General features: G+C 48.8%; 2 protein-coding genes and 3 long non-coding RNA genes across 7 annotated transcripts; 3 read left to right on the top strand and 2 right to left on the bottom strand.

Moving 5' to 3' along the window:
• Nucleotides 1-345: 345 nt before the first annotated feature.
• On the bottom strand, nucleotides 346-19,006 carry LGALS8 (galectin 8). The gene is given in 12 exon segments (XM_032491919.1): nucleotides 346-2,333; nucleotides 4,659-4,824; nucleotides 5,392-5,480; nucleotides 5,924-6,049; nucleotides 6,171-6,197; nucleotides 6,862-6,883; nucleotides 6,885-6,913; nucleotides 7,499-7,618; nucleotides 8,790-9,000; nucleotides 9,842-9,930; nucleotides 16,913-17,059; nucleotides 18,855-19,006. Coding segments are annotated over 11 exon segments (1,071 nt in total). The 5' UTR covers nucleotides 16,955-17,059; nucleotides 18,855-19,006; the 3' UTR covers nucleotides 346-2,183.
• A 16,058-nt stretch (nucleotides 19,007-35,064) lies between these two features.
• Nucleotides 35,065-95,631, bottom strand: EDARADD (EDAR associated death domain). 3 transcript variants are annotated; one of them, XM_032491914.1, is made up of 7 exons: nucleotides 95,215-95,631; nucleotides 85,428-85,486; nucleotides 81,073-81,112; nucleotides 76,004-76,062; nucleotides 55,936-55,981; nucleotides 43,728-44,052; nucleotides 35,065-39,753 (listed from the first exon to the last, which is right to left on the bottom strand). In XM_032491914.1, exons 1-7 carry the CDS (start codon nucleotides 95,243-95,245, stop codon nucleotides 39,726-39,728), a joined length of 588 nt encoding a protein of 195 aa, XP_032347805.1. In that variant the 5' UTR covers nucleotides 95,246-95,631; the 3' UTR covers nucleotides 35,065-39,725. The 3 variants fall into 3 exon arrangements, with proteins under 3 accessions (XP_032347805.1, XP_032347803.1, XP_032347804.1); XM_032491912.1 differs by lacking the exon at nucleotides 35,065-39,753 and adding an exon at nucleotides 41,294-41,973; XM_032491913.1 differs by lacking the exon at nucleotides 35,065-39,753 and having other exon boundaries at nucleotides 42,002-44,052.
• Nucleotides 43,982-61,673, top strand: LOC116667296. The gene is made up of 3 exons (XR_004324160.1): nucleotides 43,982-50,904; nucleotides 59,855-59,916; nucleotides 61,115-61,673. It is a non-coding gene; the product is annotated as an uncharacterized LOC116667296 (long non-coding RNA).
• LOC116667299 lies at nucleotides 63,451-69,887 on the top strand. The gene is made up of 3 exons (XR_004324163.1): nucleotides 63,451-63,760; nucleotides 67,116-67,262; nucleotides 68,188-69,887. It is a non-coding gene; the product is annotated as an uncharacterized LOC116667299 (long non-coding RNA).
• A 2,375-nt stretch (nucleotides 95,632-98,006) lies between the features above and the next one.
• Nucleotides 98,007-100,058, top strand: LOC116667298. The gene is made up of 3 exons (XR_004324162.1): nucleotides 98,007-98,271; nucleotides 98,966-99,029; nucleotides 99,543-100,058. It is a non-coding gene; the product is annotated as an uncharacterized LOC116667298 (long non-coding RNA).
• The last annotated feature ends 3,540 nt before the right edge of the window (nucleotides 100,059-103,598 follow it).

The raw sequence follows: 103,598 nt of genomic DNA, 5'->3' as shown, positions 1-103,598 counted from the left end.
TTTTACTTGCGTTTTGGGTGGGTGACACCTTCCTGTGTGTGCGTTGCCCCAGATGGCGGAGGCCTCCTTTCCCTTTCAGTCTCTGGGGGGCGGGGGAGGTGGGGCTTGTTCACAAACGCCCCCCCTCACCCCCGCCGCCTGACCCGCAACCAGGGAGGGCCCAGAAACGCTGGGGGACGTGAAGCGGTCCTCCCGGGACCGGACATGACCGCACTTCCACTGCAGCTTAACCGGGAGTGCCTTGTATGAGAAGGAAGGTTTTTTCAGAGCTCTGAAGTTCTCTGATCTCTGTGCTGTGTCACGGTGAGGCTGGAAAGTGAAGGCTCAAAATGAAACCAGTCTGCCTTTATTTTGTTTAAGGCATTTTATTTTTTAATTCATGCCTTTTTAAAATTTACGGCATCTTAGAACTCTCCCATAGGTGTTCAAACTGAGTTTGAAAGCCCCTGATCTAATCTGGGGGTTTAGTGCAGAATTAGGACCGAGCAGCAGAGGCTGGTTTGCGGTTTGGAGTTAGAGCTTGCTGTGGGTGAGTGCATTTTTCTCTTTAAGAAATGTTTCTTTTCAAAAAACATCTTAAGATTTTGTATTTACTGTATCAGAGAATCAGTCTGAGGTCTTAGTGATGCAGCCATGTAAAATGAAGATGCACTGTTCAGACTTGGAGAAAACAATGCAAGCGGGCTTCCCTTTTCTCCTAACTGGCCTTCAGTTTCTGCCATGCCCTCTGGTGGGTTTTTTTTTGCAAAGAGCTCAGCTTTTATCAGATGTGTTGCTAAGGAATTTTAAAGAGGCTTAGTCCGAAAGACCAAAGACCAAAACCTGTGTCGTCAGATGTTCTTTTGTGAAGGGAAAAATAGCCCTGGGGGATTTTACCCCCTTCTTGCCTTTCACAACTTTCCCAACGTTCCCCCTCCATTTTTTTTTTTAAGCTTGCACAACTCAGCACAATAAAATAACAGGAAAAGGTGGGAAAGCATTAGTGCTGGAAGATTGGTAATAGACGTTATTATTACAAATCACGCCTAACCAAAAACTGTTACAACAGTGTTCCCAAATCCTGGCCAGTTCAGCCCAGCAATTTACCATAAGATGATCTGACTGAGCTGTTTACCTCCCCGTCCCAAGCCTTTGAAGTTTCCTGCAACGAGACCTGACCTGTAAGAATTCTACAAAGACCTGCCAGCTCTCTTCAAAGAGCAACAAAACATCCCAGCAGCGCAGCACCGACTTGCTGGCACAGGTCTGATTTAATCAAAGCGGGGCGCTGTTTTGATCTCAGGTGCTAACGGTGACGGGGCCGCGCTCGGAAGCGCAGGGCTGAGCTGGTTTGCACGGGGTGGGCTTGTGCTGCCTCTCGCCAGGCAAGGTCACCTGGTGGGGCCTGCCTCGTCGATCAGTCTAATCCTGACACTGCCCTGTTTCCCGTAAAACTGTACACGTTGAATTCGTCTTGCTCCCACCTTGAACTTTGTGTAGAGTGCGTGCAGGCGTCTGGCTTGCCCTCAGTGCCAGCATCTAAAATGAGCAGTTACTGGTGCGGAAAGCAGAGGCCTTGAGATTGACAGCAAGTAAATCTCAACGCCATTTGGTTTGTTTGCCAAACAGCTTTTTTTTGCCTTCTCGTGCTGTGTTGAGTTCGTCGTGTTAATGACTCAGTAATGCTTGCGGCTAGTAGAGCTAAGAACGGTGCTAAAGAAAACCGCCAGGTGCAAGTCTTTCGGTTACGGGACGTGGCTGAGCCTGGGTGTGAGCGGTCGCCCTGTAACTAGTGTCTTTAGGTGATTTAAGAGTGATTCTCTCAAGTCCCTGGTGAGTTTATGTAGTGCCTGAAAAGGAAACAATGGTGCGATGGCAAAGGAGGGTCTGAGCTCAGCAGAGCAGGGAGCCCGGGGGCTCCCAGCACACAGCTGGCAGGGGAGCGCTCAGTGAAGTGGGTCTAAGCAGGGGAGGCCAGGGGAGGGGAGAGGCCTCGGTAACGGCGAGAAGGTGCTACTCAGACTCTGCTACACGACGCCGCCCTGCCCGGCACGGCCGGGTGCGGGGACCGAACTCTGCAAGCTCGCTAGTTAACAGTGTACATGAACCGTGCCGTGCCGGGGAGACGCACGCCAGCCAGGCCAGTGTTACGGAAGCCACTCTGTATTTCAGCTTCTGCAGCGGGCGGGCGGGCAGGCGGGCGGCTACCAGCTCCTCACTTCCAGCAAGCAGATGTCACCGTCAACCTCCAGCGTGTCGACGTCACCGAGCTCCTTGAACCTGTGCTTGTACTCCAGGCTGTGCGCGCCGTTCACTGCCACCTTGAAGTCTCTCACGTCACAATAAATTATCATCTGGAAGGGAAGCACACAGCGTTAGTGGTTCCTCTGGGAACAGAGTGTCAGCAAGTAAACCGCTTGGAGACATTCTCCCAGCCTGCTTCTGGGACATTCCCCGCCGTCATCCCCAAGACCCAGATCGGGCTGAAGCGTGTCTGCCGGGGGCACCTCCTGCCTCGTCCCGCTCAGGGATACGCTCTGGGAAGCCCAGGGCCTGCTGGCCTCCATCCTCAGCACACGCCCCTCCACCCCTTGTCCCTGGAGGTGGCTGTCACCCTCTTCACCGATGGCTGGCCACGCTAAAAACCGCCAAGAGGAACCGTTCAGGGACAGGAACCACAGCACGTGGGTCCTGACTTTTCGCTTCAAGTCCTAGGGTCTTGGACCGCTCAGTGTGAGCTTCTGCAAGTTTCGGGCACTGGCTAGGGACTGGCTGCACAGCTGCCTGGCGGCCCTGCGTCCCCTCCCAGCTCAGAACATCTCGTCTGTCTCTCCAAAGCTCCTGGGAGCTCAGCAGCCCGTGACGCTAGAGGGTGATGAGCATGCTGGCAGATTCGGTTCTGATGCATCACTGGCGTCGGCCTCTCAGAGGTCTTTGCCTAAACTCATAGTAGTGATAAAAACAAAAGAAACCGCTACCCATTTAATCACTTTTACATCTAAGCCTTGTGCTTCTGATACCACGGATCCTCTGCCTGTTTCCAGCCCACATGGAGGCCGGCGGGGCGGGTGTCCCCACCGCAGGCTCCCCAGCTCCAGCCCTGGCACCAGACTGAGGCAGAGTCTGAATCTGCAAAGCAGCAAGCTGAGTCTTTTCTCTTTTGCTGGGGAACTCACGGAAACAGCTGCGGGGAGCTTAGGAGGGAGGGGTGTCCCAGGGACAGTGGAGGAACTGACAGGTCAGGCCACATGGAGAACCAGGGGACACCCAGGCCCGGATTACCTGCCTGCAGCAATGGCGGGCAGCCGGCGACCACCAGGTGGAAGGGGCCGCAGGGGCCGCACCCTTCACCGCATCTCACAGGACACAACACAGCCGCCCCCCAGAAGGGAAGATGAGCAGCAGGTGGACGCAGCGGAACAGGAGTCAGTCCCCTTCACGGCCTCGGACCAGGTGGGGCCAGCGCGTTACCAGCGGAAAAGGAAGAGGACCCCAGACCCAAGGGAAACCACAGAATCCCTCACACCACCTGAAGAGCCGAACCATCTGAACAGAAGAACGCGAATCTGATAAAAAGGTCACAGATGAGATCACAGCTGAGAGAGGATTAAATGAGGAGCTGGACATCAGGGAGCAGAGACACCACGTAGAATCGAAGCAATGCCGGAGGGGAGGCCCCGAGAATCCCCTCCTGAGGCAGGAGGTCAAGGCTACTGGAAAAGGTCTGTCACGACAAAACACTGACACGTGACCCAACAGGAGAGCAACCACTGTTCCTGGAGTGGGAAGCTAACAGGGAAAGATGATTATCCATTACTGTCCTTTTAAATTTTAATACAGCAGTTCCAAACTCGGGCTCAGGTCAGAAGACAAGCTGCTAGTTTCCTGTCACCAACCACAAGATCCACTTCCTTCTGGAGCAGCCCCTCCTCTCCTCCAGGGACCCCGAGTCACCCTTCACGCCCAACCCCTGCCGGGTCAGCAGACCCTCACCTGGGCCCTGCTCAAGTCACCACCACATCCAGGGTGCTGTGTTCAAATGTGAATAAATATTGGCGTCAAACCGCCATCTTCTATTCAGCCTTGGTATTCCTGCTCTTGACAATTTAAAACGCTGTCGAAGCAGGACCTGAGTAAATGACCCACGGTGACCCTGTGAGGCAAAGAGTCACCAAAGCCAGTGAGCGAGCCCCGCTGAGCACCCAGCACCCACATGCTAGGCTGATCGCGCTCGGCAGCCCAGGCACCTACTGGGGTTATAACAGTCACCCACTGGGGACACAGGACCAGGTGCCTTCAAGTCCCAACGGTCTAAACGCATCCCTCGCTGACAACACACAAATAGGACTACTTGGAACAGAGTCCTGCCCCCGGGGCCATGCCGGCCCATGCAGCCAGGCTCCTGTGTCCTCGTGTTCACTTGGGCTAGACACGTTCCTCCAGCCCCAAGACCAGGTCCCTGTCAAAATTCCTACTAGAACAAATGCCACTGATGCCTGTGCAGACGCCACCTGCCGCGGCCACTGAAGCTGATGGTCCCCAGGGCGAGAGAGCTTCCAGAATACGTCTCTGAGTAAACAGACCGCAGTCTCCACCCGCAAAGCTGGACCTGACTTAACGGACCACTGCCACCCCCAGGCTTCTCTTTCCTGCCTCATTTCCAACAAAGATGCTCTCACCTCAAAGTACATCCCAGGACTAAATGGAAAGCAGGTAATATTTCTCTCTTCCTCTCCCCAGGACTCCTGAAGAAACGAATTCCTCACGAACGCTTTACTGTTGAGGCGTGGGTTCAGGTGGAGAGCAATCGCCCTGGATTTTGCTGAGCGTAGATTAACATTAAAGCTTTTGAGAGAATTTTAAAAAAACCCTAATTAACCAAGCAGAAGACAGCAGTGCGATTTCCTAGTTTTAACAGTGAGGAACTCGGATTCTGACTACATGGAAGTACGCATGAGGACCCTGGAATGCTGCTCAAAGAGAAATTTAAAATTCTGAGTTGGCGTTTCATTGATACGTTTTTTACAAAATAAAAGGATGGAAAACTTTAAAATCAACATTAAGGCTACAGAACTGGTTGGGAGAAACCGAAGGATTCCGTCGGCCGCAGGAAGAGGGCCTTCCAAGCACACCCGGCCTGCTCTTCACAGTTTGAAGCTTTCGGGAGTCTGAACGGCTCTAAACAGGTTCTTAAAGCAGAAACTTCGCAGGTCCCACGACAAGAGGACTAACAGAAGGGACCTGCTCCCGCAGGGCCGCCCTGAGGTTCTGGCCACAAGCCTGGGCTGCAGCTCCCTCTGGCTTTAATGTTCTCACCTTGCCACCCCCCTCCCCCCACCCCGAGACTTAAGGGAGTGCAGCCCCGAGTGCCATCCGGGGAGAGCCTTCCCGCTGCGGCGGTCACGCTCATACCCTTTGGCGCATGTGTTCACTTCTCCTTTAATGACGACCGTCCGTCCAGGGCCCATGGAGGAGTTCAACTTCGCCACATAGGGCAGGGTCTGCGAAGAAACCACCGTCAGCACCAGGAAGCCTGCGGAACGGGGTCTCGCGGGGAGTCTGTCCAGACACACCAGGCAACGCTTAAAGGCCAAGACCCCCTAAACCCCAGGGCAGGTCCCCCGCAGCCAGCCCGTGTCTGGCTCTCAGCAGACGCCAGGGTGTGTTCAGACAAGCGTGGATGGACGTGGGGGGACCGGACATCCTTTGGAGCAGGGAAGCTCCCTCGGAGGAGGCCCTCAGCGTCAGGGCTCAGCCGGGCTCAGGTGGCCAAGGGGACACGCACTGACGGCTCAGGACGTGATGCCAGGCTGGCTGACATCATCCTGGATGCCCAGACAAACGCAGGGAGGCTGCCGTGGGCGTCTGCGAGGGCAGGTTACACATACAGCTAACTAAAACTTAACTCATCACACAGAATTAAGAAACGTGTGGCTCTTCAAACCTTTGACAGACAGTTGGTAGGCAGAATTTTGGCGCAAGTCAAAGTGTGACTGGCTGTCGAACCTTTGCTCTTGGTGTAGACAGTTCTGGGCACGACTTTAGAAATGCCTCCTCCTCTATTACTAGGCTGCAGGGAGACAGGCCTGCAGTAAGGGATGGGACCAACGAAGCTGTCTTCTAAGGTTTAAACTATTCCTTTCCTGGGCAATTCGATAACACATTCCATGGGTTAGCGCGAAAATACTTACAAACTGCGGCATGTCAGACTTTGGTACCTATTGGAAAACAAAGACAAAATGACATTTGACAGGGGAGAGAGAACATTTTATAACAAAAGCAGTCAGACCACACGCTCGCACTGACCCGGGGGTGCCGGGCGGGCGGCCGGAGCTTTCCGACACGGCCACGCAGCGGTGAAGCGCCACGCGGGCTGGGGCAGTCTGCAGTCCCGGCTGTCTGAGGCCCGCATCCTCCACCGTAAGCTAACCGCTTCCCCGGATTTCCCCGCACGTGGGCTTGCTGCCCTGCGCAGGGCGCTCCCAACACGCGAGGCTCTACTCTGCGCCAAGGTCTGTGAGACCCCTTTGTCCCCACCGACAGCAGCAAAGAGCTGTTTAAACTGCACTCGTTTCGACGGGGGGAGAAGACAAAACACCCGCCGACAGTGCTGCCCAGCGGTTAAGAGTCAGCGAGGTCTCCGTACACAAGCCTGGGTTGTGGTCGGACCCCTGACCATCTGAGCATTGGCAGAACCTATGGCACCTGGCGCCCGCAAGACTGAGCCTCAGGTTTCAAGTGACTGCTTCCAGCCTAGTAGTTATTAAAGACATAATTTTTCACATAAAGAACGTAATTTCAGAAACCTCAGCCCGCCACCTGACTTACATGGCAACTAAAACATTTTTAAACCAGTAGTTCGTGGAGAGACTTAATGTCTACGTGGTCTTGACTCACCTCCGTCCAGAGCGGCTGCCTGGGCACTTCTCACGCCCTGAAGGAAACTTAATTATTTTTTAGGATTTAACATCCATCAGAATTCTAAATGTAATCTACTTAATACATCAAAGACAATAACACAAATGGCACTAAACAAGAAAATGCTAGGAAATTAGGACCCCCTAAATGCAGGTAACGCTAGGGTCCTCCCGCTCCCGGAACAAGCAGGAATGAGCGTCAAGAACGGGAGGAAACGGCGCAGGCGGCGAGGCTGTCGCCCACTTCTCTCTCCCTGGAGGGCAGGTTCGCGGTCTCAGCCATGACGGAACGCGGCCCGTCCGCTCCCGGGAGCCTCCCTGGAGCTCCTGCGTCGAGGACACGCCCCTGTCCAGCCAGAGCGCCGTCTGCCCGCCTGTCTGCCCGCCCCACTGTTACTGGTTTGGGTTTCTGTTAGAACCGGGCCAGATCTGCCATCCACGGCCAGGAAGGCCCTGGTCGATCTGGGTTCTCTTACTAGTCTGGAAGACTGACTTCTGAAACTTTATACAGAAATGAGGGAGCTGTTCACGTTTTCTCATCTCAACAGAAGACATCAAAGACGCTTCCTGCCGCTTTGTCAGACGACGGGCGTGGCACTCACCGGGCTGAAACAAAAGCCGACGGAGCGAATGGTCACCTGGCCGCGGATGCCCAGCGTGTCTACCTTGTCCAGGGGGATGCGGTGCGCGTACAGCAGGATGTGTCTGCCATTGACGGCCACCTGCACAGACAGAAGGCAGCCCCCCAGGGGACCGCGCATGAGTTCATTTTATTAACTTCCCCAAATTAAACCTGCTGACACGGATTTAACCTCACAGCTCTCCCCACAGGCCTCCACATGCCTGTCTGACAGGCTGTGATGAGGGTGTCTCCAGCCTGAGTCCACCTGGTGAGACGAACGCTGCACTCACGACACGTGTCCGCATGCACGAGGCACACAGGTCAGACCGCGGGATGCAGTGAGCCCCCTGCTGTCCCAGGGGCCCGTGCTCTTAGGGGACCAGCCCTCACGTGGCAGGTGCTCTCTGAACCCTTGCTGCACCTGCTGAACAAGCACCCAGGGCGGACCACTCGGCTTCCCCAGGCTCCTGTCTGAGCAGGAGATGGCTCTCCTGCCAAGGGCCCCTGGTCACTCGAGGAGGCCCCAGCCAGGGCCTGAGGCACAGCAGACACCCGCGCCCTCCGCAGACGCCTCGCACCATGTTCAGGGAGACATGCGGAACACAGCCCCAGCTCCGACCTCGAGGAGCTGAGAACCCCACCAGCAGGCAGGAGAGTAAACGCCGGGAAACACCAAAGCACAACAGCACAGGAACGAGAGTTACACTGTGTGATGCAGACGCTCCCCAGGCCAGAGGAGGGGGAGGCGTGCTGGGGGGAGCGGAAGGGGGAGGGCCTTCACCAGGGGTGTGGGGGCTTCCTCTGAGCCTCAGATCTCTGTGCCGGGAGGCTGGACAGGCTTTGGGGGCTGGGGGGGGTCAGGCCTCTAGGACCAGATTCCACTTTCACAAGCTATGCCGGATGGCGCCAGGGGACAGTACTTGCTACACAGAGGACTTAACTCTACAAAATCTTCCGACTTCCACTCCAGGATCCTGTGTCTGTAACCTGGACCCCCCACCCTGGGGCATGGGGTGACAGCTTACTGTCCCTTCCCGAGCACAGCGCTGTGCCACACGGGGAGGACACAGCCTGGTAGAAGCCTGGCCGCCCTGGGCCTGCTCCCACCGCCCGGCAGCGCCCATAGGGGACGCTGGGGGCCCGACCCCAACCCCCCGAGACGGGAGGAAGAGCAAGCTCTCTGGGCGTCAGCAGCGCAGGGGGAGCCCCCCCCACAGGGGACCCCCTGCACGCTCCTCGTCACCCAGGGCCCTCCACCCTCCACGACCCACCTGGAATTTCTCTTTCAGGACCATGATCACGATTTCAAAAGACTCTTCCTTTTTGAAAGGCATGTCGTAGGTGATCTCTTCCCACCCCCACTTTTCATTTCTCAGAGTGTTGCAAACAATGCAGTTGGCCCTTTTGAACCGTGGGTTGAAGTGAAAGGCCACGTCCGCCCGGGGCTTCACGCTGCTGCCACACTGCAGGTCCACCTGGAATCTGCGTGAGGAGAGGAACACAGGCCACACAGGCTCAGAGAGGAGGCTGGGACACGTGACGGGTCCCCTGGTCCCTCACCCGCGTGGCCTGACTACCTGGCTGCCTCACCCCCTCCCCTCTTCCTTCTTAACAGACCCTGAGCTGTAGCTGGGCTGACCCATCTGGGTAAGTGCCCATGTTTCCAGCCTTCGCTTCAAGTTTGGGGGTGTGGGGGAGTGTTCAGGGAAAACCACTAGAATCAGCCTCAAAAACCAGCTGGCAGCTGCCTCTGTCCACCCCGGCCCCTTCCCCGCCGGCTGCCCAAAACACGGTGTGAGGACTAGTCTTGGCTTCCAAGAATCCAGAGAAGGAGGACCCGGCCCCAGGGCTGCAGGGCGAGGGCCCGAGCAGCCTGGAGACGCCCGGGCGGCTCCTCCAACTAGTGCTCACATCTCACCTAATCGTCACCACCTGGGCATCGGCCACGGAAAGGCAAGTCCAATTCAGACTGATCCAGCCTAGTCCAGGGTTTGCCCCCAGAGCAAGCATACCTGAGGTAAAACCGCCCAGCACAGAACTTAGCAAACGCTGTGGGGTGGCTGTCCTGCAGCTGGACTCTGTCCCTGTCATCTGGCTGCGGTTCCCTTCATCACGTATCTGATTCTTTGTACTAAAAATCACAGTATAAATAAAAACCCCAGGTGACCCAGATTTCAGTCATTCACCCCTGTCTCCCCAGCACCTTGGCCGGGGCCGCCGCTGAAAGCACAGTCAGGCCTCGGCCGCACTGCTCGTTGCTGCCGTCCCACAGTCACAAGGAGACAGTCTACCCCATCCCTTCCCTTCTCACACGAGGACTTACCTGTCTGAGTCACCAGGGACGTGCCCACGTAGTACAATCGAAGTTCCAGGCTCCAGCGGCTCAGAAATGGTCCCGACGTAGGGGATTCCCTAGGAAAAACGTAACAAATGTTCACTTACATGAAGAAAATCAAAAGACAGCATTTTTAAAGGTTGTGTATAAAGGTGCTCAGACCCTAGCATTTTCCAAGTCATCTCCACTATTTAAACGGCTACACAAAACAGCAGGGCTAGGAAACTCACCGCATCTGCAGACCGCTCCGTGTTCTTTATGAAAAGGTACATAAGTGTCATTCACAGTACTGTTTATTTGGCTGGAGGGTTTGTGAAGTAAAACTTCGACAGGGTAATTCAGATAACAGACGAAACTTGTGCTGCCAGGCCCCCCGCCCCTCCCTCCTTCCTGAAGTTCCACTGAGGGTCCCGCCAGCAGGATTCTGGCCCGCGGCCAAAGGCCAGTGTGGACAGAGACAATGACAAACACTCGCGGCCTGCAGAGGGCGCTCCAGGTGAAGGCACTTGGCCACACCTGGGACTTGGGGGAATCGCCTGCACCCCACAGGGCACCAGAGGACTGCACCACCTGAAGGATGAGCTCTGGGCGCCCGTGGACCTCTCACGACACGGCATCCACCTACCCGCCCAGTGCAGGGCACAGGCTTGTTCGGGTCTCCACTGACCCCCTCCTCACATGGAACCCAGCCTTTCTGTCTGGGGCCAACACACTATCAGATCTTGTCACTCCCTTCCCCCAGAAGAGGCTCCGCCATCACCCCTCCCCCGGTCAGCCCGCCGGCTAGACCTGCCTCCCCTGTGTCGCCACCACCTCCTCGGCCACCGAGCACTGGAGCGGGTGACCAGGCCGCACACCATAAGCCACCTGCAGGCTCAGCCAGCTTACGACAGCGACGCTGTCCATCCCAGGTAGCTCAGACTGTCGGCAACTGAGACGTTAACGACAGAGGACGTAAAACAGTGGTAATCATTGGAAGCTCATGAGCTGAAACCCTCAGCTCAGGCACATTCTCCACTGGAGCCTCTTTCAGACTCGGGGCCAACTGAGCCAGCCTCCTCCGAGGGACTGCCCGGCTCTCCAGACTCCGCTCACTCGCACACACACACCTGGACTGTCAGCTGTGCAGGGCAGGACATGGCCGTCACCTTTACATCCAGGACACAGGTCGAGAGATGGCCAGTAATCACTAGGGATGAAGGCGCTCTCACCAGCCCACAAACTGGGCTGTGGGAGGCCAGGCACCTGCAGGTGAGTAACGAGACGAGCGGCTGCCGAGGGCAGGCTGGGTGGGCGAGCAGAGCAAGGCTCCAGCTGTACACCAGAGCGGACGGTTCTGTGTGCAGGGAACGTGGGAGGCACTACTCCTCCACCCCGATCTTCGGGGCCTCGGCCCGAGGACAAGAAGAGCAGGACCTTCCACGCTCTAAATCTCTCAATAAAATGAGAACAGTTTTTGTAACTTTGAATGTTTGTATACGTTCAACTCATACTTATGCAGACTATTTAGTGACACAAAAACACTGGTGATACAAACATTCGTGAGAAAGTGGCCTGCAAAACTAGACGGCTGGTCTCCAGTAACAGTAAGCGCTGAGCAGGAAAGAGCGAACACTGTAAGGAAGTCAGCCACAAGTGCTGCAGTGGTTTTCCTGAAGGATGAGATTCTAATTTTCTTCACATATTTTCCAGATGTCTTTTCTTTAAGTATCTTACTATTTTATTCAGGAATCCATTTCTGTGAGTGTCACGAAGCCCAGGCCGAAGTAACAGCGATGAGCGCTGGAGGTAACCACACCCCTCTCTGGACTGGCTTTTCCCGATTTCTGTAATAAGCACTTACGATGTTTATAACCACAGACATTTTATTATATATTTAGTTTCAAGGTTGGGAAGAGCTTTTTGAGGCCATCATCGACTCCGTCACTGCTGACAGACTGCTGCAACTGTTAATATGTTGTTCCTGAGCAGCAGCCGTGTTGCAGAGTTCGGCCATTTGCCATTTCAGTTGTCCGGGTGACCGCTCTCTGCCTCGGGAAGTACCTCGAGTCCCGGCAGCAGTACTCGGCACTTCTGGACCACGGAAGCAGGCAGACGCCCCGCGGCCCGCTCGCCCGCTCACAACCACTGCTCCTATGGCAAGGGAGGGGGCGGGCGGCCAGCGGGCGGCCTGCCGGGCCCAGCGGCCCCCACGCGTGGGCTCCCCGATGCCCGCCTGCCAGCCCTCAGCTGATGAAGGACACTCTTCACTGGCGCGTCTGCCCTAACAACCCAACAGCCGGGTCACGCCCAACCTCACGACAGCTCAGGCGGGCTGTGTTCAGCCCCCCCGTGTCAGTCACAGACCCCACCGCCCTTCCCGGGCCCTAAGCCTCTCACCTCACCTGCAGCCACCCAGAGCCCCGTGCCCGAGCCGGTCAGGCCCCTGTGACGCGACCAGTGGCGGCAGCCGGTGTGACAGGAGCGCGGGCGGGGCTGCCGTCTGTGGCTGTCTGGCTGCCGAGCCTGGCTCTTCAGTCCTGCCTACTGAAGACCCGAGACTCCTCAGTGCCACCCGGCACATCCCTTTTCTACTTCAGCTGGAGACTGGTCTCTGTGCTTGCAACTACAAACCCTGACTGTTTCACCACAAAAAAGCGGGGCAGTAGGTGTCAAATAAACGCTTCAGAAAACTGTATAAAGAATTCTGAGGCAGCCGAAGACAGTTTAGGAAGGAGGCACGGCGTGAGCGGGGAAGAAGTTAGGCAGAGAGGAAGCCAGTTCAGGCAGAGATGTCACCTTGCAAAAGCAGAGGCAGGAGAAGACAAAACGCACCTGGGAGACAGCAACTAGGAAGGAAGCAGTTAAACACGGAGCCAGGGCCAGGTTTTAGAGTGAAATTCTGACAGTGGGTTTGGGAACAGCAATCCAGTGGGGGTAAAATTAGCTGGAGGGCAGGGGGTTTTTGGGGACAACTTCCAGCAAGCCTGGGGATGAGGACATAATCTGGGCTGATAGCAGGAGACACTGAGGGGGTGGGAGGACGCAGATACAAGAAACACTTCAAAGGAAACTGTCCACATGGGGCCACTACCTACAGCAGTACAACTGGGGAGGAAAGCGATCTCAGAAGGAAGATGGCGAGTTCACGCTGAACGCTGTCGGCATGAAGGGCTGGCAGGACAGCCTACCACCCTGAGGGGGAGACTCGGGGCTAACACTGAGTGAGTGACCAGAACTCATACTTCACAGTCAGAGGAGAGACAGTCACTCACGACATCACGGGAGATACACTGAGAGCACGGTCAGGAGCAAAGCCTCAGCGGCCTGTCAAATTAGGGGGTGCACAGGGGTTCACCAAGCAGACCTGGCCGTGGTCTCTGAGAGGCCTCCTTCCAAGGTCAGCCCTCGGCTGGTGTCTGGAACTGGATTTGGAGATGGCGCCCACCCGCTACCTGAGAAGGGTGGGTTACTTACCAAAACGGCTTGTGCGAACAGTATGGTTTACGCTAAACCCCTGCCCTCCTGCCAGGAGTCTGGAATTTTGGTCCGTGCCGGGCAGGGGCTGTCCATGTGCGGCCAGCCCTCAATAAAAACCCTGGGCAGTGAGTCTGAGGTGCTTCCCTGGGGGGTAACGCTTCATACGTGCTGTCCAGCTAGCTGCTGGGAGACTGAGGTGCACCTGTGGGACTCCGCTGGGCACTGGTTCCCCTGGGCTTCGCCCTCTGTGCCTTTCCCTTTGTGATTTCACTCTGCAAAGACGCAGCTGGCGGGGTGCCCGCCTGCTGAGTCATGAGAAGTGAGGCCGTGCTGGAGGCCTCGCCAGGGAAGGGGGAGGAGGGCCGGCAGCGGTGCAGGGTCGCTGTGTCAAGGAAGTCAGTTCCAACACAGGGAGGACTGTCAATGTCTTTAACGTGCAAAATAAGAAAGGTCCAAAAAAAAGAAAAAGACAATGAATGGATATCACACCCTCTGGGCCAGTGACACCGCTTTCATGGGTTTATCTTACAAAACCTGGGTCAGGTGCTGAAAGGCTGTGTGTCCATGCACAAGTGACTCCAAAAGAAGTCAAATAAAACAGCCACTAGCACATGTGCACAGATACGCATACACAGGCACTGGACATGACCATCAGAGCGAACAGCCCTTTACAGGGGGCTGGTTAAGTAAGCCACAGTACGTCCATGTAACAGTAATTATGCAGCCATGAGAACAGTGAGGAAGCTCTAAAGACACCAGTATCTCTAAACCGTGTTTAGTGGAAAAAAGCAGGGTGCAGGATAGTTCACGTGGCCTGACACATGCACGTAAGGAAACAGGACATGTAAGAGGCAGTGCAATGGCCCAAGCACTCTCAACACAGCCGCACGACACGCGTGCAGAGTACCTGAGCCTGCTCACACATGTTCTCAGGAAGGGTACACACAAAGCTGGTAGGAAGTGACGGCCTTTCCGGGGGAAACCAGGCACTAAGGGAGCAGGGAAATTTATGTTTTATGAAACCCTGAAATACTGCTTGAATTTTAAAAAATGATTTACACATATTTTCTTTATATTTTAAAAATAATTTTTCAAAAAAGGAAAAGCCACTGGGTTTGACATAAATGAATTTTAAATTCTGAACACAGATTGTCTTCAAACTACTGGGGCTTGGTAGTATGGACGGACAGAGAGAAACGGAAAACTGTAAAAGAGAAGCTGGTTCGGGAAGGAAGATGGGAGTTTAGTTTTGAACTCACAGCCCTCTGAGGGGATGGCCGGTCGTCTGAGAAAGCGAGAGATTCACCGCGGGTTACACATGGTCAAGAGGTGATGGGCAGAGATGCTGACAGAAGCAGAGACGCTGAAGACAAGACTGGTAAAGAAAAGAAAGAAGTTAAGGGAGGAAGAAAATCAGAGGGCAAAGCCATGGGGAGGAAATGCAGGCAGCATAAATGGACTCTCTCAGGAAGGCCGTCAGCAAAGGAAGAACAAGAGCACAAAGGCTGGAAGGGCCCTCGGAGCTTAAAAAGATTTTACTGTTCTGCGTTTTCAGATTAACTCGCAAGGTAGAAAGGGAAGTAACTCAGAAAGCTAAGGAGAAAGGACAGATGTGGAGGTAAGGCTTCTAACGAGAGTGGAAGCAAGAGCTTTAAGGGAGCAGTCGGATTAATGTTCACACGTGGTTCGTTAACTTGGAGCGACCACCAGTCTGTTTAGTCTCTAAATAACTTCTCAGCCAGCCAGCACTCCATCCCTCCTTAAGAACGCTACCTATAAACAGCCACGGTAAGTTATTCAAGTTGATACTGAGTTGCCAAACAGCAGATTTCACGGAGGCCACTTCTGGTATTATTCATTCAACGTGAGTGGGAAGAAAAGCGAGCCTGACTTTTTAAGTCCTGGGATCTATCAGTTGAACTAGTCATGGAAACAGACTAAATATGGGAAATTGACAGAGGCCAGTCACACAAGTTACTCTGTCTTTTTCAAGAGTTAATTAATATGAACAAAACTTGTCTACCACCAATGTGGACCAGAACGTCAGAAACACTAAGAAATAAAAACTAAATGGTGACAGTGCTGTGTCTGCACAGGGCTTGATAAAGAACACCGCAGAAGCTGAATAAACACGTCCCCACTGTTTGAACTAATCACTAACAAGATAAGCGCCAGGCAAAGCCAGTGTTTACTTAGGGCACCCGTCATCGTGAACTGCCTCGGACGAGGCCGCTGGGAGCCCTGAAGGCAGCTGCTGCTCCGAAGCAGGGTCCCTTCCTCAGAGGCTGAAAGGTCGGTGTCTCGCTGTTTCAGCTCCACAGGTGAGGGTGCAAAGTCCAGAATTACAGGAGCCATCATTATGCTGGTGTCAAGGTACGCAGGGATTTTAATCCATAAGTTTATTTTCCAAATAACATTCAAATATGGCATTTCTGTGATGACAGGCAGGACTGAACAGCACAAGCCGACCAGCCGTTCCTCCTGCTTCAAGGACCCTGGCCTACCCTTCAGCCACCCATCTTTACAGGACGTCAGTCTGCAACTTTGAGATGTTTTTAACTCTAAGATGCACAAATCATTTTAAATGTCCTGCCGACCTGAAAGCCACCACGTCTTCCTTTACACACCTACTGCCATCGAAGGCTGTTTCTTCTAAAACTGAATTCGCTTTATCAGGTGGTTGTACCTCACTCTCGCACAAAGACATTAAAACTGAGGGGGAAAAAGAGCTCTGGACACAAAGTCAGTAACAGAACACCTGAACCCACTTACACCAGAAAGACTGGTTTAGGGCCTTACTTCAAGGACTGCCCCACTGTCCCAGAGTCTCCTCCGGGGTTTCCAAAAAATGCAGCAGCTCTCTCTCAGACCAAAATTCAGGATTCAGCTTCAGATACATGGAAACTAGACACTTCCAAGATTCTCACACCACGTGAAACTAAAACAAGTTGGCACTTCCCAGGACGTACACTGGCATTTCCAGCAACTGCACACAGGGGTTCCGGGACCAGCCTGAGGCCAGGCCACAGCGGTTACCTTTCCTCCTCCTCCCCCTCAGCACTAGCTGTTGACGTCTCCCTGCTCAAGTACCAAGCAGTATTTGAAGGGCAGAGGGAAAAGCTGAGACATGAACTTATCAACCGGTCTAATTAAAACAGAAAAGTAAAACCTGTAGAGTCAGAAATCCGTTCCTTTGAAAACGGTGTCTTATGATCTGAGCCTTCCCACCAGCAGTGGAGGTGGCGTTTCCTCTGTTCATGACACCCCACATGACCTTACACAGCTGACCCTTGAACAACACAGCTGAACTGGGCGGTCCACTTACACCTGGATTTTTTTCAGTAAGGGCGTGCTACCCGACAGTGGCTGGAACGGCGAGCACGGAGAGGGCCAGCTCGCGCCGAGCATCTGCGCGGCTCCGGGGCTGTGTCTGCGCGAGCTGGCCCCACCACAGTCCCGATCACACTGCCTGCTTCCCTGGTGTGCGGTGAATTCCACTCTTGCTCCCACGACCCTGCCTCAGCGGTGGACAATTACTACCCAGTTGGATTTGCTCTCAAACCTGCCACAAGCAAAAGTGATTTTACAGAAATCAGTTACCGGCTCATAGATGACATTCTGCAGGCTGTTTAAGGACGTCATTCTTTTCCACCTTATTGTCGACTGGAGTCTTTCTTCTGTGTCTGATCAAAGATTTTAAACCAGTTTCATTTAAAGAATTCCCAGACTGAAACTGAGGCACCTGCCCTGTGTAAAATCCAAATGGAGGGAAAGAAAAATAAGCATGCACCATTTTTCTTCACAACTATTTTTAAATACGTAAGTTATTTTACTGATATTTAACAAATACAGCATGGTGTTATGATCAAAGATCTGACCCCAATTCTTATGTAACATAAACGTACTTAACTAAATAATTTTGGATTATGCCTGCAGGAAATACTGATTTAAAAAAAATAGATTAGTAGGAAATTTCTAACTTGGAAATACTATTTCAATACTTATTACCAAAAATACTAAAGCAAAATAGCAAATACTTCTTTCTATACAACTATCAGAGACAGTCATTTAACTTTTCTCATCTGTACAGTGAGGGTAAGTTTTCACCTCACAGGTTCTGAGGACTAAATGAATTAACAAAGCAATGGAAGAGTACGTTCTTCATAAGGTTCACCTACTGTTATCAGTAGAGGGACTGTGCTTCCACCTCTGAATTAAACAAGTTTAAAAAAAAAACAACACCAATGCCTCAAGTATTAAAAAGATAGTTTTCCCTGTGGCTAAAAAAAAAAGTGGGGTGGGGAGCATGAGCCGGTTTTAAAGACAAAAGTGCCCATCAGTACTACATTTAGCAGCTCCAGGGAAGACACGAAGACTAAGCAGAAATAAAAGAAAAACGAAACTGATGCTTCCTACACTTGACTTCCGCAAATTCCGTCATCACACCACAGGGCAGTGCGCAAACAGCAGTCTCCAACTCTGGATGGTTACGTTACATCCACGTTCCACTGCAGAGGAATTCTGCAGGTGTGATTAATGTGAGCCAGCTGACGTCAAGACAGGGAGACTGTCCTGGATCCCCTGCGGGGCCCGATGTAATTCCCAGAGCCGGAGAGGCGGTAGCAGGGGAAAGCAGGGGTTTGGAGCCCGAGCAGGATTTAACGCATCACTGCTGGCATCTGACATGGCGTGCAGGTGGGCACACAAGGAAACTCTAAGGAGGAAAGGAACCCTGCAGGCAAAAGCTAAAATACCCTGGAAGGCATTCTTCCCCGGGGTCTCTAGAAGAGCCCAAACCGGGTAACTCCTGACTTTCAGCGACGCCTAATGAGAGTACTCTGCCTGGTCCCCAGATTTCTGATCTAAGCGCTGTAAGAAAATAAGTCGGTGTAACCGAAACAGCAAGTTTCGGTTTGCCCTAACTATACACAGTTTCGATGTGTCACATACGCCTCAGTACAGCGGGGGAGGGGCACCTGCATCTCTAGGGACACAACTGCGGCCCTAATCTCTTCCCTTGCTCGTAGGTCAAAACCTCTAACTGTTGGTTCTGCTCCGTCAGACTCAGGCAGCATCAGCAAGAACAAAAACACACACATGCCGCAGCCACAATCATAATTTACACCGCGACCAGAGAGCCACCCGATTTAAGCCCGAGGCTTGCGTGACGCCAATCGTCCCGAAAGCACACGGGGACGGGACGGGCGCCGGCTCGCTCCACCAGGAGCCTCCGGGGCGCGGACCAGAGCGGTTCGGGTGCAACACTGCGGCGTCTCCCAGGAGCGCGGTCAGCGTCGGGGCAGCGCTGAACCCCCAGAGCCTCCCCTGAACACGCCGGGCGGGGAGGCGGCGCGGAGGCGGCCGGGGTCTGCAGCCGGGAGGACCGCGACGGCGACGGCGGCTCGGCCCCGGGCGCCACTCGCAGGGCGGCCGCGCCCACCCCGCGCCCCGGGCTCCCCGCGCTCCCCGGAGACGGGGCGGCACCGCCCGCGCCCCTCCGCGGCCCGCGTTCCCCCCGCAGCCGCCGCCTCCCCCGACTCACCCCGGCTGGCGTCGCGGCGCTCTGCGCGTCGTCGGGGTGCGCGTGCGCGTGCGCGGCGGCTACGGGCCGTGGGAGGCGTCAATCCGCCGCCATTTTCCGGCTCGCGCGCCCCCGCGTCCCCGCCGCCAGCCCAGCGTCTGTGTCGGGGGCGCGCTCGGGGCTCTGCTGGGCTGGGGGCTCGCGGACCTCTGGGCACTCGGACCGCGACCGGCTTGCTGCGGGACGAGCAGACGGGGCGGCGGGCAGGGGGCGTCTGCCAGATTCCGGGGCGGGTCCGGCTGCCTCCGCCCCGCCGTCGGGGGTGAGGGCGGGGCGGGGAGGGGCGGGGAAGCGGGGAGGAGAAGCCGTCCTCCCTGGGCCCGCGCGCGCCCGCCGCCGGGTCTCGGGGGCGGGGCTCAGGGCCGGGCTGGACCCGGCGACGGCCGAGGGGCCCCACGCGCCGTCTCCGCCTTCCCCGGGTCGCCGGCGGGGGGACGGGGCGGGGCCGGCGGCAGGTGTTCCCCAAGTCTGCTTCCTTGCCTGCCTGGGTCAGAGTCCAAACAGGACCATCCAAGAGGACCTGACTTGGAGGGTGGGGAAGTGGGTCCGACCCAGAGCCCCGTCCTCTCTCTCGGGCCCACCGGGGCTCATGGGCCAGTTTGGTGCGCGGCTGGTTTCAGAGTTACCTACTTCCCTGGGGAAACGTGTAAGCAGTTTAGAGCGCAGGTCCGACCACTTCAGATGTTCAGAGATACCGGATGCGTCTCAGTCCGGGGCCCACGCGCTCCCCCCACCCCCAGCTCCTGCCTCTCCTCTGTAGGACAGCCGGTCTTCCAGGCCTCCCTGAGACGTAAAAGGGCAGGCCTCAGCAAGTAATGATTGTGCCACTGGAGTCCAGACTGATCGTCTGATGCACATTCCTGAGCGGTTTTACAGATAACCAGATCTGACCATCAGATGTCTTCCCTAGCCTCCCCTTTGAACAAGGAGAAAGCTTCCAGTAGAGGGCTGTTCTGGCCCCTGCTTCTGGCTAATCACCCTTCCTAACTAACAAGCCCCCGGGCTGCACATTCTTTTCTCCTTAAACATTCTTTTCTTAGAATAGTTTCTCTTTAACCCAGAAGACTTGTTCAAGGAAGGAGATCACAGACGGGGACTGAGAACTTCAGAAAATTGAACAGACCCTCCGGAGTTTCTCCATGATACCAAGTGGATTCATCGCGATTGAGAAATACAGCGCCCTGCACACACCCTGAGGATCATTCTCCTGTTCCTATCAAGTTTTTGTAAAAAACCTCGGGACCCTTTCCCCAAGATGGGCTCACGGTCTCTGAGGCAGTCGTCTGCTGTGACTCCCTTTGCCTGGCAAAGCAGTAAAGCTGTTGTTTTCTATCCTCCCCAAACTCTGTCTCCGTTTCTGTCTTGGCTGTGGGCACAGAGGCCGGTTTTTCCGCAACAACTCTGACTGCCCGTTTGACCTACTGGCTGTGAAAACACCGGTGAGAAATGTAAATAAAGCTGTGTTCAGTGTTCAGTGTTTTCTGTTAGGGACCACAAAGTTCTCGCCTTTCCTACGTGTCTCTACTTGATTTTTACTCGTGTTTCCTTTAAAAGCCATGTTTTGGTGTTCCTCCTCCTCTGTAGCTTTGGTTTTTATTGTTTTTTATTTAAATTGAGGACTTCATTACCCATCCCAGACCCTCAAACTCACATTCTAATTCACTCTTCTCTCTCCTCCTATTCACTTGCCAAGTCTGCTTCACCCTCCAGGCTCCAATAGCTGCATTTAATCTTAACATTCATTACCTGGGGTTGTCCTGATCTTTCTGTGCCTTGTGTTTTATCTACCCAACTCAGTTTTAAACTGAGAAGAGGAACTTACATATTCCCCAATGCCTAGTGTAATGCTTTTCATAAAGTAGACTGTCTAACTATTAGGTAGAAATGATAGGTTATTGATAAAGTGAGGAGCAACTGAATGTCTTCCCAACCTTGCCTGGGTCTGTTACCTCTCCCTTACAAAGCGAGCTGAAATAACTACACAATAGTGCTCCGTTTCTTTGGAAAGAGGAATTTAGGCTTAAATGGGACTGCATAAAAGGGCCAGAAGTCCTGCGTTGGTGCAGTAAATCTGGATTAAAAGATCCACAAATCCAGAGGATGTATTCTTAGAAAAACCCCTTCATTAGTCCCTGTTTTGTTTCATGAGCTCGGTGTGTTTTTTATATCATTTAAAATCAACAAATATGTGCTCACTGCCCACCACAACAAGGCACAGGGACACGAGACACAAACATACAAAGGGCTTTGTAGTATTTGCCTCACGGGACCCTTCTAGCTGCAGACAAGAGACTTCAACATACAGGAGTCTGACATCTCGTCCTTGGATTACTGCAACAACCTCTTGAGGCATCTCCCTGCTTTGGCCCTTCCCCCCCTGCAATCTATTCTCAACACGACAGCCAGAGAGATTCTGACAAAATGTCATCCAAACAGTGCTCCTCCTCTGCTCCTTCCAATAGCTTTGCTCATTCTCTGAGGAAAGAGCCAAGTCCTCACACTTCACGATCTGCCCCCCCCGCTCCCCACGCCCCGCGCTCCCTGACTTCATTTCCCACCACAGTCCTCCTCCCTCATTCTGCACCAGCTGGGTATCAGTTCTCAGCGAGGCCCTTCCTGATCGCTGTGTTTAAAATCGCTGACACTCTCCCAAAACACACACACAAAATCCCTGTTGCTCCTTCTGGCTTCATTTTCCTCTCACACCTACCAGGTTCTAATACACGATGTAACCTACCTTTTTATTTTATTTTACTTGCCCACCAGACTACAAGCTCCCTGAGGACAGGGAGTTTTGACGGTTCTTTCTTCAATGGCCCTTACATTCCAGGGAGGGACACACTGATGCATTTAGGTAGGATTAAGGTAGGATGAGGTCATTGGGATCACTTGGGTGGCTACTCAAGTTGCTGCCCAGGAAAGGCTCTCCAGAAGGGTGATGTTTAAGCTGCGGGTGAATGAAAGAAAGGAGGCAGCCACATGATGCTCTTGGGGGAGAGCATTCTCAGCTGAAGGAACAGCTAACGCAAAGCCCCTAAGGCTCCTGAGAACATATTTAGTGTGTTCAGAAGCTTACGGCTACAGGTTACAGAGGCCGGGGGTGGGGGCAGGGTGGGGGGAGATGGGGGGTGGGAAGGGATAAAGTGGGAGTTTGGGATTTGCAGATGCACACTACTGTATATAAAATAGATAAATAACAAGGACCTACTGTACAGCGCAGGGAACTATATTCATAGTAGCCTATAACGAAAAAGAATATGAAAAGGAATATATACATACATATATATGTATATATGTAACCTGAAACTAACACAACATTGTTAACTATCTGCAATTTAAAAAATAAGTTAAAATAAACCAAAACAACAATTCAGGAACAGAGAGGCCCCCGGCACGACTAAGCACAGTAAATGAGGGGGAAGGACGTGAGACTGAGTCACAGGGGTCAATGAGGTCACCTGAGAAGGCAGGCAGACGCAGACGCTGACCTAGGACACAGCCCCAGGGAGGCACGAAGAGAGAAAGCCATAAAGGAGGCCGGGAAGGGGCAGCCGCGGACACCTGCCGAAAATGGTGTCGGAGCAACCACAGAAGGGAAGGGTCTTAAGAGGGAAGAACCACCAGTTGTGCCAAACGCTGTGGAGAGGTCAAGGACCCAGAAGTACCCAGCGGATTTAGCAACACCGGGTTAACCGGTAACTAACTCTGCAGAGGGCGGAGAAATGGGAGGTCAAGAAGTGGTAGAAACGATGACTGTAACAGTTTCACGAAGTCCTGCCGTGAAGAGGGACAGAGAAGCAGCGCTGAGGCTGAGGAAGCAGTGGGGCAAAGGGGAGATTTTGATTTTCTTGTTTTTAATTTTTGTTTGTTTCTTCAAAGGAAAGATACGCCAGTGGTGCCTTTTAGACTTTTACCAAGTAAGCCACAACAAATACATTTAGATTGTGACTTGTAGCATACATACTTAAAATCATGGAGACAAAAATTTGACAAAACGGTACGCATTTTGTCTCATTGTCTTGTTATGTGTTGTCATTTTTTCATTTTGAAGAACGCTGCTTATAACTCACTAAAATGTTCACAAGACTAGACGTTTCAAATTGTTTGCAGACAATTAATTGCCTTAGACTTCCAAAGATGAAGGGATCATTTCTGGTTGGGTCAATTTCTTTTTCATCTGTCTTTATGGTCCCCTTTCCATACCCAAGAAGCCAAATTTATAAAGTACAAATTTAGAAATCATGTATGTAGAAGTATTAAAATATGCTATATATATATATATATATATATATATACACACATATACATGTATTGCCTCAATTTTTTAAAAACTAGTAAAAAAAAAAAAACACATGATTTCAGACTTATGACTTGAAACTATATATGTTCTTGCTACCTCTCAGGACGAACTGACCGAACAGAAATACCTAACATTCTTTGTCACTAAAGTGAACTATGCTGTTTAAAGCTAGGAAACACTTCTCATAGTGATTTTGCTTATTATTGTGTGGCTGTGTCACTTTTGTTATAATAATAATTTTTAACTTACGTATTTATTTTTAATAGAGGCACTGGGGATTGAACCTGGGACCTCGTACATGCTAAGCACGTGCTCTGCCTGCCACCCCAGCACTGAGCTATACCCATCCCCCCCAAATTAATTTTTTTTAATGTTGATCCCCCAAGCATTCATTCAATGGTGGTGCTAGTGCTGGGGAAACATGCCCCGAAATCAATAATTTTGGAATACAAGTTAGATGTGATAACACACTGTTAAGAACTTTAAATATTTACTTTGATCTTTTTTTTTTTTAACTATGAATTTAGGAGCCAGAACTCTAGAAACTCTGGCACTAGTGATGACAAATAAAAGCAACATTAAAGTTAAAACTTGCCACAACAGTTACAGATTCATGAACTCTGAGAACACATACCCTGCCTTCCATCTATTCCCAGGCGAAAATGTCTTGAATTACGCAGTTTTCACATTACACAGTATTTAGGAGTGCATTCTTTGCGCCTCCCCCTCACAGGGGAGGTAATTGGGTTTATTTACTTACTTATTTTAATTTTTTTTTAAAGGAGGTGCTGGGGATTGAGCCCAGGGCCTCGTACATGCTAAGCACACGCTCTACCACTGAGCTGTGCCCGCCTCCCTGGTTCGAATTCTTTACAAAATGACAGCAATCGTATTTCTTATAGGCACGTCCACTTCCCAGGGAAATGCTCATGGTTGGTGCCAACTACCCCTCGCTCTACATGGACTCATTTCTTCTTGAATCCTCTTGCTTTGAACTAATCTCCCCCACACCCCAGTCCCGGTACCACCCATGAGGACTCAACCTCTTTTTTCACCCTCCAGACCCCCAGGTTCAGACTGATGGGGCTTACCTCTTATGTCCTACAGGATCATGTCCCAGAGCTAGTCTTCTCAGGTGTGAGAAACAAGCTTCTAGAACCAAGGCTTTGTCATAAAATAAAAGAATCTTGGAGATGGGCGAGATCTTCAGAGGACTGTAAATTAAATTAATTTATCCCAGAGGCTCAAAGTATGAGATGCTGTCCCATTTTTAAAATACTTTTCTTGAAATGGCTTGGCAGACTATCATATGTTAACTAGAGAATGCTGTAGTGTTATTTAACATGAGAATATATATCTGAAATGATTTGAAAGTAGAAACAAAAAAGAATACTTTAAATACATATATATATAATCGGACAACATGTTAGGCATTAGAGATATGGTGGGTAAAAAATACAGCTTTCCTGGAGCTTGAACCTAGTGAGAGTCAGACAGTAAGGAATTACATATATGGATTTTTTTTTTAAGTACAAGAGTAATACTAGTAACTGTTAATGTTCATTGTCATCTTTGTTCCTGCAAAGCTGCTGAAATTCACAAAACCGTTAAAGGCCTCCTTCTCTTAATACTTTACCAACCTTTCCTGCCCATCACTAATCTTCTCCCAACTTGTACTTAACACAGCTCATTATAAAATAAAGGGACAAAAGCAAAACTTCAAGGGAAGAATTTCTATGACAGGTTGGAACAAGTAGGAAATTCAGGTGTTTTTTCCAAATAGAAAATGTTATCAAGTCCAAATGCTTTAAAAGAAAAAACTTATTTAGAAAATGTCAAAACATACCCAGAAGTAAGGAGACAGTGTGATGAATTCCCATTCACTTGTTGTCCAGGTCCAACAGGGACACATCAACACAGTCCACTCCTCACCCGTTCTCTCCCCACCACTGGCTCATCTTGAAGCAAATCTCAGGCTTCGTTTGTTAGACTTGAAGGTTCGTAAGATGCAGGTTCACTTCTTTGGCCAGAAGACTTCACTGGTGGTATGTGTTTCCAATTGCAGTTCAACGGGAGGAACTTCGCTCGGGCCGGGTAGCTTTTCTTTTCTTTCTTTTCCTTTTTTTGCGTTCTTTTTTTAACTGAAGTCTAGTCAGCTTATAATGTGCCAAGGTCTGGTGCACAGCATCATGTTTCAGTCACCCATGTACATACATATATTCCTTTTCATATTCTTTTTCAGCATAGGTTGCTTTTCTCCACACCCTCTCCAGTACTTGCCATTTGTGGACTTTTGAATGATGGCCATTCTGACTGGCGTGAGGTGATTCTTCGTTGTAGTTTTGATTGGCATTTCTTTAATGATTAGCAATGCTGAGCATCTTTCCATGTGCCTGTTGGCCATCTGGGTGTCTTCTTTAGAGAGATGTCTATTTAGGTCTTCTGCCCATTTTTTGATTGGGTTGCTTGGTTTTGGGGTTTTTGGGTTTTTTTTTCAATATTAAGTTGTATGAGCTGTTTGTATATTTTGGAAATCAGTCCCTTGTTAGCTGCATCATTTGCAAATATTTTCTCCCATCCTGTAGGCTGTCTTTTCATTCTGTTGATGGTACCCTTAGCTGTACAAAAGCTTTTAAGTTTAATTAGGTTCTATTTGTTTATTTTTGCTTTTATCTCCATTAGTCTAGGAGCTGGCTCAAAACATACACTGCTGCAATGTACAGAGTGTTCTGCCTATGTTTTCCTCTAGGTCGGTTGTTTTTCTGTTAGCAATAATGACACCACCAATAAACCTCGCTGTCTAGGTTACTGCAGCTGGGTAACACTGTGTTTTCCTTTGTTTGATATAAAGATTGGTCAGTGGTTACAAATGTGGTTAGCCCGATCCGCCCATCCACTACAAAGTTCCCCTCAGTTTTTGAGCGAGTGGCTTTCGCAGCAAGCTGCTGATGTTCACTGCCTGGATCCACTGTTTCATTAGAAGTTGGAGAGTGTTGCTGTATTGGTTCCATCACTCCTCCTGCCTTTATGAGCTGGAATTCTTCTATCAGGAAACACTGTTTCCTGTGTGGCGACCCCAAGGTGAAGTTTATGCCAGAAAGGCAGGGTAACTGCTTGATTCTTCCCCTTCACTCAGGAGTTTTCTTAATAATAAGTTGGTTTCCTGGCCTCCACAGAAGGTACCCAGTGAGTTGGTTTTTAGAAGTGTGTATATTTGATGTGTTTCTTTTTTTCCCTGATACTTAAGTTATCCCATCTTTAACCAAAGGGCACCCCCTTTGAATTGGCTTCTGTCTTCTTTTGACACAACATAGTAATCTTAGCTAGCTTCCTTGCTTTCTGGTATGACACCAAACTATCATTTTCATTTCCTGCCAACCTTAGACTGAGCAGTTTCTCCATAGAAACTTTTAGTGGGAAATGGTATAGAAAGACTACAATTTAAAAAAAAAAAGTGTTTGGAGGAAGGAGGTAATTAGGTTTATTGATTAATTTATTTATCTAATGGAGGTACTGGGGATTGAACCCATGATCTCATGCATGCTAAGCACACACTCTACCTCTGAGCTATACCCTTCCTTTCTAAAGGCTACAGTTTTGACAAGGGGTGCTCATGGCAACTGGGTTGGTTTCCAGACTTCCTCAGTGGGGAGAGCCAGGGAAAAAGAATTCGTTTACTGTCTGAGTTTATACTGATTTCATTCAATTTAGGGTTACTTTAGCTTTTAAATTTTAAATTTAGCTTTTAATTTTTATATTTATACCTCACTTTTCTCACGAAAATCTTAGTTTCTAACAAAATTAACATAATCACCTATTTGCTTTATCCTATTATATATAATAGTTTCAGGATAAAGAAATAAATATTATCATAACAATATGATTACAAAACCAAACCAAGGTTTACTTGCAATCTTTTTCTGTCCTTAGGCTTTATGTCATAAGATTCATATAATCAAATTTCTGTGTTTTAAAGTATTTTCACAGTACTACCCAAAGTGATCTACAGATTCAGTGCAATCACTAGCAAAATCCCACAGCACTTTTAGCAGAAAGAGAAAACAAATCCAAAAATTCACATGGAATCTCAAGGGATCCTGATTAATCAAACAATCTTGAAGAAGAACAAAAGAGTTGGAGGTCTCATGATTCCTGATTTCAAAAACATATTACAAAGTTAGTAAGCAAAATAGTGTACAACTGGAAGACTATACTACAAAGCTACAGTAATCAAAACAGCATGGTACTGGCACAAAACAGACACAAAGATCAATGGAACAGGGTAGAAAGTCCAGAAATAAACCCACACGTTTATGGTCAATTAATCTATGCCAAAGGAGGCAAGAATATACAATGGAGAAAAGACAGCCTCTTCAATAAGTGGTTCTGGGAAACAGGACAGCTACATGTAAAAGACTGAGATTAGAACATTCTCCAACACCATATACAAAAATAAACTCAAAATGGATTAAAGAGCTAAATGTAAGACCAGATGCTATAAAACTCCTAGAGGAAAATACAGGCAGAACACCCTAGGATATAAATCACAGCAGTATATTTTTTGAACAAGCTCCTGGAGTAATGGAAATAAAAGCAAAACTAAACAAATGGGATCTAATTAAACTTAGAAGCTTTGTCAGGGAAGGTACAGCTCAAGTGGTAGAGCGCACGCTTAGCATGCATGAGGTGCTGGGTTCAATCCTCAGTACCTCCTTGAAGAATAAGTAAAAAAGTAAACCTAATTACCTCCCCCAACCCCCCCCACCCCAAAAAAGCTTTTGCACATCTAAGGATACCATCAACAAAATGAAAAGACAACCTAAAGAATGAGAGAAAATATTTGCAAATAATGTGACCAACAAGGGACTAATTTCCAAAATATACAAATACCTCATACAGCTTAATACAAAAAAAAAAAAGCAACCCAATCAAAAAATGGGTAGAAGACCTAAACAGACATTTCTCCAAAGAAGACATCCAGATGGCCAAAAGGTACATGAAAAGATGCTCAACATCACTAATGGTTAGAGAAATGCAAATCAAAACCACAATGATATATAATCTCACACCAATCAGAATAGCCATCATTAAAAAGTCCACAAATGATAAATGCTGGAGACGGTGTGGAGAAAAAAGAACCCTCCTACACTGTGGGAATGTAAACTGGTGCAGCCACTATAGAGGACACAATGGAGGTTCCTTAAAAAACTAAAAGTAGACTTACCATGTGATCCAGCAATCCCATTCCTGGGCATATATCTGGAGAAAATTATAATTCAAAAAGACACGTACACTCCAATGTTTACAGTAGCACTATTTACAATAGCCGAGACATGGAAACAACCTAAATGTCCATCAACAGATGACTGGATAGAGAAGTTGTGATATATATATGGAATACTATATATATATATACTATATATATGTGTGTGTGTGTGTGTGTGTGTGTATATTCTATATATATATAGAATACTACTCAGCCATAAAAAAAGAATAAAATAATGCCATTTGCAGCAACATGGATGGACCTGGAGATTGTCGTTCTAAGTAAGTCAGAAAGAGAAATAAAAATATCATATATCACTTAAATGTGTAATCTGAAAAAAAAAGAGACACAAATGAACTCACCTACAAAACAGAAACAGACTCACAGACATAGAGAACAAACTTATGGTTGCCAGAGGGTAAAGCGGGTGGGAATGGATAAATCGGGAATTCAAAATTCGCACCTCTTGGGGAGTGATGGAAATATTAGCTATCTTGATTGTGGTGGTGGTTTCATGGGTGTATATACATCTATCAAAACTCCTCAAATTGTTCATCTCAAATATGTGTAGTTTTCTGCACAGGAATCATACCACAATAAAGGTGTTGAAGAAAAATAATGTACTACTGGCATAAAGGCAGACATACAGACCAAGTAACAGAATAGAGAACCTTGAAATTAACCCTCCTATAGGAAAACTGGAGATCCAAATGCAAAAGAATGAAGTTGGGCCCTCACCTCCCACCATATTCAAAAACTAACTCAATATAGATTGTAGAACTTAACATAAAACCTAAAACTGTAAAGCTCCTAGAAGAAAATGTATGTGGAAAACTTCATGACATTGGGTTTTGGCAATGATTTCTTAAATATGACACCAGAAGTACAGGTAATAAACTTAAAAATAGACAAAGAGGACAACATTGAACTTAAAAATTCCGGGCATAAAGGACACAACCACTGAATTGAAGGTAAAACTGTTACAGTTTCTGCGTCTGTAAAATCTCACTCCTGATGAACTCGAGTCCCTTCTAGCTCTAAATTTCTATTTTTGCATAATTTTATGCATACCGTATGCACACCATGGTGGCCAGTTTTTACTAGACTGCCAGATTTTCACCAGCTCTTTATCACTCAAAGATTATTTTCATGATGATGTCATGTATAGAAATACATCAAAAACAGATAAATGTTTTCAATTGATTGAAACTTTTACTTTATCACAAGTTTGTTTCTCTTAGGCTCAGCCTAATTTCTGTAGATTGCCTGTTCTGTGTGTGTCTAGTTTTTTTTCCTAGTTGTAAACACAAAATTTACACAAGAGAAGAAGTTTCTCTAGCCTCCAGTTCACTGGAACTTTACCAAATTAGACAGATTATGAAGAATGTGTGTGTGACAGTGAAAATCTCAAAAAGACACTGACTTCTGAGTTGTACAAGGGCTTCCCAGGAGCAGAAAGGAGACTTGCAAATCTGCATGATCAGGCAGGAAGTCATCCTGGTTTGACAACCACACACACTCAGGAACCCTGTGCCCCTCACGGTATCTGCATAATATCCTTCCTTTAACTGGTAGGACAAATTCATCGAAAAACTATTAATATGGTCACAGAAAGCTGCTGGTGGCCCAGGTGAGACTGTGGCCTAGCTATTGGGAAAATTTCTGAGGGACCTTTGAGAGTGAGAGTTTTAGGAGAATTAGTCATGAAAAAAATTACCCAGGTATTTCAATACAGAGACTGGAATTTGAGACCTCCAGCTCTCCTTGCTTCTTATTCCTTCTTATCTATGATTTGCCAGCCGGCCAACATTGTTAACACAGCCATTTTGTAGGCACCGGGGACACAGACATAAAGGAGAGCTCTAATCGTCACTCAGAATCGGAGCCATGCGAGTTGTGCATACTGTCAAAACTCTGCCTGCCACGGGTTTGGTCCTGAGAGTTGCTCCTTAAGGTCGAGAGACTAGACCCTAACACCCTAACAGCACCTCCAGGGAGCAGAGGCCCTGGCCACAGGCGACCGAGAGCGGGCCTGTTTCTAAGAACAGAGCCTGTTTGCGTAGGACGCCATGTGGATTTGTAAGAGCAAAGTGACTAGCACTTCGGGGGTCGGCGTGTCAGTTCAACCACCGCAGTTACTCTTAGCAGTCAGGACATTCCAGACTATGGAGAAGAGACCCACAGACATAGAGAACAAACTTACGGTCACCAGGAGGGCGGGGAGGGGTAAACTGGGAGTTCAGGATTTGCAGGTACTATTACATACAAAACAGAGAAACAACAAGGTCCTACTGCACAGCACAGGGAGCTATATTCAATATCTTGAAATAACCTACAATGAGAAAGAGTACGTATAAGAATACACGTGTGCACACGTAGGACTGAAACAGGATGCTGTGCACCAGACGCTGACACAACAGTGTCAACCGACTGTACTTCAGTAAAAAAATAAAAAAGATTTTCTTAACCCAGAAGAAAAAGATTATGTATATGAATGAGAAACTGTTAAGAGAGTCAGCCCAGCTCTCCTTGGGAATTCTTCAAGGATGAACCCCGAAGAGCTGGGAAATGAACAACCAAGCACTAGATCAGGCATGTAAAGCTGGATTCATTTAGTAACTATTTTGGAAAAGCTGAAGTCAACGAACTTTAGGATCTAACACACTCCCAAACACCCAGATGCCTTCTTGCTGTACATTTCCACCCTCCCTCATGACACCGTCCCTCGTGACACCACCCCTCGTGACAAGCTGCAGGAAGAAGGGAAGTGCAGTGATTTTTATCAGGCAACCCTCTGGCGGTGGGGCAGACGGCCTGCTTGCCAAGATTTGACCCCTGCCAGCAGGGCGGGGCAGGTGAAATTGAGAAACTGGGCAAATCAGGGCACCTAGCTGGTACGTTTAAAGAAGGCACTTACGCGGCGTTCTGGGCCTGGGTCCAGGAAGCAGTGTCCTTCGGTGTGCTTTCAGCGCAGTGAGGTGTTCAGGGCTTTTCCTCAGTCAACGGCGCGCCACGTAGAACCTGAGCTCCCCAGCCACCTTCCCAGGCCCCACCCATCCACTCACACTCTTCCTTCTAGAATGTCACCCTGTGATGAAGCAATACGGTGCTTTAAAAGACAGACGATTAATCCCAGGTGATACTTCAAACCTGTGAGCATCCCAGCTGCCTTTGGGAATGCGTGCCTTTAAAGTTAAAACACATTTGTTTGAGATCGTAGCCCTTGGGGGATGATTTATATTTGAAGGTGTTTAGGTAAAAATTGTAAAATTGGATTTTTTTTAAAAAGATTCCTATATACATGACATCTTAAATATATATATATATATATATATATACAAATTTTATGTACAAACCAGAAATAGACTCACAGACATAGAAAACAAACTGTGGAAACCAGAGACAAAAAGGGAGAAGGGATAAATTAAGAGTTCGGTATTACCAGACATACACTCCTGTATATAAAATAGATAAACAACAAGGACCTACTCTATAGCACAAGGAACTATATTCAATTTCTTCTAATAACATATAATGGAAAAGACTCTGAAAAGAAAAAAAATGTGTGTATGTATATGTATAACTGAATCGCTGTGCTGTACATCTGAAACTACACTTCAATAAAAATAAGAATTAAAGAGAAAGAAAAGAAAAAAGTTTCCTAGTCGTCCATCTCTGCTGGGATACAAAGCTGCACAGCTCATAAAATAATCAGGAAATGCTTTCTTGGCAGGTCAACTAATTTTCCTCCCAAGCCAGTGCAGTGCGGGGACCTAATCCCTACACCGCCGTCGCTTCTTGTTGGGCATTCTGAACAAGCTGGCAACATTGTGCAGTAACCGTGAATGTAGAGTCAAACGATCGTCTCCCCAGTCCTGAAACAGAGCACTGCAGCACTGGGTGGTATTAATTTAATTCTCTACCATAGCAGACGTGTATTCTAACCAATCAGTTGGGGGTTGTCATGTCCAAATATTTAAGATCATTCCTGGCGGTTTAGTTTGGAATTGTTGGCTTTGCCCGCCGAGCACCCTGCCAAGAAATACAGCAAGCCTAGCGGAAACAACCAGCCCCATCCACACCCTGCATGTGACCGTGGGGCTCAGGGCGAGCCTCGAAAAGGCAGGAGATTCCTCTTCCACCTCCATGCATCTCTGCCAACCCTGAAATGTAATGTTTTCATTTCATAAAGGAAAATTCAGTGCCTGGCCTGAGGGTCCTGATTTTTTTTTTTTTTTTGCATCAATTTGCATCTTGATTTTTGTATGGTAGCTGCCTGCTCCTTCCTTAATTGAACAAGGGAAGCCTGTGGCCTCTCTGCCCATCAACGTGCACACCTGCTTAGGGGATGTGGCTGGGCACCACGCATGCAAGGACACTCAATGGAAATTGTACATTTAATTGGATGTACACTTCCTATTCTGCCCATGAGGCCTGAGTGAGCCTTTAGATGTTGTTAACCTTGGCTAAGTTTCTTGTTTTATTCAAGCTGAAAGTCTAAAGGCTACTTTTCATTGTAAGGGAGTTTTTGTGGTCCTTGGTTTGTTTTGAATGAAATTATTTTTACCATGCATTTTTAGTACAAAGTCTGTGCATTCTCATTACAGACACAATGTCTAAATAAAAGAACACTGTAAAGGTACCTACGGTCCCACCCACCCGGGCCACCACACCTTCATATGCCAAGAAAGAAACCGCTTTTCCTGCAACGTAACTTTTCACGTGCAGAATTCTGCGAATCCAATTTTGCAGGTTTTTTTAAGCCATTATCTCTCCTAAAAATCTAGGTCTTATAAATATGTAATCTGAACTTTTAAATACACGTAATGTAGGACTAGTCTGGTTTTAGAAAACTCACGCAATCACCCAGCTGCAAAACTACTATCCCTAGTTGGTGGAGGCGTGTGTGAAAAACATGTGGCTTGTTCTTCGAAATTTCAGTTTCAGCTGCTATTTTGTAATGCATCAATAATGCAGTTTATATAATTTTTTTTCCTTTTTAGAAGCAACTCCTCTCTTCAAAACAACTGTATGAGCTCAAGCAGCTGTTTTAAAACTTCCAGTGTTACCGGCCATGGGCGACTCTAACTGTTGAAGGCCCCCTTCCCTCCAAAAGTCTTCCTTCCCTACACGCTGCCCCAGTCAGAGAGAACCACCCCTTTAATGTGAAGATTATGCCGGAGAGCAGCGCGGTGAAGAGAGGTCGGGAGGTGAGGAATGAACGTGCGCTGACGGTGCATGTCTGGGAACCCCGGTGCCTCCTCTCTGGTAAACCAGGGTCCACTGTTCACCTCCTTCTTCTTCCTCCAAGTCCCAAAGGCTGGTCCTATTTCCTATGCCTTCCTGAACCTGCTGCCCCTACATGGCTGCACACAAGCCCCCGGGGGAGTGGAACAGCCAGGCGCTCCCCTCCTTGTCTCCGGCCCACCCACACTCCCACCACCTCCTGTCTCTTCCTCCCTCTCTCCTTCCCTTCCCTCCCCTCCCCTCCCCTTCCCTTCCTTACCCTTCCCTCCTCCCCTGCTGGATTTTCCCTAACTCACTCCAGGGAAACCCACATGGCTTTTGGAAGATAACAAGAGTGAAACGACAGACATTCCAAGAATCACAGGACTTCCTCATGGTGGTCATTTCCAAGCATGTGCTTCTCCCCTTCCTAACCTTAGTTGTTGTGAAACCACAGCTGAGGGCTCAGCACGGAGCCCCTGGGACCAGAGTCATGGGTTGGAAGCCTGAGTCCACCACCTACGCACTGCATGACCTTATTAGCAAGTGACTGCATCATTCTGTGCCTCAGTTTTCTCATCTATAAAATGGGGATAAGAAGAGTACTTACTTCATTGGGCTGTCAGGACTAAATGATTTGTCACGTGTAACAAAAATAAACATGTAGCAAATGCCATGTAAGTTCATTAGCTATTATTGCTTTTAAAATTCTAGAAATCCCACGTCCTTCCTGGTTTGGATATGCCTTTTGCTCCTGCGGAATCAGGTGGAACAAGAGATAGGAATTATTTAAGTGCCACAGTACCACTGCCTCAGAGATACTCCAGAATATCTCCAACTGCAACAGAAAATAAGAATAGGTTACACCTTGACGTAACATTTATCGTATTTTATCCAGGTCTTTCCTTGCAAAATCACCTAAGAGAACAAGAATTGGGGTAGCCAGAAGTGGACACTTTTTTTCTTTAATTGAAACATAGTCAGTTTACAATGTGTCAATTTCTGGCGTACAGCATAATGTTTGAGTCATCCATATGTATACATATATTCCTTTTCATATTCTTTTCCATTATAGGCTACTATAAGATACTGAATGTAGTTCCCAGTGCTCTACAGAAGAAACTTGCTGTTTATCTATTTTATATATAGTAGCTAATATTTGCAAATCTCAAACTCCCAATTTATCCCTCCCCACCCTCTCTTCCCGCAGTAACCATAAGGTTGTTTACTATGTCTGTGAGTCTGTTTCTGTTTTGTAAATAAATTCATTTGTGTCTTCTTTTTTCTTTTTTTAGATTCCACATATGAGTGATATCATATGGTATTTTTCTTTCTCTTTCTGGCTTACTTGACTTGGAATGACGATCTCCAGGTCCATCCATGTTGCTACAAATGGCATTACTTTATTCTTTTTTAATGGCTGAGTAATATTCCATTGTCTATATGTACCACACCTTCTTTATCCACTCATCTGTCGATGGACATTTAAGTTGCTTCTGACAAGTTTTCTGACTCAGATCATACAATGTTGGGAGCTGTGAACCGGCCAGGTACGGGGATTTAGCGGGGTGGTTAGGACAGCTCTGGGAATGCACATTAGATCCCCCAGGAAAAAGGGGGTCTTGAACACTTTGAATACTCTGGGCATTTAACCTCTCTTGATATTCTGAATAGGTATTTCTTCATCCTTGTGCCAGTCATTCTAGTTTATGCTATGGAGAATGAGGAAAAATTTCCATGAGTTGGCCTTAGAATTAGTTTATAAATCTAACTGACAATTTGATCAGTAGCGCACTCTCAAAAGCATTATTGAAACAGCTTCAGGGATGTTCCTGGACTTGGGCCGAGCCAACAATATTCCTGCTTTCATTCCACACTGCAAAGTCCTCTTTTTTCTCCACCTGCGGGTGGAGCTTTGCTGATTCCCCGAGTGATTCTCTGCCCTGAGGCCTGGACAATTTTTTTTTTAAATGTACTAAAGGGTTGATATTTCCTAAAAGTATTCTGGGTTCAGTCAAACATGCTTTGCTGATTTATGTGTCAACTTGCTAGGGCCATGGGGGGCTCAGACATTTGGTCAAACACGATTCTGGGTGCGTCTGTAAAATTGTTTTGGGACGAGATTAATGTAGACCAAGTAAGCCGAGCACGCTCCCTGATGTGGGTGGGTGTCATCTAATCAGATGAAGGCCTGAGAGAACAGAACTCATGCTGCCTGGTGGCCTTGAGCTGGGACCTTGATCTTTCCCTGCCTTCAGACTTACACGGGAACACTGGACTGTAGCTGAACACCATGGGCTCTCCTGGGTCTACAGCTTGAAGGTCTTGGGACAGGTCAGCCTCCATAATTGCATGAATCGGTTCCTTCTACTAAATCTCCTTTTGCATGTGTGTATTACCTCCGAATGATTCTGTTTCTCTGAAGAAATACCTAATACACATGCATTTTGGAAACTGCCTCTTTGTTAGGTGAATACCTCCCCCCATGTGAAAGCTTTCTAATTAAACATTTAAGTGTTACCTTGGAGCAAAACATCACTTGCATGGTTACCCTGCTTGCTGACAGCTAAGCTGACTTTGCCAAAAACAGGAAAGACAATGTTCATTAGGTACTATTCTGAGTGGTGTGTAAAAGGACGTTGTGTTTTCATGAATGGAAGTAAAAACAGATCCACCAGTGACCTGAACACTGCTTCTAGCTACCAAGAGTGTGTCTGACTTGGACTGAGTTTTTATTTTTATTTATTTTTCTTTTTTGGGAGGGGGAGGCGAGGTAATTAGGTTTATTTATTTACTTATTTATTTCTAATACAGGTGCTGGGAACTGAATCCAGGACCTCGTGCCTGATAAGCACGCGCTCTACCATGGAGCTGTCCCACCCTCCCTTGGACTGAGTTTTTAAACTGAGTTTTAATATGAGTTTTTAAATTGTATACTTAGGCTACAGTTGGCAATGAGGCTTCATCACGACTGCTGGGATAGTCATGATCTATGTGTTCAGGACAAGCATATATCACATCCCTAGAAAGAGTGGTAACAGTCTCGTTCGTGTATACGGGTCAGTGAATTTATTTGGCGGGGGGTGGGGTGGGTGGGAAGGTGGGGGAGGCACAGGGGAAGCCAACCGAGGAGTTCAAGCAGGGCAGTAATTTGACTTGATTGTAACTTCGGGTCACCCTAGCAGAGGTATGATGATCTGAGAAGCAGGTGGTGGGGTGCACAGGGAAATCGGGGGGGCTGGGAGACGGGTTATGGTTCTGGCAATAGGCCAGGCAAGAGGAGCTGAGCCACGGCTGGTCCGGGTGGTGGAGCCTGAGTGGGGCCGACGGGCCTGGTGATGGACAGCACGCGGTCACGAAGGAGGGCAACGCCCAGCTCAAGTCCCCGGGTTCTCGCTGGACTAAATGAGCACTCTGCACGGAGACAGGTAACTTACAGGGAGGAGCAGATGGGGAGGCAGGGGAAGATGTCTGCATTTTAGATGTGTCTGAAGCACCTGGGACTTCCACTGGACAGGGCAGGCAGGTATAGGGGGTGTAGGAGGCGAACTGGGCTAAGAAATAAAATAATGGGTTCCCAGCACAGAGGTGGCGATTGAAGCCGGGAAGGCTGAGTGTAACGTGAGAAGGTTAGGGAAGGAGAGTGCAACGCTGAGGGCCCCAGAGGAAGAGGCGGCTTCGGAGGGGATGGGAGGGGGAGGGGACAGCTCAGTGGTGGAGCAGGGGCTCAGCATACAGGAGGTCCCGGGCTCAATCCCCAGTGCCTCCGTTAAAATAATTAAAAAGCAAAAGGCGGAAGGCACGCTGCTTCGTGGGACTCACAGAGCCATCTACACTGGCGGTCAAAACCAGCTTCTTCCTCTCTCACCCCTCCTGGCCCCCCCGCCCCAGCCGCAGGCCACCCCCACTTCAGGGGCTGCTCTTTTGTCCCACTTTCCCCTGTGGGGACAGCTGGGATTTTTTTTTCCCCCCGACTGGGTTACAATTCACGTAACATAAAATTCACTACGGCAAGCATTTAAAGTGTACAATTCAGCGGCCGTCAGTCTATTCACAGCGTCGTACAAGATTCAATACCATCTAATTCCAGAACATTTTTGCTTTGACCTTTTAAGCCCAGAAAATGAATAGAAGGGGATGAACTTCATTACCATCAAAGCTCCCCATGCACCATAGGTATTCGTGGTTTGGTATATAAAACCCCTCATTTTGTGTTTTCTATTTATAACATTTTGCCTCCTCAAGGGCCATGATATTGTTTTAAAAAAGGGGGGGTTCTGTTTTATCTGAGTCTTTACTAATTCCTGAGCTCCAATTCATTCTTTCATCGTATTTTGAATCGCTTCTAGGCTGCTTAGTGCTGACGATACAGGGTGAACAGCGAGCAAGCCCTGTCCTCTGGGGTCTGCAGCCTCGCAGGGATGACACCAGCAACTGGGTTATTACTACCGTGATGAGCGCCGTGGGGCAGGTACTAGGAAGACAACCGAGTCTGGGAGGCAGGTGCGATTCCTCCGAGAAAGTGGTGTTAAAGGTGAGACCTGGAAGGACGGTGGTTCAGGAAAGGGTGTTGCTGGGGTGTGGACGGGGCGGAGGAGGCAGTGCGCAGTGAAGCCGTGACAGGGCGAGAATGATGGCCATGGGGACCCTGAAGCCGGGGACCTGCAGGAGAGTGGAGCAGGGTGACAAGGCACACAAGGCCGTGCTGACGATCTGGGACGTTATCTTCAGTGACCCCCGTGGAAGGCGTTCATGTGGGGATGACAGGGTCCATCCGCTGTGCGGAAGCCACGTGGGAGGAAGGGCGGCTGCCTGGGTTAGGCTGGGTGAGAGGTCGGGGAGGGAAGAGACAGGCGATGTTTGGGAGGCGGAAGAGAGAGAGAAGGAGGCAGGTCTTGAGGATGACTTAACAACAAGGCTGACGGTCAGATCGGGCGCTCTGGGGAGGAACACGTTTGGAAGGAAGTCACAGTTCCGATTAGGATGGGCCGGGCTGGAGGCTCCCGGGAAGCATCCACATGGAGATCTTGAGCTGGTAGTTGGGAGTCTGGCGGCTCAGCGGACACGCCCGGCCCCTCACACACAGACGTGACAGCACCGACGTACTTCACCACATGCTTGTTGACCTGTCTTTCCTCCTCCCTCAGTGATGCTGGCTCAGCTCTGCCCATTCCTGGATGGGGGCGGCTCTCTCCCCAGGAACGTGTCCTGCTATGGACGGCGACCCTCTCGTCTAAGGCTCCTTGAGGGTAGGAAGGTGTTGCTTATCTCTGCACCCCTGGGACACAGGTTAGAAAGTCACTAGGTTTCTGACTGATGACTGACCAAGAGAACACACGAATCCATGACTGCGCTGGAAGCTACGTAAAGGCACTGACTAGAGAGAGCGGTGGACATCCATTTAATTTTGTAGCACCCATTATCACAGTGAAAAATAACCTCTGTTCATAAAGAAACATATAAAATCATACAGGAGATCAACACGAAGGCAGCTTGAGAAGCGCAGCACGAGGACATGGAAACACGGAGCATCACCACACGTCGTCAGTTCCCAAAGCACCGCTCCCAGTGGCTGGCGTGTCCCCCGCGAAGCTGCTGCGGGCAGGCCTCTGGGAAACGGTCACCGGCTGTCACGTGAAACACAAGAGCATGGAGCGGCTCAGGAAGTCAGGAGAAGCCGCCCTCTTCGCATTTCCAAAAAAGGCCGATGAACTCAATCATTTCATTTCCAGTGGCACCGTTCACTGCTTTGATCTTTTCAATTCCCAGTGGAGGAGCTGGTTTCCAGGAGGCCTCCTCAGTTAAACGCAGCCGCCTCCTCCTGGGTGGCAGGTCTTCCTCTAAGGGATGCAGATGGCCAGGGGAGGCCCCCACTCACCCGGAGGCCCCAGCAGACCCAGCATCACAGGCCTGACCCTCCAAACACAAAGGAAGCGAGACTTGCCCTCGTCCATTCATCACCAAGTGCACAGGGTCCAGAAGGTGGAGTCTGAATTCCCAAGCAGGAAGTTGCAGAACAAAGAGGGAGATTGTCTTTCAGTCACAGCCTTGGGGACACGCAGCTAAGTCTGTCTCAGTTACAAGGGCAGAAAACAGTTTCACCATGATCAGGCCAAGAGGGTCACAAACTGTGAGACAACCCAACAACTGGCCTCCGCAGGGGGAAGTGGAAAAAGGAAGTGGAGCAGCCTGCGGCCGGGAGAGAGGGGGCCGCGGGCACAGAGAAGAGATGCGACCAAGGACTGAGCCCACAGCCTGAAACAAGCAGCACGCAGAGCAGAAGCTGGGCCAAAGGAGAGGAGAGCACAGGGCAGGAACGGCGGGGGTGGACAAGTGTCACAGGGAGGGGAGTCCTGGCTCAAAACGACATGAGACACGTCTCCTCACCTGAAAAGGGGAAAGAAAAGCTGCTGGATCTTAGTTATTAATACCTTATATAAAACAGCGTGTTTTCCTCTCATGCATCTCAGGGGAGGAGGAAAGGCCGGCGCTCCGGGCCGGCGTCCGCAGTGACTAGGGGAGACCCGGCCCTCTGCCGCTTTATTACATGGAAGCCCCTGTTCTCATGGTGCTAACGGCAGAGCATCAGCACACTGAAAGTGGAAGAGACCGAACAGCCACAGACGGCGAACGCGGGACCTCCACGGAGGAGAAGCCCTGCTGCTGCTGAGGCAGGATTCCCAGGCAAGGAACCACGACCGGAGCTGACCCGCACACGTTTCACCTGGGTGACGCGCACCTTCGGGGGCTGGAACCCTCCCCTCAGCTGTGCCGGCCTCGGTCCACGTACATGCCTCGACGTGTGAAATAACTGCCTCTCCCACCTTTCGGGGGGCCGCTTCCGAGGGGTCTGTCATACAGCCAGTGACTAACAAGAAGATGGTGGCTTCTGGGCTGGTCTTGGCCGAGTCGGAAAGGACGTGTGGGGATGCTGGCCTCCAGCAGAGGGCAGTGCCACCTCAAGGCGTCTCTTTTCTAGGACAGTCTCCTATCACTGAGTAAGTGTTTAATGGCGCTGAAGTGGAGGGCTCGTCCTTACAAGTCACCCTGAGTATCGACGGGAGGTCCTGCCAAACTAGGTGAGCCCTAGAACAGTCCCTGCCACCCTGCGCCCCGCCACGCGATCGCAATGGGACTCCAAGCCTTCATAGCCAGAAGTGGAGACTATTAGCCACCAGGACTTGGGAACTAACACTGCCACGCGGAGACACCAGCGGGTGGTGCTCTGCGGCCTCACGGTTTTCCTGAGTTTCCTGAATGTAAGGAGCATCTTCAGCTCTGCCCCCGTCTGACCCACCTGGATTCTGTGCGACTTAACAGTTCCGGTCCAACTCAAAGGTAGGTTCCGCTGACCCGTGTGAGCAATAGCCATGCTCAAGGTATCTGTGATAAGTTCTGTTTAACATCAGTTTTGAGATTCAAATCTTAAGTTCGGAATTTTGAAAACATATCCCTTAGAGGCAGTGCCAAGAGGGACCGGTCTTCCCAAGTCAGCCCACTGAGAAAAAGCTGAGAATTCACGAATTTTGTAAGCACAGAACCTCATCACCACGTATAACAGTGTTTCCACGAGAAAATCTGCATCACGTTTTCCGGACGTTAACTCTGGGATGTTAGGAACTGGGTTTTATTTTTGCCCCTGCAGCTGGGGCCCCACTGGAGGGAGTCAGCAGCCCACCTCCCTCCGTGGCTCCTCCCACCACCAAGAGGGGCCCTGGGGCCCGCCGAGGCTCCCGCAGAGCAGGGCCGCCCTGCATGGGGGACTTGGGAGGCAGGGGAGTGCCGGGGCGCAGGGGAGGGAGGGCAGGGTGGTGGGGGCGGCGGTGGCTTCCACCCCCTCCTCCCAGCCTGCCCTCTGGCAGAGGCAGAAGTCTTCGGATACCGGGGACACCTTCCCGCCCTCCCTCCACGGGATGACGGTGGGGGATGGGGGTGGCGGGAAGGGGCTTTCTGGTGGCACCCGGCCGGGCAGCATTAGCAAAATATCGGTCAGGCTGGAACCTGCTCCTTCTACCCCAAGGTGGTGTCAGGATACCAGGAGCCATGAGCCTCGGACACGAGACACTGCATAACCACACCCTTTCAGTCCCACGTCCCTAAGCTGTCGATAATAAACGCCAAGAGCTCACCTATACTTCCCCACAGCACTCTCTGGGCCAACGGAGAACTGGTCACGTGCAGCTTGACAAGAACACGGGGCACAGAATCAAATTCTCGCAAGATGAGGGCCCCCTTCCAAGTTCTGCAGGGCGCCCGGAACACGGCTGACAATGAACACTGAACAGCCACTTCCGCAGGCATCAAATAGAAAAAGAATCTGTTTTTAACAATCTCTACATTTTATTAGTGGCTGTTACTTTTAGCCCATCTTTTGATAAGCCTGACACTTATCTGATAACTCTGACAAGAGGGGACAAGCTTGGTGTGACTGTCGCTGACTGAACCAGAAGTGACGGGTCAGTGGTAATTCTGCGAGTTTAGAGTCCACATTCGATGGTGAGGCTGCTTCCTGGCAACCTCCTAAAACCCTCTGTAGCCGTCAGTGGAAAAGGAAGTCAGTGGTTTAGAATACAACTTTCTTTGGCATTAATCCTACTCTTTCTTGTACTCTGATCGATGTTTTTCATCATTTTTGCTTATTTTCATCACAGAATCCTCCTAATTTGGACGAAGTGCCTTAATTTTCTAAAGCCCCGGCAAAACCAAATGGCACTTCCAGGAAAGTGTTGGGGAGACCACAGCTTCTCTCTTTTCTTCCCCCAAACCTAGAAAATCTGATCTGCCCAGTAACAAACTCTCCCGTCCCCCACACCTTCTACAGGAAACCCTCGGAGAAGAACACTGGAGATTCTCGGGACCCAATTTTCCATTTGGTTTAAGATCCTTTAAAATCTGGATTTTAACGCACAGTTTCCCACCAAGCATCACCGTGAAGGAGCCCTCCTCCTAGGCTAGCGTGCCGTGTGGTGTCGCTGGGCCCTGTTTTCAGCTGGGGTAAGTGGGTGCTGAGGGAATTCCATTCCACCCACGGGCCAGGTGATTTTTATTTACTTCTTAACTGAGCTTCCTCTCAGGGGTGAAACAGCCTGATAGAAAAGATGTGAAAGTGAATATTGAACTAGTTTTTAAAAGGCCATGGGTGCCAAGAGGGCCTTCGTGGACTCTCGGTCACGCCCCTTTCCCGGGGCCCTGCTCACCCCGCCAATTCCTGACTCCGCCCTCCCAGCAACCACTGGGCTTTGTGCTTCTTTTAGAAACACTCGAGTGAAGGCATCTTTGATCCTGCAGAGACTACACGAGTATCTGAGTAAGAAAGACGGCACGTGGGGTCTGAGGGGCATCGCCACACAATGTAACAGGCTGTCAGTTCGCCTAAGTCCTTTACAGCAAGGAAAGTGACAGGCTGTTGGGTGACCCCTCTCTGCCGCTTCCTTCTGAGCCGTGGGAGTGCCCCCCGTCACAACGGCCCTTGTGCAGGATGACTGTTGGGGGCCACCAGGAATTTTGGTTCTGATTTCAATGGTCGGCAGTATTTAAGGGAGAGGGCACCTTTATTTCCATCGCATCACACATGAGTCCACTCTGATTGCAGGCTTTGGCCCTGGTCCCTGTAGGAGCCTATGACATATTTTTCCCAGTTTTTCCAGATTCAAATGTTAAATTAAAACAGATGTGCAAAACTAAAGGAAAATCCGCCACCAGAAACATACCCCACCCCTGCACAAAACCACCAGCTTTGGGGAAAACCAGTGTCTGCCGTTCGTCCTTATCCTCAACTTAAACAAGGATGGATTCTCATCGCTCCTTTTTTCCGGCGGGGGGTGGGGCAGGTAATCAGGTTTACCTATTTACAGGAGGCCCTGGGGTTGAACCCGGGACCTAATCACGCTGAGCGTGTGCTCTGCAGCTGAGCCGTGCCCTCCCCCCACTGCTCCCTAACCCGGGCTGCCTCGGCCCTGAGGGGCTGGGGAGGAGGCTCAGGTGTCAGAGGTTCCTGCGGGGGTCCGCGCGCCCCCGTCTGGGCCACTCCTCGTCCACCCACCTGCGCAGCACCTTCTCCACGTCGGCCCTGCGGTAGAGCCTGCACAGCTCCACCAGCTGGCCCACCGTCCGCTGGCTGTTCCGCAGCAAGAACTCCAGGGTGGGGCTCTGCGGCCTCTGCTCCAGGAAGCAGAGCTCATCGTAGGGCATGCCCCACTTGCTCGCAAAGTTCCTCCAGTTTTTGACCGTTGGGTGACATGGGTCCAGCTTTATCCTGATCACGTCCAGTAAGTCCTGGTCGTTGAGCAAGTCGCTGATGGTGGGGGCCCGGAGGGAGCAGGAGGAACAGGTGCCATTCTCCGCGCAGGACGCGGCCTGGCTTCTCTCTGCAGAACAAAGAACATGGCCCACAGGTCAGCGAGGGGCCCGAGACAGCGTCCGTCTCCTCCGTCCTCTGTTCTCCCGCTGCCTGGTGGACAGCGTCAGCACGACTGTAACAGAGGAATCCTGCAGGCCACCCATTTCTAGATACGCACCAACGACCTGGTGTTCTTAACAGCTACCTGGCTGGAAGCAGTGGGAAGATTTCACAAAGCCAGTTCTCCCCTCTCCCTGAGCGCCTCTGTGGCCTGTGACGTGCGTCTGTGAGATTGCTGGCCAGAACCAGGGCTCCACGGGGCAGAGATCCCTCCACGGGCAGGGCGCCCGTCCCGCGGGGGCCAGACTCCGCCATCCCAGCCCGTCCTCGCCCGCACCTCAACCCTGGCCCCTTCTAACTTACAAGTTGGCCCTGACAGGTTTTGAATGCCAAACACAGCATGTTAGGGTGTCAAGGATTGCACGAGTCTCTCAAATGTCTTTTCAAAAAACATGGAAATTGAACTATCCACTTCCTGTGCATATTTGAAAATAAGTGATAAGGGATAATGCCAGAAAACTTACTTTTTAAATTTATGGTCACCTTATCATCCCTTTGCCTTTATCTGTGTTTTCTTCACCCATGGGGATGCCTCTGAAGTGGAGCCAGCGCCTTGAGGTGCGTGCAGGGGGCTGGGCAAGCAAGTGGCTTCGAGCTCAGCCTCCCGGGGAAAGCAGCCCCGCCAGAAGGAAGGGCCACCCTCTCCCGTCAGTCACTTCTGGCCCCGCCAGGAGGTACGCGGTAAGCAGGTTAGACGTGAGAGGCCAGGAGGTAAGAGGCAAGTCAGTTATAATAAAGTTGTAAACAGGGTCTGCGCAGCATGGCCACCCAAGTGACTTAAATTCTGCAAATTTAAGAATCTAGGCACTGTATCTCCTAACCTCTGGCGAGGGACATTAGCAGCCAAAGGCGACGCCTGGAGATCACCAGCTTGGAAAATTCTAGGAGGTTATGTGACCTTTACTACACTGAGCCACAGGCTTCCCAATTTAGGAAAGTAAAGAATTGGGGAAAAGGCAGGAGAGGGTACAGCTCCATGGTAGAGCGCATGCTTAGCATGCATGAGGTCCTGGGTTCAATCCCCAGTCCCTCTGCTAAATAAATAAATAAATAGCACCTAGTTATCTCCCTCCCCAAGGAAAATTTTTTTAAAGTCTAAAAAAAAGAAAAAAAAATCGTGTGTCTAAGAACTGGAAAAAAGGAGTCACTTTGGTGATTGTAAGGTTGAGAACCAGCAATCTGGAGGCAAGTACAAATTAAAAGATAACAAAACCCGTGAAAATTATATTTATATTCTTTGATCTATTACTGTAGCTTCTGAGCATCCAGCCTAAGAAGCTCATTTAAAATATGTATATAAACTACGCATATATGAGCATTTTAATCACAGTCTCATCCATACCCATTTTTAAAAACAACTTAAAAATCAAAGTGAGGGGAATAGGGAAATAAACTGTTGTACTACTTGACGGAATATCATTTCAGTAATTATGACGCCTCTGTAGCCACCTGGGCAACGTCTGTGCTGTCATGTTAAGTGGAAAATGCAAGATGTGAGGCATTTAGGAACTGAGTAAAACCCGGGGGAAATTCTATGCTTCTTTAGCTGTGGAGAGAGGTGTACAAGACAGCCACGGCCATGGTGCTGATGTGGTGGGGTTGCGTTTGTTTCCCCAACTTTCTCTCGCGGTGTTACATTTCTATGATAACTAATACGGAATTATATTTACAAACATACCATTTAGTACAGAGAAGACTTATCAACCGGCCTCCCTCCTCTCTGCCGGGCTTCACACACGCCTTTGAGCCGCCTCCTTCCTACCTCCTCCATGATGTGTTTCATCAAGTATCTCCTCTCTTGCCCTCACCTCCAGCCACCCGTCCCTACTGAGTCTCTTTCCTTTATCTACAAATACATACGGGGCTCCTCTGTCATAAAAAGATAAGAACTTCAAACTGCCCTCCTCTGGCTTCATAACTGGCTGAGGCCACTATCTCTTACTCTCCCTTATTCGCAGTTAGCGAGGAGGCGAACTCAAGACCTGCACCTCCGGTGCCTCCTCATGGTCTTCGTCTTCTTTGACTTTGAGTGGCGTCTGGCCCAGCCTCATTCCCGCCAAACCTCGGCACGGCGGGACCTAGCTCCCTGCACCCCAGCTGTGGGCTAAGGTCTAGTTCTGATGGAGTGGGGAAATCCGGAGAGGCAGACCACCTACCCGACTCTGAGGGTCACCTGGACCTCCTGCTGCTGCGAACACCCCATCACAGCAGCTCCCCTAGGACCTGGCTGCCTCTGGAACTGGGCCTGGGACTCTTGCCCCTTTGGACACGGTCTACTGCACTGCAGGCTGAGTTTTCCCTGCAGGTTCCTTCTGGCAGCCAAGCCCCACATCCCCAGGCACATCCTACCATGTCCGGCCACGTCCCTTCCCTGGTCTGCCTGACACGCTGAGATCCCCTCCTGTCTCATTGCCGAGTCCTTGGGAGGGACCAGGGGGACTCCAGTCCTGTTCTTAGTCCGAGGCTCTCCCCTTCCACATCCTGTCCGTCTGGTCATCTCCTCCACACCCAGCAACCTCCACAAAGCGCTCCCACTAGAACGGAAGACCCTTTCTTTTCACATCTGCAGGACCCAGCACAGCCCTGGGCATGCAGTGGATGCTGCCCGCTAACCTGGCTCCAGAACTGACAGCTGGACAGCTCCTCTTGCTGTCCAGAGGACACCGCCAACTCCAAGAACCCGAACCAGTACTTATGTCTCCCCCTCTGCACCCAAAGCACCTCAGTTCCCCTATTTACACTCGCAATCCCCCAGCGTCCTTACGGACTTCTATCCAAGCAGCCACCACGTCGGAGCCTCCCCTGGAGCTGGCCCTGCCACTCCTCCTGTCCGGCTGCCCATCACTTCCTTGAACGTCATCTGTGCTCCAGACAAGCTGGATGACTCAGGTCCCTAAGCAGACAACCTGCATTTCTTTTAAAGCCTAATTAAATACATTTTTTAAAATCTAATATATGCTCAGCAGAGAAAATTTAAAAATTATATATGATTATAAACTTTGTATAAACATGAACATTGAGGGTCTTCCCACCTTTCTATGACCAGGATTAACAATTCAATGCAGACCCTTACATGTACATTTTTGGCCACATCTTTAATCACTTCACCAATCATAGGATTATTAGGCCAAAAGGTATGAGCATTTTAAGGCTGTCAGTGCCAAAGCCCCAGACTGCTCCCGGGAATAAACGCTGGACCGATATACACTCCAGCTGAGCTCGTGATGGCCCTCATCAGCACCAAGTATTGGTTTCAGAAAACTTTGTCAGCTTCACAGGTGGAAATTGATGCAGATCTCGTCCATGCCTTTTCCCGTGTTTTCCCCGGTCAGTCTTCTCTCTCCCTTTCGCTGAACTTCCCTTCAGCTACTGAACTTCATCCACCCCGTAACGCCCACCTCAGAGACAACACTCCCAGCTCCTGCCTGGGACGCTGTCTCGCTCAAGTCCCACGGCTTCATTTGCCCCTCCTGACCCTGCCCTGCAGTGAGACGTCCTGTACAGTCTTCTTACAGGGGCTGTTCCTCACTACACCTTAAACACCCTGAGAACAGGCCCACAGCCTTCTGTAATGTGCTCTGTGTCTTAGAGTTTTAAAATGTCGAATTACACTCCTATGTAATACAGTGAAGGTCATCCTTCAGCTCCATTAGTAATGGTGTATAAAGAACTAAGACTTTGGCCACATGGTGGGACATTTTACTTAAAAAAAGGACTTTCTAATGGTGTAGGTAGTTTTGCAGTAAACGGGGGAATAAGGGAAAGAAACTGTGCAATTTTCTCTGCCCTTATTTATTATGAAAATAATATTCTGTCAAGTGGGGAAGAAAGTTCAGCAAAGGGTATGTATAATTCAGTTTTTGTAAAAACAAATAATACAGTCATTCACATCCATGTTATACACACACTCAGGGGAACAGGAAAAAATCTGGAAGTAGGTACAACAGAAATGTTAACAAGGGAGTATTTCCTAATTTTCTATAGTTATTGTGTTTGTTTGGATACTTTAAAAGTATTTTTTAAGTTACAGAAAAATAAAGTGGGGTCTCCACCTCCAAGTCCAGAATTAAGTGCATTGGTGTCTGAAGGTCCACCTGTAATGAACCTCTGTGAGACTCAGAGTCGGCAGTGTCTTCTCCTTCAGCACCAAGAAGAGGAATGAGCATCGGGCAGGCAGCCAAGAAGCCCCTCTGAGCCTCCCAGTGCATGAGAAGCTTGTTTCTCTGAACGACTACGGTGACCATCTATCAGCTAGTTCTAAAACACACGAGGTGCCACAAATCTATTGGTGCTTTCCTTTTGTTCTTGCCACGACACAAATGATAAGCCTCTTACCGAGCTGGAATCTATGCAAACTGCCAACAGTCGTGAGTTTAAAGCTGCCTTTTAGAATCATAAACTATAATTAGCTCTCTGAGGACTTAAGCAGAGAAACATGCTTCTTTTCCTATCAAATGCATTTTGTCCCGCCCTGCTTTAAACACCTGTCATGTAACAGTGCACATGAAAGGACAGACTGGGTGATGCCTGGGGGAAGAAACAATACTGGGGAGGGAGAGAGACTTAGGACCAGAGACGTTTTCATCAGAAATGGGGAAAAAGGGCTTATCATTTGATGCCTGTCAAGGGGCAAGCAGAGTTGCTGAACAGTAGAAACTTGAAAGCTGTCTGCTCAATGAATGAATGAATGAGAACTGCGCTTTCTCCTCAGGAGACAAGGTAGGTCTGTTATTACCATTTGATGAATTTTAGGATCTGAAGAGAATTAATAGTAAAGGACAGAGAATGATGCTGCTGTCTGCAGGCAGTTAACAGACAGTGGTGGGCAGTAGAACAGAAGTGGTCTTAAAACACAAAAAGGTGGATTCTAGATTTGGGAGAGGAAGAGAGTGTTCTTGAGAAGTTAATTATGTACAAATATTCACTGAGAGTCTCTAACAAGTAGGTCCCTTACTTGCCATGTCTGACACCTGACTTGTGTACTTTCCACTGACGTAAAGCAAGAATGGATCACGCCGCTGATGTAGGATGACTGCTTATTTTGGAGGAAATCCCGGAAGGATCTGCCCTCCGTAAGTTTAGTTTGAGTGCTGGCTCAACCTGAGGAAGAACTCATCGGAGGAGAGAGGGTCTGATTTCTCAGTGGTTTTAGTCATCCCGGGGACTGTCATTTGCCAAGCACCTAATGCACAACCAGCCCTGCACTGAGTCCTTCACATGCGTCATCCTGAATCATCCCAGTTCTGGATCTGTATCACACTGGGCTCATCAAATCCTGGGCTCCAGCTTCCCGGAGCTTGACTTCTCATGGCATCTAACATCTTTGAACTTCCCATTCCTCAGCTATAATATGAAGAAGATAATAATGCCTGTATCTCATGAATTAAATGAGACAAATGATGTGAAAGCATTTTTGTCAAGTCATGTAAGTGTTATTTAACGACGTCAGATTTCACATTTATTACTTTTTTAAGTAGACTGGGAAGAAAAGAGTGGCCTCTGCTGACACCTCCCAACTGCTGTCTTCACTACTCCCTGCCCTTCTGCCTTCACTACCCATACTTGTCCCTAGAACACTAAGCTCAGCCCGGCCTCAGGACCTTTGCACCAGCCACTGCTTCTCCCTGGAGTCCTCCTTCCTCAGATCTCCACGTGGCTGGCTCCTTTGCATTATTTACAGCCTGGTGCACCTTCTCAGCTAAAGTAGCACCCTCTCCCTGCAGGCAAAATTCACTGTACCATTCATTTTCCTCAAGGCTCCTGCCACCATATGTAATCACTTATTTGTTTGTGTTTATTGTCTGTTGCTCCCACAAGTATGTAAGCTCCAAGAGGACAGGGACTTTGATGTCTGGGGTCACCACTGCATTCCAGGCACACAGCAGGCACTCAGTGACGTCTGCTGAGTAAATCAGAGGAACGAAGAATGTGACACAGAGAAAGAGTCAAATTAGAACCCTCTGTGGAGCCTATGAAGAGCAATCTAGAAATTTTCAGACGAACTGAAACATTTTTCAGGGCTGTGTACATACGAGGCAGAAGAAAGGTTACTGGCTGCTATGGAGAAAGAGATTAGCCACCAGCTGCCAATCAAGCCAACACCGAGCAAGTGTGCGACCTGGACAGGTCGCCCAGCCTGCTACGGCCGCGGCCTCGCGCTCTGAACGGGGACAGTAACACCTGTCTCATGAGCTTGCTGAGAGGATTCAGTGAGACCACCCGTGAGAGCCTCCTCCTAGCACGTGGTAAGCGTGCAACAAAGAACCAGTGCTGCGGGTAAGGAAGCATGACCAGCAGCCTTTTCTTTTAAAGCAGCAGTTCTCAACCTTGGCCAAGAACTAGAACTTGCCCACTGCGCCCCCTCACCCTGCCGAGATTTACAAAATCCCGATGTCTGGTCCCAACCCCAGAGCCTCACTGAATTGGTCCGGAATGCAGGCAGGACAAGGGGATTTTAAAAAGCACCCCTGAAGATTCTAACGTGCAGCCAGGGTTGAAAACCGTTGCCTTAAAGACATCTACAGAGTAAGTTCTTAGTCAGAAGGACCTGCCAAAAATAGATTCTGGAATGACAGCCACTTCTCTTTGAAAGAACCCACGCCTGTCTGGTGATTAAGAGCCTGTGGAGAGATACTATTTCCCCACATTCACAAGCAGCAGGATGGATTCTCCCCTGGGGCTGGCTCTGCCCCCTCCCCACCCGCTCTATCTTCTCACACACAATTAGACCTTAAAGAAGAGTTCAGAAATCTTCGACAAGGTAAGTCTATGTCATTTAAAACAATGTAATAAACAGTTCATGTCCGGCAATGCGGCGTCTAACTCTCAAGTTTGCGGCTGGCAGGTTATAAAATGCTGCTCAATTAACAGTTAATTGTGAATTGGAAGGAGATTCAGAATTCATGAAACTCATGATTGGTTGAGCCCAGAAAACGGCTGCAGTCAGGATGCTGGCAGTGGATCACACATTGACTTAATGTGTCTCCCTGCAGGGGAGGTGCCCTTTTATCTTGTACACCTCGGCTTCTCGAGAGCTATTACCGCCCGGGGGGGGGGGGGTCCTCCCTCCAACACAGTACCACCGCTGGCTCTCAGATGGTTTATAATAATGTTCCCCACGGTAACTCGGCCTTGAGTGAGCTCAAACAATGAAATAGGAAACATTTTATACTGGCAGCTTCGCAAACAGCAAAATATTGTGGTTCTGAAATAGAATAACTTTCTCCCAGGTGTCCATAAATTATCAGATTTGGAGCCTGCAAAGTACCAACAAGTGTCAAAGCAGAGGCACATACTTCTGCAGTTACGTTTATTAAGGGTGCAAATTCATGCTTTTTTTCTGTGTGTGGTTTCCAATGTGGTTGGAAATAAATATACTTAAAACGCCAGTTTACGGCTTTAATAAATCACTGGGGCACACACACCACGTTACTCATTAGAGGCGGTTATTTGCTGCGAGCTGGGAAGTGATGAAGAACTATTTTTATCTAGTAAGAAACTAACCCAAGGGCTTTTGGTGGGTGTTTGATCTCTTAACCAAAGGGAAAAACAATACGGTTTCATTTTCTCTGACACACCCTTTTAAGAAGACATCAAGTGGGCAGCACGGGGGAGTGTAACTGACAAACCGGATGGATCTCGGCTAGTAAATCATGCTGGGCCTCAATTCTGTCTTCCAATGAAACTGGAGTACAGAATGCACATTAAAAAGAAAGAAAGAAAGAAACACATGTAAGAAAGGACCCAGGTAGAGATTCAGCATATAATTTAACATGAATTTTACTTCTGAAATTGTGACACAAACATATTTACTAAGTGTCACTTCATGGACCTAATTTGAAAAAAAAAAATGAAAATCCTGTTTTACATTGACTTCTACGGGGAAATTAGTAGAACAGGCAAGAGCTGAATTATGCCATCAGAAAGTCGTTCTTGAAAAACAGGCCACAGTGGAGAACAGGTGGGGAGGTGTCATGGTCCAAGTGATAACACCGCTTGCCACCGGGAGGGAGTGCCAGAGAGGAGGGAGTGCAGGAGGGGGAGGGAGTGCAGGGGGGGAGGGAGTGCAGGAGCGGAGGGAGTGCGGGGGGTAGGGAGTGCCGGAGGGGGAGGGAGTGCAGGGGGGGAGGGAGTGCAGGAGGGGGGGGAGTGCAGGGGGGGAGGGAGTGCCGGAGGGGGAGGGAGTGCCGGAGGGGGAGGGAGTGCCAGAGCGGAGGGAGTGAAGGGGGGGAGGGAGTGCAGGAGGGGGAGGGAGTGCAGGGGGGGAGGGAGTGCCGGAGGGGGAGGGAGTGCCGGAGGGGGAGGGAGTGCCAGAGCGGAGGGAGTGCAGGGGGGGAGGGAGTGCCGGAGCGGAGGGAGTGCAGGGGGGGAGGGAGTGCAGGGGGGGAGGGAGTGCAGGAGCGGAGGGAGTGCAGGGGGTAGGGAGTGCCGGAGGGGGAGAGAGTGCAGGGGGGGAGGGAGTGCAGGGGGGGAGGGAGTGCAGGAGGGGAGGGAGTGCCGGAGGGGTAGGGAGTGCAGGGGGGAGGGAGTGCAGGAGGGGGAGGGAGTGCAGGAGGGCGAGGGAGTCCCGGAGCGGAGGGAGTGCAGGGGGGGAGGGAGTGCAGGAGGGGGAGGGAGTGCCGGGGAGGGAGTGCCGGAGCGGGAGGGAGTTCCAGAGGAGCTTTCTAATTTTCCAATTTGGGAGACTTTTTTCCTTTTCTTAACTGAGCCTTCCTTATTCCTTTAATGATCAAATGTTCTCATTTTGAGAAATTGCATGAAAACCTTGTAGAACGTCAATGTCCCTTTTAACCAGGAAAATCAAACAGCGTTGCTATTGTTTGCATTCGGGGCCGGGTTATGAACATCTTCTTTCTGGAGCTCCTTTCCCCGTCCCCCAGGGGGTTTGCTTCTGTGGTCAGTGGTTCCACGAAGGGGGCTTTTTTTTTTTTTAATTTGTTTTTATTGTTTGTTTTTGGGGGTGTAATTAGGTTTATTTACGTATTTAATGGAGGTCCTGGGGATTGGTCGTGCATGCTGAGCACGCACCCCACCACTGAGCTGGTCCCCCCGCCCCCCCCCTTTCTAGTAGCTGATTCTGAGTTGTATCCTTACTCTGTCCTTGATTGTAGACTGTCAGCTGTCATTTCTCTCGGGTCTAATCCCTCCTTCTACCCCTGAGCCCTCCATCTTACACATATTGCTTAGTTTTTAACCAGCTATAAACTGGGTCGCAGATAACTAAGGTTTTCAAATTGCAAGAATTAAATAAAAGCCAGGCTCTGAGCTCAGGCTCACTGGGGGGCCTGATGCAGGGAAAGTAGCAAGCTTCTGGGAAAAGAGTTTCAGCGGCTCAGAGACCGACTCCGGGGGAGTGGGAGTGGGATGTGGCCTTGTTCTGGCTTAGGGCTCTGAGGGCTGGAACCCGGACCTTCACCCCCACGTAGGACACTCAAGCATTCAACGTGGGCGCTGCACAGGCGAAGTGTCTGACCCAGAGAGAGGCAGCCTGGTGAGGCAGCTGGGGTAGGGGGGCTGGGGCTTGAGTCCCACTTAGGACACCTGCATGTGATGGAGAGCCCGCCACGTGACCCAGCACTGCCCTCACTGCAGCCACCTGGTGGGGACGGTAACTGAACCTGCAGGCTTGTCATGGACACTTTTTCTCTAGGTGCGTTTGTAAAGCACTTAGAAGAGGGCCTGGTAAGTGGTAAATGCTAACTTTGTGTTTATACGTAAAACAGTTAAAAGCAATCTTACTTGGGTTGCTCCTCTCATTCAAAGAGGAAATACGGGTTTCTGCTTTTGCTCGTTCTTCCAAGAGCAAAGCCATGAAGTCAACGTCTCTCATTTGCTTGTTTATGGGGAAACCACCCCCAACCCCAAACCCAACCAAACATCCCCCTGGGCAAAGCATCAGGTTGGACAGTAAAGATGTTAATTTCCACAGCACGACTTCTGCTGTCAGTAATACTACCTGCCATCACTGTGAAAAGCTGTTTCTCCTTGAAAGTCTTCCATTTCGTTTTGACATAGGTAAAGGTTTTTAGAAACAACCCAAAATTTGATTAGAGTTTATCTGTTAATAAACAACGACCTTTAGGGCTGACAGATTCCTGAACAACTGGCAATTCATTCTCATTTCAGCTAGTTCAGGTTGGAATGCAAGTGTGAGTCTTTAACAAGTTTAAATACAGATTTTTTTTTAATTAGAAAAGAAATAGGTGCTTGTCACAGAAAATCTAAAAACTCAGATGCGCATATGGAAAAACGTGTCATGTTCCCACCATCCAGGCCAGTTACAGCTTTTTAGGGACTGATCTCCTTGGCTGCTTCACCATGCATTGTATGTATTTGCCTGTATCTGCTCATTTGTTATATACACACTTGTGTACGCAGATTAAAGTTTTGAGGGGTAGATTTTTCTGATACCTGCTCATGTTACAGAATTTTTAAAACACAAGATAGAGACAAGGTAATCAAAATTGCTGCTGCTGTGTGTAAACATGCTTCCCGGCCTCCACCTCACCCAGCTGTTTGCATCTCATCTGAGCTGGTGTCCCCTGCAGCATCTGTGGAGAGGGATGACTGTTAGGCAGTGGCCCCAGCCTAGTAGGGGTGGACTGTGGTCCAGATAAAGTGGGTGCCAACAGGTGTCTGGATGGGACCCGGGCAGCATGCCGTCCCAGGAAACCCGGTGGGAAGGCTCCACCAGAAGTTCTCCTGGCCCAGTCTCTCCCTTGATTTCTCTAAGTACAGCAGGGTAGTGGCTGAAACAGAACCAGAATCCCAATTTCTGTCTTCCACAGCCATACTTTTGCCCCATGGCTTCCTTAGAAAGCCTGGCACAGACTAGGCCTTTAACAAATAAAAATCTGCTGAATGAAAAAAAAAAATCACCTAAAAATCTCACCACCCAGAGAGAAAACTGCTGCTAACATGTTCCTAAGGTTAAAAAAAAAAAAAAAAAAAAGCTGATTATTCACTGCATGTTCTGATTTTCAGCGTGGTTCCCTGGGCACACAGTCTGGGACTGATGACAGATGATCCTAAGGGTTTTATGAGTCCCCCATCCTTCCTTAAAAAAGAAAGAAACAGTGGGGAGGGGACAGCTCAGTGGCAGAGCACATGCTTAGCATGCATGAGGGCCTGGGTTCAATCCCCAGTCCCCTCCATGGATAAATAAATAAATACCTGATTACCCACCTCCCCCCCAAAATTTCAAAATAAAGTTAAAAAAAAAAAAAAAAGAAACCAACCTGTGATGATTCGGGTCATTCAATATGTGTTTTAAAAGATATAAAAAAAAGTTGGTGACATTTTTCTTTTTCCCTAATTATTATTTTGGTAGCTTATCTTAATGCTAACTCCATATTTCCCCCATGAGTAATTAATGAGAAATTTAATTTCTAAAGTATCTGTCTTACAATGAAGAAAAAAAAAAAGATGGAGAAAATAAGGTGGTGGAGGACGGGGTGGGAGAGAGAAACTTGAAACGTTTCCTTGGTTAAACACATTAAAAGCAGAAAACAGCGGGAAAGAGCACACAGCCTACTGTGAGCAGCGGCCCCTCTGGCTACCTGAGGGCCGTGCCCGCACAAGCAAAGTAGGGTCCACACAGAGAAGACACTCTTTGAAGGCTTTTGTGAAATCCTGTAAGATTTCTTTGCAGCTCCCCATGGCAGGTGGTTGGAAAGTTTCTTGAGTCTGTCAGACATTTTAAAAGTTAATGATAAACATCCCCTCAAATGATCTTTAATTCAGCCACGCTCGCCATCACTGAGCCCAGATGTCTTTAGAGTCAATCATTTACCTGAAAGGGGATCTCCGGTACTGTCTGCAAAGCCATTTTCTTCTCCCTAAAAAACAAAAAGCAATCTTCTTTAAAAATCATTCAGGTATGATCAATTTTCCAATTCAGTTAAATTTCCACCAAAACCTGGGAGGGAGGGGGTGATGGATCTTAACAGCGGTATTTTAACGGGTGGTGAATGATGTGTGTGTCCCTAGAACAGAAGTTCCCGGAGGGCAGGGCCCTTGTCTACTTGCTCCTCGTGCGGGGTCCTTGGTGGCCAGAATGGTGCCCGGGACACAGGAGACACTCAAATGTTCGTTAAACGAATGACTGTGCCTGTAGTTTTGTAAAAAGTGTCCACGTGCACCCAACAGTATGCGACGCTCCTGCCTTTTAAATTTCATATTCTGGACCATTTTCCTTATTTTATTCTCTTTCTGCTTTTTGTTGGGCTTGTTTGTTAGTTCAGGTTACAATTCTTTCTTGTATCTGTTATGCTTTTCAAGTACATGTTACAGAGCAGCGAAGAGAAATTGTTAAAAAAACAGCACGACCGATTCTCTTGCAAGGTAATTGTTTTTCTGAAGCCCGTCTGATCGAGGCTCCTTGAGGCTCCAGGCACCTCACTTGGCAGCGCTGGTCTCTGAGTACCTCTGAGTACTCACTTGTACACTGAGGTGACTGATGGATTATTTCTATGAAGCTCCACACTCTCAGGCTTCTGGGATTTTCACCCTTAGAGGTGTGCTAACTCCCTGGTATCGAACATTTTAAACAGACTTTTCCCCTTAATCTCCTAAGAAGCCGTTCTCACACCAAGCTCATCGGTTCCCACGTCTGGGCAGTGTGTAGACATCTAAGTAAGAGCCTAATTTTCTTTTCCACGCAAGAATCCTTCCTATGTCTTAGCAGCTAGATTTCCCCAACTAAATATTGCTTTTGTTTGAGTCCCACCCCTCCCCCCACTGTCCTTATTTGAACAAAAAGCAACCTGGTCACCAGTTTGTAAGAGTTCTAGGACATCTCTGAAAGAACAAAAAGTCCTCTCTTTGCAACTTTTTAATTTGCAAGGCGAAACCCAGGAGCTCTGCACCCTTAGGGCCGCTGCTCCCCGTTCAGCAGACCTGCGGGGGCCTGCCTTTTCACATCCGCGGGACCCGGCAGGGCCGGCAGGCTTGCTCTGCTGTCAGCACGCCGCCGGTTCTGCCCGCCGAACTGGAAACTCGCGCCGAGGAAGCAGAAACAGGCCTTTCAGGCGGTGTGGACAGACACAAACGCTGAAAGCTGATTTCGTGGTACTAATGAGGTCCCGCTAAGATGTGAACTTTCCTTGAAGTGAGGACGGTGTGATGCGGCACATCTGACTTGACTTCTCATAATCTGGAGAAAGTTTTACCAAAACCAGTGTCTGCCCAGAACTATTCCCAGGCTGCAGCTGAGACGACTCAGTTACCTGTGAAGGTCGATGAGGACAGAGTCTAGCCCCAGTCTAGCCCCACGGCCTCTGTTCTTGCTCTAATTATCATGTTATCCTACTTTTAAGGTCAGTTTTCTAAGAGTGAAGTCAGAAAAGACTTACTCTGTGGTTTTTAGGGGCTTGTGGAAACCTCATTCAGGTCTTCATTCAGCACCTCTTTACTGAGTAGCTAATGTGCACAAGCTCCCGCGGGGGGACCCCACCGACAGAAATAGGAGGCCCTGAACCCCGACCTCAGGGCCTGCCCTCAGCTGCGCTGGGGAAACGGACGGTAACTAAAATACAAGGCAGAAGGTGGTGAGTTCTGACGGGGAGGTGTACACAGTCAGAGGGGAGGGCCTTTCTCCAACAGAAAGACCCAGAGGGGCTTCCTTCGAATCAGAGATGTCTGAGGTGAGCCTTGGTGGGGGCTGGGGGAGTGGGGACTGGGGAGGAAAGGGCATTTAGCTAGAGGTCCACGCGAGCCCAAAAGGAAGTGGAGACGCCCGGCGCCCCTGCAGGGCCTTCTGTCTGAGCAAAGGCCACGAGGGGGTAATAGAGGGAGGAGAGGGGAAAACGGACTGAGGCCTGAAGGCCTGCCCCAGGCGACGGGAGTAGCGGAGGGGCTGTGGCCAGCAGCAGGGCATCCTCGGAGCCAACTGTGGGGTGCGGGCACACGTGGGTGAAGGGAGAGCCTGGCGGCCAGGTGACCAGGGAGTGGGGCAGGGGCGGGGGGGTAGCATGACTGACTCAACAGCAACGATGAGAGACCCCCAAAACCCGGGGAGAGGAAGGGGTCGAGCTGGAGCCACAGCAGGATGCAGCCAGCAGGGCACGAGGGAGAGGAGGTGTGACCAAGAGCACGTTCTGAAGACGTGATGGATGAGGCGACGAGACCTGGGGTTGGGGGGAGCTGAAGACATGCCCTGGTCCTCGGGGAACGTGGATGGTGACGTGACCACGGGAGAAGAGACGGGCGGTGAGGTCACCACCCCGAGGAGCGCCAACATCTCATCGTGGTGCAAGGGAGAGGACGAGAAAGGAAAGCAGGGAAGGGAGGTCCGAGAGGATGGGAGACAAGGTCAGGGCTCCGGGGGCCACGTGAAGACGAGGTCTGGTGGGGACAGGAGTGACTTCCGAAAGCAGAGCTGTAGGCTGACGCCAGCTGGTGCCCGGTGGGCAGTGGGGACATACGAAGGCTCCCTTCCCCCAGCCCTTCCATCTGCTTCACCGTCTCCTGTCTTTGCGGCCTCGCCTTAGACATCACCTGCCCTGGGACGCTTCTCCAAGCTCCCAGTCTGGGTTCTGTGCCCTGGCTGTCCCCACGGCATTCTGCCCCTGCCACCCCCAGGTTGCTTGTTACCCGGGGTGCAGAGGTTTGAAGGATCTCCCTTCTGTGCTGGACTCTAGTCTGCGAGGCAGAAGGCCTCGACTGCAGAGCCCCAGAGTGGTTAACCCACGTCTGAACTAGGTAACCCCGAATCTCTGTGGGATGGGGTCGGGGGAGAGCGGGGAGGGAGAAGACCTGAAGAGAGCACGGGCTCTGAGTCCCCTGGCCCCGGGATGGGCCGCCATTCTGTGCCCTACCCTTCTCCTTCGCTGCCGTCTCCAGAGAGATGGTGTCCTTCCACCTTCAAGGCCTGTCCTTTATACTGGAACTAGGTCCTACGCGGATGTTTTTAACGGCACTTCCTGTGAAGGGTGGGGCCGAGTCTTAGTTGCCTGTGTATCACTAGCACTGCGCTCAGGTGCTGTGTTCACAAAACCTTGATTCAGTTTAACTGAACTCAGAATCACTGCAAGGTGGCCTCTCAGTGCAACAGGGGACTTGCCTCCAGGACCAGATCAGCCCAGAGGAGTGGCCTGAGATGGGCAGGGGGGCAGTGGTCCAGCTCACAGACAAGACACAGGACACGGGGGATGCGGCAAAAGCTACGACGGTTCTGGAAACAGCTGGTGGGAATTTCCAAGAGGAGGCTGGGGGCTCTGCCTGGATATCAGGGGTGGAACACATCCTTAGGGAGTGTGGGCAGATGATGCTTGGTGACACCCAGGGCCGGTACCCATAATCCTCAGGAGGGAGCCTGGTGGTGGGAACCCAATATAAATGCAGCTCTGGGGACAAGAATTCAGGGGGCTGGGGAGCTGGGACCAGGGGACAGAGGCCCAGCCCTGTGGTGTCCCTAGGACATTGGATCCGGGCCCAAGGGAACGCATGGGCTTGGGCACTTGCTGCTCCATTAAAGCTGATCCAGGAACACAGAGGACAGAGTCGTGGGTCAGAGCAGCAGTGGCCTGAACTGTGAGCAACCCAGGGTGGCAGGGGAAATGAAACAGGGACTTAAGCTGACCCCCCTCCATCCTTCCCTTCACACATCTGTGTCTTCCCCTCCAGGGGATTCTACCCCAGGGCCTTGAAGCACATTCGAGTCTCCCCTTTCCTAAGACAACTTCCAAAACCAGCTCCCTCCTTCCTTCCAGACTGCAGGTGGCTGACTCCCACTGAGTGCATGCTGTGTTCCAGGCAGATGATGCTTTACCGGGTGAGCTCATTTCCTCCCCCAGGTGCCTGAGAACCACCACGTGCAAACGATGAAACACCGCAGATTTCTGGTCAGGGCACCTGTTTTAATTCTGAGTGAAGTTCAAGTGTCATGTGTTGGTCTTGTGGAAGAGAGGAGTTTCTGGGTACTGCTGGGTCTGGATGCCGAGAGGGAAAGGTCTAGATAAGAAAAAAGATGAGACCAACCTACATATCCATCAGCAGATGGGTGGATTAACAGTGTGGAACACTATCCAGCCTTCACAAGAAAGGAAACCGTGACACAGGTCACAACAGGGAGGAACCTTTAGGACCTTATGCCAAGTGGAAGAAGCCAGACCCAGGAGGACAAACACTGTATGATTCCATTCACGTGAGTCACTTAGAGGAGTCAAATTCAAAGAGCCAGAAAGTAAAACAATGCTTCCAGGGGTGGGGTGAGGGAGAATGGGGAGTTAGTGTTTCACGGGTATAGGTTTCAGTTTGGGAAGATGAAAAGTTCTGGAGGTGGATGGTGGGGATGGTTTGCATAACAATATGAATGTCCTTAATGCCTCCGAACCAGATACTTAAAAATCATCATGATGGGAAATATTATATGTGTATTTTACCACACAAAATTTTTTTAAATTTCCTTAGGAAATCTGAAGGTACCGCAAAGTTGAACACCACAGTTTTATATGTTCAAGTAGGCTAGAGAAAACCCCCATTTTGTAAAACTTTCCTGTTGTGAATATGGGGAAATTACCTTCTGTTTGGGCAAATGTGTTAACTGGTGCCAAGAATTCTTCGAAGAGAAAGAAAGTTGGCTAGGTGACACTGATGTTGCACTCTGGTTAGTTTATACACTGGGAGTCAGGTCCCATTTCTGCTCAGGCAGCTGACAGAACCAGGTGCTGAACAAAGGTCACCTCTGGAGAGTTACTCGTGCTGATTTCACCTCAGGCTCCCAGCAGCAGCAACCCTGGGGCCAAGAGGACACCCGGGGCAAGCTCTCAGCTCCGAGATGGGCATGTGCCCCACGTGCGGTCCACGCAGAGGGAGGGGCTGATGGACCAGAGATGCCGACAGATTGATGGGGAGGGTACCGGCCAGCACCTAGGGGCTAGGTGCCAGTGTTCTGAAACACGCCCTTCTGGACTGTCCAGTCCATGTGTACATGTCTATGCTTGGCTAACTTTATAATTTTGCAAACTCAGCAGGGATAACTGAGTGGGAAAGCACTCAGCAGGCTGATCAGCCCGGATTACAGCCTAAGCCTGGCTGGAAACCAGCACGAGACCAAGGTCACCACGGCCAACATGGCGGCAGCGACCCACACCACAGGCAAGGAGCCCAGGAAGAAATGCCACCCCTGCAAAGGACGCACACACTTGAGGTGCCAGTTCAGTCGGATGACTTAACCAGCTTCTTTGGGAGAACGGCCAGTGCTGATGTCACTGCTTTACGAAAAATATTTCCGTAAATGGCTTTAAAAATGTGCTTTTAAATGCCTGAGTATGCAGAGGTAGCAGGGCTTCTACAGCACAGATTTAGCCTGTTCCGAATTTCCTCCCATCAAATGGCCAAGGAAACTCTGGCCCCTTTCAGTGCTATGAATTCCCAGGACAGACGCGGCACCTGTGTAAGTCTTCTGAATACGTTTACTGATTACCCACTTTTTAAAAAAAATTTCTGATTATCTACTTCTGAACATCAGGATTAGACCATGAGTCTCCTGTTGGGTTTTTCTAGAGCAGTTTATACTCAGTTCTTTTCCTGCAAATTAATTGCTATTACTGTAGCAACTATTTACATTTATTTTTACTTTTTATTGAAGGATAACATATATATATAAATGGACATATCTATTTGAAAATACACAGGCATAGCTTGGAGACGTTATGGATTCATTTCCACAATAAATCGAACATCACTGTAAAGCAAGTCGCATGAATTTTGTGGTTTCCCAGTGCATATAAAAGTTACGTTTACACTATCCTGTAGTCTATTAAGTGTGCAATTGCATCCTCTCTAAAAAGCAATCTACATATCTTAACTTCTACTTTATTGCTAAAAAAAGCTAACCATCGTCTGAGCCTTCAGTGAGTCATATCTTTTTGCAGTAGTAACACCAACGATCACTGCCCAAGATCACCATAACACATATAATAATAATGAAAAGATCTGAAATATCGTGAGAATTACAAAATGTGACCCAAAGACACAAAGTGAGCAGCGCTACTGGAAAAACAGTGTCGACAGACTTACGGACACAGGGTGGCCCCAACCTTCAGTTTGTAAAAGATGCGATATCTGCAAAGCACAGTAAAGCAAAGAGCACTCAAATAAGGTCTGCCTGTTACTCCAGAAACTGGCATTTAGAAGTGTGTTTGCCTCAGGATGCCTTCACCCAGCACCTACGCAGTGTCGGAGATGACAGGGACAGACAAGGTCACGATCCAGTAACGAAACAGAGACACGCACAGAAGTATCGATGCCACAAGGGATAACGTGTTGAAAGGCGGAGACGGAGTGCCACGGGGCTCAGAGTGGGCAAGGGCTCCCGTGAGACCTCGGGGACGCGGGCAGGTTCAGAGGATGAAAGAACTAAGTACGGCAGCGCGGAAATCTGAAACGAGTGCTGTGGTGCTTTGTGAGGGTAACAGCAAACCCGTGGGTTTGTGTACATTTAATTCTTCTCCTCAACGCGTTTTCTATCCGATTACAAGGAAGATCTGCTACTTCTGGAGTTGAAGTGAAGGTCAAAGACGGCATGGCTGTTCCTGCGACTTGGAGGCAGGGAGCGCTGGTGGGGGTGAAGTGACCTCGGCTAGGGTTTCAGAGATGAAACAGGGAGGGGATTTTCCTTTGCGGATGAAGCATAGCTGACTATCATCCAGAAATACCACAAAGCATCTTACGGGAGATTACGGTCTGCGTGAGCAGACACAAGCAGACCACGAGCATACGGACGTTTCTGAGAGCCAGCAAGGTTTTCCAGACCTTTCACTCACAGACCCTGGGCTGTCGGGTACCAGTAAGGCTGGGGCACAGACTGATCAAAGGCTTCGCAATGAGGCAGTGCATTCATGAGCCCCCCACGTCAGCCTTTGATTTTCCTGCGAGAGCTGAAGGAAGACCACGTGGCTTCAAGGGCCGAAAGTCTACTGAGCCTGAGCACCACCTAAATGTCTGGATGATTTATTCCATCACTTTTCTTTTAATTAAAAAAATACACACAAAAAAGACAAGTTTTCAAAATCACACTTTTTTTTTTTTAAAGCAACAAGGAATGTGAAAATCTTTTTCTGCCATTCTCTCATGCCAGCTCCCTCCCCAGAGGTCACTGGTGATGACCTCAGCACATCCCTCCTCATTTCTTAGCCAGAGCCACACTCACAACCTACACAGACATGCTGTTTAGCCAAAAACCATTTCACCTGACTTATTGGTTTAATGCTATGTTATGGATATCTGCTAAGGTCAATGGTCTCTCCTCTTTCTAGTGGCCGAATACTATCACACTGAGTCAAGGTGCCAAGGTTCACTCACCCGCTCCGTACCCATGCGCGTGTGAGTCACTGGTGACTCCCGATTCCAAACGCACTCTGCTACGCCATCTGTGGTGCCAAGTCCTTCAAGCGGGATGGCTGGATCAACGAGTCATAGATGGTGCCAAATAATTCTCTGAAAAGGTGCATCGATTTGCACTCCTGACCATGCATGAGGGTGGCTGCTCCCTGAAACCCGCAACAGCCGGACGTTTAGTGGAATTCGAACCCACTGGTGAAAGTCAGAGGCGTCACAGTGCACAGAACACTGGACGAGAATGTGACTAGAGGCCGCCAAGTCGATCAGAGCAGGTAAAGTAAAGGACTGTACAATTTAATGATTGGTAAACAAGCTTCTCTGCATGCTGTTCTCAGGGAAATGACTGCCAAGTGCCAGGAAGCAGGTGTTTTTTGCCCTGTGGCTTGTGCATGCCCTACCACTAATATTTCATTCTGACTTGGTCCCAAAGGAGAAATAAGTCAAAGACAGACATTAATGGACTATATCAAATTATACTACTATGATTTCCATTTTAAAATTTCATTTCCGGGAAGTTCATCATAGAAAAAAGTGTTCGAGGCCCTGAGAGGATGACTGTGGTTGGGTGGCATGAATTGGTAGTGGGAACACAGTTCACCTTGAATTTATTTTCTCCAGCAACCCCAAAGCACAGCAAGCCGGTGGCCCTGGTTCACCCAGACCTGGGGCTGCGCCATGCAGGCTCCACCCACAAGCAGCAAGAGCATCACTGATGTGCCTGACGAGTGGAGGCTGTCAGCAGCTGAGCCTACGGGCAGAGGGAGTGAATGGGGGGAAGAGAGGGGAGACCAGGTGGGGTCAGGGACGTGGGGGGTTCATCCCAGGGATAAAGCACCACGAGATGTGATGCTTCCCACGGACGGCAGAGCTCGGCGAGGAGGCGGGCAGGTCACTGGAAGATCACGGTCCAGGATAAATACGTGCCCCCTAGACACGGCGAGGCGACACAGCTTGAGGAAGTTAAGTACCAAACGGGACACAGTATCAGATCATTCTCTATTTTAGGCAAAACTGTCCAGGGTATCAAGACAGAAAGAAAAGATCCACGGCTTTTTTAAGGGTTTTTATGGTGCGTGTGGTGTTTTTTATTTGGGGGGGGGGAGGTAATTAGGTAGATTTAGTTATTTATTTATTTATCTATTTTTAAATTGAGGTGCTGGGGTTTGAGCCCAGGACCTTCTGCATGCTAAGCACGTGCTCTACCACTGAGATACACCCTACCCCCTAATTTTTTGCTAACTTTTTTGGGGGGGTAATTAGGTTTATTTATTTGATGGAGGCACTGGAGATTGAACCCGGGGCCGCGTGCATGCTAGGCGCAGGCTCCACCCCTGAGCTGTGCCCACCCCCCACCCTTGTGGCTTTAAAGACCCTCATCAAGCTCACCTGGTATCACTCACGTGTTTTCCCCTTTCCGACGGTCAGTGCGTCTGTTCTAGCGCTGCACCCTCCATCCCACGTTAGAGGAGAGGGAGTCAACCCCGCAGATGGGTGGGAAGGCAGATAAATGAAGAGCAGAGGGAACAGGGAGAGCGAGGGGTGCCAGGCAAGGGAGACTGGATGCTTAAATTCACAGAATCGAACAGGTGATTTCCATTCTAGCAGAACCAACCCCTCAAAGTTCCTTCTGCCTCCTCTAAATGCCCAGACAGCTCTGTCTCGAGAACCAACCCTCTGGTGGCCGGTTTCAAGAAAGTGCAGTCTGTTTGGCCTGGGAGATGGAGATTTCAAGGCGAAAGGGAGTCCCTCTCACCAGAATTAAAAATGCCAAGTGTAAGTTCTGGGGAAAGTTCTCTAGTATTATCTGGTTCCTCATCTCTAAATTTCACATCAGGGGTGAAGTGAGGAACCAAGTATTTCCGAAAAGTAGAATGATCTGATTTTCCCTTAGGGAACAAACTAAAGGGCTCACCAATCTATCAGACTGATCTTGTTGGAGCTTGAAAGGACTGCAGCGTATCCAGAAGAGCAGGCAGGGGCCTGCTGGGCTGAGTCACAGCAGATACCGTCTCCAGCAAGTGCCGGTTGGTCCATCCCCTGTTATTAGAATGAACGTAATTGCTTCAGCTTTGCAGGCAGTCGGTGGGCCGGTAGCTCCGCCAAGGCGACGAGGCTGATGGATTGGGTGCTGCCAACTACCTCTTAGCCTAATTTAAAGAAAAGAGCACATCCTTCTTTTCCAATTTTGTTCCAGTAGCTTTTACCCTCGTGCTAGTCTGCCAGAGTGGCAGCACTCAGAACTGTGGAAAAGCCTAAAGTCTCCCTAGATTTCGGCAAGGCAAGAGGCCCACCGGCAACTGGTAACACCGACAGCTACCAACTCAGAAATACTAGGCATGGGGGGTGTGTATGGGGGAAGTGACACAGGCCCAAGGCCCCAGGTCCCAACTCAGCCACTCAGTAGCTGTCTCTGGTCCCCGCTGTGAAACAAGGGGGCCGAACGTGACTCCCATCACCCCCTTCAGCTCTGAAGATGCCAGGTTGTCAATATGGGTGTCCGGGCCCAAAACCCACTTCTGAATTGTCAGGATTAGCCATACCAAGCCTCCCCCCCTGGATTAGTAGCAGTGGGTGGCACCAGGCTTAGGAGATAAGGCATAAGACAGACAGGACCAGAGAGGGACCGAGGACACAGGGGAGAGTCCACCTAAGGTACAAAATATGTGTCCTTGGAAATAAAAGACTGTTTCTTTGGTGAATAAACAAAATACAAAACTAATCACCACCTCTTGGGCGGCTGCTTTAGCATCAGTTACTCACAAGGACAGGTTTCTGGCTCACGGTGTCTTGGCCTCACATGACACTTTGTGTGACGCTACCACCGGACCAGCATGCCTGCAGTTCTGTGGTTTACATATGCCTCTGTCCCACCTCTCCTCTGGGTAACATAAGGTGGAACTTTATTTTTGAAAGACTTATTTCATTTCAAAGAAATCAATTAGCTGTTGGTAGGCTTTCAATGGATAAAACATCACACTCTTTTTTAAAAAATTTGGTGGCATTTGTCACCAGGAATTGCATTTGAGCCCTTATATCTTACTTAGGGGAAAAACAGACCGGCCATGTGTCCTGTGAGGACCAGCCTGTACACAGAGATGCAAGTGTAGTCTAAGGAAACATACAGCTTTACGTGGTGGGGACTGACACCCGGCCGTTCACACAGCAGTGCTTACAAGCAGTGCTTACAACAGTTGACACGACCTCAAATCCCACGTCAGGAAACTCGAGTACCTCTGTGGCATGGAATATAACCTAGCAGGGTAGGAAATGGGATGTCTTCCCACTGTCCTGAGAGTCTTGGTTGGGCTCCCAAGCTGAGGACAGGGGTACGCACATATTCCACGCAGAGGTGCCAAGTAAACCCCCAGGACCAGCTGAGAGGGCCAAGGACGGCGGTACGAGCCCCACCCTCAGCTTACAGAAGAGGAAGAGGTTTCTTTGAAGGCCTTAGTGGAAGAGGTGAGGGCTGTGGCTGCTCTCCTTCCTCTGCCCACAAGGAGGAAGGGGCAGGTCTCCACCTCACCCCCACAGCCAAGTGAGGGGGGCTTCAAGATCACTGGTCGGGGGTGTTAGCCAGGAGGGGGAGACAGCCTCTCACTCCTCAGCTGGATGCCCACTGATCTGCAGATCCTCACCATCCCAACCCTCCTGCCACTGGGAGACCCCACTTGTGTGCATGAGGAAGCTAGAAGCCAGCTGGAGCTGTCCCTGATGGTGGGACAGTGGGTCTGAGTGGACCAGAGCCCTCGCCATCTTGAAAGGACCCTGTCCAAGGTAAGAGGTGCACAATGGACCATTGGAGGAGAAGGGGCTGGGATCAGCTGTTGGGGCCAGATGGGGATACTCAGCTGGGAGCGCTCTGCCCACAGCAGGAAACTGTAGTGTTGAATTCCCACTTGCTGGAGGGGACAGGGAGGAGAACCAAGTCCACCTGCCCCTCTTTGGGGCTCAACATTTCAGATCACATCTGAGTTGGAGGTGAAGAAAAAGGTTGTGAGCTGGCTGAGAGATATGAGCACTGTATGGAGTTCACTTCATTTAAATATAATACTAACCAGACACTTACTGAGCACCTACTGTGTGATAGGAGACTTGTATTACTATACCCATTTTACGGAGGCAGAAAGTGACAGAGAGGTTAGGTAACTCGTTCAAAGTGATACAGCTAAGTGCCGGAGTTTGGGACCTGCCAAAGACCACGAGAGGGAGGAAGCAGATACAGCACGGATTCTGGAGTCAGACTGTCTTTGTGGTTCAAATCTTGGCTCTACTATTCAAACAGCTGTGGGATCTTAAACAAATGACTTAACCTCTCTGTGCCTCAGTGTGCATCTATAAAATGGGCATAATAATAGCATATCCCACATAAGGTCATTTTGAAAATTAAAGGAGTTCATACAGGTAAGTACTTGGAACAACACTTGGCCTTAAAATGTTAACTGTAATTACTTTTCTTTTGATTACATCAAACTAACTCCTTATACAAAGTGCTTATGATACTGTCTATACCGTGTACTTATAGAAAAAAAGTTACACTGTTGCAAAGGGAAAAAGAGGAAATAATACTTCCCCCATCTTCTTTTAATAAGCACAAGACTTTTATTATGGAAAAGTAATCATTTAACAGAATTTTTTATTCCTAGCTCACAGTTACACTGAACATTTTTTAAATAAATGATCTGTGCTTATCACAACTAAGGCGGTGTGATCTGGCCAAGGATGAGCAAACTCAGCTGTACCCCAGATGGGGAGTAGAGCCCAGGAGAGGGCATGGGAGAAGCTATGTGTGACCCACACAGACAGAGGGAAAGACCATCAAAGCACAGCCCGTCACAAGACTCGAGGCTAGTCGGGAAAGCTCTGGCGTTCTGCTCGGAGGAGAATGTGAACAATCAGGGTGCATGTCTTGTGCCTCCGATTAACTGCCAGCACACACGCAATACTCCGGATGCTGGGGGTCAGGGATCCACCCATCCACCCCACTTATTAAATGCCTGCTGAGCACTAGACTCCAAGACGAAGGCTGCCGTGTGAGCAGCACAGAATCGTCACATGCTGCTACGGGCTGAATTGTGTCCCCTCCAGAACGCCTATGTTGGAGTCCAAACCTCGGTACGACTGGGAAATCCAATCCCAATCCTCATTGGGAAACGTGGATACAGACACCCACCCAGGGCCCAGGGAGGATGACGTGTGAGGGTGAAAGGGTTCCTCCCTCTGGAAGCCACAGAGGGGCCGAGGGGGATGTGAGAAAGCGGGGTGATGCACCTACGAGCCGAGCAAGGCCGAAGGCGGCTGGCCAGCCGCCAGAAGCTCAGGAGAGGCCTCGGACGGGTTCTGCCTCACAGCCTCAGGTTGTTTTGGGTTTTTGGGTTTTTTTTTTTGGTGGTTGGGAGGTAATTAGGTTTATTTACTTATTTTTAATAGAGGTGCTGGGGATTGAACCCAGGACCCTGTGCGTGCTAAGCATGCAGTCTACCGCTGAGCTGTACCCTCCTCCCACTGGGCTCTCGGAAGGAGCCACCGCTGAGAACACCTTCACCATGGACTTCCGCCCCCCAGTCTGTGAGACCATAAATCCCGTTGAGGCCACTCGGTCTGTGGTTCTCTGTTGTGGCAGCCCGAGAAGAGCAACCCGCACGTGATACGTTCATCGCCTCTGAAAAGGAAGAACTGTCTTTTTGGACTTCTGTTTTCTCATCTGTAAAGTGAGAAACGGACCAAGTGACACTGCCTCTTCCCCGTCTAAGGTCGTGAGCGTCAGCATAATCTCTGCATCAGAAACACGCGAGCGGGTGAAGAACAGATCTAAAACAGCCTAAACTCTGACTCAAATCCATCACATCCTCATTTCCAATGTGTGCTCCTTGGGTTACTGGGCCTAAGGGTTGGAGGACAGGCTTCGGGGGTCAAAGGCCCCCCCACCTCACGCTCTTCACCAGCAGCGGGCTGCCCTCTTCTGCCTGCTGGGACCATGGACCACAGTGCAGGGACCACTGGAGGGTAGGGCCCACCCAGGCTGCCCCCACGCCACCTCAGCTGGCCGGCCACACGTGGCGGCAGGCGGGAGCAGACCGCGTCTGTGCCACACGAAGAGCTCGTGCTGATGCTGACACACCTGGACTCCTCCACCCTGGGGACGCATGGTCGGCCCCAGCCCTCTTCACCCTGGCTGCACAGCAAAGTCCTGGGACACTTAAGGAACATCCGTGCTTGGAGCCTACCCCAGACCACTTCAGCTAGACTCTCCAGGGAATGGGACCCAGGCATGCATTTTATAAAAATCCTGCAAGTAATTCTAACATGCAGCTGGGGTCCAGAACCATTGGTCTGAGCAGATCATAGGTGGGCACTAATAACTCTGTAAGAAAACATAAATCTGTTTTCTGTGGGACACTAAGCAGTATGTCCTTCTACGTTTTAAAAGTCTGCCTTTCAGGGTTCTCATTACTGCACAGTGTGCCAGATCCCAGAGCAGCCACTCGGCAGTGCAAGACCCCGGTCCCTTTCCAGGGCCCATGTTTGAAGCCCTTTCTATGTACAAAGTGATGTCCCAGGCTCGTCGATCAGCCAGAAGTGGCCAAGAAGGGTAGGGTGGCGAGAGGATACAGCGCATGCAGGACAAGAGGGTCACTTGTGGCCAACCTCACAGTAACTCGAACTGTAGATTCACGTTAACATAAACTAAAATTATTCCTACTTCGACCTTGCTGTGCGGTAGGTGAACTTAACCCACGGCCAGACACTTTCAGCCCCCTACTCAATGCTGTCATTTGCAAGGAGGAAGTAGGGTGGGTCGGAGTCACCGAGGAGGCCTTTGGAAACTACTCCTGTGTTTGGGGTTTGGGAAGGCTGGGCTCTCCCTCCTGCAGTTCTGGAAGCTCAGAGCTCCCTCCTCCCGTTCTGCTTCCTTCCCCACCCGCCTGCCTCTCTTCTCAGCGAGGGCTGACGCCTCTCCATCCTCCTTCCCGCGAATAACAGGGCCAACCCCTGCCCTGCAGGAAAGAGTCCTGGGAACTGAGGGCCCAGCTGCCCATGTGCACGTCCGGCCGCTCAGCCCCTCTGTGGCTTCCGGAGGGAGGAACCCGCCAGTGAGTCCTCTGCAAACCAGGCTGCCGCATCGGGGCCCCTGAGGTGGTGGAGCCAGCGAGGCCGTGAACCTGGCCTTGCACAAGCGCCGATTCCTGGGCACTCGCGTCTGCAGCCCTTCCTGCTGCTTTCTTTAACACCTTCCACAAAGCCATCCTTTGCTCTGGTCACCTGAACACAGATTCCTTATTACAAATGGGAACCCCCAGCCCCTCTGGGGTCGGCCTCCCCTGCATCATCTTTCTCTGCCGCCCCATCACGAGCAGAAATGTTGTACAGATTTGTTCGTGGTTAGTGTCATTTATTCATTACACACTCATACCACTTTTATGATGTGCCTGGTGACATCTTAAGAGTGTAAAAAAGATGAACTCACTTTTCCCCCCTCCACTGGCCAGCTAAGCTGTTTTCTTGCTGTGTGACAGTGGCCCTGCCATGCACCTGGTCACCAGCGGGGACTCTCTGAAGCAGATCTCCAACCCTTCCCTCTTCTTCAGTCCCAAGTCCTGTCAGACCCTGAATTCTTTACATCTCTCCCCCAGATATGTCCTTACTAGTTGGTTCTTGTTTTTCCTCCTTCTGTTTTCAAGCACTGTTAGGGGTTGAATGGTGTCAGTCAAAAGACAGACCCTGGAGTCCTAACCGCCACCGCCCCAACCTCAGAGAGTGACTGTATTTGGAGACAGGCTCTTTGCACATTACATGCGGGCCCTTGGGTGGGCCCTAAACCAGCGTGACGGGTGTCCTTAAAGAAAGGGAACTGTGGACCCAGAGACGGGCACGCACGGAGGGAAGACGATGTGTTGACAATGGGCGGGGCGGTGGGGGGAGACGGTGGTCTATGAGCCAAGGAGGGAGGCCTGGAACAGACCCCACCCTCCTGGCCTCAGGGGGAGCCCACCCTGATCTCAGTCTTGTGGACTGTGTGGAGGTCCTCACAGCAGCCCTGGGGTGGGGGGGCACACAGTTCTCTGTACTGCACTACCCTTCTCCAACTCCTCTTCCACGAGCGGCACCCAGGCCCTGCGATGACCCTGCAGGGTGACTGCGGGAGCAGCTGGGGGACTCTGGGCCTCAGTCTTTCTTCCCACCCATCCGCTGGACAGGCCACCACCAGGATAACCCACCTATCTAAAACTCTGTTTTTATCTTGTCATTTCACAGGAAATGGGAACTTTGGGGAAATTCCCCGGGCCCGAGGGGACCAAGCCCGGACTTCCATCCTGCCCTGGAGACCCCCCTCCAGGGAAGCCCCTCCCACGGCAGAGAAGGCTTGGGGGAGAGAGGGGCTAACAGGTCTCTGGGTGGGAGAAACAAGTCTTTGTCCCGAGAAGCTTCCTTACCTGCTGAATGAACTCCACCAGTGACTCCTCCCTCTCCTTTCCCTCTCATGTTTATGAGGATCTAAGGCAGAGGTTCTTAGCTTAAACACCCAACTCAGCGTTCCCTGCTACAGACTGTGAAACGCCCAGTCTGACTGTAAGCTCTAAGTGTTCCTCAGTTTCCCCAGCACCTACGGGAGAAGTGGTAATACACCCCTGGCTCAGGCACTTGATAGACGGATGGATGACGGGGTGGCTGCTTATCTGTCCTCCCGTAATGTGTTTCCAGTTTACGAAACACTGTCACACCACCGCCTGGTCGTACCTTCCCTGCTACCCTGACGAATGTGGCAGAACCACAGAGACCTTCTTATCACCCACTACCTCCTTAAGCCTTCGGCAATTACGTTTTTGTCCCTAGGATGGATTTCCCTCCTGAAAGGCCCCGATAACATCTGCCAGGACAAATCTAATGGTGTCTCTGCAGACCGCACCCCGGGCCAGGTGACGACGCTGGCAGCCCCATCCTTGGCATCTGAAGCAATGCCCAACGCTTGCCTTTTTCTCTCTTTATTCCACACGTATTTGCTGAGACTTACTGTGCACTAAGCATTGAGGACACACTTACGAGCAAGGAGACACGGCGGCCCCTGCCCTCGCGGGCCAAGGTCCAGTCGCTGGGAGAGACAGCGATCGGTCGTCAGCACACATTCAGCGACAAACTGGGTCAATGCCTGACAGGAATGCCTCGACCACACACAGCCTTTTCTCCGGCGTCTCCGCGTCTGCCTTGAGCGCCTCCTCTGGCCTCCAGACGGAAGTGCTCCTCAAGGCTCCATCCCCAGTCCTCCTCTTTGCTCTCTGACAAGGACTCTCTCATCCTCCCCTCCAGCTGTAACCTGAGGCATGAATCCTAAACCAAACCCCAGTAGGCAATTCCTGTCACACATCTCACAGACCCCGAATCCTACAACCCACGAACAAAGCTCAATCCTCACGACACGCAAACCTTACCTTCTTCCTGAATTCTCTCCTGATACTGTTAGTAGCAACCACCTCCCAGGCACAGGCTCAAATCCTAGTCTCCTCTCTCTCCAGTCCCCCAGGGTCCCAGATGCAGTCACAGGAGCATCACTTAAAACCGCCAATACCTCCTGTCGACGTGTCTGGTGTTCAAGGTTCGGGGGCCCTGGCTCCAACGTGTCTTCCAGCCTCACCACATACATCTCCCAGTGCTCCAGCTCCAGGCACAGTATCTGTCACTCGCTCTCCTCGGAGCCTTGGCTTACAGCATTCCTTCTGCTGGGGGTGACCTCACCCCACACACACCCTAGTGTCTGTTTCTATCATCAATAAATACCAGGGACAACAGTATCATGTAGCCATTCAGACTGATGGTGAGACCGTGCAGAGAACTGGACGAAATGTTTATGAGATAATATTACATAACAAAAGCAAGATATAAAGTTATCTGCAAACAAGTTTTATAATCATTCATATAAAAATGCACAAGTGAATACATCGAAGTGACAAAAATAGTTGTATTAGAGTGGTGAAATTTTCAATGAGTCTTTTCATTTTTCTAGATTCTAAATACGTGTTTTTAAACATACACGTATTTCACAATACTTTTAGATTTACAGAAAACTTGCGACAATAGCATAGAGCACTCCTGTATACCCTGCACCAGCTTCCCTCATCACTAACATCATACATCAGAGTCATACTAACCATACCACATCATACCAACATTTTAATGTCGCTTTTAAAACTTAAAAAAAAAACAAAACTATAGTTTGGTAAAACCAAGTAAACAGATAAACAGCGGAAAATGTCATTTCCCTCATAATCTCTAACTCCAACTTGGCATCCTAATATTTACTATTTTTCCTATTACTTCAGTCTCCACTTGGTATGGATTCTTGGCTGCAAACTGGAAGAAATTTTGCTTTACTCTGATTTGCCATATATGTGTGCGTGAAGTTAAAATGGTTAAAATTTTATTGTTTGACTTGAACATTCTGTGCAACGTCTGCTTTAACATAAAGAACCATGAACAATTCTTAACAGCTGAATTCTATCCACATCTAGAATCTAATGCTGGGCACACTGCTTCTCCACCAAGTCTGGAAGCTCTGCTTGGGGTCTGGTCTCCACCCGCCGCCCCCGCTGCGTGTCTCGTGCCCGACAGTACCCAGTCTCCGGGCATTCGCTCGCTAAGGACCGGGTGTAACAAACTCTAGGAGGACGACAGCTCAGATAGACGGGGGTATTGATCTTAAATTGCCAAAAGTAAAGGGTTCTTTATGAAATTTTCTGAGACGTCAGACTTCAGTTGTTGACACCAGGATACCACAATGTTTTTCCTTGGCATCATTCAAAAAAGGCAGCTAAAGTCTTAAGTAGAAGTGGATTTTAGTTTTTAAATAATAAAAATCACTGAAACGGTAAATATTACATAGTCAGAACAATGTGTTTTCAGCTTGCTTTTAACGTCTGAGCTACAGAAAATGAAGTGTGGGGTTTGTTTTTTTTAAACATTTCTTCCCTAGTGAGTTTTCTTTGTTCTAACTGCCAAGTTGGTTTCAAAGAATCTTTCTGGATATCTCACAGTTAGAACAAATCCTATAGATGATGCAAAGAAATAGCCAACTGAAGTAGCTAGGTGCAGTGTTACTTTTTATAGGAATATAAGACATCCTGTTTTAAAACAGAAGATAATAAAAGTCTCAAATAGGATCCCCCACTTTTTCAGTTGTTAACTCTTTTCATCTTTGAGAATAATCTTACTTGGTAAAGCCAGAACTGTAACACTAAAATAAGAAAAAACACCAAAGTGTCCTAACGCATATTCCGTTCCTAATCTTAAACGATTTTGGAAAATCCCTAAAACTAAACAAACAATATAACAGTCTTGTATCTTCAGAGGAGTCTGTATCATGTCACCAAAAATGTGAGGAGCAAATCTTTACTGAACAAATTAAGCACTGCAAGAAAGGAAAGACTTACACTTTAGGTTTGTTAAAAGAGTTCAAATTCAGTCAGGGTCGAAGTCAATCATTAGATCATAATTCGAAGGAAAATGCTGAGTATCAGGACTAATGAATAAGAATATGATAGTCACAGGGGGTGACTGAAGACCCCCAGGTCAAAGTTAAAAGTAGCACCAGGGACAATTTTCAAGAGAACTGTGTTTACAGTTCAAATGGCTTAAAATGGCTTGTTTTTATCAACTATAGTTAGTATAACTTTGCTTTACTTCAAAAGTGATTTGATTACCCAAGAATATCACTATTAATGATTTATTACTGACTGATGTTTTAAGCCAGACTAAACAAAGCTTCAAATTTGTCCTGTTACAAATGAGCTTGTTGTTAGGGAGAGAGCAGGGCTGAACCAGCCCGTCTTGAGGCGAAACATCCTTTTTGAGCCATTTAATGCTGTAAATATAACTTAGCAGGTTGAGGTCTTGTGCACTTTTGCTAGTGAGCTCTGAGTGAGTGAAAAGAGATGAGCTGACAGTACAAAAAGTAACTGAAGCACTTGGTGACCCAAGGAAGCTTCTGGAAGGATGAACCCCAAAAGGTGAATAGTGGGTGACAAGCAGTTCTCAGTCTTTTGGTACATTTTTGTTCTATCTGAAGTTTAAAATAACAAACCACTCTTTTATAATCGGAAAGCAATAAGTGCATTTTGGAGAAGGACAAGTAAAACAATACGTTAAGGTTTGATATCAGAACAAAGTAAAAGTTTTATAAAACATTACAAAAATGTTATTAAAAACTATCCAGTTCTGTTGTGGCTTAAAAAAAAAATGTTCCCACCCACAGCAAACCAACTACATGTAAAAGAAAGCCGCTCTTCTTTGTAACTCAATTACACGGATGTTCTGTTTGGGGCATATGGATAAATATTTATTTCAAAGAATGGATTAAAGCTACCACACTCACTAAAAGTAACAGAATTTGTATAGACATGCCATATTACTGGGATGCTTAAAGATCACTTCCACACTTATTACCTGACAATTCTGTTCTTCACTCTTTATTTGTAAAGCTCTAGAAGACAAAATAAGGGTAAAAATATAACTGAAATTATTCCTACCTGGTGTTGCACGTCAGAATTTGTCGGGCAGTTCAAAGTAATTGGATCACAGTCCTTGGCTAGGGGAAAAAAAAAAAGACACAAAGCTTGATGAAGACAGCCCATACTCCGGGGCGTAAGGCCAAAGTTAAGACTCAATATTGTGACTCAGTATATGTGCCTTGACATCCGGAAAACCCAGGAGGGCCTGGACAGCCCAGCTGCACCTCTCCCTGCTCTGCCCCAAGGACACAACCCCAGCTGAACAACGTGTCTTATCAAGGGACTCGGCACAGTCCCCGCTGATCCGGGAGCGGTGGATTTCAGTTCCTTGCCAGACCCCTGAATTACTCAGACAAGCCAATCACATTCTTCCTTGGGAACCTGGGGCCATCAGACCCCTCGTGATAGGACAACGCTTGTCACCTACAGCCCCTGGTTGTCCATTCTGTTTGCAAGTGCAACCCCAGGTGACCCTGCATAGAGTGCAGTGTCCTCCTCCCTCAGGCTGTGGGTACACAGACTTGTAAGCCACTGTCAACCTCCTCTGTCCAGTGTCAGGAGCCCTGTGTGTGGCCATCCCCACGACCCCAGGGCAGCACCCCTCCCTCGCCAATGGGGTGAGCAGGGGGAGGTCAAAACGCATTCCCTCTGATTAACGTGACATCAGACTCCATGTGCTCACTGCTGTTCTGACTGCTCACTGAGCCTTTCAGAGAGCAGAGTGGGACTGCACTCGTCTTCACAGCTCGCCCTCCTAAAAGTCACACCAAAACCCTTTGGGTATTATTGTTAGAGTGCGGACTGCCAGCAACAGTCAAAGGAACATGACAGGTCAGTGAAGTGTTTAACACCTTTCGGAATTAACTGCTAGGAAGGAAATTCCATCCCTAGGTTATCTCACTTATGTGTTAACGTCACAGCTCCCCAGCTTGTGGTGAAGATGGCACAAATGTTTTAAAAATGGATTTTGTTCCATCAGATTTTAATCTTCAACCACAGAATTCAATGTCGCACTCTAAAATTTGAGAGCTGACAGAAATACGGTATGTTCTGAAAGAAACGTTTAGTGTCGTGTAAATGTTTGGAGTTACGAAGCCTTGAATGGAGAACCATTTAACTTACAGTTCAGAAGTTAAGACTGAATGACTGATTGATTCACCTATTTATTTTTTACGTTCATTACCATTTGTTGACCTACTACATGCTGGTTTGATAGGTTTGCTCACATAAGGAGCTGTGTTCATTGCCTCCTACACAATACTGACTGGAGGAAAGGACATTTTCCCTCAGTTGTGTTGTCTGAGAAAGTTAAACTAAAAGCGTGGTCTCTGACTGAGACTGTTCTCTCTGCGAGCTGGACCAGCAGAGACCCTGCTGAGGCGTGTGTGTCTCAAGCTGCGGTCCCGGCTCTCTTCCATCAGAATCCCTGGGGCTGCCTGCTAACAGTGCAGATTCCTGCGCTCCCCTCCAGACATCCTGAATTGGAATCTCGGGGACCCCAGCAACCTGACGCCTACCAAGCACCCCATGGAATTCAGATGCCCTCTAAAGCGTGGCTCTTCACAGCAAAAGGAATGGACATGTGGGTGCAGCCATACCAGTTCCCACAATGCCTCCCGTCGTAATGACCAACCCAGCATTTCTGTAGAGGTGGGGCTTTTTATTTCCCAATATGTTAACTTAAATTATAAAAGCAGCAACTTTTCTCATACGGTCCCCCAAACACTCCTATGGTCGTGTCCCTCTCCTTCCCCTCCACTCCCCACCAAAGGGAAAAAACCCTGCAGAATGGTCGCTTTGTTCCTGTCATAATTTGGGGGAGGGGGTTGATCTGGGGTTTGCTGTAACAGGGGATTGCCAAGAGTCTCGGGCAAGGTTGGGTGGGAGGCACTGAGTTTGTAGAATGAGGGGGCCCAGGACACATCAAGTCATGCAGGTGGGGAAGGGGTGTAGCTTCATGTTAGAACAAGGAAACCTATTAGCAAAATACCATCAGTCAGGCGAGGTGAGAAATCATGTAAAATACAACATAGTGACTGGCTTGCTTGTTTGGGGCAGGCGTTTGTACTTCCGAATTACGTTACTTATTTCCTGAGTCCTTGATTCTCTTCTAACTTTTTCAAACTGAACTACTACTTCAACATTTAGTTAACAAATTGTTCCAAGTATCACCCACGCTTCAGTTCAAATTCCTCAACATTAACAGTAAAATCAGTCTACTACTTTATTTCTCTCTAACTTCATATTTGCTATATAATTTTTTGAACAATAAAAAAGCAATAATACCAGAGAAAATGAAGATAAAATCTTGATTGATTTATGATGTATTTATGTGCAATTTCCCTTCACTAGGAATAGTGGCTCAAAAATCAGATTTCTTTTTTCCAAAGACATTTTTCCCTCAAAATGCGAAGTGTCACATTCCCTTCAGAACACTCAAGCTAGCAGTTTCTAGGAGATATCGAGATTCTGTGACATAAAATAAACCCTGATCTTAAATTAGTCCTGAGCTTAGTGCCTGCAGAATCTCAGTGGCCACCTATCGGAACAGAAGCCTGACGGAGTGAAGCCCCTGACATCTCTAAAATCAGGGGAGATGGAGGCTCCTATGACAAAACAGGTGGAATAACATGTTTCACCTCAAAAACATGCCGGTCACTGAAATTACACCAGATTCCCACAGCTGATTTATAGTAAAACCACATTATTCAGAACCACTCTGGTTTGGACTGTGTTAAGGAATAGCTTTAGACTGTCCATGAGTGAAGTAGGAATATACTAGAATTATAATAAAGATTTTGTGAAATGTGCTGGTCTGCCTAAGGAAATATTTTGAAGACTTCTGAATCACATGGAAATTGTTCAAGCTAATTACAAAGTACTCCTCCTCTAAGCAGGCCCCCTTAGAAGTCACTTAAATGTCAGAGTCTGAGATTCTACTTCATGTAACTAGATTACATTTACTTTTAATCTATAAATTAGTCTCTTCACTAATGCATACAGATTTTCTTTCCCTAAAAAAAAAAAAAACACTTCAATGAGAAAATTATCATAAACATTTAATGATGATACTGGCTCCATTATGGTATGTTTTTAAAGAAATACTACAGATAGAAAATGATTATAGTATCGAATGCAAACAGTGGAATAAGTCTCCAAACTTCTGGACATGGTTCATTACATATACGATGATGTATTTCCTGGAGGTAAGAAATTAGGCGCTTCATAACCCTCTTCCCCGTGAATAAAGACAGAAGACAGACGTGGAGTACCGTTTTGGCAGTCACATTACTCATCAACGCGTCACCGTTTTAATTAAGGTTTCCAACACTCTAATTCTAGGAGAAACCCAATAGTACAGCTGCGGGATTACCAGGCTGCTAAGCAACCATCTTCTTCTTTTAAAACCAGAAATCACGTGCAAGGTGACAGAGAAGATCTTGAGGCAGATCAAAGCGTGACGATGCACTCCCAGGCTCGCTGCCTGAAAAGGTCCCACGTTTGCCCCTCTGCTACGAAAGCTTCCAGCAGCCCCGACCCTGACTTTTCACAGCTCTTCTGCCAGATTTCCCCCCACCCCTGTCTGATGCTCATGTGCACCAGTCTCCACTCCAGACTCGTTTCACTGAATTCTCACAGTCACCCTGGGAGGCGGGCGCTAATAGTGTCCTCCATGCACTGCAGACAGGACACTGAGGCCCTGGGGTGGGAAGTCACCTGCTGAGGGCTCTCAGGGTCAGCGGTCCGGTGGGAGCTCGGTTCACTTCTACACGTCTGTTGGCAGGTGTGCCAAATTCTCAAAGCTTCGTAGGCAGGCTCTCAAGTGGAGGCCTGCATCCCAACCACGCAAGTATGCATTAAAACACGGGTTTCTGGGCCTGACCCCAGACCCACTGCATCAAGATTTCAGAGTAGGGGAGCCCAGAATCTGCATTTTAAACTAGCCCCCCAGATGATTCTGCACCCTGAAGTCCAAGGAACACTGCCCGAGACGGCCTCCCATCTGACCTGGTGGCCTGGCTTGCACCTTCCACCTTCTTGTTGACCTAGACCAGCCCAGCTTAGGGAACTCAGGACACTGAGAAGTCCTCCAGGAAATGACAGGGGAAAGGGGGAAGGGCGCTTGTGGGGAAGCCTGCCCTACAGCCAGAACTGGGGCTCACAGCTGGCCTTCTGCCTCTTTTCCTACACCATTCTGGGGACATGGACCGAGGCAAGAGGAATGAAATCCTCATGAGGTCATTTTAGGGAGCCTGGAGACGGTCTGGTGAGCAGGCACTGACAGAGGGGGGACTCAACCACAGGTGGGCCCTGGCTGGGAGCTCCCTTCTGACCCAGCAGGCGGGAGGCCTGGTGAGGGCATCACCAGAAGGACTGCTGGGGAAACCCACAGCCGTGGGTGCCAGGAAGCCCACCCCATCCAGGAAACCGGGGGCCACCAGCTATCTCTAAAGTGGATCAGACCTGATTGCTCCGCTCTCCCCCTACCCCTGCCTCTTCCCTGGGTTGTCAGCAGAGCCCAAGGCAAGTGCTCCAGTGTGACAACCAGCAGCTTGGTCTCATACTAGATCCGGCCTTGCAGACTTCCCACGGAAAGCAGGAAAGGCTGAGGCCTCTGTGGCCTGCCCCCAGCCTGAGACATTCATCTGTGGATCATAAAAGGTGGCTCTTTTCTGCTCTGGGGACTGACAAGTATCCCTTGCCCCTGGACTGGTAACAGAACCCTCCTTCCTGGGTTTGAGCACAGCTGAGCCCTAGCCTTCCACCTCCCCGCTCACCCAGCCTCCGGGCTCAGACCTGCTCAGCCATCCACCCACCTGACAGCAGCAGCTGGCTCAGGGATGGCCACCCAGCCAACTGCCCCGCAAAGTGCGCCATGTGTGCTGGGGGAAAGGTTCCCTGTCTCCACCGTCTCGAGCAGCACCAAGTGAAGCTGGGGGTGTCAGAGACCATCTTTCCCGCCACGTGGGGAAAGTCTGCCCAAGAATGGAGCCAACACAGAAGACAGAACCACGAGAGAGAGAGAGATTGGGCTGGAGACATCACTTAAACTCACAAGTTCAAGTTGTTAGATTAAATGTACGTACCTTTAGGGAGTCCCGTATCTTGAATGGGATATTTGTCTGACTGCAGAAACCAACAAAAGAGGAGAGTTATTTTTAAACACCGCAGTCAATTATAAGATCAACATGAAAAGAAAGCTTTGAGCTGGGAAAGCCATGATTTTACCTTAAAACCTTGTAAGTTTTCAGCCCTAGATTTATCAACAGGCCTGCCTCATTGCTTGTTTTTATTGTCAATTTATAGAAGTGAAACCAAGGTTGATGAGGAGTTAATGCTGGAATATGAAACAGAACAAGCCTTCAGATCTGACCACTAAACCACACTTCCTCTCTTTTCTGCAGTGCTATTCTTTCTCTTTTTTTTTAAATTGAAGTGTAGTCAGTTTACAGTGTTGCATCAACTTCTGGCACACAGCACAATGTTTCAGTCATACCTATACAGACATATATTCCTTTTCATTTTTTTTTCATTATAGGTTACTATAAGATATTGAATATAGTTCCCTGTGCTATACAGAAGAAATTGGGGGTTTTTAACCTATTTTTATATAAAGTGGTTAACATCTGCAAATCTCAAACTCCCAATTTATCCCTTCCTACCTCTTTACCCACAAGGTAACAATAAGTTTGTTTTCTATGTCTATGAGTTTGTTTCTGTTTTGTACATAAATTCATTTCTGTCATTTTTTTTTTAGATTCCACATATAATTGATAACATATGATATCTATCTTTGTCTGTCTGGCTGACTTCACTTAGTATGATCATCTCCAGGTCCATTCATGTTGCTGCAAATGGCATTATTTTATCCTTTTTTATGGCTGAGTAGTATTCCATAGTATAGATATACCACAGAGTCTTTATCCAGCCACTTGTCGATGGACATTTAGGTTGTTATCGTGTCTTGGCTGTTGTACATAGTGCTGCTGTGAACACAGGGGTGCAGGTGTCTTTCTGAGTTAGAGCTCCCTCCAGACACATGCCCAGCAGTGGGGCTGCTGGGTCACAGGGTATGCAGTGCTATTCCCTCTATCTACCAACTTCAGCTTAAAATCGAGGAACATTTGTGTTCGTGAATTCTGGGGACAGACCCACTTCTTTCACCATTTCTGTGTCATTCATTTGGGTCAACGAGCACATGTTCTCACTATTGGAGAGCTCTGTCCTGGGTTGACTAGGACAGGATTCAAAATGTGACTCTCCCATTAATTGCATGAAGATCTACATATTAGTCACCCATCGTGCACAGTTATGCAGAATTCCCCAGTGCTTTAGTTGAGGGCAGCACTATTACAGGGACTTCAAAATAGCAAATGCTCTTATAGTCACACATCTCTGTGTTGGTACTAAAAAACACACAGGTTTCTAAAGTTCTGGAAAGTTCTACCTCAGATTATACAGTGAGGGGAGTGGAGATGCACCCAGTCTCCCCAGTCTGTCCTCTAACCCAGCTCAGTGCCACCATTCACAGCATCTGGGCCTCTGGGTCCAGGGTCCTCCAGCCCAAACAAAGCTACACCTTCCAACTCTCCTGCAGGTCTCATCAATGTCTTCCTTTGACAGAGGAGAAACAGAAACAAATGTAGAACCAAGGACTCTGTTTTAAGTGCCTTTCCTTGAAGTTTTTTTGGAGCTGGTCAGGAAAGTTTCGGAACCTCTGGAAGCCTCCAACCCCTTTCCATGAAAGAAATCAATCGTCAATCACAGAGAACTTAAGTCAAACAAATTTCTCCCAGACTAAATCCTTCTCCACACTGTGCTCCCCAGAGCCGGAAGAACACGCCTGTACTGTCACACTTATCAGTCTCTTTTCAAAGCACTCATCTATTTCCTCAGCTTCACTGAGTGTTTCAAGAGCAGGGACTATGACCATGGCCTCCCAGATTTTGACTCAGTTTGGTCTGTGTGAATGAACAAGAGCAGGTTTCCTGGAAAGCCTGACATCTGAGCTCAGCCTAGAGGATGCCCAGGACTCGGCTGACTGAAGGGGCTTGGCAGCTGCAGACAGCAGACATACCGGGGCCAGGCCAGGTGGCTGGAAGAGTGGCATGGCAGGTGTGGGAGCGAAGGTGGAAGGCAGGTCATGCAGAGATGCCTGTTGGAGGCGGGAAAGGAAGACAAGGTTGGACACGAAATAATGGAGCCAGTTTTCTTGGAAGAGCCTGGAAGGGAAGTGAGGGGGCTGAGAAGGAGTGCCGTTTCAGGATCTCGGGAAGTCTGCCTGCTTTGTGCCCTCTGCACGGGGGAAGATGGTCAGCACAGCCCTGCAGGAAGTCAGGGAAGCAAACAATCCCCACACGGTGTGACAAAAGTCAGGACTGGGCTACAGAGCGAGGAGCACTCGAAGGTCCCAGGGTAGGGCAGGGAAGGCTTCCTAGATACAGAATGCTTGGACTAAGACGGCAGGAGGCCCCGGAGTTCACAGGGAGGGGCCGGTGCGATCGGTATCCTGCGACGGTATCCTGCGACGGTAAGAGGACGCGGGGCGTCTGGGGAGCAGCAGGCTGTTACACACGACTGGCTCACCAAAGGCATGTTGAGACAAGGTCATGGAGGCCCTCATCTGCCACATCAAGGACTGCACACTTAACCCTGAAGGCAGCAGGAAGGCCATGGGGTGAAATATGTCCCCCCAAAAGAGATGTTGGAGTCCTAACCCCCAGGACCTCAGAATGGGCGCTCACCGGAACAGGGTCACTATAGGTAAAAGAGGTAAGATGAGGTCACACTGGGGCAGGCTGGGCCCTTAATTCACAGGACAGACATCCTTGTAAGAGAGGAGACACCGAGACAGACACATAGGGAGAAGGCGGCCATGTGCCAACAATGGCAGACAACGGAGTGGGGCAGCTACAGGCCAGGGGTGCCAAGACCTGCCAGCACGCACTGGAGGCTGGAGGACGTGACAGGATTCTCCCCCGCAGGTCTCAGAGGAGCACAGGCCTGCGGACACCTTGACTTCGGGCTTCTGGCCTCCAGAGCAGTGAGACAATACATTTCGTTGCTGAAGCCACTCTGTTTGTGGGGACTTTGTCAGGGCAACTCCCCAAAATCAATGCAGAGAAGCTGCAGGAAAACCTCCTTGTCCCAGCAGCGTGGAGGAGTGGCCAGGACCCAAGGTGAGCAATGAGGTGGGAGCCCGGGGGGTCAAGGCCATGAGCCAGCCTCGAGACCATCACAGGTCAGGTCATGGGAGGGGCGAGCTGAGTACCGCTTGCTGGAACCCACAGCTCTGGTAATGGACCACACTGGAGGGGATCAGAAACCACAGGGTCACTTTGCACTCTGCTTTTAAGCGAGTTAGGAGATGGAATTTTTTCATGTTCACTTCCCCAGTGTCTCAAAGCTTGCAACTGACACTGTCCACACTTATCAGACTGTGCCGGGGCCAAACAAAAGCTGTGAAAACAAACATCTCAGGTCTTCAAGACACTGAGGTGCCTTGGGAACTTCCAAAGACTTAGAGACACTGAACTGAATGATATCAAGTGTCTTTTCTGCCATGCTACCTAAATGAGTCCAAACTGTTCATGACTCAGGAGATCACACCCTCCAAGCACTTTGAAGAAAGGGGTATATCTCACACTGCACGCCTAGTAAACGTGTGATGTTGTCAAAGGCACGCATTTGGTCATAAGTGAGGAGCGGTAACATGTTAAGAGAGCAGGGCTTCTGTCTGGGTGACCGTATACGAATCAGGTAACTGCCATTTCTTCACCTGCAGAATGGGGATGAAGACACCTGGCCTACTAGCTCACAGGTTATTTGCAGGATGAAAACGATGTGTGTGAAATCTTTTAAAGCAGCAGACTTGCCACAGAGTGGTTACGGGAGGCCGGGGCAGGGGTCTGGAGCCAGCTGCTGGGCTCGAATCCCACCTGGGCTGCTTTCAGGTTGGGCAAATTAGCCCACTCAGTTTTTCATCGGTAAAGTGGGCAGTGACTACCTCACAGGATGGCTGCAGGGATTAAACGTGGTGAGAGGTACATCCATTGTGTGCCCATCTGACATACAGGCAACCCTCCACTACTGGAAGGTGGTCCTACATTTTTTCCTTCCACCTCAAGGTAGATATTTTGATTCCTGAAGAAGGGGTAATTAAACATAGTAAGTAGACAAGGAGATAAAGACCTCACGCACTCTCAGAAGGTCACCTCTGATGTATGCGAAACGAGAACACAGCCTAATACCATTTTTAGCCTGGAGAAACCCAAAGTTTATTATGTCACAGGGAAGTATCGTGAAAAATGTATCTTGGGAGACCTTAATTTACGGTTTCTGATCTTCATGTAAATACCAAGTAATGAAAATGTAAAGAAATAACAAAGGGAAAAAAGGAAAAACAAGAGTCATCACTATTAATGTAAAACTTGTAACCTACCATGTTAAGGGATATGGTGCTAGGGTCTGTGTCTTCCACTGGCTCCTTTGCCAAGTGATCTGTCAAGAAAACAAACGGAGAGCATTTTCTTTAATTTAAAAGCACGGGGGGAGGGCAGAGCTCAGCAGTAGAGCGTGTACTTCGCATGCACGAGGTCCTGGGTTCAATTCCCAGGACCGCCATTAAAAATAAGTAAGCCTAATCACCAACCACCTTCCCCCTCAAAAACACAAAAACTGAGATAAAATAGTTGCTTAAGTAAAAAAATTAAAAAAAATTTTTAAACTAAAAAAACAAAAGCACAAATGTGTCCTTTGATCACAGCGTTCATATGGATACAAGCTTACCCCAGTGAGTTTAGAGAAATACCTTCAATCATTAGTGGAGACAAAATTAAGACAGAATAGGTTCTGACTGCATCAAGAAAGTGATTAAGACAAATACACTACACTTAAAAAAAATCAGCAGCCGTCCTCCATCTCAGGGCTACAAAGGGACCTGCGATTTTTACAGTTACCAGAAGATAGCACCTCTACCACACCCACAAAGTACCAGGTCTGCCTGTTAGCTATTGCCTAAAATTCTTCATCAAGACCAAAATCTTCATTCCTCAGCTAGTATCAAATGCTTTTTAAAAGCAAATAGAAATTGAGTTTACTTCAAGGTATTTTGTTGTTTTTGATGTAACGGAAATGTCTCTGCCAGTTATAAAATATTGGTTTTTGAAGTGAAAAAAAAAAAAGTGAATGAAGGGCCACAAATGACAAAATATCCTTTTTTATGGGTGAGTTGTATTCCATCACATACGTGTGTGTGTGTGTGTGTGTGTGTGTGTGTGTGTGTGTGTACACACTGCATCTTCGTTATCTATTCAACTACTGATGTGCACTTAGGATGCTTCCATGTCTTGACAATTATAAATAATGTTGCTGTTAATAGCAGGGTGTATGTATCTTTTTGAATTAATTCTTATTTTGTGGTTGGATTTATTACTTTGATAACTATGTGAGTTTAAAAAGCTAAAGCTCTAAACGTTCTTAGAAACAATGAACAGTACATATACATAAATTTTCAAAATATAAGTGCAGTAAAAAAAAAAAAAAGATCTATCAAGCCATGAAAGACATGGAAGAAACTTAAAAGACCTATTACTAAATGAAAGAAGCCAGTCCGAAAAGGCTACAAACTGTATGATTCCAACCAAAGGACCTTCTGGAAAAGGCACAGCTACAGAAACAATAAAAAGATCGTGGTTTCCAGGGGTTTGGGGAGAGGGAGGGAGGGAGGGGTGAACAGATGGAGCACAAGGGATTTTTAGGGCAAGGAAATTATTCTGCATAATACTATAGTGTGTCTATATGTCATTATGCATTTGTCAAAACCCATGGAATATACAACATCAAGAGTGAGCCCTAATGTAAACTATGGACTCTGGTTGATAATAATGTGTCCATGTGGGTTCATCAATTGTACTAATAGGCCACACTGATGAGGGATGTTGAGGGTAGGGGAGTATGTATGTGTGGGTGGGGAGGGCTGTGTGTGAACTCTGTATTTTCTGCTCAATTCTGCTGTGGACATGAAACTGCTCTAAAAGAATAAAGTCAACTAAAAATTCAAAAAGAAAAAAAGCAAGTAGAAATAACAGAAGTATAACAGTTTACTTAGAAATATCTACAAATACTTGGAGTTACAAATAACTACAAATTATGCACACGTGATATCAATGACCCTTTGCATACTGGATTGGATTATAACTTTGAGCAGCAAGGATTTAACTCTGACATCTGCTTCTTTCCTCATTTCCTACTCTTCAGCAACTCACTTGTATCATTTTAAAATATCAAGCTTCTGGATATATTTCTCGTGAATTAATAGTCAAAAATACTGCACAGTATCTTTATCAAACAAGAAGTGATTCTGATTTCTCAGTATTTTGCTTCTTCTGTTTTGCCACTTGTTACATTTAAGGAATTTAATGACAAAATGCAGAAAAAGGTACACGCCACCACTAGATTTTATGAATTTTTACAAAGTAGGAAAAAAGTTTCCCCTTTCCAAGACACTTTATCGAACACCTGCCAGAAAACTGTCTTACTCAATAACCACACCTGTCTGAGTGGGCGCCTCTGAATTTGCGCAGTGCACAACCTGCAAAACCCTAAGTGGCAACTGTGGGCCAGTCAAGGTTCAACTTCCATTTCTTTCCAGCAAATCCTCATTAAGTACATGCTGCGGACCAGGCACGAGGTCCTGGGAACGCCTTGCAGGATCCAAACAAGCATGACAGGCAATTTATGGAGATACTTTGTTTGTTCCCCCTAGATGTTTCCCATCTGAGCGTCTGGGCTGTTCACGCTTCTCTCCCCACAGGCATGGACCAAAGGAGAGGTTGTGTGAAGGGAGCACCTCTTTATTTATTTATGACAGCCTACAGTCACTGGAGAGATTAAAGGAGGCGGCCTGGGTGGAGGGAGATGGAGAGAGATTTTTCCAGGGACAGACACCAGCAGCTCCATCAGTGGGGACTGCGCCCTGGCCCTCGGCAGAGCCCAAAGGTGGCAAGCGCACATCAGGGAACGCACCGAGGGTGCTGGCGCCCTGGGGCCCAGGGTTCCCGGCCCCAGCACAGAAACCGTGACTGCTGCTGGCACAGAAACAGAGGGCTGCTGGATCTCAAAGTCTTCTCAGGCTTGGACGAGAAGGACATCAATGCCGACCCCGATGCACAGAAAATTCAGGGCCCCTCCTTGGTTTTCCCAGCACCACGTCATCCTCTCAGATTCCCGTGTGACCCTAAGGAGGGGGCCAGGGCCCCATTCGGATTGAAACAGCATTTCCTGCCAGCCCAGTGGCTGACAGACTTAGACTCAGATTTAAACAGAAATAAAGAAAATAAGAACAACTTGTGTTGACGACTCCGCCCTGAGCTTACAGAACTCCTGCTGCCCGAGGAACAGGCAGTTAGTCAGAACGCAGAGCACTTGATGTGAAGATGTGGAAATGCAGAGTTACACGGAAACACCTGGGAGGGACACATGCCCTTCCTGGGGTGCATGGTGGGCAGGCAGGAGCGGGTAGAGAAGAGTCTGGAATGTTGAGTTGAAGTTAGCCAGGAGAAGGAGTCAGGGAGGGAAAAGCATTCTAGGCAGAGGGAACAGCATAGCTGAAGGCCTTGAGATGAGAAAGAATGTGACACATGAGAGGACTTCAAACAGGTCCAGCCAGAAACCTGCATTCGGTTTTCTGCTTTTTCCTTTCCATTCTCACATTCTGGTTTCTGCCTGGGGAGAGGGTAGCAGAAGCCACCTCTAAGTAGCCTCAAGTTCCTTCTTCCCTCCTGTCACAGCCTAGTCTCAACAATTTCATTTCCACTGAAGTGAATCTGGATGACTGTGCTTTAAAAGATGACCTCCACCCGGGGTGCGGGGTTTTAGCAGGAATCAGCACCCTGTGCAGACACCACCCACTCGGGCAATGACAAGCCAGGCCGCGTTCCTACAGAAACGCTAGTGAGCGAGGAAGGAGGAAGAACAAGACAGAGAGGAGGAAAGTGGAGGAGACAGCTGGGAAAGGCAGAATTTCACCAAAAGCAGCAGTGAGGACGCAAACACGGCATCTGGAGGGAGGAGAACTGGGCTTGGGAAGAGGCCACCAGACCACTGAGAGCCAGCGGTCTGACCCTGAATGAGCCTAGCGGTGTGACCTTGGATGACTGGCGTGAGTGTTCCCAGCTTCAGGCCCTTCCTCTGGCACAGGAGAGGGTCCAGGTGGCTGGTTCCCACATCCAGCTGATAGTCCCTCTGGTCTGGCCAGGCTGGGGAAAGACTCCCCCAGAGAATCTGTGATATAACTGAGCACACCTAGGCGGGTTATGGGGTGAACGGGAAGATACAGGCAGCCGACAACAAGCACTTGGAGGCCCGAAGTCTCACTCTTTGGTCGGAAATCTCTGGGAATAAATGGACCTTAAGATGGGGAGGGCGCGGAGAGTCTAGGCTGTGTGCTTTCTGAAGCTGCACAGCGAGGTGGGAGGGCCTTCGGGCAAGGCGACAGGTCTGGAACTCGTTCAGGAGCACTTCCAGCTCTCTTATCATCTTCATTCAAATTCTGTCAGCCTCTGACGAAGTTCTTCCCTCCGTGCTTCTGCCAAATCGGCTCTCGGGCCCGGGCGCGTGGCAGCGCCCGGTGAGCTTGTCCCTGGTCGTGGGGACAGTGCGCGCAGATCTCCCTTCGTTCTCACGGTGTGGAGGTGAAGATTACTTAGAGAGGGGCTGATCCTGGTTCTTTGAGACTGGTCTGGATGTCAGCAGTTGTCCTAAAGTGTTTCTGAGAGCTCTTGGGGCCGCATGTTTATTATATTATTAAGTATAAAGTCAAATGGTTTACTTAGAAGGTTTAAAATGTTGACTTTTGCAGCTCCAGGTAACAGCAGGCTGGGCCTCCCAGCCAGGCTCTGACACCAGATGGGAGATGAGGCACATAGGAGCCAAAACAGGAAGGGGGCCAGGAGAGCTCCAAGGTGACAAGACCAGCCACTAGGCTGGGGGCCGGTGGGGACCCTCCTCCTGCTCCTGGCTGTCACTCTACTGTCCCAAAGCTGCCTCACTGTCCTGGCTCAGAGACTTGAAACCAGGCCTCGATCCTCGAAATTAGCTGGTAACTGACCAAAGCAGGTCTCACTGATGGCACTGAGAATGATGCTTAAGTCACATGAGCATCTTCTGGAGAGTTCCTCCAAAGGCATGAGAGAGCCCATGGTGAACTGAAGCTGCGCAGCCGCTGGAGGGGCACCTGGTGGCTCCCGGAGGACCCAGGTGAGAGCAGTCGAGGCGGGCTGCTGTCACTCGCTTCTCTAGGCCGCAGGCCCCGACCTGTGCTCTTCCAGGGTGAACGGAGGGCCTCCACGTGCCCTTCCAGCTGTGAGAGTCCATGAGTGGTGGGAAGCAGGGGCCTAAGGTCCCGCCGACCCCAGGGGCCCAGGTCACAGCACCTCCACCTCAGCCACACGAGAGTCCCGCTGCCCTGGTGCCCGCTGCGCGGCCAGGTTCACACACAGCCCGCTCATCCGTACAGTGCCTCTGAGAAGGAGCCAGTGTCTCCCCCGTACATCCTGAGTGCCCAGGGTCACAGGGTGAGGGAAGAGCCAGAATTCGGATCTGGGACTTCCTGACTTCAAAATCTGCCTGTTGCCACTACCTTCCGAGTGCACTGACCACCTGAGGGACTCTCCTGGGGGTAATCTCTGTGCCCAAATTTCCCTTCTTATACAGGCACTGGGCACACTGCAGCAGAGCCCACTCCAATGACCTCATTAAAACCTGACTGCTTCTGTAAAGACTCCAGCCCCAAGTAAGGTCACGTTCTGAGGTACCTGGGGTTAGGATGCCAACAAAACCTGAGGAGGGACACAGTTCAATCCATGACAGTCCACTCTCTGGCCCCCCAAATTCCTGTCCTCTCTCATGTGCAAAACCCACTCACCCGATGTCCAAAGCTTTCATCATTCCAGCGTCCACTCTGAATGCAAAATCTCACCCACCCATCACACACTCCAAGACCCAGCTTTCTTTGGCTCGCGAAGCCGAATCCCCAGGAGCCCCAGAGGCTGAGCGTTGCATCCGGCAGCCTCTCCGCGAAGAATGATCCGTGACGACCCAGCACAGACCAGGGGGAGTCGCCCAAGGGCAGCACCTCACGCTCTGACATCTCCCTTCGTGAGTCACACTACATAACGACCAACAGTTCCCCAACACAGTTTCTCAAAGGAAGTTCAAAGATCGCCTCTAAAGATGTCATTTCGGAGAAACAAAGAGGGACGTGTGCTGGGGCTTCCAGGCTTTCCTGAGCATCAGGGGCCAGAAGACTGGGGCCTTTGTGCTTTTCAGTGAAGAACTGAAGGCAGTTCTTTGAACTTGCAATCTCAGAGCTCATTTACTTTTTTCATTTGTTGTGATTTTTGTACTGGAGCGTCCCTTCGGGCCTCCAGCTGTGCTCACCACCGCTGATGTTCTAACCATGCCGAGGACCACACAAGCCCCAGGGCGGCTTTCCCTCCTCTGTCCATGGCCGCAGCCCTCTCCATCGCCCTCACAACGGAGCAGGGCCGAAGCAGCTGAGAAAGGACCGGGGATCCAGAAGGGCCATTCCTAGAGCGGCTTCTCTGGAGGGAGGCCAAGCTGAGGGGGTCAAACTGAAGAGGGCGCGGGAAGGTGCGGGGGGAGGGAAGAGGCGAACCGAGGGTGCGAAAGAGGAGGAGAACTCTTGGTGAGAGAGAAGGAAACTCAGGAAACAGGCGATGTGAGAGAGAGGAAGAAACGCAGGGGCGTTGGAAAACCCCAGGGAGGGGAAGGAGGGAGGGAGGGAGGAAGGAAAGCCACAGTAGGTCACCAGCTCTGGTGGGTGTGGAGGAAGAACTGGCTGGTCCGGCTTTTCGAACAAGGGTGCTCCTCCAAGTGGTGCCCCCTTCGGTCCTGGTTTCTGCTCCCAGCGCTCCTGGAGTTGGTGAGAAGGACAGGGTGCCACCTGGGCTCCATCTAAGCACAGGAGGGCTCGGAGGGGCGGCCGGGAGGTGAGAGGCCACCTAAGGGGGCTGTCCTGGGCCAGCCTCCAAGGAGCAGCCCCGGGGTTCCCTGCAGACAAGACTCCGGGAACGAACAAAGGCAGCACGTACGCTGATGTGCCCTGTGGCCACGGACACTTGGCTCATTGTGGCAAAGCAGTGAACTGTACCACCTCCCCGACTCTCCGGGTGTTCAAAGCCTCTTTCTTTGTCTCTGTCCTGAATGTCTGTATGAACTTGAAGCAGATTTTATTCACATTCAACAGGCAATTCTGACTCATTCCATGTCAGAAGGTTTATTAGTGGTAGAGATGGAGTGAAATGTCTACACTGTTTTCCTTCCAATGTAAATTTTCTTCCTGTAAAGAGTTGTTTTTTAAGCTCATACAGTATAATAATATATATCCACCTTTTTATATGCATGTGGATATATAAATATCTTTTTTTTAACCTTTACAAGGTAAACTAAGTTAACACATCTAATTTGATGGATAAGTTCCTAAGATGCCAACATGGGGAGAGCTTTTTCTGTCCACGTTTGAAGCACAGGTGGTTAAATCTACCTTTCATTCATTTATTGAGATGATAGGTATTTAGCCAGGGCTTAGTATGTGCCAGGTACGATGCCAGGTGTTGGAGGTGTGCTGTCACTGAAACAGACGTGCACTCTGTCCAAAAACTTACAGTCTAATGGGAGAAAGAGCTTTTGATGAAATGGTCACAGCTAGAAATGATAGCACAGTGCACCAAGAGTGTGTAACACAGAGCTTGAGCTACACCAGCTCTGATCTGAAATCTGAAGGATAACGTGCAGGAGGTAACTGGAGTGGGGGGGAGGAGGGAGCCTTCCAGGCAGCAGAAACAACCCGTGCAAAGGCCAGGGGGCAGGAGGTCCAGGGCTCTCAAGGAAGCACAGGAGCCAGTGTGGCTGCAGTGCCAACCAAGAGACAGAACAGGCTCAGCGATGGAAGGGATGGCTGGAGAGCCACAAGCCGAGCATGGGAACCATTTGCGGATTTAGGATTTGTTGGAAAGTCAATGCAGGTTTCTGAGTAGAGGGATGACTGGATCTGATTTGTCTTTAAAAGGTCCCTCTGGACACCTTTTAGTGAACAGGTCGGTGGAAGGCAAGAGTGGGTGTGAAAATACCAGTCGGGAGACGAGTGCAGGAAATCAGGCGAGAGAGTACGGTAACCAGGCCTGGGGTGGAGAGATGAGCATTCCGTTTAAAGAGTTCCACATATTAACAGCACTTGTGGCTTCATTACAGAAACGGAAGGGGTAGGTGGTGTGTCCTGGAGGTTATAAAACCAAAGTGAGATGTTAAAAAGGGGAAGTTGTTTTTAAGTCTTTTTTTTTAATGGAGGAGCCCTCATCTTACTGACAGAATTCCAGAGCAGCAGTGGCCGTGGGGACACTGTGCAGATGCCCGAAGATGCTCTTCGACATCTCTGCAAGTGAGAGGGAGGTTTCTGCGTAGGAGGCCTCTCTCTGCTTTGAGGAAGCCAAAGAGAGTCTGCCTACAAGCGTGGGTTTTACCTCTTCCAGTCAAGGAGACAGGTTCCTTCCGAATGACACCCTCACACCTAGTAACCTCAGGCTCTCATCACACCACAAGGACCGGGAGTTCCCCATGCCTTTGTTCCGGGCCACGCGGACTGAGTCCCAGCTCCGGAGTTCTAGATCTGGTGTGCGACTACCGCCATCTAAGAGCGTATGAGCCACCCTGGTGGCCTCATCACTGTTGACCCACTGAGGCTTTTTATAAATGAAGCTGTGTTTCCCAGCCCTCACTTCCTCTGGTGCCGCTGACTTTGTGGGCCCCAAGCAGATTTTATATCTACCCTCATTTGGTGGCCCCTGTCAGGATCTTTGTGAACCACCCCCACCACCACCAACAACCACATTTAACGGGGTCTGAAAGCACTGTTGGTAAAATCTAGTTTAACATCTCCTGGCACATTGTCAATCAGGTTCTCAGGAGAGGAGGTGGGGGTGAGGCGGGAGGGGAGGGGGATTTCTCCCTTAATTTCCCCTTCTGTTTCTCCAAACAGTGGGTATGGGGGAGGGGAAAGCTAGCCACACTCTGTATTTTCCATCTCCTGTGGATAAAATGTTTACCGTTCCCCACTTGAAGAATTTAGATCTTTCTTTAAAATTCCCAGGAAACTGTGGACGACACCACACGTCACAATGTCAAGTTAGCTATCTTCTGACACACCCCCAGATGCTTTCTGTATCCTTGTCCTCATTGCTCAAGCCCCAAATGAACAGTGAAACATTCAAGCTCTGCCCCCTGCCCAAGCCCAAGAAGTAAAACAGGGAACACGTTTCTCTAGAAGGTGTTCACGGTGCTGCCTGTCTGGTTCTCTTTCCAGTCTCAACAAAACTAGAAAAAGCCCGAGTGTGTTCCTGGGCAACACCATTCAGTCATTCGTGTGTTCACCACACGTTCACTAAGGATCAGTCTAGATTATGGGCGAGCAAGGACAGAACTCCAGGGAGATGGAGTCTGAGGAAGAGTTTAAAATCAAGTGAGACTCAAGAAGAACCCAGAGTCTGGTCTCAGGTACACACACAGTTATTTTATGACTTTAAAATTCAAGTGAGATTAAAATCTGGATTCTGGCCTCAAGTACAAAAGCAGTATTGAACTGCGGTAAGGACAAAACCTGAGGCCCTTCTGATCAAAGGCCTCTGCGGAGGTGGGGGGGTCCCACAGGTGGGATCTACCACTTGGTTTTGTGGACACTAGTTTATAAAACAGCTTTGCGGACCAATAGTTAGAAAGTGAAATGAGGAGAGGGGAGAAATGAGAAGGCACGTGAGAGGGGAGAAAGGGACAGGGAACCAGGAGGAAACAACCCACCCCTGCGTTCTTTTCTGCAGAGAGGTTTAAGGGGCTTGTTTCAACCTGGCGTCCCGGGTCCAGAACAAAGCGCGGCCACGGGGTGGGAAGACGGAAGGGGCGTCTTAGGCTCGCGTGGAGGTGGCGGGGACGGCGGGGGGTGCAGGAGGCGGGCGCCACTAGCAGCCGCTCGCCGGGGTAGCCTCACGCCGCCGCTGTCCCCCTTTCGGCCCCGGGTCGGGCGCCGGAGTTGGGGGTGGTCCCGGGGCGGCCCTCGGGGCTCGGCCTCGACTGCCCCGCAGCAGCCGCGGGCCCCTCGCAAGCCCCCGGCCCGCGGTCCCCGCTCCAGGTGAGGGCGCGGCGTGGTGTCACCTTACCTGCGCGCAGAGGGTCGTCCGCAGACGCCATGGGGGCGGGGTGGGGCCAACGGGCACCCGAGCGGGGCCGGGCGGCCTCCGGGACCCGGGAGGAGAGCGGGACGGCGGCGATGCGAAGTCGTGCGGTTCCGACGAGTCCCGAGCAGCCCTCGGCGGCTCCGCGCGCCCCTCCTCCCTCCGCGCCTCCTCCGCGCCTCCTCCGCCTCCCCCTCCCCGGCTCCCCGCCGCTCTTCCCCGCGCGCACTTCCTGCTTGGCAATTAGCAAAGCCCCTGCCCCGCGCGTCCCCGTCACCCCTCCGGAGGCGCGGGCGGGAACCCGGGTGCGGCGGGCCGGGACCGGGGCGCGGGGTGCCTGGGGGGGGGCCCAGCACCCCCGCTGGCGCCCTGCCAACCCCGCTCCCGCCGGCAGGTCCCGCCACGAAGCTCGCACGACCTGCTGCCCAGGACGGGCTGGGAGCAGTTATTAGCCTTCAAGCCCGGCTGCAGCGGCGGGTCGCTTTCCCGGCCCCCCCCATCCCGCCCTCACTCAGGACACCACTCTCCCCTGCGCACGGGCCTGGGCTGAGATGCCTGGCGGCGATCTGACATTGAAACAACTTCCTGATGTTAGGCAGAGGACGCCGCTGCATGATGGCACACGCTAATAATTTCTGTTTTGATTTTTCTTTGGCATTGGTTGTTACGTGACCTCCAGGTAAGTGCAGCACAAAGGGAGTGAATAGAGGACGCCTGACACACACTCTCACAGGCTCGCTAGAAAAACAGCTTTGGGCTCCCTCGGTGGGTAGCCAAGTTGGTCCTTTAAAAAAAACTAAGGTTTAATTTTTAAAATTAAAATTTAATTTAATCTTATACCAATTCCTGTGCACAGATTGGAATGGTTTACTAAGAATATATTTAAGATCGTTGTATTTTAACTTAAGCTTGTCATCAATCAAATCTATTATTATACAAAGGTTACAGGCAATTTAAATGTAATAGGACTTAAAGGTTTTTAAATAATCTATGTCTGCCTTCGCACAGAAGAACAGAAAGATAGGAATTTGAAATAGATAATGTAATAGCTCTTAGTCAATTTATCATATAGGAGAAGCCTCTGGCTGAAAAGCCAGCTCTGAAAAATGCAGGAAAGCAGCCAAAGTCTACATACCCTCTGGGCGATCAGGGGCCTGCTCTGTGCCTCCCCCCATCTGCTTAGTCGTCCTGAGGCCCACCGCACCCTCTGCACTGGCACCTTATTCTCTGGAGTATAACATGGAAGAAACAAGAGGCTCAGAGAAGAGGGTCAAACTGGGTGTCAACCTTCTGGTGGAAAGCTCTCTGGGGAATTTGCGGGCGGGCAGATAAACTTCCTTTGGGTCTGCCTTCTCTAGGAAAGGAAATTTTTTAGAGGGTATTTTCTCTTAGCGTCCATTTTGAGGTTTGTTTTGTGGTTCTTTCTGTACATCTCACGAAGGTGAAACTATTTCTGACATTGGTTGCCAGGAATGACATATCAAGATGCGCTATCTTGTTAACAACACAAACTCAAACGTGGCTCTAATGCCGGTTCGCTTTTCAAAACTCTGAATTCGCCGTTTTGTCATGCCCATTCTTTGTTACATCACATAGAAGACAGGTGGCCAAAACGCGCTTGAAGGTTAACTTTTTAAAGGAAAATTGGCTCTGTGCATAGGTTATTATTTTCTTTCATTCCATTTCCTTGTATCTCCTTTCCTGTGAATTGCAACCATAACCCATCATCACCTCATTTTTCCCATGTGCTTTGTGAACTGTAAAGTGTAATGCAAATGGAACTTTTTTTTTTGCAATTTACAAAAAACCAGTTTAAAAACAAGTCTCATCCACCGGAGTTCCCAGAAGGCAGTGTATTTGCTGTCACACTATGTGCCTTCTGCTTTTGCTTCTACTGCTGCCCAAAGAGTGTTAAAACACTCTTTAAAATGGACATTTTGGACTTTTCTTAATAGCACCTAAATATTGTGAATCTCCGAATCACAATAAATGAGGATTAGGAACCACAAAGCGAGATGTGCTACACTTGACTCACGGGCCTGTCGCCCTGAGTTTGTGTTACTTTAGCCAGGTAATGAAAACTCCAAGTCTGTAAAAATTTGCAGGTTTGTGAAAGCTAAATGAAATAATGTGTGTGTGTTGTGTGTTTATAAAATACCTAAATCAGCACCTGTCTTAGAGTAGGTACAAATAAACCAGCTACCTTTCTGCCTTCATTCTTTCCTTGGCATTTAGTCTATTGCAAGAAGCTTCTACTGCCTTTGTTACAAGAAATAAACCAATATTTATTAGTGTTTGTATGTAGCCTAGATCAACGGATTGATTGATAGCATTCATTAATGCATTCTTGGAACTGTTCCCCTGCCCCTCACCCACCAAACAACATGCCAAGCCTTAGGAAACCAAGTGAGAAGTCCCTGAGTTTTAGGAGTGCATGGTCCAGAAAGATTGCAAATGCTGTTTCACTGTAGAACTGGAGTGATGAAAGCTTAAACCAGGGGGCAGGTATGTGTGGAAGAAAGGCATTGAAGATGTATAGAAGCCAGATGGCTTTGTGGTGACCACCCTCTGGCTGACAGTTTGCTATGGAAGGTTTGAGGCAAATCTTGAGAACTCTGTTTATGATAATATGGCTAAAGCCTTAAGTAGGGGGAAAACTGGTGGTCTTGTGTCTTCACAAACAGACAAAGACTATCATCAGAAACCTTATCTTCAGAAGGGGAAAATAGCAACTCAAAACATAGTTTACTTGATCCATCATCGAAATATGTTGTTTTTGTCCGTTTTCCATCATTTTGGGTGTTACTTAAATTTATGTAACATGAGATACACAGTTATATTGCCACACCACATGCCTCCTTGTTTCAGAGGGTGTGTACGTCGTGGACAAATGAACCCAGCAAACCGTGGTTAGAACGTGGTGGCGTACGGATTCAGGACGACAGGAGACGCCTTACGTTCCAGCATGGGACAGTCCCGCAGCTGCCCGGGCTTGATATACCCCTGGGGAGTTGTGTGTGGTGGAAGGTGCCCACCTGGGAGGTAATAAGCTTGTTTGTCTGCTCCTTTTTGGAACAGACACTTGGTAAAGTTTGTCTAGAGTAGGTTAAGGCAGTCATAGTGGGTCTCTGTTTTGCTGGGTAACTTCTCACAGTAACGCCCCAGTTTTCACCTGGAGAACCACCCATGTGACTAGACAGCGGCACCATCACCCTGCCTCCCGACTCTCAGGGTTGGTATGTGACCCAGCAACAGCCTTTCCCAACACTGCTGCTGAGCGGGCAAGCCTGGGAGACATGCACAACCTCCGTGGGACGGCTGGGAGATGGGTCTTTAAATGACTGGCCCACAATGGCCCAGCCTGCACCTGATGGAAGAAATGAGCAAGGTGAAGTGTTTGGGAGGGCCCACATCACGGAGAGCCTTGAATGCCAGATGAAAGCATCTGAAACTGTTTTCCAGCAACAGGAAGCCAGGAAGCTAGGTATTGAGAAGTGGCATATGAAAATTGGTGTTTTTAGAGGATTAGTCTGGCAGGTGTGTGGAGGAGAGGCTCGGGCGAGGAGAGGATGCAGGCCATGAGACCATTTAATCTTTACAATACCCCATAATTTATTACAAGGTTGAATTTACATCCTGGTCCAAATGTGAGGGAAATGCATATCTGAAATTCTAAGATGTTCTTTTGTTGCCTTTTTAAGCATTCATGGTCTCACACAAATTCACTGCCTTGTAGATTTACATCTATGCATAAAAATGATGGGCTCCCGAACTGTTCACAGAGGGACTGAAACACTTCAGTAAGTAAAATCTTACCATTCTTGTTGATCTGAATACTGTTCAGCATTCTGGTGCACCTATTTACGCGTGAAGGGTTTTCACAGGTTCTTTTACTGCTCACTTATGCCATGCCTGCCCTTCTACATACAGGAGATTACATCTCTCCTGGCTACCAGCCTACCCTGAATTATCTACTCCTCAGGATGCACGAGCTAGGAAACCACAGTTTCTGTGCTGAGTTTGGTTTCCCACACAGGGAATGACACCACGTAGAGGGGCTCAGTGTGGTGTTTTGCTAAAGCACTTCAACTGCCACAGGTGGGGAGTGGGAGACACGGAGAGGAAGAGAGCTGGGGAGAAAAGGTGCGGCTGGCCAGTGAGCACTGTGTTCTAGAAATCCTCCTCCTACCTGGGGTCCCTCCTCCCCACTCCCTCGTGTGTCCTGAAGCCTTGATTTCAGGTGCTCTCATACCCAGCATCATTTCCAGCTGCTTCCTGAGTCAGCATCTTTAACAATTTATTTCTTGCTCCAGATTCGGAGAGAAAAATCCGATCAAAGAGATGATGAACTTTATATATGAAAACCTGAAACCCAGTGAGCGAAAGTCAGCTAGAGGAGATTTTGTTTTGTTTTGCTCTTGGGAGAAAGGAGCGAATGAGTGTTATCAGTGTGATCAGTGACCACTAAAACCTGCAGAGTCAGCACACGAGAGCGTTGTTTCCTGTGCTTTGTGCCGAGAATGCAGGACGCAGGTGCAGACTGGTGACAGGAATCTATGGCATCCCCGATCATTAAAGCAATTAATTTAACAACTTGTCATTTAGAATTTATTCTGCGCTACGACACCAAGGTGGACCCAAGTGAGACTGCTGACAACCTGTAGAACTAATCAGCGAATTGAGCTCAGAGGAGAGATAAAGGACCAGGTATTGAACACAAACAGCTTTCTTGTACACCAACAATAACCAACTGGGCAGAAAGGATCCCACTTACAGCAGCAAAGAAAGCTATAAAGTAACTAGGAATAAAGTCAATAAAGCTGAGTAAAAAAACACCACCAAAAACTACAAAGCTTTACTGAAGAACTTAAAAAGAAATCTGACTACGTAGAGAGCTATACCAGGTTAATAGACTGGAAGTCTCAATACTGTAAAGATAGTTATGATTCTCTAATTAATCTAAAGATTCAATACAGAGGGAAGGTGTAGCTCGGTGATAGAGCGCATCCTTAGCATGCACGAGGTCCTGGGTTCAATCCCCAGTACCTCCATTAAGAAAAAAATAATAATATTTTTAAAAATTCAGTACAAACCCAATCACACTAACAAGGTTTTTTTGGAACATGAAACTGATTGCAAATTCACATGGAAGAGTAAATTCAAGATAACTAAAAAAAAAAAAAACAAAAACCAGACGGGATCTGCCTTATAAGATAGCAAGATATTATAAACCAACAGTAATTAAAACAGCGAATATCGGTGCAAGAAAAGTAAAAGTGGATTAATGAGACAGAAAAGAACTTCAAGATACAGACTTACGTATCCTTTTGGAATTTGCTATATAATAGAGACAGTTAAATGGTGAAAAGATGGATAGTTCCAAAAATAGTTTGGGGCTATTTTGCTATTTATAGGAACAATCCAATTTGTATCCCTGCCTCACTCTATACACAAAAATAAGCTTAAATAGATTAAATATCTAACTATAAAACATTTTAAAATTATTAAGAGAGAATATCCTAATAACTTTGGTAACAAAAGGCTTTCTTAAGGCAAAAAAATTAAAAGACATAAAAGAAAATCTGAAAAACTTGACTAGATAAAATTCAAATTCTGTGCCATAAGACAATAGGAAATTATAAAACGGTATAAACTTAGAGAAATTAATTATATATGTAATGTTCTATTCTATAGTTGGAATTATAACATATAAAATTTATAACCTATTTGTATTGATAATTATAAATAGATTATATAAAATAAAATTTATGTATTTAAACAAAAGATTAGTGTCTAAAATTTTAAGCATTTATTCAAACAAATTAAAAAATGATAAAAATAATTCAATATGAGGTTAGGCAAAGACTAAACAGATAATTCCTGGAAGAAACAAAAATGGCCAATAAAAATATGAAAAGCTACTCTTGGCCTTCTAAAAATAAGAGCAATGCAAATTAAAACAATAATTAACTAGCAGATTGGCAAAAACTTAAAAGGCTGCCAATTTAAAATATTAAACAGGCCTTTATACAGTGTAGGAATGTAAATTGATATGGTCACCCTGGAGAGCAGTTTGACCTCTGCATCCTCCCTAAAGGAACTCTCTCACATGTGATACAGGGAGACATGCATGAGATTGCTGGTCGCAGCATTGTTTGTAACAGCAAAGATCAGAAACAACCTAAACGCCCATCAATAGGAGACTGGATAAACATGATATAATACAATCATGTGATGGAATATTTTACAGAAGTTACCAAAAATAAGCTAAAAAAATTTTTAATGAATAAAACAAGTTGCAGAAGATGAGGGGTAGACACAAACCAGTCTCTCTGTTTTCTGTAACAACATGTAACGTTTTAAAAATGGATACATGTCAACTTTGCCTTGTAGCCAAGATAGAGTAAGAGGAAGCAGATTTACCCTCCAGTCTGAAGCAATAACAACAACAAAAAAAAAACAGACAAAATATATAAAACAACAACTTTTAAACAACAGCGCATCAGGCCAAGAAGGACTTTGATCCCCCAAAGCTGGGATATAAACAAGGTAATTCCTACCACTGCTCCAGCTTTCCTGCCTTGAGAGAATTTCCAGGTGGCAGTGCAGAAAAAGGAAACCCCAGCAGAGCCCAATGGACTCCCCAGTTCGAAGAGTTGTAGCCAGAAGTCTGGGGAGACCAATGGCAGCTAGAAATTACAGGACAGAGTCTTGTAGAGATGTCACAGAAAGGCCCCTGGAGATCATGGAACACCCCCTGACTGCTTGGCATAGCACCTCCTGATAGGTGCATTCATGCTGGAGATGAGCCAAGCCTGGGGAAAGGATGATCAGAGCAAATACGTGAGAGGATTGAAGGGGACAGTACCTGCTCCTCAGTTCAGGGCCCGGAACAGTGCCTGTCCCCACCACAAAGACTGGGGGGAAACTGATCTTTCGTGGGCACTTGGTAGAGTGTACAGAAGAGTTTTGCCTTAGTAGTGGGCAGTATTTATCCCTAATCTAAGCAAGCACTGTCCCATCTTAAAGTTCCACCTTAAACCTAAAAAATCTTGAAAGCAAGACCCCAAAGGATAAAACTCTTCAAATAATGCAGCTGCATTCCCAAGAAGCTCGAGAAATACACATGTAAACTAGAGAAATACAGAAATATCCAGTACCCAACAAGGTACATGTACAATGTCTGGAATACAAAGATGATTAGGCTTATAAGAAGCAGGAAAACACGGGTTCATAATAAGGAGAAAAATTAGTCGACTGAAACTGACCCATAATTGAAACAGAGGTTAGAATTAACAGAGAAGGACGTTGAAACTTTTATCATAGCTGTATTCCACAGGTGCAACAAGCTAAGTAGAGACACAGGAAATATTTTTTAAAACACAAAATAGAACTTTCAGAGGTTAAAACTATAATAGCTAAGATGAAGAATACACTGGCTGGGATGAATAGCCGATAAGACACGGCAGAAGAAAAGTGCTGACTTGAAGACACAGCAACTGAAAGTATTGAAAATGAAACTCAGGGATAAAAAGTAATTTTTTAAAATAATGAAAAGAACTGTGGGACAACTTCAAGTCACCTCATAAACATGTAACTGAAATCCCTAAAATGCAAAGAGGGAGGGGGACCAAAAATACTTATTTTTATTTTATTCTTTAAAAAAATTTTTTTTGAAGAGTGATTTATTTAGTTAGTTTTTTTGGTGGGGGAGAGAGGTAATTAGGTTTTATTTATTTCTTTATTTTAGAGGAGGTACTGAGGATTGAACACAGGACCTCACCCATGCTAAGCATGCGCTCTACTGCCTGAGATATACCCTCCCCCTGAAAAAAAATTTAAAGAAATAATGGTTGAACATTTTCCAAATTTAATGAAAACCTTAAACCAACAGATCCAAAAATCTCAGGGAGACCCAAGCACCAGAAATATGAACACAACTTCACCAAGGTAGAGTGTAGTCAATTTACTCAAAGCCATGGACAAAGGCAAAATCTTAAGAGTAGCCACAAGAAAAAAGACAAACTACACAGGGACAAAAATAAAGATGAGAACAGATTTCTCACCAGAACCCATGTTAGCCAAGAGACAGTGGAGCATCTTTAAAGAACTGAAAGAAAAAACGGTCAACTAGAATTGTGTACCCAGAAGAAATGGCTTTTAAAAATGAAGACAAAATAGATATTTTCATACATACAGAAGTTGGAGGAGTTCATCTCTGGCAGACCTGCACTACAGGAATTGTTAAAGGAAGTCCCCCAGGCAGACAGAAACGACACTAGATGGAAATTTGGACCTAGGCAAAGGAACGAAGAACACCAGAATTGGTTAAATAGAAAATGACTTTTTTCTTCTATTAAGAGTACTTA

The sequence above is a fragment of the Camelus ferus genome, chromosome 11 (genome assembly GCF_009834535.1).
Source record: "Camelus ferus isolate YT-003-E chromosome 11, BCGSAC_Cfer_1.0, whole genome shotgun sequence".
Taxonomy (NCBI): domain Eukaryota; kingdom Metazoa; phylum Chordata; class Mammalia; order Artiodactyla; family Camelidae; genus Camelus; species Camelus ferus.
Note: the sequence above shows the minus strand (reverse complement) of the source record. Positions and strands in the feature narration are given on the sequence as shown.

What these genes read in the sequence shown, in the direction of transcription:
- EDARADD (XM_032491912.1), bottom strand. Translation starts at nt 95,245, where the DNA reads ATGGCGTCTGCGGACGACCCTCTGCGCGCAG. An exon ending in GGACGACCCTCTGCGCGCAG is followed by an intron (nt 85,487 to 95,214) that starts GTAAGGTGACAC and finishes TTTTCTTGACAG; the next exon opens with ATCACTTGGCAAAGGAGCCA. An exon ending in GCACCATATCCCTTAACATG is followed by an intron (nt 81,113 to 85,427) that starts GTAGGTTACAAG and finishes TGGTTTCTGCAG; the next exon opens with TCAGACAAATATCCCATTCA.